At 46.9% G+C, this 143,076-nt stretch overlaps 1 protein-coding gene across 2 annotated transcripts; it reads right to left on the bottom strand.

Annotated features, from left to right (window-relative positions):
• Window positions 1–25,041: 25,041 nt before the first annotated feature.
• On the bottom strand, window positions 25,042–126,349 carry LOC140464174 (ras-associating and dilute domain-containing protein-like). 2 transcript variants are annotated; one of them, XM_072558996.1, is made up of 17 exons: window positions 126,276–126,349; window positions 125,931–126,117; window positions 111,184–111,498; window positions 106,407–106,642; window positions 105,341–105,663; window positions 100,497–101,207; window positions 99,268–99,305; window positions 96,211–96,374; window positions 93,290–93,402; window positions 84,032–84,254; window positions 83,324–83,496; window positions 71,767–71,911; window positions 67,228–67,427; window positions 49,054–49,513; window positions 35,121–35,221; window positions 26,207–26,346; window positions 25,042–25,584 (listed from the first exon to the last, which is right to left on the bottom strand). In XM_072558996.1, the coding sequence occupies exons 2-17, from the start codon at window positions 126,056–126,058 to the stop codon at window positions 25,455–25,457; spliced, it is 3,600 nt and encodes a 1,199-aa protein (XP_072415097.1). In that variant the 5' UTR covers window positions 126,059–126,117; window positions 126,276–126,349; the 3' UTR covers window positions 25,042–25,454. The 2 variants fall into 2 exon arrangements, with proteins under 2 accessions (XP_072415097.1, XP_072415099.1); XM_072558998.1 differs by lacking the exons at window positions 125,931–126,117; window positions 126,276–126,349 and adding an exon at window positions 114,596–114,691.
• Between the last annotated feature and the right edge of the window lie 16,727 nt (window positions 126,350–143,076).

Here is a 143,076-nt window from a genome sequence, read left to right as displayed (position 1 = left end):
ATAAAGGAAAGCATACCAAACGCCTTCTTCACTATCCTATCTACCTGCGACTCCACTTTCAAGGAGCTATGAACCTGCACTCCAAGGTCTCTTTGTTCAGCAACACTCCCTAGGACCTTACCATTAAGTGTATAAGTCCTGCTAAGATTTGCTTTTCCAAAATACAGCACCTCGCATTTATCTAAATTAAACTCCATCTGCCACCCCTCAGCCCATTGGCCCATCTGGTCAAGATCTCGTTGTAATCTGAGGTAACCTTCTTCGCTGTCCACTACACCTCCAATTTTGGTGTCATCTGCAAACTTACTAACTGTACCTCTTATGCTCACATCCAAATCATTTATGTAAATGACAAAACGTAGAGGACCCAGCACCGATCCTTGTGGCACTCCACTGGTCACAGGCCACCAATCTGAAAAACAACCCTCCACCACCACCCTCTGTCTTCTACCTAAGATTCTTGGCAGTGTAGATGAACAGAGAGATCTCTGTGTCCAGGTGCATAAATCCCTGAAAGTTACCACCCAGATTGATAAGGTTGTTAAGAAGACATACAGTATGTTGGTGTTTATTGGTCGGGGGGATTGAGTTTCGGAGCCACGAGGTCATGCTTCAGCTGTACAAGACACTGGTGCGGCCGCACCTGGAGTATTGTGTACAGTTCTGGTCATTGCATTATAGGAAGCATGTGGAAGCTTTGGAAAGGGTTTAGAGGAGATTTACTAGGATGTTGCCTGGTATGGAGGGGAGGTCTTACGAGGAAAGGCTGAGGGACTTGCGGCTGTTTTTGTTGGAGAGAAGAAGTTTGAGAGGTGACTTAATCGAGACATATAAGATAATCAGAGGGTTAGATAGGGTGGACAGGGAGAGCCTTTTTCCTTGGATGGTAAAGACTAACACAAGGGGACATAGCTTTAGATATAGGACAGATGTCAGAGGTAGTTTCATTACTCAGAGAGTAGTAGGGCCATGGAACAGCCTGCCTGCAACAGTAGTAGACTCGCTGATGTTAAGGGCATTTAAATGGGCATTGGACATACATATGGATAATACTGGATCCGTGTAGATGAGATGGGCATCAGATTAATTTCACAGGTCGGCGCAATATTGAGGGCCGAAGGACCTGTACTGTGCTGTAATGTTCTATGGTCTATGTTCTATCTTCAAGCCAGTTCTGTATCCAAATGGCTAGTTCTCCCTGTATTCCTTGTGATCTAACCTTGTTAACCAGTCTCCCATGAGGAATACCTTACTGAAGTCCATTTAGTTCACATCCACTGCTCTGCCCTCATCAATCCTCTTTGTTACTTCAAAAAACTCAATCAAGTTAGTGAGTCAGAAAGCTATACTGACAATCCCTTATCAGTGCTTGCCTTTCCAAATGCATATAAATCCTATCTTTCAGAATCATCTCCAACAGCCTACCCCCCACTGATGTCAGGCTCACAAGTCTATAGGTCCCAGGCTTCTCCTTACAGCCTTTCTTAAATAAAGGCACAACATTAGCCACACTCCAGTCCTCTGGCACCTCACCCTAGGTTAGAAATTATGCAACTATTTCTGCAGGTGGTCCCCAATTTCTTTCCTAACTCCGTAACGTCCTGGGACACGCTAGATCAAGTCCAGGAGAATTAACAGCATTTCCTCTTCTGTGATGTGAACTGTTTTCTAAACATCAATATTTATTTCCCTGTTTTCTAGCCTCCACATCATTCTCCAGAGTAAAAACGGATGCAAAATATTCATTTAATATCTCCCTCATCTCCTCAGGTTCAACACAAAGACAACCTGTTTGATCTTCAAAGGGCACTATTCTCTCTCAAACTGCTGTCATGCTCTTAATTGTAAAATCTCTTTGGATGATCCTTAACCTTATTTGCCAAGGCTATCTCATCTCCCCTCTCTGCCTTCCTGATCTCCCTATTGAGAATGGCCCTATCCTCTTCAAGAGATTTATTTGAACCCAATTGACTGTATCTAATATATGATCTTTTTTTTATTCTTGGCTCAATATCGAAGAGTGTGGTGCTGGAAAAGCACAGCCGGTCAGGCAGCATCTGAGTGTCAATGTTTCGAGCATAAGCCCTTCATCAGGAATGAGGCTTGTGCCCCAAGGGGGCTGAAAGATAAATGGGAAGGGGTGGGACTTGGGGGGAGGTAGCTGGGATTGCGATGGGTAGATGGAGGTAGGGGAGAAGGTGATCAGTCAGACAGGAGGGTGGAGCAGATGGGTGGGAGATGGAAGATGGTCAAGTAGGACAGTTCAAGAAGGTGGTGCTGAGCTGGAAGGTTGGAACTGGAGTAAGGTGGGGGAGGGGAGATAAAGAAACTGGTGAAATCCAATCCTCCATGTGGTTGGAGGTTCCCAAGGTAGAAGATGAGGCGTTCTTCCTCCAGATGTCGGGTGGTTGGGGTTTGATGATGGAGGAGGCCCAGGACTGGCATGTTCTTGGTGGAGTGGGAGGGGGAGTTAAAGTGTTAACCCACATAGAGGTGGGGGTGTTTAGTGCATGTGTCCCAGAGATGTTCTCTGAAACATTCCGCAAGTTGGTGTGCTGTCTCCCCAATGTAAAGGAGACCACATCAGGAGCAACGGACACAGTGGATCACGTGTGTGCAAGTGCAGATAAATCTTTGTTGGATGTGGAAGGAAGGCGAAGATACTGGTCACTATACTAACAAGGAAATGACAGAGATTTACCTGCACCTCCACACACGTCATCTACTGTGTCTGTTGTTCCCGATGTGGTCTCCTCTACATTGGGAAGACAGAATGCCAACTTACGGAATGTTTCAGAGAACATCTCTGGAACACATGCACTAAACACCCCCACCGCCCTGTGGCCGAACATTTCAACTCTCCGTCCCATTCCACCAAGGGCATGCAAGTCTTGGGCCTCCTCCATCGCCAAACCCTCACCACCCAACACCTGGAGGAAGAACGCCTCACCTTCTGCCTTAGGACCCTCCAACCACATGGGATCAATGTTGCTTTCACCAGTTTCTTTATCTCCCCTGGCCCACCTTATCCCAGATCCAATCTTCCAACTCAGCACCGCCCTCCTGATCTGTCCTACCTGTCCACCTTCCTTCCCACCTATCCATTCCACCCTCCTCTCCGACCAATCACCTTCTCCCCCACACTCACCTATCTATCACATTCCCAGCTACCTTCCCTCCAGCCCCACCCCTTCCCATTTATCTCTCAGCCCCCTTGGGCCACAAGCCTCATTCCTGATGCAGAGCTTATGCTCGAAACATCTACTCTACTGCTCCCCGGATGCTGCCTGATCAGCTGTGCTTTTCCAGCAACACACTCTTCAACTGTGATCTCCAGTATCTGTTAGTATGTCTGCAGGGTTTAAGTTCAAGACAGACTAGGAATGAAGCAAAAAGGAAGGATAACTTCAGTAGTGGTGATGGAAATCATGAGGATAAGAAAATTAGCATTAAGGTGCTTTACCTGAATGCTCAAAGTAGATGAATTAACAGCACAAATCACTGTAAATGATTATGATGTGGTAGGCATCACAGAGATGTGGTTGCAGGGGCTTCAGGACTGGCAGTTAAACATGCAAGGATTTACAACTTATCGAAAAGACGGGGAGGTCGGCAGAGGGGGCGGGGGTCGCCTTGTTAGTTAAGAATGAAATTAAATCTATGGCACTGAATGACCTCGGGTCAGATGATGTGGAGTCTGTGTGGGTGGGGTTGAAGAACCACAAAGACAAAAAAAAATAATGGGAGTTATGTACAGACTTACTAACAGTGATCAGGACCAGGGGTGCAAGATATACCAGGAAATAAGGCACCTCAGAAAGGGAAGATCACGGTGATCATGGGGGACTTCAATATGCAAATGGACTGGGTGAATCATGTTGCCGGTGGTGGGGGGGGAGTTAGACAGCCATGGCTGATGAAGGAACTCAGGAAATGTATCAAAGAGAAAGAGAGAGCCAAGAGCACGGGAAATCAGAAGATTGGGAAGACTACAAAAACAGAGGATAACAAAGAGAGAAAAAAAGCAAAGAGAGGATCAAATATGAAGGAAAGCTAGCCAGTAATATTAGAAATGATAGTAAAAGTTTCTTTCAATAAAAAACAAACGAGAGGCAAAAGTAGAGATTGAGCCATTGTAAATTGCTGCAGGAAGGCTAGTGCTGGGAGATAAGGAAAATGTTGAAGAACTTAATAAAGACTTTGTGTCAGTCTTCACATTGGAAGACATGGGTAATATCCCAACAGTCAAGGAGAGTCAAGGGGCAGAGTTGAGTATGGTGGCCATTTCAAGGAGAAAGTACTTGATAAGCTAAAAGATCTAAAAACTGATAAATCTCCTGGCCCCGATGGGGTACATCCTAGAGTTCTGAGGGAGGTGGCTGAGGAAATAGCAGAGGCATTGGTTGTGATCTTTCAAAAATCACTGGAGTCAGGGAAAGTCCCAGGTGATTGGAAAATCGCTGTTGTAACCCCCTTGTTCAAGAAAGGATCAAGACAAAACATGAAAAATTAAAGGCCGATTAGCCTAATCTTGGTTACAGGTAAAATTCTAGAATCCATCGTTAAGGATGAGATTTTTAAATTCTTGGAAGTGCAGGGTTGGAATAGAACAAGTCAGCATGGATTTAGTAAGGGGAGGTCATGCCTGACAAACCTGTTAGAATTCTTTAAAGAGGTAAAACCCAGTGGATGTGGTCTACCTCAACTTCCAAAAGGCCTTTGATAAGGTGCCTCACGGGAGGCTGCTGAATAAGGTGAGGGCCCATGGTGTTTGAGGTGAGCTACTGGAATGGATTGAGGATTGGCTGTCTGACAGAAGGCAGAGAGTTGGGATAAAAGGTTCATTTTTGGAATGGCAGCTGATGACAAGTGGTGTCCCACAGGGTTCAGTGTTGGGGCCGCAGCTGTTCACATTATATATTAATGATCTGGATGAAGGGACTGGGGGCATTCTGGCGAAGTTTGCCAATGATACAAAGTTAGGTGGACAGGCAGGTAATTCTAGGCAAAAGTGAGGACTGCAGATGCTGGAAAGCAAAGTTTAGATCAGCGTGGTGCTGGAAAAGCACAGCAGCTCAGGCAGCATCCGAGGAGCAGGAAAATCAACTGAGGAGGTAGGGAGGTGACAGAAAGATTTAGACAGTTTAGGAGAATGGTCCAGGAAATGGCCGATGAAATTCTATGTGAGCAAATGCAAGGTCTTGCATTTTGGTAAAAAAGGACATGGGCAAGGATTATTTTCTAAACAGTGAGAAAATTCATAAAGGCAAAGTACAAAGGGATCTGGGATTGCTAGTGCTGGATTCTCTCAAGGTTGACTTGCAGGTTGAGTCCATGGTTAGGAAAGTGAATGTAATGTTGTCATTTATTTAAAGAGGGTTGGAATGTAAAAACACTGAGGTGCTACTGAGACTTTATAAAGCTCTGGTAAGGCCCCATTTGGAATACTGTGTCCAGTTTTAGGCCCCACACCTCAGGAAGGACATACTGGCACTGGAGCGTGTCCAGCGGAGATTCACTCGGATGATCCCTGGAATGGTAGGCCTAACATACCAGAGGAAGTGGAGTTGCAAGTGGGTAAGATAGTGAAGAAGGCGTTTGGTTTGCTTTCCTTTATTGGTCAGAATATTGAGTACAGGAGTTGGGAGGTCATGTTGCGGATGTACAGGACATTGGTTAGGCCACTTTTGGAATATTAGATGCAATTCTGGTCTCCTTCCTATTGGAACGATATTGTGAAGCTTGATGTTGCCAGGGTTAGAGGATTTGAGCTACAGTTAGAGGCTGAACAGGCTGGGGCTGTTTTCCCTGGAGTGTTGGAAGCTGAGGAGTGACCTTATAGAGGTTTATAAAATCATGAGGGGCATGGATAGAATAAATAGTCAAAGTCTTTTTTCCTGGGGTCAGGGAGTCCAGAACTAGAGGGTGTAGATTTAGGGTGAGAGGGGAGAGATATAAAAGAGACCTAAGAGACAACTTTTTCATGCAGAGGGTTATACGAGTATGGAATGAGCTGCCAGAGGAAGTGGTGGAGGCTGGTACAATTGCAAGATTTAAGAGGCATCTGGATGGGTATATGAATAGGAAGGGTTTGGAGGGATATGGGTCGGGTGCTGGCAGGTGGGACTAGATTGGGTTGGGATAACTGGTCAGTATGGACTGGTTGGATCGAAGGGTCTGTTTCCATGACTCTATGGCATACGATGAATGGCTGAGGATCCTGGGATTGTATTTGTTAGAGTTCAGAAGGTTGAGGGGAGATCTAATAGAAACTTACAAGATAATGCATGGCTTAGAAAGGGTGGACGCTGGGAAATTGTTTCTGTCAGGTGGAGATACTACGACTCATGGGAACAGCCTTAGAATTAGAGGGGCTCAATTTAGAACAGAAATAAGGAAACATTTCTTCAGCCAGAGAGTGGTGGGCCTGTGGATTTCATTGGCACAGAGCGCAGTGGGGACTGGGATGTTGGGGGTCTTCAAGGCAGAGATTGATAAATTCTTAATCTCGCGAGGAATTAAGGGATACAGGGAGAGTGTGGGTAAGTGGCATTGAAATGCCCAACAGCCATGAGTGAATGGCGGAGTGGACTCGATGGGCTGAATGGCTTTATTTCCACCCCTATGTCTTATGGTCTTATCTGCAGACCTCACTTTCTCCTTGAACCTCCGTATCTTTATTCACCCATTGTTCCCTAATCCTACCAGCCTTACCTTTTACTCTAACAGGAACATAATGACTCTGAACTCTCATTGCCACACATTTGAAAGCCTCCCATTCATCAGAGGTCCCTTTACCCGCAAACAGTCTATTCCAAACAATGTTGAAAGTTCCTGTAGAGGGAACCTCACTCTGAATCTAATCCCATGTTGTCCCTGTCCTGGGAGGGTTTGATGGGGACAGTGTAGAGGAAGCTTTACTCTGTATCTAACCCTGTACTATCCCTGTCCTGGAGTGTTTGATGGGGGACAGTGTAGAGGAAGCTTTACTCTGTATCTAACCCTGTGCTGTCCCAGTCCTGGGAGTGTTTGATGGGGGACAGTGTAGAGGAAGCTTTACTCTGTCTCTAACCTCGTGCTGTCCCTGTCCTGGGAGTGTTTGATGGGGACAATGTAGGGGGAACTTCACTCTGTATTTAACCCCATGCTGTCTCTGTCCTGGGAGTGTTTGATGGGGACAGTGTAGAAGGAGCTTTACTCTGTATTTAACCCCATGCTGTTCCTGTCCTGGGGGTATTTGATGGGGACAGTGTAGAGGGAGCTTTACTCTGTGTCTAACCCCATGCTGTTCCTGTTTGTTAGGAGGAGATGAAGGAAAGGTTCAGTGAGTCTGGTGCTGCTTGGTTCTCACTGTGGAACGTGACCTGGCCTCCCTGATCAAGTCACTCTGTAATTTTAGCGTTTACTGGTTTTGTTCCTGATTTTAAAGTTTTTGTTTCACTTCCTGTTTCTCAGGAATGTTCTGATTGCTTTGAAAGGACCTTTGTTCAAAATCACAGCAACTGCTAATTGTTTATCGCAATATAACAGCTCTCAGAGTGATAATAGAACAATCATATCGCAATTTGTAAAATCGCAGGAACTTGGTGCAGTGGAGGAAGGGTAGGGGGTTCTGTTCAGTGACAATGTTCAGAATGTGACATTTCACAACCACCAGTTTGATCAACTTTACTGTTCATCTTGGCCATCACTCCTCACTGGGCTGCTTGTGATTACCTCTCGGGCATTATCATCTGAAAGGTGATCCTGGCTTTCAAGAGAATACAGTGGAGATTTACTGGATTGATTCCTGATATGAAGGGTAGTGGACTAACTCTGAGGTTCACCATAAAGCTGCGAAGCTGGGACATAGCCGCAGTTTGGTAGACAGTGGGTCAATCGTCTCTCCTGGGAGAGGCGATTAGATGTGGGACAAAGTGGAGTAAATGGATCTGAAGTACAAATTGTCTGTGATCTATTAGAATGGTGCAACTGACTCAAGGGACTGAATGGTCTGTTGTGTGTCTCATCTCTCAGTCTCCTGGTGCCACAACCTGGGGTCACACTGGGGTCACACTGGGGTGTTGGAATGGAGTTGTGTGATCAGTACCTCTGGAGAGATAAGGCCTCAATCTGCTGTAAATGTGAATCTGTGCTAAAGGTAGAGAGGAGGATTGAATTCCCCAAACAGAACCACAAGCAGCAACTACAGATAACTATCACTTTGTTCACCTTGACACCATCAAGGTGAAAAACCATCTCTCTCCCCAAGTTAATGTCAACCTGACAGGACAGGGACTGCATTTAAACTCAAGTTCAAAACAACTTCAGGTTAGAGACAGGACACTAGGAAGCTCAGAGGAACAGAGGGATCTTGATGTGTTTGTCCACAGATCCCTGAGAATGGCAGGACAGGGTAATAGGATAGTTAAGGGACACTTGCCTTTATCAGTTGTGGTATAGACTATAAGAGCAGGGAGGTCATGTGGGAGCTGAACAGGAGTTTGGTTAGGTCACAGCTGGAGTACTGTGTACGGTTCTGACCCTCTGCACAATAGGAAAGATGGGATTGCACTGGTGGGAGTACAGAGGAGATTTCCCAGGATGTTAACTGGGAAGGAATATTTCAGCGATGAACAGAGGCTGGATAAATTCAGGATGTTTTCTTTGGAGCAGAGATGGCTGAGGGTGAACCTAGTAGAGGTGCATCAGATTATGAGGGACAAGGATAGGGTGAATGGAAAGCAGTTGTTTCCTTTAGCTGAAAGCTCAATAATGAGGGGGCATCACTTTAAGGTGTAAGGCAGGAGGTTTAGAGGGGGTTTTGAGGAAACCATCTGCACCCAGAGGGTGGTAGAGGTCTGAACTGCCTGGGAGGGTAATTCAGGCAGGAAACCTCACAACCTTTTAGAAATACTTGGACAAGCATTTAAGGTGAGGGGTGACACGCTAGAAAGTGGGACTGATGCAAGTAGCACAGTATTTTTGGCAGCACAGATTCAAGGGGCAAAGGGCTATCTCTTTTACTATACTGTATGATCCCATGATTTTATGATAATATCTCTGACAGTGCGGCACTCCCTCAGCACTGACCCTCTGACAGTGCAGCACTCCCTCAGCACTGACCCTCTGACAGTGCGGCACTCTCTCAGCACTGACCCTCCGACAGTGCGGCACTCTCTCAGCACTGACCCTCCGACAGTGCGGCACTCCCTCAGTACTGACTCTCGGACAGTGTGGCACTCCCTCAGCACTGACCCTCCGACAGTGCGGCACTCCCTCAGCACTGACCCTCCGACAGTGCGGCACTCCCTCAGCACTGACCCTCCGACAGTGCGGCACTCCCTCAGCACTGACCCTCCGATAGTGTGGCACTCCCTCAGAACTGAGCAACTTTTGAAATTCTCTCCCATTTTAAGCAGATAATTCAGTGTTAAGTCACCATTTTCTGTCTGAGATTGTGAGATATGGAGTGGCTGCACTTGTGTAGATATTGGAGATGGATTTGGCATTACTTTGTTGAACTGAGGGCCTGAATGGCCTTCTCATTGAGCTGCTTGGATCCTTTCTAATTTGCCAGCAGGTGGCAGCAGTTAGTTTTTTATTCACATCAACGGAGCAATCAGCAATGATACTGGTGAAGGGGACTACAGTGATTTGGGAATTGTAGGCTTCAGTATTCAGTATTTGCTTTACCTGAACCACTACTCGGGTAGTGTCTCCCACCCAGAACAAGGTTCTGTGCGCTGGATTGGTAAGGTACGTATTAGAACAGTGGGAATGGAGGATAGGGCAGTTGAATGTTCCTCCTGCAGAATGTGGGAGGTAAGGGTCACCACTAGTGTCCCTGCTGACTACATCTGCGGGAAGAGCACCCAACTCCAGCTCCTCAAAAAACGCGTTAGGGAACTGGAGCTGGATGAACTTCGGATTATTCAGGAGGCTGAGGGGGTAATTGAGAGGAGTTACAGGGACGTAGTCACTCCTAAGGTACAAGAAAAAGGCAAATGGGTTACAGTCAGGGGACAGAAAGGGAACCAGCAGGCAGTGCAGGGATCCCCTGTGGCCATTCTCCTCAATAACAGGTATACCGTTTTGGATACTGTTGGGGGTGGGGGGAACCTACCAGGGGCAAGCAATGGGGAAACACGTCTCTGGCACAGAGTCTGTTTGTGTTGGTCAGAAGGGAAGGGGGAAGAGGAGCAGAGCAGCAGTCATTGGGGACTCCTTAGTTAGGGGGACAGATAGGAGGTTCTGTGGGGATGAGAGAGACTCACAGTTGGTGTGTTGCCTCCCAGGTGCCAGGGTTCGTGATGTCTGTGATTGTATTTTTGGGATCCTTGAGGTGGGGGGGGGAGCAGCCCCAAGTCATGGCCCACATAGGCACCAATGACTAAGGGAGAAAGAGAGATGGGATTTAAAGCAGAAATTCAGGGAGCTAGGATGAAGGTTTAGAGTTGGACAAACAGGGTTGTTATCTCTGGTTTGTTACCCGTGCCATGTGCTAGCGAGGTGAGGAATAGGGAGAGAGAGGAGTTGAACACATGGCGACAGGGAAGGTGCAGGAGGAATGGTTTCAGATACCTGGATAATTGGGGCTTGTTCTGGGGTGGGTGGGACTTGTACAAACAGGATAGTCTACACCTGAACCAGAGGGGTTTCCAATATCCTGGGGGAGGGGGGTGGTGGGGAATTTGCTAATGCGCTTCAGGAGGGTTTAAACTAATTCAGCAAGGTGATGGGAACCTGAATTGTAGCTCCAGTGTCCAGGAGGTTGAGAGTAGTGAGGTCCTAAATAAGGTTTCAAGGTCACAGGAGTGCACCAGAGGCTGGAAGGTGGGTTGAAGTCTATCTACTTCAACACCAGGAGCATCCGGAATAGGGTGGGTGAACTTTCAGCATGGGGTGGTACTGGGACTTGATCTTCCGTAATTACACCGGCACCACTCCCCACCTCTTCCTCCGCTACATTAATGACTGCATTGGCGCCACCTCGTGCTCCCGTGAGGAAGTTGAGCAATTCAGCAACTTCACCAACGCATTCCACCCTAACCTTAAATTTACCTGGACCATCTCTGACACCTCGCTCCCCTTCCTGGACATCTCCATCTCCATCTCCATTAATGACGACTGACTTGACACTGACATTTTTTACAAACCCACTGACTCCCATAGCTACCTGGATTACACCTCTTCCCACCCTACCTCTTGCAAAAATGCCATCCCGTATTCTCAATTCCTCCGCCTCCACCGTATCTGCTCCCAGGAGGACCAGTTCCACCACAGAACACACCAGATGGCCTCCTTCTTTAGAGACCGCAATTTCCCTTCCCACGTGGTTAAAGATGCCCTCCAACGCATCTCATCTACATCCCGCACCTCTGCCCTCAGACCCCACCCCTTCAACCGTAACAAGGACAGAACGCCCCTGGTGCTCACCTTCCACCCTACAAACCTTCGCATAAACCAAATCATCCGCCAACATTTCCGCCACCTCCAAACAGACCCCACCACCAGGGATATATTTCCCTCCCCACCCCTTTCCGCCTTCCACAAAGACCGTTCCCTCCGTGACTACCTGGTCAGGTCCACGCCCCCCTACAACCCACCCTCCCATCCTGGCACTTTCTCCTGCCACCGCAGGAACTGTAAAACCTGTGCCCACACCTCCTCCCTCACCTCTATCCAAGGCCCTAAAGGAGCCTTCCACATCCATCAAAGTTTTACTTGCACATCCACTAATATCATTTATTGTATCTGTTGCTCCCGATGCGGTCTCCTCTACATTGGGGAGACTGGGTGCCTCCTAGCAGAGCGCTTTAGGGAACATCTCTGGGACACCCGCACCAATCAACCACACCGCCCTGTGGCCCAACATTTCAACTCCCCCTCCCACTCTGCCGAGGACATGGAGGTCCTGGGCCTCCTTCACCGCCGCTCCCTCACCACCAGACGCCTGGAGGAAGAACGCCTCATCTTCCGCCTCAGAACACCTCAACCCCAGGGCATCAATGTGGACTTCAACAGTTTCCTCATTTCCCCTTCCCCCACCTCACCCTAGTTCCAAACTTCCAGCTCAGTAACTGTCTCCATGACTTGTCTGGATTTGTCCTACCTGCCTATCTCCTTTTCCACCTATCCACTCCACCCTCTCCTCCTTGACCTATCACCTTCATCTCCTCCCTCACTCACCTATTGTACTCTATGCTACTTTCTCCCCACCCCCACCCTCCTCTAGCGTATCTCTCCACCCTTCAGGCTCACTGCCTTTATTCCTGATGAAGGGTTTTGCCCAAAACGTCGATTTCGAAGCTCCTTGGATGCTGCCTGAACTGCTGTGCTCTTCCAGCACCACTAATCCAGAATCTGGTTTCCAGCATCTGCAGTCATTGTTTTTACCTGGGACTTCAATGTTGTGGCCATTTCTGAGGCATGGGTAGAGCAGGGGGTCAGGAATGGTTGTTGCAGGTTCCAGGGTTTAGATATTTCAGTAGACCAGGGAAGGTTGTAAAAAAGGGGGCGGTGTGGCATTGTTAATCAAGGACAGTATTACTGTGGCAGAAAGGACATTTGAGGACTCACCCACTGAGGTAGTATGGGCTGAGGCTAGAAACAGGAAAGGAGAGGTCACCCTGTTGACAGTTTTCTATAGGCATCCGAATAGTTCCAGAGATGAGAGGAAAGGATAGCAAAGATGATTCTGGTTAGGAGCGAAAATAACAGGGTAGTTGTTAAGGGGAAATTTAACTTTCCAAATATTGACTTGAAATACTATAGTTCAAGTACTTTAGATGGTTCAGTTTTTGTCCAATGTGTGCAGGAGGGTTTCCTGACACAGTATGTAGACAGGTCAACAAGGGGTGAGGCCACATTAGATTTGGTACTGAGTAATGAACATGGCCAGGTGTGAGATTTGGAGGGAGGTGAGCACTTTGATGATAGTGACCACAATTTGGTTATGTTTACTTTAGCGATGGAAAGGGCAAGAGTTATAGCTGGGGGAAAAGGTAATTATGATGCAATTAGGCAAGATTTAGGATGCATAGGATGGGGAAGGAAACTGTAGGGAATGGGCACAATTGAAATGTGGAGCTTGTTCAAGAGATAGCTCCTGTGTGTCCTTGATAAGTATGTACCTGTCAGGCAGGGAGGAAGTGGTCGAGCGAGGGAACTGTGATTTACTAAAGAAGTTGAATCTCTTGTCAAGAGGAAGAAGGAGTCTTATGTAAGGATCAGATGTGAAGGCTCCGTTAGGGTGCTTGAGAGTTGCAAGTCAGCCAGGAAGGACCTAAAGAGAGAGCTAAGAAGAGCCAGGAGGGGACATGAGAAGTTATTGGCAGATAGGACCAAGGAAAACCCTAAGGCTTTCTATAGGTATGTCAGGAATAAAAGAATGACTAGAGTAAGATTAGGGCCAATCAAGGGCAGTAGTGGGAAGTTGTGTGTGGAGTCCAATAAGATAGGAGAGATGCTAAATGAATACTTTTCATCAGTATTCACACTGGAAAAAGACAATGTTGTTGAGGAGAATACTGAGATACAGGCTACTAGTCTAGGCAGGATTGAGGTTCACAAGGAGGAGGTGTTAGTAATTCTGGAAAGTGTGAAAATAGAAAAGTCCCCAGGGCCAGATGGCATTTATCCTTGGATTCTCTGGGAAGCCAGGGAGGAGATTGCTGAGCCTTTAGCTTTGATCTTTATGTCGTCATTGTCTACAGGAATAGTGCTAGAAGACTGGAGGATAGCAAATGTTGTCCCCTTGTTCAAGAAGGGGAGTAGATACATTCCTGGTAATTATAGACCAGTGAGCCTTACTTCAGTTGTGGATAAAGTGTTGGAAAAGGTTATAAGGATTTGTAATCATCTAGAAAATAATAAGTTGATTAGGGATAGTCAGCACGGTTTTGTGAAGGGTAGATCATGCCTCACAAACCTCCTTGAGTTCTTTGAGAAGGTGACCAAACAAATGGAGAGGGTAAAGTGGTTGATGTGGTGTATGTGGATTTCAGCAAGACGTTCGATAAGGTTCCGGACAGTAGGCTATTGTACAAAATACAGAGGCATGGGATTGAGGGTTATTTAGCAGTTTGGATCAGAGATTGGCTAGCTGAAAGAAGACAGAGGGTGGTGGTTGATGGGAAATGTTCATCCTGGAGTTGTCACTAGTAGTGAACTGCAAGGATCTGTTTTGGGGCCACTGCTTTTTTTTATTTTTATAAATGACCTAGATGAGATCGTAGAAGGATGGATTAGTAAATTCTCAGATGACAGTAAGGTCGGTGGAGTTGTGGATAGTGCTGAAGGATGTTGTAGGTTGCAGAGAGACATAGCTAAGATGCAGAGCTGGGCTGAGAGGTGGCAAATGGAGTTTAATGTGGAAAAGTGTGAGGTGATTTATTTTGGAAGGAGCAACAGGAATAAAGAGTACAGGGCTAATGGAAAGATTCTTGGTAGTGTAGATGAGCAGAGAGATCTTGGTGTCCATGTGCATAGATTCCTGAAAATCGTCACTCAGGTTGATCGGGTTGTTAAGAAGGCACATGGTGCGTTAGCTTTTATTGGTAGAGGGAATGAGTTTCGGAGCCATGAGTTATGCTACAGCTGTACAAAACTCTGGTGCGGCCGCACTTGGAGTATTGCGTACAGTTCTGGTCACCACATTATAAGAAGGATGTGGAAGCTTTGGAAAGGGTGCAGAGGAGGTTTACTAGGATGTTGCCTGGTATGGAGGGAAGGTCTTACGAGGAAAGGCTGAGGGACTTGAGGCTGTTTTCATTAGAGAGAAGAAAGTTGAGAGGTGACTTAATTGAGATATATAAGATAATCAGAGGGTTAGATAGGGTGGACAGGGAGAGCCGTTTTCCTCGGATGGTGATGGGTAGCACAGGGGGACATAGCTTTAATTTGAGATAGATATAGGACAGATGTCAGAGGTAGTTTCTTTACTCAGAGAGTTAGTGGGTTATAGAACGTCCTGCCAGCAACAGTAGTAGACTTGCCAACTTTAAGGGCATTTAAATGGTCATTGGATAAACATATGGATGAGAATGGAACAGTGTAGGATAGATGGGCTTCAGATTGGTTCCACAGGTTGGCACAACATCAAGGGACAAAGGGCCTGTACTGCGCTGGAATGTTCTATGTTGTCTATATCCCTCTGCAAGCTCTTTGTGTCATTATCACCACTTGCCTTTCCACATATTTTTGTGTCATCCACAAACTTGGTGATTGTATATTTATTTTCCTCATCCAAATCATTGGTATCTGTTATAAATAATTATAGCCCCAGCCATGATCCCTGTGATACTCCACTAGTTACAGGTTGCCATCCTGAAATGCCTTTATCCCAAGACTTGTCTCCTATTAGTCTGCCAATCCTCTCTCTGTGCTGATATGCTGGCTCTTGTTAACTAGTCTAACTTATGGTACCTTACCAAATACTATTAAAAATTCAAATAATTATAATACCCTCCTTGTTACACCCACAAAGAAATCTAGTAAATTTGTCAAGCATAATTTCCTTTTTATGAAGCCATGCTGACCTCTGCCTGATTAGATTTCTAAATGTTCCAACAAGGCTGGGTATCTTTATAACAGGCTTGAACATTTTCACTGGGCTACAGGACCATTTCCCAGGAGCATTCCCTGAGGCCTAGGGAATCAATGTATCGGCATCAAAGTTTGATATTGAGTCTGGCGAATCGATGAGGAGGGGAGATGCTGTGTGGTTTCGTGTGGAGGGACATGGCAGAAGGGATAGGGCAGCAGTAAAATTGGGTGCAGTGAGTGGACGGATGTTTCACAATGTGCAACAACTGGTCCAGCTCTGCTCACTTTCTCTTCACTGTTCCCTCACGTTTGGAGTGACAGCTGTTGTATGGAGCTGCTCGGTAAAGCAAACAGGATTTTATGGTCACCAGCCCAGACCGCCCACCTCCACAAACAAGAAACCACTTGCTCAGAATGAAAGCAATCCAGGAATGAACATAGTAACTGTGTCAGTCTCCGAAATCCAGCACGAATACACTAACCGTGTCAGTTCAGTGTCTGACATCTAACTCGCCCTTGGTCACTGGTCTAAGGCAGAGTTCTTCATTCCAAATTCCAGCATTTTCTGTTTTTATTGCTGATTGCAGGAACTCTTTGATTTAATGCTTAATGAGATGTGGGTGTTGCTGGTTAAGTCAGTATTTAGTGCCCATTGCTAAAGGGCCCGGAGAAGGTACTGGGGAGCTGCTGTGTGTCTGTGCAGAGATTGTGAGGAGCTGCTACCCTTCATGTATCAGTCAATAATCAGCATCACTCTGCTCTAACAAGGCCTGTTTCTCTGGATCAGGCTAGTTTCCAGGGATGGGGAAGATGGATTCTGCAAAGACACAGTTTGGAATAGGAACATGGTATACATCGGACTTAGATGTGTGTATAGGGGAAAGAGGTTGGGATAACTGAGGAACTGGCTGTAATGGGAGCTCAGTTCAACATTTGGGCAATGGACTTGACTGAGGCTTGATCATGCCTTTTCATCCTCAAGCTTTTAGATTATCACACCTCCCCATTGCGTGACCCTGAATGTGACCTCAGAGTGACCTTCAGACTGACCCCACAATTACTCTCAGTCTGACCCTAGAGCGACCCTCAGTCTGACGCAGGTGACCCTGCAGTGACCCTCAGTCTGACCCTGTGGTAACCCTCAGTCTGACTCCGCAGTGATCTTGTAATGACCCTCAGTCTGACCCCGCAGTGACTCTCAATCTGACAACAAAGTGACACACAGTCTTACCCTGCAGTGGCCCTCAGTCTAACCCTGCAATGACCCTCAGTCTGACCTGGGTGACCCTGCAGTTACCCTCAATCTGACGCCACGTTGACCTTCAGTCTGACCCCACAGTGACCCTCAGTCTGACCCCACAATGACCCTCAGTCTGACCCTACAGTGACCCTCGGGCTGACCCCACAATAACTCTCAGTCTGACCCTGCAGTGACCTTCAGTCTGACCCCGCAGTGACCCTCAGTCTGACCCCGCAGTGACCCTCAGTCTGACCCCGCAGTGATTCTCAGTCTGACCCCACAATGACCCTGCAGTCTGACCCCACAGTGACCCTCACTCTGACCCCACAGTGACTCTCAGTCTGACCCTACAGTGACCCTCAGTCTGACCCCACAATGACCCTCAGTCTGACCCCGCAGTGACCCTCAGTCTGACCCCGCAGTGACCCTCAGTCTGACCCCACAGTGACCCAGTCTGACCCCGCAGTGACCCTCAGTCTGACCCCACAATGACCCTCAGTTTGACCCCGCAGTGATTCTCAGTCTGACCCCACAATGACCCTGCAGTCTGACCCCACAGTGACCCTCACTCTGACCCCGCAGTGATTCTCAGTCTGACCCCACAATGACCCTGCAGTCTGACCCCACAGTGACCCTCATTCTGACCCCACAGTGACCCTCAGTCTGACCCCACAATGACCCTCAGTCTGACCCTACAGTGACCCTCAGTCTGACCCCACAATGACCCTCAGTCTGACCCCGCAGTGACCCTCAGTCTGACCCTACAGTGACCCTCCGTCTGACCCCACACTGACCCTCAGTCTGACCCCAGTGACCTTTAGCTGCCTGGAAGCCTGTGTATGTTATAGTAGGGGGATATTTGAATGGTCTGAATGGAGCCAGTTCTGGGAGGAAGGTGAATGTTACAGTGAGGGAGAGTTGAGATGAGCTGGGCATGAGTCAGGCACACAGGGAAATACAGTTTCTCAGTCTGATCTCCCTGTCCCCACTCCGTCCGCCAATCAGGGATAAATTCTGCACGTTTCTGCAAGCCAAGTGTAGCTGGGAGAGGCTGGGATTTCCTGGAGCTGACCAGAATCCTAGCCTCCATTTCCCAAGCCCCAGCACGAGCTGAAACTACAACAAGAAGCCCCTTTTACAAACACACTGAATCCAGCAGTTTCCAGTTAAGATCAAATTGAATCACCAATCAAACCAAATTAAACCCTACTGTGGACGGTTCCATTGGCCAGCTTCTCCCAGCTGGTACATCATAACCTGCTGACTCTGGGCTCAGCTGCATAGGAACAACTTTCTTTAAAAGGAACTAAGGGCATATTGCACCCATAACACATTGAGCAACACATCATGTAATAGAAAACAGTGCCAATCCTCATTGAAATGGGAAACAGTACCAGTCCACACTGTAATGGGAAACAGTGCCAGTCCGCACTGTAATGGGAAACAGTGCCAGTCCGCACTGTAATGGGAAACAGTGCCACACTTCCCTGTAATGGGAAACATTGCCACACCTCACTGTAATGGGAAACAGTGCCAGTCCGCACTGTAATGGGAAACAGTGCCACACTTCCCTGTAATTGGAAACAGTGCCAGACCTCACTGTAATGGGAAACAGCGCCAGTCCACACTGTAATGGGAAACAGTGCCAGTCCACACTGTAATGTGAAACAGTGCCACACTTCCCTGTAATTGGAAACAGTGCCAGACCTCACTGTAATGGGAAACAGTGCCAGCCCGCACTGTAATGTGAAACAGTGCCAGTCCTCACTGTAATGGGCAACATTGCCAGTCCACACTGTAATGGGAAACAGTGCCAGTCCGCACTGTAATGTGAAACAGTGCCACACTTCACTGTAATTGGAAACAGTGCCAGTCCTCACTGTAATGGGAAACAGCGCCAGTCCACACTGTAACAGGAACCACTACCCATCCGCACTGTAATGTGAAACATTACCAGTCCGCACTGTAATGGGAAACACTGCCAGACCTCACTGTAATGGGAAATAGTGCCAGTCCGCACAGTAATGTGAAACATTGCCACACCTCACTGTAATGGGAAACAGTGCCAGTCCACACTAATGGGAAACAGTGCCAGTCCGCACTGTAATGGGAAACAGTGTCAGACCACACTGTAATGGGAAAACATATCAGTCCGCACAGTAATGGGAAACAGTGTCAGACCTCACAGTAATGGGAAACAGTGCCAGGGCGCACTGTAATTGGAAACAGTGTCAGACTGCACTGTAACGAGAAAACATGTCAGTCTGCACTGTAATGGGAAACATTGCCACACCTCACTGTAATGGGAAACAGTGCCAGTCCAGACTATAATGGGAAACAGTGCCAGTCCACACTGTAATGGGAAACAGTGTCAGACCGCAATGTAATGGGAAACCATGTCAACCCACACTGTAATGGGAAAACATGTCAGTCCGCATTGTAATGGGAAACAGTGTCAGACCTCACTGTAATGGGAAACAGTGACAGACCTCACAGTAATGGGAAACAGTGCCAGGGCGCACCGTAATGAGAAATAGTGCCAGTCCTCACTGTAATGGGAAACAGTTCCAGTCCACACTGTAATGGGAAAACATGTCAGTCCGCATTGTAATGGGAAACAGTGTAAGATCTCAATGTAATGGGAAACAGTGACAGACCTCACAGTAATGGTAAAACATATCAGTCCGCAGTGTAATGGAAAACATGTCAGTCCGCACTGTAATGGGAAACAGTGCCACTCTGCACTGTAAAGGGAAACATTGCCAGTCCTCACTGTAAAGGCAAACAGTGTCAGTCCACACTGTAATGGGAAACAGTGTCAGTCCACACTGTAATGGAACACAGTGCCAATCCACACTGTAATGGGAAACAGTACCAGTCCGCACTGTAATGGGAAACAGTACCAATCTGCACTGTAATGGGAAACAGTGTCAGTCTGCACTGTAATGGGAAACAGTGCCAGTCCGCACTGTAATGAGAAACATTGCCACACCTCACTGTAATGGGAAACAACGCCAGTCCGCACTGTAATGGGAAACATTGCCACACCTCACTGTAATGGGAAACAGTACCAGTCTGCACTGTAATGGAAAAAATTGCCAGTCCGCACTGTAATGGGAAAGTGTCAGTCCACACTGTAATGGGAAACAGTGCCAGTCCACACTGTAATGGGAAACAGTGCCACACCTCACTGTAATGGAAAACAGTGCCAGTTCTCACTGTAATGGGAAACATTGACAGACCGCGTTGTAATAGGAAACATTGCCACGCCTCATTGTAATGGGAAGCAGTGCCAGTCCGCACTGTAATGGAAAACAGTGCCAGTCCACGCTGTAATAGGAAACAGTGTCAGTCTGCACTGTAATGGAAAACAGTGCCAATCCACTCTGTAATGGGAAACAGTACCAGTTCACACTGTAATGGGAAACAGTACCAACCTGCTATGAAATGGGAAACTGTGTCAGTCCGCACTGTAATGGGAAACAGTGCCAGTCCGCACTGTAATGGGAAACATTGCCACACCTCACTGTAATGGGAAACAGTGTCAGTCCGCACTGTAATGGGAAACAACGCCAGTCTGCACTGTAACGGGAAACATTGCCACACCTCACTGTAATGGGAAACAGTGCCAGTCCACACTGTAATGGGAAACAGTGCCAGTCCTCACTACAATGGGAAACAGTGCCAGTCCTCAGTACAATGGGAAACAGTGCCAGTCCACACTGTAATGGGAAACAGTGACAGTCCTCACTATAATGGGAAACAGTGCCAGTCCTCAGTACAATGGGAAACGGTGCCAGTCCACACTGTAATGGAAAACAGTGCCAGTCCGCACTATAATGTGAAACAGTGCCAGTCCGCACTGTAATGGGAAACAATGCCAGTCTGCACTGTAATGGGAAACAACGTCAGTCCGCACTGTAATGGGAAACAGTGCCAGTCTTTATTATAATGGGAAACAGTGCCAGTTAGAACTGTAATGGGAAACATTGCCAGTCCTGATTATAATGGGAAATGGTGCCAGTCTGCACTGTAATGGGAAACAGTGCCAGTACACACTGTAATGGGAAACAGTGCCAGAGCAAACCATAATGAGAAATAATGCCAGTCCTCATTGTAATGGGAAACAGTACCAGTCCGCACTGTAATGGGAAAACATGTCAGTCCGCATTGTAATGGGAAACAGTGTCCCACCTCACTGTAATGGGAAACAGTGCCAGTCTGCACTGTAATGGGAAACGTCAGTCTGCGCTGTAATGGGAAACAGTACCAGTTCTCACTGTAAAGGGAAACAGTGCCAGACCTAACTGTAATGGGAAAACATGTCAGTCCACACTGTAATGGGAAACAGTGCCAGTCCACACGATAATGGGAAACATTGCCACACCTCACTGTATTTGGAAACTGTGCCAGTCCGCCCTGTAATTGAAAATAGTGTCTGTCTGCACTGTGATGGGAAGCAGTGCCAGTCTGCACGGTAATGGGAAACAGTGCCAGTCTGCCCTGTAATGGGAAACGTCAGCCTGCACTGTAATGGGAAACAGTGCCAGTCCACACTGTATTGGGAAACAGTGCCACTCCGCACTGTAATGGGAAACAGTGCCAGTCTGCCCTGTAATGGGAAACATCAGTCTGCACTGTAATGGGAAACAGTGCCAGAGCAAACCATAATGAGAAATAATGCCAGTTCTCATTATAATGGGAAACAGTACCAGTCCGCACTGTAATGGGAAAACATGTCAGTCCGCATTGTAATGGGAAACAGTGCCAGTCTGCACTGTAATGGGAAACGTCAGTCTGCGCTGTAATGGGAAACAGTACCAGTTCTCACTGTAAAGGGAAACAGTGCCAGACCTAACTGTAATGGGAAAACATGTCAGTCCACACTATAATGGGAAACATTGCCAGTCCACACGATAATGGGAAACATTGCCACACCTCACTGTATTTGGAAACTGTGCCTGACCGCCCTGTAATTGAAAATAGTGTCTGTCTGCACGGTAATGGAAAACAGTGCCAGTCTGCCCTGTAATGGGAAACGTCAGTCTGCACTGTAATGGGAAACAGTGCCAGTCCACACTGTATTGGGAAACAGTGCCACTCCGCACTGTAATGGGAAACAGTGCCAGTCTGCCCTGTAATGGGAAACATCAGTCTGCACTGTAATGGGAAACAGTGCCAGTCCACACTGTAATGGGAAACAGTGCCACTCCGCACTGTAATGGGAAACATTGCCTGTCCTCATTATAATGGGAAACAGTGCCAGTCCGCACTGTAATGGGAAACAGTGCCAGTCCACACTGTAATGGGAAACAGTGCCAGAGCGCACCATAATGAGAAATAGTGCCAGTCCTCATTGTAATGGGAAACAGTACCAGTCCGCACTGTAATGGGAAAACATGTCAGTCCGCATTGAAATGGGAAACAGTGTCCGACCTCACTGTAATGGGAAAACATGTCAGTTCGAACTGTAATGGGAAACAGTGTCAGACCTCACTGTAATGGGAAACACTGTCAGACCTCACTGTAATGGGAAACAGTGTCACACCTCACAGTAATGGGAAAACATATGAGTCCGCACTGTAATGGGAAAACATGTCAGTCCTCACTGTAATGGGAAACAGTGTCCGACCTCACTGTAATGGGAAAACATGTCAGTCCGCACTGTAATGGGAAACATGTCAGTCCACACTGTAATGGCAAACAGTGTCAGACCTAACTGTAATGGGAAACAGTGTCCGACCTCACTGTAATGGGAAAACATGTCAGTCCGCACTGTAATGGGAAACATGTCAGTCCGCACTGTAATGGCAAACAGTGTCAGACCTAACTGTAATGGGAAACAGCGTCAGACCTCTCAGTAATGGGCAACAGTGTCAGTCTGCTCTGTAATGGGAAACAGTGTACGATCTCACTGTAATGGGAAACTGTGACAGATCTCACAGTGATGGGAAAAATGGCAGTCCGCACTGTAATAGGAAACAGTGTAAAATCTCACTGTAATGGGGAACAGCGTCAGACCTCACTGTAATGGGAAATAGTGTCAGACCTCACTGTAATGGGAAAACATGTCAGTCCGCACTGTCATGGGAAACAGTGCCAGTCCACACTGTAATGGGAAAACATGTCAGTCCGCACTGTAATGGGAAACATGTCAGTCCGCACTGTAATGGCAAACAGTGTCAGACCTAACTGTAATGGGAAACAGCGTCAGACCTCACAGTAATGGGAAACAGTGTCAGTCTGCTCTGTAATGGGAAACAGTGTAAGATCTCACTGTAATGGGAAACTGTGACAGACCTCACAGTGATGGGAAAACATGGCAGTCCGCACTGTAATAGGAAACAGTGTAAAATCTCACTGTAATGGGGAACAGCGTCAGACCTCACTGTAATGGGAAACAGTGTCAGACCTCACTGTAATGGGAAAACATGTCAGTCCGCACTGTCATGGGAAACAGTACCAGTCCACACTGTAATGGGAAACAGTGCCAGTCCACACTGTCATGGGAAACATTGCCACACCTCACTGTAATGGGAAACAGTGTCAGAACTTACTGTAATGGGAAACAGTGTCAGTCTGCACTGTAATGGGAAACAGTGTCAGACCTCACTGTAATGGGAAACAGTGCAAGACCACTCTGTAATGGGAAACAGTGGCAGTCCGCACTGTAATGGAAAACAGTGCCAGTCCGCACTGTAATGGGAAACATTGCCACACCTCACTGTAATGGGAAACAGTGCAAGACCACTCTGTAATGGGAAACAGTGGCAGTCCGCACTGTAATGGAAAACAGTGCCAGTCCACACTGTAATGGGAAACAGTGTCAGTCCATAATGTATGGGAAACAGTACCAGAATGCACTGTAATGGGAAACAGTATAAGTCCGCACTGTAATGTGAAACAGTGCCAGTCCGCACTGTAATGGGAAACAGTGCCAGTCCTCACTGTAGACTGCAGAGGGCAGCAAGTTGTGGCTGTTTTCTTGGAGTGTAGACAGTTGTGAGTTTGACTGGCACTGCTACCAACATTCCAGTGATGTGACTCAGTCGCTAGATCTGCAGCCTCACAGCGCCAGTGACCCAGGTTCGATTCCAGCCTCAGGCACTGTGTGGAGTTTGCACCTTCTCCCCGTGTCTGCATGGGTTTCCTCCGGGTGCTCTGGTTTCCTCCCACAGTCCAAAGATGTGCAGGTTAGGTGAATTGGCCTAGCTAAATTGCCTGTAGTGTTAGGTGCATTAGTCATATGGAAATGGGTACGGGTAGGTTACTCTTTGGAGGGTCGGTGTGGACTTGTTGGGCCGAAGGGCCTGCTTCAACACTGTAGGGAATCTAGGCTCATCTAGTTGGTCAGAAAAATCTGTGACAAACACAGAAACGAAATATTTTGTGTGACCTGCTGGCTTGTGTCATCATGTCCTCGTGGGAAACAGGAGGAAGTCAGCAGTGGAACTGATTGGTGAGGTTAAATCAGGCTGAGCAGGAATCAAAGTGAAATATGATGGAAAACCAAGTTCGGTGATTGTAGCCAATTCCATATGTTGCTATACAAACCACTCTGGATTCGGAGCCTGATCATGTCATAAACAATAATGTGTCCGGATTTGGCTTCCAGTGGGTCTGGATGACAGACAGATATGGGGCAGTCTGACTGCAGTGTGCTCTATACCAGGCTCTGTGACCAGCGAGTCTCCGACACCAAGTAACACGCCAATAACATTTTATTAGATATGTGGGGGTGCGGGGGAGCTGGGGATTATCAGAATCTGTGTTAAACATCAATAACAACAACAGCAGGCAGTAACAAACACCCAGAACAAGGTCAACTGTAACTTTAAAAACTGTTCTTCCCAAACTCCTGGCACCAAATCCCAACCAAACCCCCCACTCCGAGATCCAGCCCATTCTCAATATCATCGCCTCTCACTCTGTGTTTCAGCATCATTCCAAGCAGAGCATCACACTCCAACCCCAGAGTCATGGGGGGGGGGGGGGGGGGGAGTGGGGTAAACAGGAGCCTGTGGTGAGGGGGTGGGGGGGTAGAAGGGTTTGGGGTAAACAGGAGCCTGTGGTTGGGGGATGGGGGGTAAAGGGGGAAGTGGGGTAAACAGGAGCCTGCAATGGGGGGTGGGGGTTAGAGGGGGAAGTGGGGTAAACAGGAGCTTCTGGTGGGGGGTGGGGGGGGGTAGAGGGGGGAGGTGGGGTAAATAGGAGCCTGCAGTGGGGGGGTAGAGGGGGGGAGTGGGGTAAACAGGTGCCTGTGGTGGGGGGGGGTAGAGGGGTAAACAGGAGCCTGCGATGGGGGGTGGGGAGGTAGAGGGGGGGAGTGGGGTAAATAGGAGCCTGTAACATTATCATGGGGTGGGGTTACAAAGATTCCTCTGCTGTTCTGATCGGCAATCCGGTAAAATGCCCCTCAATCCCAGGGATTGCCCCCCCCCCCCTTGCCATACCCATAATCCTGGGGAACCCTGCTCCATATTCCCCAGGAGTTCCCGAGCTCAGTACATTGGTCAAAGGGTTAATACTGTGGCAGTGATAGTGAGTGGGCAGGTACTAACACTAACCCACTCGATGGTCGTGCCCCCAGTACAACACGGCAACTGGACTTAAATATTGAAATATATCTTTGCTTTCTGCAAACACCTCCAGGCAGTCGCAGGGTCCGCACTGTCCCTCACTGACTTTAGCGTTTCCCATCTCTGCTCCAGTCAGAATAGCTGCTCGATGTTAACACTTTCATTGCCATCTCCGAATCGGACTTCGCCACCAGAAGACACAGTTTGTTTCCAGACGATCTGAGCAGCTCCCGTGCTCTAGGTTTACAAACAGAGACGGAGTGTGAATTGGAATGCAACTAACATCGAATCAGCAGCTGCCATCACTCAATCAACAGCTTCCCCATTACCAGGACCCTCAGAGTAAAGCTTCCTCTACACTGTCCACATCAAACACTCCCAGGACAGGGACAGAACGGGGTTAGATTCAGAGTAAAGCTCCCTCTACATGGCTGTGCATAGTTTGTGATTTGTTGAGTTTGCCGATATGGGGAGCCTGGTGAAATGTGAATGGCATTGCTGCTAGCCCCCTGCAGTGGCCTGGAGCTCAGGGATAATGGGGAAGGGGTAGCTGGGAGGGGGTGGGGATCGTGATGCTTCCAGAATCACGGCACCATGTCAGAACAGACGGTCTACTGCATGGAACCAAATCGCTTACTGTTCACACCAAATACCCAATATTCTGATTCCATTGACTAAGGCAGGCAGTGGCTGTCTCCATGGAAACCCTGACAACATGGGGGATGTCAGGAGCCTTCCATTTTATTATGATGGGATACTTGTGGAAACCACCGTGAATACTTTACCCAAAGAGCCTGAAGACAGAGTGCTGCTGATTAAACAGCCTTTGGCCCTCACCCCCCCTTCCCGAAACACTAACCGCTGGTAATCCAGGCCCACCACGGTGGTGCCATTCACAGCCAGGATCCGATCTCCCGGCCTCAACCTCTGACATCCTGCAGCTGGCGAGTCAGGGACCAGCGACTTGATGTATATCCCACTCCGATTTAACAGGGTTTTCTGTGAGGTGAAGACACACAATAGTCAGCCCTTAAAGTGTCACACTTCTCAAATGACTCAGCTGCATAAACATGTTCATTGTTGATACAGTCAGACAATGTACAGGAGACTGAAGGCACAGTGCAGCCTGATACAGTCAGACACTGATGGACAGTGCAGCCTGATACAGTCAGAGACTGAGGGACAGTGCAGCCTGATACAGTCAGAGACTGTGCAGGAGAATGAAGGCACAGTGCAGCCTGATACAGTCAGACACTGAGGGACAGTGCAGCCTGATACAGTCGGAGACTGATGGACAGTGCAGCCTGATACAGTCGGAGACTGTGCAGGAGAATGAAGGCACAGTGCAGCCTGATACAGTCAGACACTGAGGGACAGTGCAGCCTAATACAGTCAGACACTGTGCAGGAGTCTGAGGGCACAGTGCAGCCTGATACAGTCAGACAGAGAGGGCACAGTACAGCCTGATGCAATCAGATAGTGAGGGCACAGTGCAGCCTGATACAGTCAGACACTGAGGGACAGTGCAGCCTGATACAGTCGGACACTGTGCAGGAGACTGAGGGCACGGTACAGCCTGATATAGTCAGACACTGAGACACAGTGCAGCCTGATACAGTCAGACACTGAGAGACAGTGCAGCCTGATACAGTCAGACACTGTGCAGTAGACTGAGGGCACAGTGCAGGTTGACACAGTCAGACACTGAGAGACAGTGCAGCCTGATACAGTCAGACACTGTGCAGTAGACTGAGGGCACAGTGCAGCCTGATACAGTCAGACACTGAGGACACAGTGCAGTCTGATACAGTCAGACACTGAGGGACAGTGCAGCCTGATACAGTCAAACACTGAGGGACAGTGCAGCCTGATACAGTCAGACACTGAGGGCACAGTGCAGCCTGATACAGTCAGACACTGAGGGACAGTGCAGCCTGATACAGTCAGACACTGAGGGACAGTTCAGCCTGATACAGTCAGACACTGAGGACACAGTGCAGCCTGATACAGTCAGATCCTGAGGGCACAGTGCTGCCTGATACAGTCAGACACTGAGGGACAGTGCAGCCTGATACAGCCAGACACTGAGGACACAGTGCAGCCTGATACAGTCAGACCCTGAGGGCACAGTGCTGACTGATACAGTCAGGCACTGAGGGACAGTGCAGCCTGACATAGTCAGACACTGTGCAGGATACTGAAGGCACAGTGCAGCCTGATACAGTCAGACACTGAGGGACAGTTCAGCCTGATACAGTCAGACACTGAGGGCACAGTACAGCCTGATACAGCCAGACACAGAGGGCACTGTGCAGCCTGATACAGTCAGACACTGAGGACATAGTACAGCCTGATACAGTCAGACACTGAGGGCACAGTGCACACCTGATACAGTCAGACACTGAGGGCACAGTGCAGTCTGATACAGTCAGACACTGCGGAGGAGACTGAGGGCACAGTGCAGCCTGATACAGTCAGACAGAGAGGGCACAGTACAGCCTGATGCAATCAGACTGAGAGGGTGAGGGTGAGGGGGTGAGGGGGTGAAGGTGAGGGGGTGAGGGTGAGGAGGTGAGGGTGAGGAGGTGAGGGTGAGGGTGAGGGGGTGAGGGTGAGGGGGGTGATGGTGAGGGGTTGAGGGCGAAGTAGTGAGTGCGAGGGGGTGAGGGAAGTGATGGTGAGGGGGTAATGATGAGGGATTTGACGGTGAGGGGGTGAGGGTGAGGGTGTTGAAGGTGAGGGTGAGGGGGTGAGAGGGAGGGGGATGAAGGGGGTGATTATGAGGGGTGAGGGTGAGGGGGGAGAGGGTGAAGGGGTGAGGGGGTTGAGGGTGAGGGGTGAGGGTGAGGGTGGTGAGGGGGAGGGGGGTGAGGGGGAGGGGGTTGAGTGGGAGGGAGTTGGGTGGGAGGGGGTGAGGGTGAAGGGGAAGGGGTTGAGGGGGAGGGGGGTGAGAGTGAGGTGGGTGGGGGGGTGAGGGAGATGAGGGGGATGATGGTGAGGGGTATGAGGGTGAGGGGTGTGAGGGTGAGGGGGTGAGGGTGAGGGTGATGAGGGGAGATGAGGGTGAGGAGGGGGTGAGGGGGTGAGGATGAAGAGGGGGTGAGGGTGAGGGGGATGAGGGTGAGGGGGTGAGGGTGAGGGGGGGTGAGGGTGAGGGGGTGTGGGGGATGAGGGTGAGGGCGGGTGACGGTGAGGGGGATGAGGGTGAGGGTGAAGGTTGTGAGGGTGAGGGGGGTGAGGGTGAGGGGGCGAGGGGGAAGGGTTTGAGGGTGAGGAGGGAGGGTGAGAGTGAGGGTCGTGAGGGTGAGGGGTTTGAGGGTGAGGAGGTGAGGGTGAGGGAGAGGGTGAGGGAGAGGGTGAGGGTCATGAGGGTGAGGGTCGTGAGGGTGAGGGTCGTGAAGGTGAAGGGTTTGAGGGTGAGGGGTTAGAGGGTGAGGGGTTTAAGGGTGGGGGGATGGGGGTGGGGGGATGATGAGGGTGATGGTGAGGAGGGTGAGGGTGAGAAGGGTGAGGGGATGTGGGTGAGGGGGTGTGGGTGAGGAGGGTGAGGGTGAGGAGGGTGAGGTGGGTGAGGGTGAAGGGGGTGAGGGTGAGGGGGCGAGGGGTTTGAGGGTGAGGGTGAGGAGAGTGAGGGTAAGGGTGAGGGGGGTGAGGGTGAGAGAGGTGAGGGTGTGGGGGTGAGGAGAGTGAGGGTGAGGGGGGTGAGGGTGAGGGTGTGGGGGTGCGGGTGAGGAGAGTGAGGGTGAGGGGTTGAGGGTGAGGGTGTAGGGGTGAGGGTGAGGAGAATGAGGGTGAGGGGGTTGAGGGTGAGTGTGAGGGGGTGAGGAGAGTGATGGTGAGGGGGTGAGGGTGAGGGAGGTGAGGGTGAGGGTGGTGAGGGTGTGGGGGTGAGGGTGGTGAGGGTGAGGGTGGTGAGGGTGTGGGGGTGAGGAGAGTGATGGTGAGGGTGAGGGGGTGAGGGTGGTGAGGGTGAGGGGGTGAGGGTGGTGAGGGTGAGGGTGTGGGGGTGAGGAGAGTGAGGGTGAGGGGGGTGAGGGTGAGGGTGTGGGGGTGCGGTGAGGAGAGTGAGGGTGAGGGGGTGAGGGTGAGGCTGAGGGGTGGGGGTGAGGGTAAGGGGGTTGAGGGTGAGGGTGAGGGGGTGAGGAGAGTGATGGTGAGGGGGTGAGGGTGAGGGGGGTGAGGGTGAGGGGGTGAGGGTGAGGGTGTGGGGGTGAGGGTGAGGGGGTGAGGGTGAGGCTGAGGGGTGGGGGTGAGGGGGTGAGGGTAAGGGGGTTGAGGGTGAGGGTGAGGGGGTGAGGAGAGTGATGGTGAGGGGGTGAGGGTGAGGGAGGTGAGGGTGAGGGGGTGAGGGTGGTGAGGGTGTGGGGGTGAGGAGAGTGAGGGTGAGGGGGTGCGGGTGAGGAGAGTGAGGGTGAGGGGTTGAGGGTGAGGGTGTAGGGGTGAGGGTGAGGAGAATGAGGGTGAGGGGGTTGAGGGTGAGGGTGAGGGGGTGAGGAGAGTCATGGTGAGGGGGTGAGGGTGAGGGGGGTGAGGGTGAGGGTGAGGGAGGTGAGGGTGAGGGGGTGAGGGTGAGGGGGTGATGGCAATGCCGCGGTCAGCACCATTCAATCAGTGAAGTCTAGGCCCTGATCTTGCTCCACATTCAGGCTGGAGATCTCACTGTTGGGTTTTTAAAAATCCCACTATCATTGAGTAAACAAACGCACTCAGATGTTGGAGTTGGTGAAGGGGTTTTCCTGTCGGGTTGAAGCCACTGAGCTTGTTCTGGCTGGTTTTATTCTCCTGAAGGGCTCTAGCTGTGTAGAATCTGTAAGGTTGATGTGGAATCATTAACTCCAGCCAGGAGCCTGGCTCTCCACAGCAGAAGCTTCCTTTTACCCCAGCAATGGGGCCAGGTTCCACCCTGCCCTCTTTTAGTTCTGATGCAGTTTATAAATCATCAGGAGGACGGAATTCCGTTAGATTCCAGAACTAAGCTCCAAAGCAGAGCGTTGTCAAGGTAACAACTTCCTCCAATTCACAATGGAAAGTCTGCTCACTGGCCAATGTCTGAAACAGGAATAGACTGTCCTATCTGATCATTCACTCCCAACACATCCCGGATGCTGGTATCCTCTGTACTTATTCCCAGAAACTTCATGGAGCTGTGCTGAGAGGGTATGGAGCCTGCTGCAGGTGCAAGGATCCCACAGCCTACACTGGAAGAGGTGCAGGAGGCTGTTCCCAGAGTCCTGGCCAACATTAGACACTGAACCGCTCTGATAAACAGATTCTCCGGTCATTATCACACTGCTCTTTGTGGGATCTTACTGTGCCCACACTGGCTGCCACTTTTTAACTTTACCTTATGTAGTGACTACACTCCAAAAGTACTTTATTGGATGCGAAGTACTAAGGTTATTGAAGGTGCTATGTAAATGCACCTGTCTTTTTAACAGCACAGGTCTGAACCTGAGCTTGGATCCTAACCAAGTTCTCACTCTGAAACAGCAAATTGTCCCAGTGCAGAAAGAGGCCATTTGGCCCACTGAGTCTGTCAAAGGAGCGATTCATTTCGTGCAGTTCACCATTTCTGCTGTGATCCCACTTCCAGTTGCTGTTTGGTCAAACCAAATGAGAGTGAAGATGTTTAATCCATTACTGGTCTCCATGGAGGTTACAGCAATATCTGACAGATACACACGTGCCCTCCCTTGTACAGCTGACCCTGTACACCATATACACCCAGATCCCTGTACACCCCGGCCCCATGTACACCCAGATCCCTGTACACATAGATCCCATATAAACCCAGATCCCTGTACATCCAGATCCCTGTACACCCAGATCCCTATACACCCAGATCCCTGTACACCCAGATCCCATATACACCCAGGCCCCATATACACCTAGATCCCTGTACACCCCGGCCCCATATACACCCAGATCCCTATACACCCAGATCCCTGCACACCGAGATCCCATATACACCCAGGACACATATACACCCAGATCCCTGTACACCCCGGCCCCATATACACCCAGATCCCTATACACCCAGATCCCTGCACACCGAGATCCCTGTACACCCCGGCCCCATATACACCCAGATCCCTGTACACCCCGGCCCCATGTACACCCAGATCCCTGCACACCGAGATCCCATATACACCCAGGACACATCTACACCCAGATCCCCTATACACCCGGATCCCTGTACAGCCAGATCCCCGTACACCCAGATCTCATATACACCCAGGCCCCATATACACCCAGATCCCTGTACACCCAGATCCCATATACACCCAGGACCCATATACACCCAGATCCCCATACACCCAGATCCCTGTACAGCCAGATCACTGTACACCCAGATCCCCTATACACCTAGATCCCTGTACACCCAGGCCCCATATACACCCAGATCCCTGTACACCCAGGCCCCATATACACCCAGATCCCTGTACACTCAGGTCCCACATGCTCCTGGACCCTCTCCAGCTGAATCTCTGTTCCAGCCGTCCCGGGTGACAGCATGACTGTGGTGCTCAGTGTGAGCTTTGCCTACCCCCGCCCCCATCACCTTCTGTCCCAGTTGGGGATGGAGTCTCCAGGAAATAGGAAAAGGGCTTAGTTGTCAGCTAACCCCGAGGGCAAGACACACCGTGCCCACTGCCTCTCAATAAAAAGATGCCACAGCACTGACCTGAAGGAAGAATAAGGCAATGTCCCTGAGGCCTGACTATCCCTCAACTCAAACTGCAACAGCTGACTTTCCGATACTGTCATACCACCTATTGCTGGAAGGTTGCTGCATTTCCCACTTTGTAAGATAAACAGGAATGTAAAATTCTTCAATTTGCATATACACTGTAGATAGGAACAAGAGAAGTGGGACTGATGAGGGATATACAGAGGGATATCACAAATGGGATGAGATTCTGAAAGCTAAGTTTAAGGGGCTAGGAAAGAGATGGAAAGCAGGAGTTCAGAAGCAGTAATCCTGGGATCACTCCCAGCACCACGTGCTCAACAAACCACAATCAGCAAGAGAGAACGAGGCTGAAAATGGAGAACTGCTGAAGAAAGAAGGGCTTTAGGTTTCTGGGGCTTTGGGACTAATTCAGAGGCAAGTAGGACCTGCATGAGGTAAACAATTACACCTTTAACAAGACCAGAAGGAATTATTTCACACCAAAAAGGGTCTGTTTCTGTGCTGTCCATCTCTCGGACTCTATGATCAAAGTTGTAAGTCGTCATTCTGTGACCGGGAATCAAACTGGGTCTCAGCAGTGGGAGCGCTGAATCCTGACTACCAGGCCGGTAGGGAAGACCCAGAGAAATATTCACACAGGTCAATTTCCAGCTACTTCAGAGGGTTTCCACTCGCCTCCTGTTAGGGAAGTGGCAGCATGAGACACAACTCAGACACGAGCAAAACAAAGCTGCTTCTGGGAAGTTGAGAAGTTGTAAACAAAATGGAAGGCAGCTGAAACAAATGCCAACATCAAACAAAGTTAAAACATGGAACAAGTGTGCTTTTGTGAAAAGAGAAAATAGATCTTAGTCGTGAAGAAGTTACCATTTAAATTTGTAAATGATGTAGATCATTCCAAAACTAGGCTCCTAATTCTGAGCAAAGGAAACTGTGAAGGTATGATGGAGAAGCTAGCTGTGGGTGTTTGGGAAAAGACATTAAAAGGTTTGACACTGTTCAGGCAATAGGTAGTGTTTAAAACAAAGGTTCAGTTTACAACAAAGATACATTCCTTTAGGATTCAAAAACCTAACTGGAAAAGGGAGTCAGCTAGAACTAACAAAGGCCACTAAGATTATATTAGATCGAAGGAGGAGGTTTACAATGTTGCCAAAACAGTAGTAAGCCTGAGGATCAGGAACAATTCAGAATTCAGCAAAGGAAGATCAAGAAACTAAAGAACAGAGAATAGAATGAGTGTAAACTCTAAAGAAACATAAAAAGTGATGTCAAAGCTTCTAAAGTTGTATAAACAGATTTGCAAAGACAAATGTGAGTCCATTATAGGCAGAGTGAAATCATTTTTAATAGGAATAGCAGTAAATAGTTGCTTTGTGTCTGTGCTCATGGAGAAAGGAATCTGCAAGAAATCATAGATTCAAGGAACTAGTATAAATGAGGAACTGAAAAAAAACTAAATCCGTTTAAAAAAATACTGGAGGTATTAATGGATGTGATCTTATTGTCTTATGGAGTGAAAGTTGAAAAAACTTTGGAATTATCTACATCCCAAATTGTTGAAAGAGATTGTTATAGAGAAAAAAAATGCATTAATGACTGTCTTTCAAAATCCTATCAGTTCTGGATCAGTGTCATTTATTATGATCATGGCCGTCAATCCAACTCAAAAACCTGTTCCCACTTGCCCCCCAGATCATTTGATCTGTTTAGCTCCACGGCACAGAGTACAAAGGGAGGGAGGAAACAATGCCCAGCATATTATGTTCAAATTATGTGCAACACTGTTTCAGCCTCAAATGAAGTATTGTGACTAGCACTGGGCACTGACTTGAGGAAGGATGTTAGAGAGATTGGCGAGAATTGTTCCTGGATGATGAACTTCAGTTTTAGGGAAAGACTGAAGATGGAGACATTGTTTCCCTTCGACAAGAGGAGGCTGTGAGGACATTAGACAGAAATAGTCAAAATCATGAAAGTGGGTAATCCAAGATAGAGGACAGGAAAAATTTCTGGCTGTAAGAGCTGCTCCTTTTTTGAGGTATTTTAGGTGTTGGAGGTGATTTCCTCGAATTCCAGGAGCAGCAATTACTGTTTTATATGCTGTTGCATTGTTTTGGAATTTTGGGAAAAAAAAGTCAAAACAACAGCAGTTTTAAAAGGGAGAAGAGCAGACAAAGGAAGCACATAGTGAGGACAGTGCGGGGGAGAGAGAGAGAGAGAGAGAGAGAGAGAGAGAGAGAGGGAGAGAGAGAGAGGGAGAGAACCTGCACAGTTACCACCTTTGTGTTTGAATTTGTGTATCACTGGACATCGGAGTGCATCTGGGGAAATTTACAAACAGTGAAATTCACAACTAATCTTGGCCAGAGGATGTGGTGGAGGCTGGTACAATTGCAACATTTAAGAGGCATTTGGATGGGTGTATGAATAGGAAGGGTTTGGAGGGATATGGGCTGGGTGCTGGCAGGTGGGACTAGATTGGGTTGGGATATCTGGTCGGCATGGACGGGTTGGACCGAAGGGTCTGTTTCCATGCTGTACATCTTCATGACTCTATGAGGAGCTGAGGAGAGAAACTGTACCCATTGGTGAAAGGATTGAGAACCAGAGGACCCAGATTTAGATGACCAATAAAAGTAGCAAGAGAAATGTGCGCAGAAACCTTTCACAGAGTGAATGGTTCAGATCAGGAGGACATGGAGAGGACTGTGGAAGCAGTTTGCATTATGGCTTTCAAGAAGAAACTGGATAATGAGCTGAATAGAAGGAACCTGCACAACTGCAGGGTAAGGGCAGTGAGGGGGAATCACTGAGCTGTTCTTGCAGTGAACCAACACGGGAAGAATGGCCTTCTTTTGCTGTAACAATTCTGTGATTCTATGATTACAACAGTGACTACAGGTCAAAAGTTACCCTAACCTGAATTAACAGGAACACTGTAACCTTGACACAGTGAGTAACAATTACCCTGTTTGAGTTGGAGACATATTCTGTAATTAGGGTGTTTCTTTCCAGGTTACAGAATTAGGTTAGTCAATTAGGAAAAGTAAGGTTTGCAGTAAAGTGTTTTTCTCACCAGTCCATCCACTAATGCCAGACCTAGGCCATGAGGCCCTCTTTCTAAGTTGACAGTGAAGACCTCATCACCTGGCTCGCTCTTCTGCTGACTGCAGCTATCTAGAGAGAAAAAGCAGAGTGCAAGTCAATCTAAACACAGCTCATGGTGCAAGTCACTGCACTGCCTCTCAGCACTTGCTATGGAGCAGGATTAGACATACCCAAAAGGAGAAAGATCAAAGAAACAAAAATACACAGAAGCAGAAATACAGGGCTGAAAAGGCTAGATACTTCTAGAAACATACTTGGGGAGGGAGGGATGGAGACAAAGAGACAGAGAGGGAGAGACAGAGAGAAACACACAGAGAGAGAGGGAGAGACAGAGAGAAACACACACACAGAGGGAGAGACAGAGAGAAACACACTGAGGGAGAGACAGAGAGAAACACACACAGAGAGAGGGAGAGACAGAGAGAAACACACACACAGAGGGAGAGACAGAGAGAAACACACTGAGGGAGAGACAGAGAGAAACACACACACAGAGGGAGAGACAGAGAGAAACACACACACAGAGGGAGAGAGAGAGAGAAACACACACAGAGAGGGAGAGACAGAGAGAAACACACACAGAGAGGGAGAGACAGAGAGAAACACACACAGAGGGAGAGACAGAGAGAAACACACACAGAGAGGGAGAGAGAGAGAGAAACACACACACAGAGGGAGAGACAGAGAGAAACACACACAGAGAGGGAGAGACAGAGAGAAACACACACAGAGAGGGAGAGACAGAGAGAAACACACACAGAGGGAGAGAGAGAGAGAGAGAGAAACACACACAGAGGGAGAGACAGAGAGAAACACACACAGAGAGGGAGAGACAGAGAGAAACACACACACAGAGGGAGAGACATAGAGAAACACACAGAGAGGGAGAGACAGAGAGAGTAGTCGCGCGGGAATGCAGCAACTGCAGCAGCCAATCTGTACATGCAGAGATTCTTTAAACAGCAATGTAGCCACACTAATATAATCAGCTTTATGCTTTTGGTTGAGAGATAAATATTGGTCAGGATACCAGTGAGAATTCCTTTACTGGTCACTATACTGTGTGAAAGGGGATGTTTTGTCCATGAGGAGCATCAGCTTAGATAATGAAGAGGGATCACTGGACCCGAAACATTAACTCCATCCCTCTCTCCACAGATGCTACCAGAACGGTGAGTTATGTTGTACTCTCTGTTTTTGTTTCAGCTTAGATGATTGTGCTTGAATTTCCAAAGTGGAACGTGAACCTTCTGACTGAGAGGGAATAACTGTCCCTGAATCAGCCAGCATTTATTACCCATTGAGACTGTGGTGGGGAGCTGCCTTCTTGAACTGCTGCTATAAGTAGACCCACAATGCCCTTAGCGAGGGAATTCCAGGAGTTTGACCCAGTGATAATGAAGAAACAGTGATATATTTCCAAGTCTGAATGGAGAGTGGCTTTCAGGGGAATTTGCAGATGGTGCTGTTGCCATGTATCTGCTGGCCTTGACCTTCCAGGTGGAAGTGATTGCATGTTTTGAAGGTACTGTCTAAAGAAGACAGTGACTTTCTGTGCAACACTACCCACGATTATGCCTGAGTATCAGTGGTAGAAGGAGTGAATATCAAAGGTGGTAGATGTGATGGGAATCAAGTGGGCCGCTGGATAGTACATAGAACATAGAACATAGAACAATACAGCACAGAACAGGCCCTTCGGCCCACGATGTTGTGCCGAACTTCTATCCTAGATTAAGCACCCATCCATGTACCTATCCAAATGCCGCTTAAAGGTCGCCAATGATTCTGACTCTACCACTCCCACGGGCAGCGCATTCCATGCCCCCACCACTCTCTGGGTAAAGAACCCACCCCTGACATCTCCCCTATACCTTCCACCCTTCACCTTAAATTTACGTCCCCTTGTAACACTCTGTTGTACCCGGGGAAAAAGTTTCTGACTGTCTACTCTATCTATTCCTCTGATCATCTTATAAACCTCTATCAAGTCACCCCTCATCCTGGTAAATCTTCTCTGCACCCTCTCCAAAGCTTCTACATCTTTCCTAAAGTGAGGCGACCAGAACTGCACACAGTACTCCAACTGTGGCCTAACCAAAGTCCTGTACAGCTGCAACATCACTTCACGACTCTTGAATTCATTAGTGTTGAGCTTCTTGAGTGTTGTTGGAGCTGCCCCCATCCAGGGGAAGTGGGGAGTATTCCATCCCACTCCTGACTTGTGCCTTGTAGATGGTGGACAGATTTTGGGGAATTGGAGATGAAATAGTCACTGCAGTATTCTAGCTTCTGACCTTCTCTTATAGACACTGTGTTTATGTGATTAGTCCAATTTAGTTTTTGGTTACTGGTAACCTCCAGGATGTTGGGAATGGGGGAATCAGTGATGAAAACACTATTGAATGTCAGAGGGAGCTGGTTAGACTATCTCTTGTTAGAAATGGTCATTGCTTGGCACTTGTGTGTGACATGAATGTTATTTATCACTTGACAGCCCAACCTGGATATTGTCCAGAACTTGCTACATTTGGTCATGGACTGCTTTAGTATCTGAAGAGTTGTGAATGGTACCGAACTTTGTGCATTGACTGTATCAGTGTTACCAAGTGAACAGCTAGATAAAGAAAGGAAAAGAGATACAGAATGAAAGATTAAAAATGTGCACAGACCGAAACGCAGAGTAAATCAGAGAGGTGAGCAGAAAAGAATGAGAGGACCAAGGTATCTGCACTTTTGCCTTCTTGATCTATCTGTGACCCTGCAGCTAGCAGTTTAAGTTAGTTCAGTTTAAGCAATAGTATGAACCAAGGTCCATATAACCTCAGCTTTTACAACTTCACTAAGATTTCAATAACCTCTCTCACAAACCCAGCCCAGCTGCAACCTCACATTCACTAACACTCAGCCCAAATTCTTGGCAATGGAAGAATAGAGATGTTCACTTAGTGTTTGTTTTTGGAATGTTCTGAATAGATAATCCTCATGATATTGGGGCAGTAATGTACACCCCACTGTTTCAGAGCTTCTCATCCCTGTTCCTGTTGGCTTCTTTCCCAGGTTAAAAAGCTCCAAGTCCCAGTTTGGAAAAGTTTCAAGTGGTCAAATTCCTGATAATGATAGTTCTTGGGAAGAGAGCACATTCTCAGCATTGTAGAGATTAAAGAGAAGTTCAGAGGGGAGCCCGATTCTGGCTGTACACTGTGTATTCAGCTGTTCCACATTCTCCTGACAGGAGCTCAAGCTGCTTCAGTCAAAAACATTCTTTCTCTTAATCAGCAGATGTCCTTCACTTTGGGTTTCTCAGCCTTTCTCCCATTCACTGCTGGGTACAGTACTGGGGGATATCCCTGGAGGTCCAGTAACAGGGGTACAGTGCTAGGGGATCTCCTAAGATCCAGTAAAGGAGATCACCCTGGAGTACAGTAATAGGAAGGACCTCTTGGATACAGTATTAGGGGATGCACCTGCTGTATATTGCTAGGAGGGTAGGTCGCTTCAGAATACAGAGCTAGGGAAAGATCCTTTTCTATCTTGCCCAAGTATTTAGGATCGAGATAAGAAGGAATGTCCTCACTCAGGGGATGGGGTATGTTTGGAACTCTCTGCCCCAGAGGACTGTGAAACTAGCAGAGAGATTGATACATTCCCATTCCTGATGAGTAATGGAGTCATACATCAAACAAAGAGGGGATGGTGCAGGAGACAGAGGTCAAGCTATGACGAGAATGGTGGAGCAGGCTCGAGGGGCTGAATGGCCTCTTCCTGCATCCATTCCGACTAGTTAGGTTTTTGGAAGGTCAGGAATTACCATGTGCCAGGTCACACTAGTGAAATTGCAAAGTCAAACACCAACTATTCAGCAGCACAGCAGCTGAACAGACCTTAGCATTGACTCCACAGTCTCATTTGACTTGTTTTAAGGTTATTGTGAGACCAAGCATCAGGTGATTTTGTTGACAAATGGCTTGTGTGAGCCAGCTTCTGAATCCACTGTTAAGGTACTTTCTGATGTCATGTTTTGATTCATTTGCAAGTGAGGAAGATTGAGTTCAGCCTCATAGTTGGATTGTATTGAGTTGGTGGATTGCTGACAGTACAAAGAGAGGCAGCAAGCTGACAGCTGAGTTTAGGGCACAGCCCATTAGCCAGAACATTCCTGATCACCTACTGCCTTGAGCCTGTCTGTGAAGCCTGCTCAAGTTGAATATCCCTCAAACAATCACAAGCAACTGGTAGAGAAGCATGGGCACGTGGGAGAGGCATTGGGAGAGCACAGTGTCCAAGCAGATCCTACTCCAGCTAAGGTGGTGAGTCACACCTATCATTGTTATTACTACAGTTCCTTCTTGCAGAGAGTGGCCAGTATGTGCCAGTGGTTAAGGGAAAGCTCAGAATTCCTCCCTAGAGGTCCACATTCCCAAGCCTCCACCCCAAACACCCCCCTCCCCCCACCCCCTCTACTGACTGGCTAAACAGGATGGAGGGCCCTCAGTTTGTTCTTGTTTTTCATTTATCCATGTTATTGTTCATCTCTTGACAAGTTGGTGGAAGCTGCCTTCTTGAACCGCTGCAGTCCACCCACGGTAGGTTGACCCACAATGCTCCTAAGGAGGGAATTCCAGGATTCTGACCCAGCAACACTGAAGGAACGGTGATATATTTCTAAGTCCAGATGGTGAGTGACTTGGAGGGGATCTTGCAGGGGATAGAGGAGTGTTCTCACCTATCTGCTGTCATTGTCCTTCCAATTTAGAAGATGCTGTCTAAGGAGCCGTGGTGAATTTCGGCAGTGCATCTTGCAGATAGTACACACTGCTGCTACTGAGCGCCGGTGATGGAGGGAGTGCATGTTTGTGGGTGTGGTGCTAATTAAGCGAGGGCTGCTTTGTCCTGGATGGTGTCAAGCTTCTTTAGTGTTATTGGAGCTGCCCCCATCCAAGCAAGTGGGGAGTATTCCACTTTTGCCTTGGAGATGGTGGACAGATGTTTGGAAGACATAGGGTGAGTTACTTACTACTACATTTCCAGCCTCTGACCTGCTCTTGAAGTCACTGTATTTATATGGCTAGTCCAGTTTAATTTCTGGTCAATGGTAACCCCCAGGATGTTGCTAGTGGGGGGATTCAGCAATGGTAATGGCTATGAAGATCAAGGGCTATATCAGTAGTTATATTCTCTCGTACTGGAGATGGTTCTTGCCTGGCACTTGTGTGTTGTGCATGTTACATGTCACTTTTCAGCTCAAGCTGAAACATGTGTTATGTATTTGAACCCAAGCATCAATCAATCAATCAGGGTCACTGTTAACACTCACACTCAGCTCCCTCTAGCTTCATGGATTCTGCAGCATTAAAGCAGAGCGCTTGTAGAAGTCCAAAAGGCTATCAACCATCACACCATAAGATATAGGAACAGAAATAGACTACTCAGCCCATCGAGTCTGCTCCACCATTTGATCTGATAGGTTTCTCAATTCCATTCTCCTGCCTTCTCCCTGTAACCACTGATCCCCTCACTAATCAAGAATCTATCTACCTCTGTCTTAAATACACTCAGTGATTTGGTCTCCATCGCACTCTGCATCAATGAGTCCCACAGATTCCCCACCCTCTGGCTGAAGAAATTGCTCCTCATCTCAGTTCGAAAGAGTCATCCTTTCACCCTGACACTATGCCCTCAGGTCCTAGTCTCTCCTACTAGTGAAAAGTTTTCCAGCACTGCTTTATCCAGGCCTCTCCGTAATCTCTAAGTTTCAATTAGATTCCCCTCTCATCCTTCTAAACTCCAAGTACAGACTGAGGTTCTCAACCGCTTCTCATAGGACCAGCCCTTCAACCTGGATCATTCTTATAAACCTCCTCTGGACTTCCTCCCAGACCAGTACATTCTTCCTTGGATACGGCCCCGTTCATAAAACTCTAATCCCTGTTGATACTGCGTGTGGGGATTTGAGTTTTGCAGCACATTCCACCCTGAAGCAGGGGTTCGGTTACACTCGCTCTTCCTGTCCTTTTTCCACAATTCTTATCTGTTACCCCATCAAGCATATACCCTGTTCAAAATTATTATTGCCCTTTCTGGCAGCACAGTTCCAAATCACATTATTTTCTCTGAAGTCCGTGTCCCCTCCATGCTGCTGGTGGGAACCTTTCATCACTTTTATCTCTACAAACCCACTCTCAAACAGCCTGCATTCTCCTCCCAAAGTATTTTCACATTCCTTTCCTGTTTTCAGTTTTAAAGCAATAATAATTCACCACTGGGCTGCAGTGACCCACTTCCCTTTCCACTGCTGTTCAGTGTACTTTTGCTCATATTAACCAATTTTTCTCTGAAATTTGCTCCTCATCTTCCCTCCTCACGCCCTCTCCATGTGGTCTATGTTCAGCTTCACTGGCCTGTTCCCTGGGTTAAAGCACAATGACAGGTTGCTGCCACTCAGCCAGCACGGGGGCACGTGGTTCAGCTCAGCTGAACAGTGACTGCAACACGGTCTGAGCTGAGCAGATTTCTCCAGAAGTGACTGCAATCCAGATGGCCAAGGCTATTGTTCCTGCCACTGGCATTAATGAAGGCACTGTTCCATGCCAGGGAGTGGTGACCTGTTAACTGTGTGCTGTGAACTGAAAGAAGGGAGCGAGACACAGAATGGGAGGGAGAGAAAGAAACAACAAGCGGGAGATTGGGAAGACAGAGAATGAGTGGCAGTGACACAATCAAGAGACAAACGCAGCACCTGGAAGAAGAATCTAAAAATCAGACAAGAGAAAAGAGAATGGTGGTAGAGAGAGTGACAAGGCAAAGAGAAAGAGAGGGATTGAGAATGCTTTGATCTTAATCAGTTAAAATGGAACCTGGGATCCAACTCAGTGATAATTTTACTCTGTAACTAACCCTGTACTGTACCTTTCCTGGAAGCATTCAGTTCTAATGCATGAAATCATGGAGAAGGGGCCATTCTGCCTGCTGTGTCCATGCTAACTCTCTGCAAGAGAAACTCACCATTTTCCCTATAGTTCTAAAAACTTTTTCACTTCCATTAATTATCCAATTCTCTTTGTGATATCAATTATATTTGCCTCCACCAAACAGACAGGACCTCATATTGATGGTCCCGCATATTGATGCACAGAAAATGCATTAAATAACAAAAGAGATTGCAGAGTTGTGATGTTATATCCTTCAGGCTGGGTCCAAAGAAAAGGTTGAGGGATCACCTTATAAAGCTCCTCAAAATTCTGGGGCTGAAGACTGAGCGTGTTTCTGTAGACATGATGATTTCTTTTAAAATCCTCTGAAAGTACAGGAATGGGAAAAGAGTAAAGGTGGATAAATCCCCAGGACCTGATCAGCTGTTCCTTAGATCTCTGTGGGGAGCTAGGGAAGTGATTGCTGGGCCTCTTGCTGAGATATTTGTATCATCGATAGTCACAGATGTGGTGCTAGAAAACTGGAGGTTGGCAAACGTGGTGCCACTGTTTAAAAAAGGGTGGTAAGGACAAGCCAGGGAACTATAGACCAGTGAGCATGACATCGGTGGTGGGCAAGTTGTTGGAGAGAAACCTGAGGGACAGGATGTACATGTATTTGGAAAGGCAAGGACTGATTAGGGATAGAAGCATGGCTTTGTGCGTGGGAAATCATGTCTCACAAACTTGATTGAGTTTTTTGAAGAAGTAACAAAGAGGAATGATGAAGGCAGAGCAGTGGATGTAATCTATATGGACTTCAGTAAGGCGTTTGACAAAGTTCCCCATGGGAGACTAGTTAGAAAGGTTAGATCTCATGGAATACAGGGAGAACTAGCCATTTGGATACAGAACTGGCTCAAAGATAGAAGACAGAGGGTGGTGGACAACGGTTGGTTTTCAGACTGAAGGCCTGTGACTAGTGGAGTGCCACAAGGATCGGTGCTGGGTCCTCTACTTTTCATCCTTTATTTAAACGATGTGGATGTGAGTATAAGAGGTAGAGTTAGTAAGTTTGCAGATGACACCAGAATTGGAGGTGTAGTGGACAGCAGAGTACAACAGAATGTTGATTGGATGGGGCAATGGGCAGAGGAGTGGCAGATGGAGTTTAATTTAGATAAATACGAGGTGCTTCATTTTGGAAAGGAAAACTAGGGCAGGACTTATACAATTCATTGTAAGGTCCAATAGGGAGTACAGGTTCATAGTTCCTTGAAAGTAGAGTCACAGGTAGATAGGATAGTGAAGAAGGCGTTTGGTTTGCTTTTCTTTATTTGTCAGAGTATTGAGTACAGGAGTTGGGAGGTCATGTTGCAGCTGTACAGGACATTGGTTTGGCCACTTGTGGAGTACTGTATGCAAATATGGTCTTCCAGCTATAGAAAGGGTATTGAGGATATTGTGAAACTTGAAAGGATTCAGACTGGATTTACAAGGATGTTGCCAAGGTTGGAGGGTTTAAGCTACAGAGAGAGGCTGAATAGGCTGGGGCTGTTTTCCTTGGAGCATTGGAGGCTGCGGGGTGACCTTGCAACCTTGCAGAGGATTATAAAATCATGAGGGGCATGGATAGGATTAAAAGACAAGGTCTTTTCCCTGGGGGTGGGGGGGGGGGGGAGGGGGGGGGGGAAGAGTCCAGAACTAGAGGGCATGGATTTAGGGTGAGAGGGGAAAGATATAAAAGGGACCTAAGGGGCAATGTTTTCATGCAGAGGATAGTACGTGAATGGAATAAGCTGCCAGAGGAAATGGTGGAGGCAGATACAACTACAGCATTTAAAAGGCATCTGCATGGGTATGTGAATAGGAAGAGTTTAGAGGGATATGAGCCAAGTGCTGGAAAATGGGACTGGATTAGGTTGGGATATCTGGTCTGCTTGGGCTAGTTAGATTGAAGGGTCTGTGTCCATGCCGTACATCTCTATGACTCTATGAATGGGTTTTTCTCTACATTGGGAGAATGTTAGGAAAAAGAGCAAAGTAAACAATTGGGTTTTAGACTCCAGTTGAGAAGATCAGGAATTTGTTATGATACTATGGCTTTAAGAGGTATATTTTGTCCTGCTTTTTATTAATGAAGAAAGTTTGAGATACAGGTACACAACATTCTATTCAAAGTCAATAAAGTAAACAGCCTGTGAGGCCTTGGGGGTCTTTTTTTAAGTTGGAACAATAGAAGCAGCCTGACAGGGTGGAGTCAAGCTTCCACAGAATCAGGATTTTTAGTTTTAGCTTTCTGCAGTTGTTGGGGTCTTGAAGCAAGATATGAAAGCTCCTATTCCTCTTCCTATAACAGCTAAAACCTGGAGATCTCTTCCTGCTGATTGAATCACACATGAGACAATCTATTTTACTGAATTTATCTTTACCAAGGGTGTGTTTATGGGATGTCACTACATTGGAACAGTCAATTAGTAGTACTTGATATACATATTGTTTTGTGAAGCATTTCAATTGAGTTAAGCCAATTATTTTATTTTTATTTTGTTTGTACTTTAACAGTAATGTAAAAACAAAGTTTGTTTTCCTTAAAGTTGAATAGTTTGACCAATTGAATTGTATCTGGAATGCAAAGTCTTACATTTACTTTTAAAATAAGAAATGTTAGGGTCTAGGCTATCTTCTTAATATATTTTGAGGGTGTTTGGTTGGGTCCATAACAGATTGATTCTTCCTTTTCAGTTTGACAGGTCTTGAGGGTGAACGTGGATGTGTAAAGCAGTTGCTCCTGAGAAATGGAGAAGACGGTTTAGACTTAGTTGAAATTGAGGTTATCTCAATGTAAGGCATTTAGTCAGAGTTCCAGACTTGAAGTGTTTGGGTTAAACCCTGAAGAGTTTATTTCATACAGCCACAGTCATAAGAGTCATCCAGCACAGAAAAAGACCCTTCAGTCTAGTTAGTCCAGGATGACCATGTTCCCAAACTAAACCAGTCCCACCTGCCCGTGTTTGGCCCACGTCCCTCTAAGCCTTCCCTATTTATGTACCTGTCCAAATACATGGGAACACCACTCCATGCAAGTTCCCCTCCAAGCCACTCACCATCTTGACTTGGAAATATATCACCGTTCCTTCACTGTCACTGGGTCAAAATCTTGGAATTGTGGGTCCACAAAGGTGGACTGCAGCGGTTCAAGAAGGCAGCTCACCCCCACCTTCCCAGGAGGGCAACTAGGGATGGGATAATAAATGCTGGCCCAGTAAACAATCTTCAGGTCCCACAAACAAATAAAAAAGCACATATCAGAAAAGGAGAGCTGCAAGTATGGATAACAACTGAGAGAGAAATAGGAAGAAAGACAAAATGAGAAAGAAACATCAATGTTCAGGAGAAAAGAGCAGAGCAGGCGAAAGACAAACACATGACAGATGTGAGATAGCTACAACAAAAAGAAACAAAACAGATGGAGAAAGAAAAGGAAGGAAAGCTGACAATTTATTGCAGTTAGCTCTCATGCATTTTCTGTACATTTCTCTTGCTCTTTAATCAAGGTCAACATATTAAACAGGTAAACGTGTGGCAAAGATTGGTGTGGCAGAAACAGGTTTGAATTCATGGGCCATTGGTACCAGTACTGGGGAAGGAAGGACCTGTTCTGATGGCACAGATTCCACCTGAATCAAACTGGGACCAGGGTTGTAGCAAATAACACAACTAATGCTGTGGATAGGGGTTTAAACAACATAGTGAGAGGATAGGTTCAGTTGCATGGGAAATTATGGAAAAAGTTAAGGGACTGGGGAGGCTCAGCAAAGATTGAAGTTTCCAGGACAAGTAATCAGACAGAGTGTATGAAAGAGACAGTAATCTAACTTCAGGTACAGCAGGTTAAGACAACTATGAGACTGGGACAGTCAACACAGAACTGCAGATACTGTACTTAAATCTCTGCAGTATACAAAACGAGGTAAATGAGCTTGTAGCATAGATTGAAATTGGCAGGTTCCATGTTGTGGGTATCACAGAAACATAGCTACAAGAGGATCAGGGCTGGGAACTAAATATCTGAAGGGTCACTTGACTCGAAACATTAACTCTGATTTCTCTCCACAGGTGCTGCCAGACCTGAACTTTTCCAACAACTTTTGTTTTTGTTTCAGATTTCCCACATCCTCAGTTCTTTCATTTTTTAAAAAAATCCGAGAATACAGATCCTGTCAAAAGGACAGGTAGATGGGCAGAGGGAGCAGGGTTTCCTTGTTGGTAAGAAATGAAATCAAATCAATAGCCAGAAGTGAGATCAAATGGCAGGTGTAGAATCTGTGTGGGGAACCACAAGAGGAAAAGCCCAGATGGGAATTACGTGCAGGCCTCCTAGCAGTAGTCAGAATGTGAGGAAGAAAATAAATCAGGCAATAGAAAAGTCATGTAAGAAAGGCATTATTACAATAATCATGGGGGGGCTTCAATATGCAGGTGGACTGGGAAAATCAGGTTGGTAATGGATCCCAATAAAAGGAATTTATGGAATGTCTACGAGATTTGTTTTGTGAGCAGCTTGTGGTGGAGCCCACTAGGCTGCAGGCAATTCTAGATTTGGTGATGTGTAATGAGGCAGACTTGGTTGGGAGCTAAGGTGAAGGAATCCCTAGGGGTCAGTGATCATATGATAGAACTCACCCTGCAGTTTGAAGGGGAGTAACTGGAATCAGATGTCATCTGAGTAAAAGGTCACTACAAATACAGGATGGAGGAGCTGGCCAAAGTTGAATTGAAGGGAGTCTGGCAGGGAAGACAGTGGAGTCGCAATTGCAGAGGTTTCTGGCAGTAATTCATCCCAAGGAAGAAGAAACATATGAAGGGGAGGTGAGGCAACTATGGCTGACAAGGGATGTCAGGGAGAGCGTAAAAGCAAAAGAAAAAGCATATACTGTGGTGAAGATTAGTGGGGAGTCAGAGGATTGAAAAAACCAGCCGAGGACAACTAAAAGATCAATAGATGAATAGAAGATAAAAAATGAGGATAAATTAGCTAATAATATAAAAGAGGATTGCAAGAGTCTTTTTTAGATATATAACAGGTAAGAGAGAGGCAAGAGTGGTGATTGGGTTATTGCAAAATGAGGCTGGAGAAGTTGTGGGGAACAAATGAATGACAGAGGAACTGAAAAGATCCTTTGCATTAGTCTTCACATTGGAAGACACCAGCAGCAGACCAGAACTCCAAGAGAGTCAGGGCAGAGGTGTAATGGCCACCACGAAGGAGAAAGTGCTGTGGAAGCTGAAAGTTCTGAAGGTGGCTAAACCACCAGGGCCAGAAGGACTACAGATAGTGATTCTGCAGATGCTGGAGATCAGAGTCGAGAGTGTGGTGCTGGAAAAGCACAACAGGTCAGGCAGCATCTGAGGAGCAGGAGAATCGATATTTCGGGTAAAAGCCCTTCTGCTGTGCTTTTCCAGCAACACACTCTCGACCCAGATGGACTACAGCCCAGAGTTCTGAGGAAATTGTAGAGGCATTGATGGTGATCTTTCAGGAATCACTGGAGTCATGGAAGGTACTAGAGGACTGGAAAATGGCCAATAATACACCTGTGTTAAAGAAGGAAGGAAGGCAGAAGACAGGAAATCTACAGGTTGGCTAGACTGATCGTAGTCATTGATAAGATTTTAGGGTCCATTCAGGAGAAGATTGCAGAGTACTTGGAAGTGCATGGTACAAAAGGGCTGAGTCAACACAGTTTTATGCCTGATACATCTGTTAGAATTCTTTGAAGAGGTAACGAGAAAATTAGACAAAGAAGAGCCAGTGGATGTGATCTATTTGGATTTCCAGGAGGCCTTTGACAAACAAGGTGCTGCACAAGAAGCTGCTGAATAAGAGCTCATGGTGTTAGAGGCAAGGTATTGGTATGGATAGGGGATTGGCTGACTCTCCGAGGGCAGAGAGTGGGGATAAAGGGGTCATTTTCAGGGTGGCAGCCAGTGACTAGTGGAGTTACACAGGGGTCAGTGTTGGAACCATAACTATTCATATTATACATTAACAATCTGGACAAAGCAACTGAGGGCATTGTTGGTAAGTTTGCAAATGACATAAAAATAGGTGGAGGGACAGGTAGGTGTTGAGGAAACAGGGAGGCTGTAGAAGGACTTACACAGACTAAAAGAGTGAGCAAAGAACTGGTAGAAGGAATACAATGTGGGAAAGTGAGAGGATATTCACTTTGGTAGGAAAAATAGAGGTGTAGAATATTTTCTAACAGGGAAAGGATTTGGAAATCTGAAGCACAAAGGTACTTGGGAGTCCTAGTTCAAGATTCTCTGAAGGTTAACATGCAGGTTCAGTGGGCAGTTAGGAAGGCAAATACAATGTTAGCACTAATTTTGAGTGGGCTAGAATACAAGAGCAGGGATATACTGCTGAGGCTGTATGAGGCTCTGATCAGACCACATTGGGAATATTGTGAGCAGTTTTGTGCCTCAGGAATGGAGGGCTTTCATATGATGACACAGGGTTTGTACTCGATGGAGTCGAGAAGGATAAAGGGGGATGTGATTGAAACTTACAGGATCCTGAGAGACCTGGATAGAGTGGACGAGGTGAATGTGTTTCGACTAGTGGGAGAGACTCGGACCCAAGGGCACAGCCGCATAGTGGAGGGATAACTCGTTAAGAGCTAAGATGAGGAGGAATTTCTTCAGCCTAATCTGTGAAAGTCATTGCTGCACTAGGCTGTGGAGACCAAATCATTGAGTGCATTTACTACAGAGACACGTAGGTTCTTGATTAGTAAAAGGATCAAAGGTTACAGGGATTATGCAGGACAACGGGGTTGAGAAAGATATCAGCCATGGTGGAGCAGACTTGATGAGCCAAATGGCCTAATTCAGCTCCTGTATCTAATGGTCTTACGGTCTAACGGGAACATTTTTTTTTCATTGGTTCTGGCATCAGTAACCAGGCCTGGTCAGCGGTCTTACCTTCCAGACTGCTCTCATTACATGGTTCCAGCCGGTCACCATTTACCATCCTCCTACAGACCAGCTCCATGGGATCATTCTCAGCCTCTGCCAGCTCCAGTATCTGTGGCGTGTTTGGTGGAGTCAGTAGGCAGGAAGGATCCAGTGCCAACTTCTTCTGGCCAATGTCCTGTTGCCCAGGGAGACTGTTCTGGAGCTCGAGGCTCTTCAGTTTGTGTGCCAGCTCTGCCTGGCAGGATCGAAGGCTACCCGGGCCATGGCCATGGAACAGAGAATGGTCCATTCGGAGGGATTTCCCTCCACACATTGAGCTGGAATGATGGCTGTTGTCCTGATTGGCACAATGCCCAGAAACATCTGCAGAACTGGGCATCTTCACCTCTGCCCCTGCTCCCATTCCCACTCCAACACTGGGAACTGCTCCTTCTCCAGCTCTTGCTCCCATTCCAGCTTCTGCACTCTGAAACAGAGGGAAGACATTACAAATTCATTAGTTAAACCTCACTTCGTGGAATCAGTCCTCATAATGTCACACCTTCAGGATTACTGGTCTGACTGCTCAGTTGGACGGTCTGTACAGCACAAGCTCCACCTATATATACATAACCCTCAAAAAGGGACCCTGCAAGAAATGTCAGGATCAGCTGGGTGGTGGGAGATCTGCTGTGGGATCCTATGACCAAGAACTCATCTCATTCAGAAGAACATAAGAATTAGGAACAAGAGTAGCCCATTCAGTTCCTCGTGCCTGCTTAACCATTCAATACTATCCTGGCTGATCTCAGCTCAGCCTCGACTCCACTTTCCTGTCCACTCTCCACAACCCTTCCTCCCATTAAAACTCTGTCTCTCTCCTCCTTAAATTTATTCACTGCACTCTGGCGAGTGAACTCTGTAGATTCACAACACTTTGAGAGAAGTAATTTCTCCGAATTAATTAATTAATTGATTTCACCCTGCAGATCGGAGAAGACAGTGTGGATTTTCTCCCCGCTCAGACCAGCGCTTTAACTGAAGTCAGTTTTTGTGACGAGCACCAGCCACATGTGGAATCTCTCAGACCCCAAGCAGCCTGTGGGTCAGCTCCTTGCTACTAACTCAGTGACTGGTTGCTACAAGGTGTTGCTGAGGAATTTGATTGATGAGGAAGAAAGGAGTCCCTCAACATTAGCCACCACAATCTCTGGTGCTGAGTGACTGACACAATCAGAAAGGGAAATCAAATAAACTCACAGAATGTATGGCATCAGCTTCAACATTATGCCTCTGACTATCCCAATCCAAAGTGATGACATTTTCAAATGTTTTGATGAGATTTTTGAAAGATTTGGAATGTAAATCTCTGTTAAATGCAAAGTTTGGCTGTCTTTTAATCAGTGCCCAATCTCTGATCTCTCATCCTGTCTGTCTCTGTCTCTCCCCTCTCTCTGTCCTTCATAAAACATACGAGCAGAGTAGGCCATTCAGCCCATCGAGCCTGCTCTGCCAGTCAATGAGATCGTGGTTGATCGGAAAACCCTCAACTCCATTTTCCTGTCTTTTCCCCATAACTCTTGATTCTCACACTGGTTAAAAATCTCTTTCTCAGTTTTAAATAATGTAAATGACCTAGCCTCAGCAGTCCCCAGCAGTAAACAAATTCACTACCCTCAGAGAAGAAACTCCTTCTCACCTCTGAAGGATGACCTCTGGTCCTAGTCTCTCCCACAAGGGGAAACAACCTTTCTGTTACTACCCTCCAAGTCCTCTCAGAATTTTGTCTGTTTTAATAAGGTCACCATTCATTTGTTGATATCTAAAGCCAACTTACTCACCCTCTCCCCATTAAACAGTCCCTCCATCCCCAGGAGCAGCCGAGTGAATCTTCTCTCAGCTGCCTCCAATGCCGGACTATTGTCCCTTTGATAAGGGGTACAAAACTATTCACAGTATTCCAGCTGTGGTCTGACTGATGCCTTGTGTAATTTTAGAAAGACCTCCCTACTTTTACACTCCATTCTCTCTGAAATAAAAGCTATCATCCTGTTTGCTTTCCCTATTACACACTGAATTTGGATGCTAGTCTTTTATCAATCAGGCTTGGGCATTCCAAAATCCCCCTGTTCTGTAGCTTTCTGCCATTTTTCTCCATTTGACAAATATTCAGCTCCTCTATTCTTCCTGCCAAAGTGCAAAACCTCACATTGTTTCACATTATATTCTATCTGCCAAGTTCCCACTTACTCACTTATCCTGTCTACATCCTTGCTTTTGTGTCATTTGCAAACCTGGCAATAGCACTTTCTTTGATTAGATTAGATTCCCCACAGTGTGGAAACAGGCCCTTTGGCCCAATAAGTCTACACTGACCCTTTGAAGAGTAACCCACACAGACAGTCGCCCAAGGTGAGAATCGAACTGGGGTCCCTGGCGCTGTGAGGCAGCACTGCTAACCATTGAGCCACCTTGCCGCCCACTTTTCTTCATCCAAGTCATTAATGTGTATTGTAAATAATTGTGATCCCAGCACTGATACCTGTGGCACTCCATTAGTTACAGGCTGCCATCCTGAAAATATCCCCCTTAACCTAATTCTCTGTTGTCTATAAGTTAGCCAATCCTCTATGCATGTTAATATACTGCCTCCTACACCACAGGCTCTAGTCTTATTAAGTAGCCTAATGAGTAGCACCTTATCAAATGCCTCTGAAAATCCAAATGTATTCCATCTGCCGCTTCCCTTTAGATTAGATTCTCTACATCCCTTTGGTCCAAGAAGTCCACACTGAACCTCCGAAGAGGAGTAACCCACCCAGGCCCATTCCCCTACCCTACATTTACCCCTGACTAATGCACCTAACACTATGGGCAATTTAGCATGGCCAATTCACCTGACCTGCACATCTTTGGACTGTGGGAGGAAACCCACACAGATACGGGGAGAATGTGCAAACTCCACACAGACAGTTTCCCGAGGCTGGAATCGAACCTGGATCCTTGGTGCTTTGAGGCAGCAGTGCTAACCACCGAGCCACCATGCCAGGCCTCTTTAGCTCATTCGCCTTTTCTTCCTTGTTTCTCCATATCTGTCTCGCTCTCTCTTTTTTTTTGTATCTCCTGCTAGTGGATCTTCCCTTATTAACAATGGCAACACATCATTTACTGCCAAGTACTTTGGGACATGCTGTGGTTTGGACAGTGCTACAAGATTTCTTTGTCTTTCACTGAAATCACAGACAGCTCAGGATATTGTTGACTGAAGATTCACCAGACTGAATCCTGTATGAGGAGAGGCGAGGATGACTGTGCCTGTACTCATTAGAGTTTCAAAGAATGAGAGAGTATCTGACTGAAATGTTGAAAATTCTGACAGGACTGGACAGACTTAGGCAGGGATGCTGCGTTCCTCTCTGGGGCAGGCTAGAACACTGGCGTATAGTTTAATTACAGAGTAGGCCATTTCAAATTGAGGAGAAATCTCTTCACTCAGAAAATGTGGAATTCCACAGAAGGCTTTAGAGATTAAGTCACTGAGTACATTCAAGAAAAAAAAAGATACATTTCTAGACATGAAAGCTGTCAAGGTTCATCGGGAAAGAGATGTATGGTTTTGTAATGGAGGATTATCAATGATCATGTTGAATAGTGCAGCAAGCTTGATGGGCCAAATGGCCTATGCCTGCTCCTATTTTGTGTGACTTTAACCCTCTGAGCTGACTCAGAACACTTGCTGACCATTCCTCCCTCATCTGTTTTCTCCAGAGCTTTGAAGGACAGTAGGCAGGAAGTAGGAGATATGTTATGGAAATCTGCAGGACAAAGACAGCACCGTTGGCTCAGTAGTTAGCATCGTTGCCTCACAGTGCCAAAGACCAGGGTTCGATTCCAATCTCAGGTGACTGCCTACGTCATGAAGTAAAAGATACGGCAGAAGTATTAAATGAATATCTTGCTTCTGTTTTCACCAAATTAAAAAATGGTGACAAGAGCAGTGTTGAAAATGTGGATATTGAGCAACTGAGCATTATAGTGACAGATAAAGAAGAGGCTGGCAGCACTCCAGGCAGAGAAGTCACCAGGCATTGATAGTGAGAGATTGCTGAGAGAGGTAATGGAGCAAACTGTGGAGCTGCTGACAGAAATTTTCCAGGTCTCTCTGAACACAGGATTAGTCCATGGGCACTGGAGGACTGCAAGGGTGACACTGTTGTTTAAGAAAAGGGCAAAGGATAATCCAGGAAACGAGAGTAGAGCTGTGGATGTCATATACTTGGATTTTCAGAAAGTATTTGATACGGTGCCACACAGCAGTTTGGTTAGAAAATTAGTGTTGAGAGTGTGGTGCTGGAAAAGCACAGGAGGTCAGGCAGCATCCGAGGAGAAAGAGAATCGATGTTTCGGGCATAAGCCCTTCATCAGAAAACTAGAAATGTTTAGGATTGATGGGTCCTTGGCAACATGGATTATATGTTGGAAAATAGATGGGAACAGAGTGGATATGGATGGGTACTTCTCAGATTGAAATTATTGAGTTGAAAATGGATTCCCCAGGAATCGGTATTCAGGCCCCTGCTTTTTAGATTATTTCTAAAATTTGGAGATGGGTTTTGAGGGCAATATCTCTAAATGTGCAGATGACACTAAGCTAGGGAAGAATAGTGAATTGTGAGGATGATGTTGGATGGCCATAGAGAGACATTAACAAGTTCACCAGATGGGCAGACAGCTGCCAGATGAAATTCAACTTAAAGCAATGTGAGGTAATACATAGAAACATATAAAATAGGTGTAGGAGTAGGCCATTCTGCCCTTCAAGCCAGCATCACCATTCAACATGATCATGCAATCTCTATATCCCATTCCCACATTCTCTCCATACCCCTTTATCTGTTAGGGTCATGTCTAGCTCCCGCCTTAAATCTAACGAACTGGCCCCAACAGCTTCCTGCAGAAGAGAATTCCACAGGTTCACAACTCTCTGAGTGAAGAAATTCTTCCTCATCTCAGTCCTGAATGGCTTACCCCTTATTTTTGGACTGTGACCCCTAGTTCTGGACCACCACAGCATCAGGAACATTCTCCCTGCATCTAGCCTGTCCAGTCCCATCAGGGTTTCATATCTTTCTATGAGATCGCACCTTATTCTTTTAAATTCCAGCGAGTATAAACCCAGTCGATCCAGTCTTTCCTCATGTCAGTCCTGCCATCCCGCGAATCAGTCTGGTGAACTTTCGCTGGAGTCCGTCAGAGGCAAGAATGTTCCTCCTCAGACTAGGAAACCAATGTTCAAGGTGTAGTCTCACCAAGGCCCTGTGTAATTGCAGCAAGACATCCTTATTCTGATTCTCCAATCCTCTCACTATAAAGGCCAGCATGTCATTAGCTTCCCTCACTGCCTGCTGCACCTGCATGCCAACCTTCAACAACTGTTCCACCATGACACCCAGGTCTCATTGCACCTCACCTTTTTCCTAAACTGCCACCATTCAGATAATCATCTGCCTTCCTGTTTTTGCCACCAAAGTGGATAACCTGACATTTATCCACATTATATTGCATTTGCTAAGTATATACCGACTCAGCCAGTGTTGGTATATGAAACACAGAGAGACGATACAGGCTCTTTCTGGGGAGAACAGGAGCACAGGGATTATGGGGTTCATGTACACAATTCTCTGAAGGTAGCCAGGCAAATTGAAACATTTGTTGAGAAGGCTTATACAGTTCTTGAGTTTATAAATAGAGGCACAGAGTATAAAAGCAAGGAAGTGATGCTACACCTCTACAATTCCTTTGGAGTATCGCGTTCCGTTCTAGACACTTTATTTAAGGATGTTAAAACCCTGGAGAAAGTGCAAAGGAGATTTACAAGAATAATCCCAAACCTGAGGGATTTTGCATACAAGGAAAGATGAGAGAGATTAGGTTCATTCTCCTTGGAGCAAAGAAGATTAAGAGATGACTTTACTGAGGTATTTAAAATAATGTACAACTTTGACCAGGTAAAGGAGGATATTCTGGTTCCAGCAATGGTATGTCAGTAACGAGAGGTTACAATTTCAAGACTGGCAGCAAGGGAGCTAGGAGTGAGATGAGGAGAAACTTCTTTACTCAGAGAGTCATTCAGATTTGGAATGCACTGATTGGGAGAGTGGTGGAGGTGGATTCCATGGAGGTTTCAAAAGAGAGCTGGATATATATTTGAAAGGGGTTAATACAGAAGGCTACAGAGACAGGACTGGGGAATGGGACTACCTGGCTCACTCCATTTGGAGCCGACAGACATAATGGGCCGAATGGCCGTCTCCTGTAAAATTCAATTATTCTATGATTCTACTGAGGGGTGACCTCATTAAAACTTACAAAATTCTTACACTGTATGACAGGGTGGATATAGATAGAATGTTTCTCCCGAATGGTAAACTTAGAACTAGAGGACCTAATCTCAAAATAAGGGGCAGGTCATTTAGGACTGAGATGAACAGGATTTTGAAAAGGGTAGTGATTTTTTGGAAGTCTCTGCCCCAAAGTTTAATTGAAGCTCAATTATTGAGCATGTTCAAGACAGTAATCGACAAGAATCCAGAGACTAATGACATTAACAGACATGGAGACAAGGGAGAGATTATTGAAGCATTGAAGGAGATGATCAGCCTTGATCAGTATGAATAGCAGACAGGTCCGATGGGTTGAATGGCCTAATCCTGTTCCCATACATCTCAATGTGGATTTTTTTCACAGCTCAACAAGGTCACAAACAACATCAGCTCTCTGCATGACATCTTTCTCAACTTGACAAAGATTATGTCAACTCTAGGAAATTCTAAAGTATGGATGGCCTTCAAAATTCATCACCATGCTGTACCTGCTCTATAATGATATGTGAGTGGTGATCTTTCGCAATGGATCCATTCCAGAGCCCTTTGAGGTTAAAATAGGCGTCATCTCATCAACGTTTCTTCTGAGCTTCCTAGCTATCAGGCTCTGTCTGAGTAAACACGTTCCCTGCTGGAATTCAGCTTATTTATTGAGTGGACAGTAAACTAATTAATGTTGGACGACTTCAATCAAAAACTAAGGATAGCCTGGTTTCAGTCATTGAGTTTTAACAGACAATGCTGCAGTAAGTGCTTTGTTAGAAATGGATCTTCAGGGAATTGCTGATGTATTTATTCAGGCATATGAGAAGGTGGGACTCACACTCAATGGTTAGAAGATCATAGATCGCCACCAGCAAACTCAAAATACACCCGGGCTAGGCCCATCGATTTGGATTCACATTGAGGGCCAGGAAAATGCAGAACATCCTCAGTATCTTGGATGCTCTTTTTCACAGGAGGTTGGCTTTGACAGAAATTCTGCAGCACATGCAACTTCTTGGAACCCAAGGAAGCGTGTGTTTGAAGGTTGTGACATCAAATCGATGACATTAGGGTCTCTACTGGCAGTATGAGGCTGAAACATGGAGAAGATTGCCTGGACAAGACATACCTCAAGACACTACAGCCACACCATCAACACCACCACTGGGAGAGACTGTGTGTGGGCAGATAGACACACCAGCGTGCTCACACAAGCTACAAGCTGACAATGACCCACAATTGGCTTTGCAGGGTTTAGCCAGGACACATTCATTGGGGGCGGACAGAAGAAGCACGTCAAGGATGTGCTGAAAACCAACCTGAAAAAGTTCAACATTAACATCAGCTCCTAGGAGACTATCACCCTGGACTGATCCAAAGAGTGGCAGAATCCAAGGGAAGGACTGCAGCATTTTGAGACCCAATATTTGCAAAATGAAGAGGAAAAGCAAGAGCAATGAAAAGAACAAGTCATGAGCTGCACTAATGATAAACAACCAGATATCCCACATGAGCCAGAAAATCTGTAAATCACAATCAATATCATCAGCTACTTTTGAGTAGTAGAAACGTATATGCTCGCCTGTGACGGAGAGCCAACTATAAGAGAAGTCTGAAGCTGAATACAGCTCTTGTGTTACAGTTTGGTGTGTTTTGATTTGTTACAGTCTGTTAAACAGGCCTCAAAAACTCCTCAATTAGAAAGATCTGCTGAGCCATTGCCCATCACCACCTCCAGCTCAATTCAGTTCAACACACCTTACTCAGTAACTAGCAACTGTTTACACTTCTACCAATCTGCTAATGCTAACCCACACGATCAAAAAACACTTAGTTCCACAGTAGGACCCTTACCCTAAATAAGGCCCGGTGTGTCATCCCTACCCCAGTGACTCACTGCAGTTAACTCCTTCCTTGAATAATAGTGACTTACCCTGACCTTGCTAAGTAAACACGAATCTACCCAGTAAGAGCAAATATTGAGAACTTTATTTATGCACCGTACCTTTGGGAACTCTGGGGGAAACGATGTAGTGTGGGTATGAGGAGAAATTGCTGAGTAGGTTAACCTTGCTGTGATTCATTCTTCAAGGGTTAATGACTGTCTTGTTGCACTGAGCTTTATTTATGGCAGCTAAAGGGTTAATCACCACCTATTAGGATGTTACACCACAGGAAGTGCTATGCCAATACCTTGCTGGATGTTTATACAACACCCAGTTGCCAAAATCCTGAGGAAGAAAATGCAAAAATGCCATATCTGAAGTAAGATCTCAGGCTAAACGCAGCTGCTGTGGATGACTCAACAAAGATCCACGGAGGCTGAGAGAGGAAACACTGACTTCACTGCCACAAACACATTCAACCAGTGACAGAGAAAGTGATGCAATGTTAATGGAATTTCAGAGAAGACAAAGCAGTGAACGGAAATCTCAGTGCACAAAGCCATTGTCATTTCACTGTTATCATTATGAAGACAGAGAACATGCAGATATGGAATTAAATCATGAGCTTAAGGAGGTGGAGAGACATGTGACACATGGAGAAAACCACACTTCTGTTAGCTGGAACGTGTGCAAGACAGGGCAGAGGAAGCAGATTCAATAGCAACATTCATAAGGAAATTGCGCACTGTTAAATACACAAAACAAAAATTTGCAGGACTATGGGAAAAGAGAAGAGAGTGGGACTAATTGGAGAGATCTTTCAAACAGCCAGGGCAGACACAATGCACCAAACAGACTCCTCGAGCTGTAAGGTTTTATCATTCTGGATTACTGGACCTAACCTCACCTCATCTACTCACATACATTTCAGAAGCAACTGATTTCAGTCACAAACCTACATCTTTATTATTAAAACAGTGAACAGCGAGTGTTAAACTGTCCGAGGGTGAGTGCTGAGGGAGGGTCGCACTGTCGGAGGGTCAGTGCTGAGGGAGGGTCGCACTGTAGGAGGGTCAGTGCTGAGTGAGTGCCGCACTGTTGGAGGGTCAGTACTGAGAGAGTGCCGCACTGTCGGAAGGTCAGTGCTGAGGGAGTCCTGCACTGTTGGAGGGTCAGTGCTGAGGGAGTGCTGCACTGTCGGAGGGTCAGTACTGAGAGAGTGCCGCACTGTCGGAAGGTCAGTGCTGAAGGAGTCCTGCACTGTTGGAGGGTCAGTGCTGAGGGAGTGCCGCACTGTCGGAGGGTCAGCACTGAGGGAGTGCTGCACTGTTGGAAGGTCAGTGCTGAGGGTGTGCTGCACTGTTGGAGGGTCAGCCTTCTGAGTATTTAAATCAAAGCCATTCTTGCCCTATCAGGTGGATGTAGGAGATCACATAGACTCTTCTGAAGAAGAGCACCCTTGCCTGCCACTCTCCATCACGTTCTCCTGGATTTGATGTTTCTTTGTGAACCAACATCACTGAAATAGATTCATTGGTCAATATCTCGTCACAGTATTTCTTTATTCTTTTGCATTGAAGTTATCACTGGCAAGTTCAGCATTTGCTGCTTATTTACTTATTATTTCTGAGACTACCTTCTGATTTCAGATGCATTATTTCAATTTCAATCCCACCAACAGCCTCGATGGGTTTTGTACCCAGTTCAGTCATCTAAGTTTCTGGAATACTAATCCAGTGATCTTCCCTCGATGCCAGTTTCCCCTGTGCCAGCTTGCTGTGTAGCTGCTGCATTACAAAGTGGCTACACCTCAGCAAAATACATTATTGGACGAATTGGGATGTTACAAATACTGCTGTGGAAAATACAAGTTCTTTCTTTTTTTTGAATAAGCAGTGCATCTGGTTAAAAAAGATTTCTTGCTGTTGTTACTGAAATGAAGGACACGCCCAGCCTGTTTCACCACAACATCATATATTCACTCCTGGGACATGGATATTGCTGGCTGTGGCGACATTTATTGCCTGTCCCTAGTGGCCCTTGAAAAGGTGGGGGTGAGCTGCTTTCTTGAACCGCTGCAGTCCACCGGCCATGGGTTGACCCACAATGTTACTAAGGAGGGAATTCAGGGTTCTGACCCAGCGACAGTGAAGGAACGGCAATATATTTCAAGTCAGGATGGCGAGTGGCTTCAGAGGAAACATGGTGTTCCCATGTACCTGCTGCTATTGTCCTTCAACATGGAAATGGTTGTGGGTTTGGAAGGTGTCCTTTAACAATCTCTGATGAATTTACGCAGTACATCTTGTATGGTGTGTCGCTAACAGTTCTGAACATTGTGCAATCATCAGTGAACATCCCCACTTCTGACCTTATGATGGAGGGAAGGTCGTTGATGAAGCAGCTGAAGATGGTTGGGCCCAGGACATTATCCTGAGGGACTCCTGAGAGATGTCCTGGAGCTGAGACAACTGACCTCCAACAACCACAAACATCTTCCTATGTGTCAGGTATGATTCTAACCATCAGACAGTTTTCCTCTGATCCCCATTGATTCCAGTTTTGCCAGGGCTTCTTGATGCCACACTCGGTTGAATGTGGCTTTGATGTCTAGGGCTGTCGCACTCCCCTCCCCTCTGGAGTTCAGCTCCTTTGTCCATATTGACCCTAGGCTGTAATGAGATCAGGAGCTGAGTGGCCCTGGAGAAACGCAAACTAGGTGTTACAGAGCAGGTTATTGCTGAGCAGGTGCTGCTTGATAGCACTGTTGATGACCCCTTCCATCACTTTATTGATGATGGAGAGTAGACGGATGGGACAGGAATTGGCTGGGTTGGATTTGTCCTGCTTTTTGTGTACAGGACATACCTGGGCAATTTTCCACATTGTCGGGTAGATGCCATCGTTGTAACAATACTGGAAGAGCTTGGCTAGGGGAGCGGCACGTTCTGGAGCACACGCCTTCAATACTATTGCCAGAATGAGGCCAGGACCCCTAGTCTTTGCAGCATCCAGGATCTCCAACGGTTTCTTGATGTCATGTAGAGTGAATCAAATTGGCTGGAGACCGGTATCTGTGATGCTGGGGACCACTGGAGGAGGCTGAGATGGATCATCCCCTCATCACTTGTGGCTGAAGATTACTGTGAATGCTTCAGGCTGATCTTGTAATGGAAATGGAATGAATAATGGAAACCAGGATGTTAGCAAAAGAGGTCAGTGGATGAAATCTGTATTTATGACAAAGAATATTCACACAGACCTATCTCTAATATAGGGTGAAATAAGCACCAGACACACAAGTAAACTCTAAGGAATCTGTCTCACTTCTGTCTTGTGCAGGATTGCAGAATCATTGCTTGTTTCCCATTTGGAACAGCGCCTGCCTGAAAACCACAAACCAGAGCAACTCTTCCCTTCCCTCAGTCTCCCTCCTGCATTCTGCAGGCTTACATAATCTATTAGCGCAACTTCTGTATTTGTTACGCCTTCTGTCAGAGTGCTGTTAATGGTGTCCTACTACTAGCTTTTTGTCCTCTCAATTCCTGGTCACCATGAAACAAAGAAATTGATGTAAGCGTGAAGAAATGCCAGAAATTGGCTGGGTTTGGGAATCTGAGAAAACTTGATGAAATCTGAATGTGATCTTTACGCACTCAACAGTGAATTGTATTGATTAGTTCTCCGAGATCCGGTGAGAGACAGAGACTATCAGTTCATCCATATTTGTACATGGCCTAAGATCCACAGATACAGGACCATGAAGCCACATCAGAACATCAAAACGAGGAGCAGTTCAGCCCCTTGAGCCTACCCCACCATTTAATACAGTCATGACTGATTGCATCTCAGTCTCAATCCCACTTTCCTGCCCCCCTCCATAACCCTTCAACCTGTAACTAATTTAAAATCTGTCTATCACCTTCTTAAATTTATTCAGACGCTAGGAATCTATAGGATACATAGCCAGGAATCTGAAATGTTTGCGGTGATGGATGGTGTGTTTACTAGTTTTGCTGGGCTGGATATAAATTTGATTGGCAGGGGAGTGGCAACCTCAGACAGAGTTCAGGTTGGAAGGCAGCAAAACCGAGAACAGGAAATAGAATAGTAATATGCAAAATTAGAAGGCAAACATAGCAAAGTCAAGCATTCAATACAATCAAAATATGGAATAATGTTAAAAAGACAAATTAAGGGTACAAAGCATTGTAACAACATTGATGATCTGAAGGTACATTTAGAGATTTTTGTCATTTAAGAATAATCAGGAGAAAAGGAAGGTGGATAATAAGGGATGTGTTTCTGGAAAGATTCCTGTTGGGCGGGAGGTCACAAAGAGGACCTCACACTCTCAGAAAAGGGAGGACAGGGAATAACACCCCTGTTAGATTAACATCAGTGACCAGAAAAATGTTGGAATCTATTCTAAAGAATATAATGGCTGGGCATTTAGAAAAGAATGGTAAAACTAGACAGAGTCAACATGGATGTATGAACAAGAAACCATTTTTGACAAACCTATTGGGCCTTTTTCAGTTTTGTTTGTAGCATAGACAAATGAGAGCCAGACGCAGAGTTCTCAGATTTTCAGGAGTCTTTTGAAAAGTTCCCAGACAGCTAACAAATAAATTTTGAGCCCATGGAATTTGAAGGTAACATACTGGTGATGTTTCCCAGAGGTTTGTGGGAAGCTAGGGAGAGTGGGAGATTGATGGGCCCCTTGCTGAGATATTTGTATCAGCAACAGGCACGGGTGAGGTGCCGGAAGACTGGAGGATGACTAATATGGTGAAAAGTGGTAAGGAAAAGCCAGGGAACACCAGACCAATGAGCCTGACGTCAGTGATGGGTAAGTTGTTGGAGGGGATACTTAGTGACATAATTTACGTGCATTTGGAAAGGCAAGGACTGATTAAGGATAGTCATTATCACAAAAAAGATAGCGTTGGGCAAGCTAATGGAGCTAAGGATTGACAAGTCTCTTGGCCCTGATGGAATGCATTCCAGGATGCTAAAAGAGATGGTGGGAGAAAAAGCAAATGCACTTGTGGTAAGTTTCCAAAATTAATTGAATTCTGGGGCAGTTCCGGCTGATTGGGAAACAGCAAATGTGATGGCACTGTTTAAAAAGGGCAGTAAACAAAAAATGGGGAATTATAGACCAGTTAGCTTAAATTCTGTAGTGGGGAAAATGCTCGAGTCAATAATCAAGGAAGAAATAGCAAGGCATCTCGATAGACATTGTCCCGTTGGGTAGACGCAGCATGGGCTCATGAAGGGCAGGTCACGCTTAACAAATCTTTCAGAATTCTATGAAGATATTACAAACACAGTGGACAACAGGGAACCAGTAGATGTGGTGTACCTAGATTTCCAAAAGACATTAGACAAGGTTCCGCACAAAAGGCTGCTGCATAAGATAAAGATGCAAGGCATTATTAGTAAAGTATTAGCATGGATAGAGGTTGGTTGACTAACAGGAAGCAAAGAGTGGAGATAAATGAGTGCTTTTCTGGTTGGCAATCAGTGACCAGTGATGTGCCTCAGGGATCAGTGTTGGGACCACAATTATTCACAATTTATGTTGATGATTTGGAGTTGGGGACCATGTGTGGTGTGTCAAGGTTTACGGATGACACTAAGATGAGTGGTAGAGCAAAGTGTGCAGATGACTATGAAACTTTGCAAAGGAACATAGATAGTTTAAGTGAGTGGGCAAAGGTCTGCCAGATTGAGTACAATGTTAATAAATGTGAAGTCATCTATTTTGGCAGGAATCACAGTAAAAAGGACTACTATTTGAATGGTAAAAAAAAATTGCAGCATGCTGCTGTGCAGAGGGACTTGGGTATTCTTACACATGAATCACAGAAGGTTGGTCTGAAGGTGCAACAGGTAATTACTCCACTTGCCTGCCATCTCACCATAACCCTTAATTCCTTTACAAGGCAGCAAATGGAATTTTGTCCTTCATTGCTAACAGGATTGAGATGAAAAGCAGGGAGATTATTTTGCAGCTGTACAAGGTGCTGGTGAGGCCACCCCTGGTGTACTGTGTGGAGTTTTGGTCTCCTTACTTGAGAAAGGATGTACTGGCACTGGAGGGGGTGCAGAGGAGGTTCACTAGGTTAATTCCGGAGTTGAGGGGGTTGGCTTATGAGGAGAGCCTGGGATTATATTCATTGGAATTTAGAAGAATGAGGGGGAATTTATAGAAATATATAAAATCATGAAGGGAATAGATAAGATAGAAATAGAGAGGATGTTTCCACTGGCAGGTGAAACTAGGACAAGAAGGCATAGCCTCAAGATTAGGGGGAGGAGATTTCAGACTGAATTGTGAAGGAACTTCTTCACCCAGAGGTTTGGAAATCTGTGGAATTCCCTGCCCAGTGAAGTAGTTGAGGCTTCCTCAGTAAATGCATTCAAAGTTAAGATAGATAATTGTTTGAACAGTAAAGGAATTAAGGAGAATACTGAGCGGGCAGGTAAGTGGAGCTAAGGGCCCGAAAAGATCAGCCATGATCTTATTGAATGGCAGAGCAGGCTCGGGGGGGGGGGGGGGGGGGGGCCTAGACGGCCTACTCCTGCTCCTAGACCTTACGTCAACAAGTCTTTGTGCAGGGGGAATTTCAGTAACCTGATTGAATTTTGACGTAGAGTTGCTGCTGTTGGTGGACAAAAAGAGGTCACACAACACTGGGTTATAGTCCAACAGGTTTATTTGAAATCACAAGCTTTCAGAACAATTCTTCTTTCTCAGATGAAGTCACTTCACCTGATAAAGGAGCAGCACTCTGAAACCCGGTGTTGTGTGACTTCTGACTCTGATGGAACTTTTTGAAGCATGGACAAAGAAGATTGATGAAAGCAGATCAGTAGATGTTGACTATAAGGACTTTAACAAAGTGTTCAACAAAGTTCCACAAGGTAGAATGGTTAGCAAGGTTAGATCACATGGGAGCTAGCCATTTAAATGCAAAATTGGCTTCAATATAGGAGACAGAGGGTGGCAGTGGAGGAATTGCTTTTTGGACTGGAGGCCGGTGACCAATGGTGTGCTGCAAGGATCAGTGCTAGGTCCACTGTTTTTTTGTCATTTACATAAATGATTTGGATGTGAATAAAGGAAGTAAAGTCGGTAAGTTTGCAGATGACACCAAAATAGGAGGTGTAGTGGACAGTGAAGATTATTTCAGACAACAATGGGTCCTTGGTCAGATGGAGTTTAAGCCAAATAAGTGTGTGGTGGTGCACTTTGGTCAGGCAAACCAGGGCAGGGTTTATACACTTGATGGTAAGATCCTGGGGAGTATTGTTGAACAAAGAGACCTTGGAGTTCAGGTTCATAGCTCTTTGAAAGTGGAGTCACAGGTAAATAGGATAGTGAAGAAGGAATTTGGTAAGCTTGCCTTTATTGGTCATAACATTAAGTATAGGATTGAGAGGTCATGTTGCAGCTGTACAGGATATTGGTGAGGCCACTTTTGGAATACTGAGCACGATTCTGGTCTCCCTGCTATAAGAAAGATGTCGTTAAACTTGTGAAGGCCCAGAAAGGATTTTCAAGGATGTTGCCAGGATTGGAGAGTTTGAGCTAAAGGAAGAGGCTGAATAGACTGGGGCTGATTTCCGTAGAGCGTCAGACTGAAGGATGACCTCATAGCAGTTTATAAAATCATGAGGGACATGAATAGAGTAAACAGCCAAAATCTCTTTCCTAAGGTGGGGGAGTCCAAAATCAGGTGAAGAGGGGAAAGATTTAAAAAGGACCTGAAGAGCAACTATTTCATGCAAAGGATGGCACATGCATGGAATGAGCTACCAGAGGAAGTGATAGAGGTGGGTATAATTACAGCTTTTAAAAGGTATTTGGATGGATATATAAATAGGAAGGGTTCAGAGGGATATGAAGCAAATGCTGATAAATGGAACTAGGTCAGATTGGGATGTTTGGTTGGCACGGATGAGTTGAACCGAAGGGTCTGTTTCTGAGCTGTATGACTCTGTGACTAATTGGTTAACAGACAGAAAGCAAAGAGTAAGAATAAGCAGACCATTCTCTCGATGGCAGGTTGTTAGTGCAACAGTCACTGTTAGGTTGACACCTGTTCACAATCTATCATCATGGTTTGGATATGAAAAGTAATGGTAATATTTCAAAATTTAATGCTGACACAAAACTAGGTGAGGTGTAAGTTGTGAGAAGGATGCAAGAAGGCTTCGTAGGGATTTTACAGGCAAAGTGAAGGCTTGAACATAGCCACATTTTGTATCATTTGCCAAGTGTGAAGTTATCTACCTTAGTAGAAAAAACAAAAAGGCAGACTATTTCTTAAATGGTGACAAGAGTGGCAAGTGTTAATGTCCAAATGGACCTGGACATCCCTCTACTTGACTCACTAAATGAGTGCATATAGAAGCATCAAGCAATAGGAAGGTAAATTGTACGGTGGCCTTCATCACATTTCTGGTGTAATTGTACAGAACCTTTTTACAATCATACGTAAGTGCTGTGCACAGTTTTGGTTCCCCTGTCTAAGGAAGGACATACTTGCCATTAAGAGAATGCATTGGAGTTTCACCAGACTACTCCCTGCGATGGTGAGATTGTCCTGTGAGGAGACAGAGGAAACTATATCTGCATTCCTTCATCTTTCACAGAGTAAGTGATGATCGCACTGTAACTCACAAAATTCTTTCAGCACAGTCTCAGACTAAGGTACAAGCCAGGGGATGAGGAGGAATTTCTTCACTTTGGAATTCTCTAGTCAGAGGATTGCTCGATTACTGAGCATGTTCAAAGCAGAAATTGATAGGATTCCAGAGATTAATGAATGACATGAAGGGAGATGGGGGTGATGGGAAAGATGGCATTGAGACAGATGATTAGTCATTATCTGTTTGAATCTGTGAGCCTGCTCGATCTTATTTCCTAGATTCCCTGATGTTTATCAAATCCAGTGTGTATGGTGATAATTGGCTTGTATGTGTCATACAGTGGTCACCAGTGGTTGGAAAATTGATCTCGAGGAAAATCAAACACTGAACAATTTTGAAGACAGGAAGTACAAAATTGATAAATGTCAGGAATACCCTGTGTTTAATATTGGTGGACATACACAGAGTAACAAGAATACGGAATGCTTTATACACAGCGTGACAGAACCCAGCAGAGTTTAATGTACATATGTGTAGTAACACTGCACAATGAATTCATGACCTCTGTTAAGTTCTCCTTTATATCTGCTGTCTTGCCAGTATAAATTATAATGACATCAACACAGATACCAAATGTTTCTGAGCTTTAGTTTTCTTTGTAACAGCATAGAACATGTCTGCTCCTACAGTGATTCGAGGGTCAATGATGTGACTGTGATTAAGGATGTAAATTCAGCAAGTGCTGTTCACCTCTACACACATTGTGTATTTGCCAGGCTAACACTATGCTGCTCAGCAGGTGCCCAAATTCAAGAGCCGCTCATGTGTCACCATCCCATTCCCAATCTCCATGAACATTTCTGAAAGGGCATTCACTTCAGTATCAATGGTGACAGGAGCACATGACATGTATTGATCAGAGTGTTCAATCATCCACAAGATGGGGTAAACCTGTAATGGGAAACCACGGTGATGAGAGAAACATGAAACAATGCAACCTTCTGTTGGAAGCCAGAATGCTAGGGGGGAGGCTTTTAAAACTATAAGGTGCATTGATAAGAGTGCATTGGGCAGATTATTTCCTCTGGATAGAAAATCATCAGGAGGGAGATACCATCACAGACTGATACACAGTACGTGAGGCCATTTGGCCCATTGTGACTTCTTAATAATATTCAAAATAAGTTGTTCATGAAGAACCTCCAATTTCTCTGTAAGATTCTCTCCACACAAAGTCACTGTCCTTGCTTGCTTGCATCCTCCGAACGCCTGTGATTTTTTACCTGTGGGGATTGGTCAACACTGCTTGGTTTAGGCGTTGCCAGTGACTCTGGTTCCTCCAGGCTCTGCAGAAACTCTTTGACATGCTCCAGCTGGGAGGTGAGGCCCAGGGATTCAGCAATGGGCTTTCCAAGTTCGAGGTGGAAAGTGCTAGAAGGCAGGATCAGGGGTGGGTGATTGTCAAAGCTTTCCAGGATGTCAGCTGTAACCAAGGAGACAGAGCAGTCAGTGGGTGCAGTGGGCTGAACTGCTCCTGACTGGATCATAACAGCTGAGCCAGTGCAGGAACTGCATGATCCTTTCCATCGTGTAGAAAGCAGTCACTCACTCTCACACTCCCCTCCATAATCCACTCAGTGCAATTGTGGGTCATGATGTAAACCTCGCTCCCACATCATGCAAAGGATTCTTTGGGATTCTAACAGTAAACCATGCAATGAGGTCAGTGGTCAAGACTGAAACATGAGACTGGAAGTAATTAGACAATCTTCATCCTCAACAATGCCCAAGTTTGAAACCAATTAAAAAATCATGATTTTCTTCTCCCTGCTACATTAAATACAGGAGCTTTACTCTGTATCTAACCTCGTGCTGCCCCTCTCCTGGGAGTGTTTGATGGGGGACAGTGTAGAGGCAGCTTTACTCTGTATCTAACCCCATGCTATCCCTGTCCTGGGAGTGTATGGGCTTTGACACTGGTTGTGAGTATCAGTGTACAGTTTCATGATAAAAGAGTTGCCTTTGATAAATCTGATAACTTTGTTGAAAGGACATTTTCCAAAGAGAAATGTTTCAGCCTGATGGGAAATGTTTCTGAAAAATCAAAGATGTGCAGGTTAGGTGGGTTATCCATGGGAAATGTGGTGTTACGGGGAGAGGGTGTCTGGGTGAGATGCCCTTCCGAGGGTTCGTGCAGACTCGATGAGCTGAATAGCCACTAGCTGCACTGTAGGGATGTCATTATTCTATGAACTCTGTACCAAATCCATCCGGGGGAGTGGGCTGTGTAATATCAGGAGGACATGAAGGATGAGCCCCTTCCCATCAGTCAAGCTGCTTCCTTTGTCAGAGAACCTGAAGTGAGTTTTAGGAGCTGTAAATTAGTGAGCCTTGTGATGTACATCAATACAGTACTCTGTTGGTGACATTAGAGGAACATTGATGATAGCATTCAAGAACATTCCGTGAATGGCCACTCACTTGCTCTGACCATGGAAGAACAGTCAAAGAGTTCAGCCAATTGGATTGTCGAGCACTGAGTAAGAATTAAGTTGGTTGTGAAGTGATGCAAGCGCAGGATGCAGTGTCCAGCTCGATGGGGTGAAAGCCTAGACATTTGTGTTCCCTTCCTTTGTCTCTGAACACTATGTGTAAGCAGCTTGGAGAGAAACATAATATAGTTTCTCTATGAAGCAAAACTCGTGGTTCCCAAATCCAGCAGGAAGATGAGAGTCTCGAGCCAGAGGCAGTGCACTATCACGAGGATTGGAAATTATAACAATGGGGAACACAAAGGGTGTTTCTGAGCTAATAGTACAGATTAACTCAGAGACATAGAACATTACAGCGCATTACAGGCCCTTCAGCCCTCAATATTACACCGACTTGTGAACCAATCTAAGCTACACTATTCCATTTTTATCCATGTGTTTATCCAATGAACATTTAAATGCCCTAAAAGTTGGCAAGTCAAATACTGTTGCAGGCAGGGCATTCCACACCCCTACTACTCTCTGAGTAAAGAAATCTCCTCCCTGGCTTCCCAGAGAATCCTACGATAAATGCTATCTGGTCCCGGAGCCTTATCTATTTTCACGCTTTCCAGAATTGCCAACACCTCCTCCTTGTGAACCTCAATCCCATCGAGTAGCCTGTATCGCAGTATTCTCAACAAAAATGTCTTTTTCCAGCATGAATACTGATGAAAATATTCATTTAGTGCTTCTCTTATCTTGTCAGACACAACTTCCCATTACTGTCGTTGATTGGCCCTAATCTTTCTCTAGTCATTCTTTTATTCCTAATACACCTATCAAAAGCCTTAGGGTTTTCCTTGGTCCTACCTGCCAGTGACTTCTCATGTCCTGGCTCTTCTTAGCTCTCCTTTTAGGTCCTTCCTGGCTAACTTGTAACTCTCAAGCACCCTAACGGAGCCTTCACATCTGATCCTTACATAAGACTCCTTCTTCCTCTTGACAAGAGATTCAACTTCTTTAGTAAATCACAGTTCCCTCGCTCGACCACTAACTCCCTGCCTGACAGGTACATACTTATCAAGGACCCACAGTAGCAGTTCCTTGAATAAACTCCACATTTCAATTGAGCCCATCCCCTGAAATTTCCTTCCCCATCCTATGCATCTTAAATCCTTCCTAATGGCATCATAATTGCCTTTCCCCCAACCAAAACTCTTGACCTGCGGTATGTACCTATCCACCTACTTCCAAATCTAACACATGGCCGGGTTCATTACCCAGTGCCAAATCCAATATGGCATTGCCCCTTATTGACCTGTCTACGTACTGTGTCAGGAAGCCCTCCTGCACACATTGGACAAAACCTCACCCATCTAAAGTACTTGAACTATAGCATTTCCAGTCAATATTTGGAAAGTTAAAGTCTCCCATGACAACCAGCCTGTTACTATTGCTCCTCTCCAGAATCATCTTTGCTATCCTTTCCTCTACATCCCTGGAACTATTTGGAGGCCCATAGAAAACTCCCAACAGGGTGACCTCTCCTTTCCTGTTTCTAACCTCAGCCCATGCGACCTCAGTAGATGTATCCTCAAACATCCTTTCTGCCACTGTAATACTGTCTTTGACTAACAATGCCACACCTCCTCCTCTTTTACTACCTTCCCTGTTCTAACTAAAACATCTAAACCCCGGAACCTGTAACAACCATTCCTGTCCCTGCTCTACCCATGTCTCTGAAATGACCATACTGCAAGTTCACCCAATTTATTCCAGATGCTCCTGGTGTTGAAGTACACACACTTCAATCCACCTTCCTGCCAGCCATAACACTCTTGTGACCTTGAAACTTTATTTAGGACCTCACTACTCTCAACCTCCTGGACACTGGAGCTACAATTCAGGTTCCCACCACCTTGCTGAATTAGCTTAAACCCTCCTGAAGAGCATTAGCAAATTCCCCACCACCCCCACCCCCCCCCCCCAAGGGTATTGGCACCTCTCTGGTTCAGGTGTAGACTATCCTGTTTGTACAGGTCCCATACACTCCAGAACAAGCCCCAATTATCCAGGTATCCGATTCCCTCCCTCCTGCACCATCCCTGTAGCCACATGTTCAACTCCTCTCTGTCCCTATTCCTCGCCTCGCTAGCATGTAGCACGGGTAACAAACAAGATAACAACTCTGTTTGTTCAAGCTCTAAGCTTCCACCCTAGCTCCCTGAATGTCTACCTTAAATCCCCATTCCTTTTCAAACCTATGTCATTGGTGACTATGTGGACGACGACTTGGGACTGCAGCCCTTCCCACTTAAGGATCCTGAAAACACTGCACTGCCTGCCAGTTCCCATTCCGTCCCCTGGCGGTAACCCATCTGCATTTTTCTTGTACCTGAGGTGTGACTATCTCCCTGTAACTCCTCTCAATAACCCCCTCCACCTCCTGAACGATTCAAAGTTCAGCCAGTCCAGCTCCAGTTCCCTAATATGGTTCTCGACAAGCTGGAATTACTAACACAACTGGTGACCCTTACCTCCCACATTCTACAGAAGGAACATTCAACTGCCCTAACCACCGTTCCCACTATTCTAAATTCCCAAAGAAACTGCTGAAATGTAAATGAAAAATACCTACTGGCCAGTAGCCGGTTACCAGACAGCTACAAGCTGCAGAGCTCGGGAAGCTGAGCAGATCCCAGCAGAGCAGCCACTTGCCCAACGCTGGAAGGTCTCTCAGAGCCTGGCTCAGGTGGAGCTGGGAGACATCATCATCATCATCGAAACAAGAACTTCACTCCTGCTCACCAGCTCAAAATCAGTGATACGGTATCTACTCCATAATCCATATCCCACAAACGAAGCTTCACTCTGTACCTAACACCGTGCTGTCCCTGTCCTGGGAGTGTTTGATAGGGGACAGTGTAGAGAGAGCTTTACTCTGTACCTAACCCCATACTGTCCCTGTCCTGGGAGTGTTTGATGGGGAACAGTGTAGAGAAAGCTTCACTCTGTATCTAACCCTGCGCTGTCCCAGTCCTGGGAGTGTTTGATGGGGGGACAGTGTAGAGGGAGCTTTACTGTGTCTCTAACCCCATGCTGTCCCAGTCCTGGGAGTGTTTGATGGGGGGACAGTGTAGAGGGAACTTTACTCTGTATCTAACCCTGTGCTGTCCCAGTCCTGGAGGGTTTGATGGGGGGGACAGTGTAGAGGGAGCTTTACTCTGTATCTAACCCTGTGCTGTCCCAGTCCTGGGAGTGTTTGATGTGGCAGTAAGTGCCTGAACTGGAAACAATGAAGCATGGTGTTTCGCTGATGGTGGCGTGCCCCTTCAATGAGGTGCTCACCTGTTCTCCGTGCCATGTGTTGGTCCTCTGGAAGGGGATTCCACACCGGCGGGCACGGCCGGCCTGGGTTATATTCCCTCAGCATGTGATGGAGCTGCGATGGGTTCAAACTAAAAAAATCGCTTCGCAGAGACCTCCAGTTAGCCTGCAAAAAAAAGTAAACATTTATGAGTTACAGACCTGAGTGTGCGTGTGCATGGGAGACAGAGAGAGAGAGAGAGAGAGAGAGAGAGAGAGAGAGAGAGCACGAGAGCGATTGCGTGTTGGAGAGTGAGAGAGACAGTGCACGCGTGTGTGTGAGTGTGTGTGTGAGTGAGTGTGTGACTGTGTTTGAGTGTGTGTGTGTGTGAGAGAGAAAGAGCGTGTGTGTGAGAGCGTGTGTGTGAAAGAGAGAGCGTGTGTGAGAGTGTAGGTATGTGTCTGTGTGTGTGTGTGTGTGTGTGAGACAGAGAGAGAGAGAGAAAGAGGGAGAGAGAGTGTGGGGGGGATGAACTGTGTGAGTGCATGTGAACAATGAGGACAGCTCGGGGATCTGGGAAGGAAAGGACTGAGGCGAAGGTGTGGGATTAGGGTCTTTTTGTAAATGCTGTTGAGAAGCTGGCAGTGGATGTTGGGGTCGGGGAAAGCTGGGGCAGTGGGTGGGCAGAGGGCATGAGGAGTAAGGTTGGCACAGGAGAGTACTGCTGGGTATGCCACAATGAGTGGCAGAGGTCTTTCCTGAGATATAACAGACTCATCATGTTGTGTGTTCAGAGCAGTTTGCAGTTAGTGTGGCCTCAGTCTCTCTCAGTAATACTGCATCAACATGCTTCCACCACTGTGTGCAATGAGATGAAAGGTCAGTGTTGATTGGATTGAGAGATTGGGTTGTCCCTGGGAGAATAGTTCTGTGCTGAGGTCAGTGTGACAGCTTCCTGCTGACTGTGGCACTCTCCTTCCTTTCAAAAACAATGGGACAAGCTTTCCTCTCCAAATCCCAGTTCTGTTCTCAACACGTTCAAATCACCCCAAACAGCCTCACACTTCCAGAGCGCCTCGCTGGCTTCCTGCTCAATCTGTTGTTCCATTGTCAACATATTCCTCTCACTCCCCTCCCCCCATTCTGAGTCAAACTCACCAGAATCCAATACACTCGAGACTCTGGCTCTCTGTATGGATGGGAGCAAGGGCTAGAGGGAGGATAGGCAACTGACCATAACACTGTGGTTCAGGGAACCGTTCACATTGTAAAGGAAAGGAGAAATGCAGTTGTAATTGGGGATAGTATAGTCAGAGGAATGGACACTGTTCTCTGTAACCAGGATCAACAGTCCGGAATACTGTGTTGCCTGCTTGGTGCTCAGGTTCAGGATCTCTCATCTGGGCTGCAGAGGAACTTGGAATGAGGGAGAAAAGATCCAATTGTCACAGTCAAAGTAATGTACCAAAGATATCTGCAGAAAGAGGAAAGAGGCTTTGCTGAAGGGTAATGAGCATTTCACAGCTCAACTTATAAACAGAACCACAAAGGTCATAATCTCCAGATCACTACCTAAACCATGAGTTAATTGGCACAGGGTCAATAAGATTAACAAGGTAAACATGTAGCTCATAGATTAGTGTGGGAGAAACAGGTTATAATTCATGGGATATTGGCACCAGTACTGGAGAAGGAGGGAGCTGTTCCGATGGGACAAGCTCCACTTGAGTCATGCTGGGATTAGAGTCCTGGTGACTCACATAACTAGGGCTGTGGAATGGGCTTCAAATAGCAGGGGGTGGGGTTCAGTTGCATAGAAAATTTAAAAATTCAAAGTGTAAGCCAGAAGTCGGAGTGCACATTAGTGATGAAATTGATTGTTACCAGAAAAAAAGGAAAGTACAGAGCGTGTGAATATTATATTGCACCAAGGAATTGGACAAGACCCCAGGGAAGATTGATAATAGGACAGACTCAAATGTTTCATATCTCAATGCAGAAATCAGTTGAAATAAAATTAATCAGCTAACAGCGCAAGTAGAGACAAATAAGTATGATTTGGTGGCAATTAATAAGATATGGTTGCAGAGACAGCAGGCTTGGAGTTGAATATCCAAAGGTACAAAGAGTTTCATAAGGTTAGTGTAGGAGGGAAAAGGAGATTTGGAGCTGTGTTAGGAAACGGTAGATCAGTGTTCCAATGAGAAGCACTGCAGATCAAGACACATAATCTGTCAGATAGAGATAAGAAATCACAAAGCTTAGAAGCCTCCTGTGGGAGTAATCTATAGATCCCCTTGCCAGCATTCCCTCTAATTTTCCCAGTGATGGTGTGAGCCTCTGAGGATCAGCTTCGAAACAGAAAGTCATTGTTGTGATCAGCATGTTGGCGCTGATCACTGTATGGAGAACCCCCCCCCCCCCCCCCCCCCCCCCCCCAGCCCACCAAGCAGCAGCTCCCACAATAAGATACAGTATGAAGCAGAAGGGGGCTTGTAAGAAAGGTATAATATCAATCATGGGTGAGTTTAACATTAATCTAGTTGACAAGGGAGAGCTCATAGGGAACATTAGAGATTATTTCTTGGAGCAATTTGTTGGAGAACTTACCAAGGAGCAGACTCTTCTGGATTTGGTATTGTGCAATAATGTGGGATTAATTAATGATCGCATAGTAAAGGATTCTCTGGGGAACAGTGGTCACGGCATGCTGGAATTTCAGCTCGAGGACAAGACACTGGAGTCCCACACTAGTGTCCTGGAGTTAAGCAGAGGTAACTGGATTGGTAGGAGCACAGATTGCTGGACTTGGCTGCATGTACAGTTACAACATTTCAAAGACATTTGGACAGGTGCATGAATTGGAAAGATTATGAGGGTTACAGGCCAAATGTAGTCAGGAGGTGGGGCAGTTTAGTTTGGGAATCTGGTCGGCGTGGACTGGTTTGACCAAAGGGCCTGTTTCCATCCTGTATGAGTAGATGAAAGGCAGAAAGACACAACAACTAATGAACAGTGGCAGACATTTAAGGAGGTATTCAATTCCTCCCAACTAAAATATATTCCAGAGGGAAAGAAAGGTTGCAGTAGGGGTTAAAAAAAATCATTCATGGCTAAGGGATTAAAGATATCATAAAGACCAAAACTATATACCATATTGCAAAGATCAGCTGGAGGTTGAAAGATTGGGGAACATTCAAAGGTCAATAGATGGTAACTAGAAACAGTAATAAAAACAAGAGCAACGGTCAAACTAATGGAAAGCACAAAATAGCAATAGATAGCAATGGCTGCTCTAAGTATATAAAAGAGAAAAGAGGAGCTAAAGTGACCATTGCTGCCCTGGAGATGAGATTGGGGGGTTGATAATGGGGAACACAGAAATGTGTTCTGAATCAATAGTTTGCCTCAGTTTTCAGAGTGAAGGACAGTGCAACTATTCTGATAGTGACTGGTAATACCGAGATGATAGAAAACTGCCTTGAAGGTAACAAACAGAGGATGGAGGTGGAGGGTTGCTTTTCAGACTAGAGGCCCGTGACCAGCGGTGTGCCACAGGGATCAGTAGTGGATCCACTTTTGTTTGTCATTAATGTAAATGATTTGGATGAAAATATAGGAGGCATGATTAGTAAGTTGTAGATGACACCAAAGTTGGTGATCCAGTGGAGAGTGAGGGAGGTTATCTAAGATTATTAAGTTATCTTGATTAATTAGGCCAATGAGTTAAAGAGTGGCAAATGGAGTTTAATTTGGATTAATGTTAGGTATTGCAGTTTGGTAAAACAAACAGGGTCACCTAGGGGTTCAGATACATAATTCTTTGAATTTTGCATCAATGGTAGACACGGTGGTGAAGAAGATATTTAGCACATTTGTCTTCATTGCTCAGACCTTTGCGTATAGGAACCAAAGGAATTGCAGATGCTGGATATCAGAAACAAAACAGAAATTGCTGTTATAGGAAGGATATTATTAAATGAGAGATGGTCCAGAAAAGATTTATCAGGATGTTGCCAGGAATGAAAGGATTGAGTTATAAAACAGACCACAGCAGCTGAGACTTTTTTCACTGGAGCATAAGGGGTGACCTTATCGAGGTTTATAAAATCACGAGGGATATAGGTGAGGTGAATGATAAGGGTCTTTTCCCCAGGGTGGGAGAATTCAAAACTAGGAGCATATTTTTAAGATGAGAGGAGAAAGATTTAAAACAGGATATGAAGGGGCAATGTTTTTAAAATAGAGAGTGGTTCATGTGTAGAATAAACTGCCAGAAGTAGAGAATGCAGGTACAATTATAACGTTTAAAAGACATTAGGATAAGTACATGAATAGGGGAGGTTTGGAGGAACATGGGCCAAACACAAGCAAGTGGGTTTAGTTTAGTTTGGGAACATGGTTGGCGTGGACTGGTTGGACTGAAGAGTCTGTTTCCGTGCTGTATGACTATGTCTCTAAAAAGAGGAACTTAAGACAATCACTTTTGCTAATGAAATAGTACAGAGCAAACTATTAGGGTCAAAGGTAGCCAAGTCCCCAGGGCCTGATCACATATATTGTAGCTTCTTAAAGGAAGTGACAGCAGAGTTACTGTATCCTTTGGTCATAATATTCCAAACCTCCCTGCATTCTGGAAAGTTTCCAGTGAAGTGGAAATGCTAATGTAAATTCTTACTCAACAAGGGGGGCAGCAAATAGGAAATTATAGTAAAATAAAACAAAGAACTGCAGTTGCTGGAAATCTGAAGAAATTCAGAAAAACAACAACAGCTAGAGAAACTCAGCAGGTTGGCAATATCTCTGGAGAGAGAAAGCAGAGTTGACGTTTTGAGTCCAGAGACCCTTCTTCAGAACTGACGTTAGCTCGAGAAAGAAGTCAGACTTATAAAGGGATTGTTGATAGTAAGCCAGGGAAGAAGAGAAGCAAGATCAGTGGTAATGTGTAAATGGGTAAAAATGGGTTGGCTGTGCTGAAAACAGCCCATGTCATGCCAGGCCTGGGGTTGTGGGGCTGGGTTCAAAGACATGAAAGGTGGTGGCTCAGGCTTTAAGAGTCTAGAAGGCTGCAAGGTCCCAAGCAGAAAATGATACTGTTCCTTCAACGTGTGCTAAGCAATACAGCTGAGCCAAGACAGAAACATTGGCTATGCTAGTGTGTTCAAATGGAAGGCAACTGGTAGCTCACAGTAATATTTGCAGGCAGAATGTTGGGGTTCTGCAAAGTAGTTGCTCAGTCTGTGTTTCATCTCCCCCCGTGTTAAGGAGACCACATTGTGAGCAGTGAATACAGTAGACTAGATTCAGTGAAGTGCAGGTAAATCGCTGCTTCACCTAGAAGGTATGTTTAGGCCTTGGATTGTGAGGAAACTGTAGACCACTTGGATAAACATCTGTTGTTGGGAAATTATTGAAAAATCATTAAGGAAGTAGGAAAGGGACATTTAGAAAGATAAATTTGCAATCTGTAGTGATTGTAACAAGGCCAGCCAGATGGATCTCATACTGTATGAGTTACCTGAATGGAGCTGTTAATAGGATGGAGGCTGAGGTGAGATCGGCGATGATTATATTGAATGGTGGAACAATAGACAATAGGTGCAGGAATAGGCCATTCTGCCCTTCGAGCCTGCACCACCATTCAATATGATCATGGCTGAACATCCTTGATCAGTATCCTGTTCCTGCCTTATCTCCATAACCCCTGATTCCACTATCCTTGAGAGCTCTATCCAACTCTTTCTTAAACGAATCCAGAGACTGGGCCTCCACTGACTTCTGGAGCAGAGCATTCCACACACCCACCACTCTCTGGGTGAAGAAGTTTCTCCTCATCTCTGTCCTAAAAGGCCTACCCCTTATTTTTAAGCTGTGTCCTCTGGTTCGGGAATCACCCATCAGCGGAAACACGTTTCCTGCCCCTACAGTGTCCAATCCTTTAATAATCTTATACGTCTCAATCAGATCCCCTCTCAGTCTTCTAAACTCAAGGGTATACAAGCCCAGTCGCTCCAATCTTTCAACATAAGATAGTCCCGCAATTCCAGGAACAGGCTAGATGGGCTGAATGGCCTCTTCCTGCTCCTAGGGTTCTTATGTAACCCCCCCTCAATGCCCAAGCCTCTAAGAACCCTGTTCGAGGAGAGTGGATACAGGGATCTGCTGCTTATTTTGGTCATAAAGCTGATGAATTAGCTGAGAGCAGCCAGAGCATAGGCAGCACAGGGACAGTCTAGTGGTATTAACCCAGAGAACAAGATAATGTTCTGGGGACCCAGGTTCAAATCCCACCACAGTAGATGGTGGAATTTGAATTCAATAAATAGCTGGGATTAAAAGTCTAATGATGACCATGAATCCATTGATGGAAAAACCCACCTGATTCACTGATGTCCTTTAAGGAAGGAAACTGCCATTCGTATCTGGTCTGGCCTACATATGACTCCAGACCCACAGCAATGTGGCTGACTTTTGACTGCGCTCCAGGCAATTAGGGATGGGCTGTGAGTGAATAAAAATAAAGAACAGACAAGGGGCTTTGGAGAATAAAGCAGGAACAGGAATGGCACTCCGCCGATCACAGCTGCTCCTGATCTCCAAGTGGCCCTTCACAAATGTGGACATCAACAGCTTCCTCATTTCCCCTTCCCCCACCTCATCCTAGTTTCAAACTTCCAGCTCAGTAACTGTCTCCTTGACTTGTCCGGACTTGTCCGACCTGCCTATCTCCTTTTCCACCTATCCACTCCACCCTCTCCTCCTTGACCTATCACCTTCATCCCCTCCCCCACTCACCCATTGTACTCTATGCTACTCTCTCCCCACCCCCACCCTCCTCTAGCTTATCTCTCCATGCTTCAGGCTCACTGCCTTTATTCCTGATGAAGGGCTTTTGCCCGAAACGTCGATTTCGCTGCTCCTCGGATGCTGCCTGAACTGCTGTGCTCTTCCAGCACCACTAATCCAGTATTTGCTTTCCAGCATCTGCAGTCATTGTTTTTACCTCCTTCACAAATCCCAACCCATTCCCAATGTTCAGTGAATTTTTGACCCCCCCGTGAAGTAGAGTAGAAGCTCCTGCACAATGAATAAACAAACTTATAAAGAATCTTCAGATGTTTAAAATAAACAGGCCTAACTGGGACACTCTCCGTGTACTGCAAGAATGGAGACACAGAGACATCCCCGAATGAAGCCTTGTGGTTCCATGACTCCATGCCAACAAATGTCGTTACACTATCAAAATGTCTACCACTGTAACTCACTGGAATGACATAAATTTGAACTTTTCACACAAAAGCATGTCACTATTTAGCCAGTGCCCCATCCCACTCCGAGTGAGCCTGTCCAGACCTTTGGAGACCTTGAAGGTTTTGATGCAGAGAGAAGCAATTATAGTGGTGCTGATTTGAAGAGGAGATACTGAGACCGAGATGTCACCAAGTAGGTCTCATTATCTCAGAGAAAGAGCTAATTATGAAAATTCAGTGAGAAGCAACATATATAAAGCCAGAAATTGTTAAAGGGCATTGCAGAGGATGAGAGTGGAAGGTGTAAGGTTTTCATTGGCCAAAGTAAACTCACTGCAGCATTATGCAGCTTTCACTCCTTCCTAATTAACTCAGAAATTTCCCAGCAGCCCACCTTAGCTCATTCCTCAGAGATCAGGGAGAGCAGGGACCCTACCAAGACTGGAACAGGGAGTCTGGTACAGGCTGGGGCCACCAGCTGTGACTCACTCTAGCTTAGAGCACAGAACATGGAACGTTACAGCACAAACTGGCCCTTCAGCTCTCGATGTTGCGCTGACCTCTGAAATTAATCTGATGCCCATCTAACCTACACTGTTCCATTATTATCCATATGTATGTCCAATGCCCAATTAAATGCCCTTAACATCAGCGAGTCTACTACTGTTGCAGACAGGCAACTCTCTGAGTAAAGAAACTACCCCAATATCTGTCCTATATCTATCACCCCTCAATTTAAAGCTATGTCCCCTCGTGCTAGCCATCACCATCCGAGGAAAAAGGCTCTCACTGTTCCCTATCTAACCCTCTGATTATTTTATACGTCTCGATTAAGTCACCTCTCAACCTTCTTCTCTCCAAAGAAAAACAGCCTCCATTCCCTCAGCCTTTCCTTGTAAGACCTTCTTTCCATACCAGGCAACATCCTAGTAAATCTCCTCTGAACTCCACATCCTTCCTATAATGCGGTGACCAGAACTATACGCAATACTCCAGGTGCAGCCTTACCAGTGTCTTGTACAACTGAAGCATGACCTCATGGCTCCAAAACGCAATCCCGTTACCAATAAGCGCCAACACACCATATGTTTTTTAACAACCTGGGTAGCAACTTTCAAGGATTTATGCACTTCGACACAGAGATCTCTCTGTTCATCCACACTGCCAAGAATTTTACTTTTAGCCCAATACTCTGCATTTCTGCTATTCCTTCCAAAGTGAACTACCACACACTTTTCCACACAAGCTCCATTTGCCACTTCTTAGCCCAGCTCTGCATCTTATCTATGTCCCTCTGTTACCCACAACATCCTTCGGCATTATCCACAGCTCTGCCTACCTTAGTGTTATCCGCAAATTTACTGACCCATCCTTCTACGCCCACATCCAGATCATTTACAAAAATGACAAACAACAGTAGCCCCAAGACAGTTCCTTGCGCCACATCTCTGGTAACTGAGCTCTAGGATGAACATTTCCCATCAACCACCACCCTCTGTCTTCTTTCAGCTAGCCAATCTCTGATCCAAACTGCTAAATTAGCTTCAATCCCTAACTCCATATTTTGTGCAATAGCCTACCGGGTGGAACCTTACCAAATGCCTTAATGAAGTCCAAATACACCACGTCAATCACTTTACCTTCATCCATCTGTTTTGTCATCTTTTCAAAAAACTCAATAAGGTTAGTGAGCCAGGACCTACCCTTCATAAAACCATGTTGACTATTGCTAATCAAATTATTCCTTTCCAGATGATTATAAATTCTATTTCTTATAATCTTTTCCAACATCTTAGCAACAACCGAAGTAAGGCTCACTGGCCTAAAATTACCAGGGTTGTCCGACTCCCCTCCTTAAATAAGGGAACAACATTTGCTACCGTCCAGCCTTCTGGCACTACTCCTGTCAACAATGCTGACATAAAGATCAAAGCCAAAGGCTCTATAATCTCCTCCCTGGCTTCCCAGAGAATCTGAGGATAAATCCCATCTGGCCCAGGGGTCTTATCTATTTTCAGATCTTCCAAAATTACTAAAGCCTCCTCTTTGTCAACCACAATCCCATCTAATCCTGCAGCCTGTATCTCCGTATTCTCACTAACATTGTCCTTTTCCAATGTGAATAGGAAATGACAAAAAGTATTCATTCAGCGTTTCCCCTATGTCCTCAGATTCCACTACTGTTTTTGATTGGCCCTAATCTTAGTCTAGTCATTCTTTTATTCCTGATATACCTAAACAAGGCCTTAGGGTTTCCCTTCATCCTATCCACCAACAACTTGTCATGTCCCCTCTCCTGGCTCTTTTCAGCCCTAGCTTCAAGCAGCAACTTTGGGAGATCCTAACATCTATCCTCTACCTTCCCACAGAGAGTGAGAACATGTCGGAGAAGTCAAAAGAGGTTGGAAAAAGCCCCCCCCCCATTCAAAAAGGGAAGCTGAGTGAGCCCAGATAATCCCAGTCTGTTTAATATCACAGCCTGGATTGTATTATTTAATTTGCTACCAATATGGAAATAGGGAATACAGAGATCAAATCTGGTAACCTAGAGAGGCCACAGGAGGATGGTAAAACAGTGGATGGGTAAAACAATGGCAGATTAAATTTAATTAAATATGAACACAATAGAACATCTCACTAAACAAAAAATAATAATGATACTGTGAATAGGGACCAATAAGGTGATGTGGAAGAGATTTGAGAAAGCATTCACAACACACAAAAAACACAACTTCAACTGGATAAACTGATTAAAATGCTCACAGATTTTATGGCAAGTATTGGAGGATTAATACTCAGGATGTAAAAGATGCAATACGTTCACAAGACTACAGCTGGAGGTTTGGGCTCCACACTCCAGGAAGGATGTTGAGACAGTAATCATTAGGAGACAGCACTGACTCATCAGGAAGTTGCCTGGTATGAGGAAATGCAATACAAAGGAAGATTTGGAAAAACTGAAGCTGTTTTCGTCACAAGATTAAATGATAATTTGGCACAGGCATCTCTAAATATAATGCCAGAAGTAACAAATTCTTCCAGTTATTGAGAAGTCTAGAACAAGGAGACATTTGTATAAGATAAAATGTGAAAGATTTGATACAAAGCATAGGTGCAACTCACTCATACAGAGTATTGTGAGGCTGTCAAATTCAGTCCCAAAGTTAGTGAAAGGAGCAGAACTCTTGTCAACAATCACAAACTGGTTGGATAGGTCGCTAACAACAAAAGCTGGCATTGAGATACACCCAATTGTTTTTTTAATGATTAGCCTTATAAAACAGACCAAACAGATACTACCTTCGATCTTAGTCAAAGAGCTAAGAAATATATTGTTTGTACAGTATGCTGAGAGAAATGGGCAGGGTGGATGCTGAAAGGATCTTTCCCCTTGCGGGAGAGACTAGAATTAGAGGACGCTGTTGAAAAATAAACCTCTCCTAATTAAGACAGAGATGAAGAGAAGTTGTTTCCCTCAGATGGGTGAAAGTCTTTGGAGTTCTTTTTCCCAGACAGTGGTTAATACTGGGTAATTGAAACCTTTGAAGGCAGAGGTCGATAGAGTCTTGACTAACAAAGGGGTCAAAGGTTCCAGCTGTAGGTAGGAAGGTGAAGTTGAGGCCGCAATCAGGTCAACCACCATCTTTTGAATGGTGAAGCAAACTGGAGGGGGCCAAAAGACCCACTCTTGCTCCTAATCCACATGTTTATATATTCATAAAAGGGAAGAGGAACACAGAGGTTACAAGGGATTAAAGTACTGCTTAGGTTCTAGATAAAAACCAAGATTAAGTGGTGGGAGAAAGCAGTGGTACAGTGGAAATGGCTTGGTAAAGCAGAGACCCAGCCTAATGTTCTGGGACAAATCTGAATTCAATGGAACCTGGAATGAAGAGCTAGTTTATGGTGACCCATGGTGACTACCAAATCTCTAATGTCCTTTGGGAATGAAATCAGTTGCCCTTACCAGTCTGGACTATATGTGATCCTATCCCATGAAATGGCTGAGCAAGAGAAAGGTAACAATTACTGGCCTTGCTTGCAATATCCACATCCCACAAAATCAAAACATCATTGTTTTCTTGTTAAAATTCAATGTAATCCAGGAAAGAAAATAAGAAATTGATAGAGTAAGTAAAAAATGGCCGACTTCACAAAACAAACAGGAAGCCAAATTAGTCACAATTGGTCTAAATCTCTTGTGTACATCATCTGTGCATGATTTCAGCTTTCTCAATCCTCATATCATTGTCAGGCTTTTGACAATCGAATTAACATTGGCCTCAGCTGCTATCCGGGAATCCCGGTACAACAAAGGGTTAATTCATGAGAAACGGAAGCAGAGTACCTGGAGGAGAGTCTCTTTGGGAGTGGCGAGCAAGTTGACAGCTGTCGATAACTTGAGGAAGAGTTCAGCAGCCTGCTCTCCAAGCCCAATGCCCTGAATCCAGTCAAGCAGCAAGTCCAGATTGGCACGGATCTGCACTCCCTTCGTCCACTGGTAGAAACCTCCTCCTGATCCTGAAAGGCACAGAGACACACAGTGAGGAAGAAACCACAGGAAAAAAGAGGGGATTCCCAGCCACTTGAGGAGGGCAGGTTATGATCAGGAGAGTGGAGGATTCCAGCCAGGACCCCTGCAGAAAGGAGTGAGGCTCCAGGCTGCAGAAGGATGGGATGGGGGTCCACAATCAGACTAAGATGTGAATCCTGGCCACAGAGACACATTCTCCCACCATCAGAATGAGGCAGCTTGCTCACCCAGAGGGAGCCCTTGCAGGAAAGTGAGGAATCCCATTCCAATTGTCCAGCCCAAACCCAGGATGATCTTCACAATACTGACACTTTAGTTCAGTCTGGAATCTAATCGAGGGGCTCAGGATGGTTTCCCGGGTGTGAGTTACAGACTGGAATTTAATCGAGAGGTTCACAGTGGATACAGTAATTCATACCTAGGAATGGGCTACAGAATAACACATATCTGAGAGTGACAGACAAACTGACTGACATAAAAAATTATCCAAATTTGGGCAGTGGGTCCACAAGCTACACTCACCTCGTTCCATGAGAGCATTGAAGAGCGATGCATTGGTGAAGAAGAAGAGATAAGCAAAGAGCTGAGAGGCAAGCTCAGGGTGAACTCGATACTCTTTCAACAGGCTCAATGTTCCCTGGAAGATATCCAAGACGTCCTTAACTCCTGGGGGGATGCTGAGCTGTGCTGTCTCAGTTGCAAAGGGATTGCTGTCCAACATCCCAGGCAGGACAGTGTACAGGGTCTGCAGGGGTCAATAACAAACACACCAGGCTGGTTAACATTACTATAATCTTTTCTGTGCTCATTACAGTTAAGAATGCCAGTTATGGACAATTGGCCAATTCCAATTTATCATGCAATGTCCCATCAAACATTCCCAGGGCAGGTCAGCATGGGCTTTCAGATAAAGAATGAAGATCCCTCCACTGTTGCTCCCAATGCTCCCCTGCTCTAAAGCTAAGTTATTGCCACACTGATGACATCAGCGAGATACTGCCATGAATTTAACCATTTGGTGTCCTGGCCAAGAGCAGCTTTGCTGGCCAGCACCAACATTTGCTCAGCTTCGAGGTCGTTCCACCGATGAATAGTCCATTGATGGTCGTTGTTTGGCTTTTCACATGAGCAATAGCCATTTGGACAGCATCTGGTAACCCAGTTTTATACACCCATTCAAAGAGAGGGGGAAAGGAAGGCATTAAGGCCAATGCAGCCAGGACACTCTACTGTTAACAGGGAATATGTGGAGGAGATTTTCTGGATTGGTCCCACAGATGGAGAGCCTCAGTTAATGCAAAGGCATTGGAGACAGTAGAATTCTTTTCCTGAGAGCACAAATGAATGGGAGCCGAGCAGAGAAGACAGTGGAGCAGCAGTGGCAGGGGTTTCTGGGATAATTTGGAAGGCACAGCAGAAATTCAACCCAAGGAAGAAGAAACATACTAAGGTGAGGTGAGGCAACTGTAGCTGACAAGGGAAGGCAGGGACAGCATTAAAGAAAAAGCAATCAATGTAGTGAAGATTGGTAGGAAGCAGAGGATAGGGAAACCTTTAAAAACCAGCAAAGGACAACTGAAAGTAACAATTAGGGAAGTGAAAATGAAATGAGAGTAAGTTAGCAAGTAATATAAAAGAAAATTGCAAGAGTTTTTAACATGTATAAAAGTTAAGAGAGAGCAAGAATGAACATTGGATCGCTGGAAAATGAGGCTAGAGAAGTAATAATTGGGAACAGAAGAATGGCAGAGAAACTGAATCGGTACTATGCATCAGTTTTCACAGTGGAAGACACCAACAGCAGATTAGAACTACAAAGAGAGTGAGGGGGCAGAGGGGAGTGTAGTGGCCATCACTAAGAAAGTGCTGGGGAAGCTGAAAGGTCTGAAGGTGGATGAAGGATCTGGACCAGATGGACTACACCCCAGCATTCTGAAGGAGATAGCCGAGGAGATTGTAAAGGCGTTGGTGGTGAACTTTCAGGAATTACTGGAGTCAGGGAAGATTCCACAGGACTGGAAAATGGCCAATGTCCCTTTTTAAGAAGGGAGAGAAGTAGAAGATGGGCAATTACAGGCCGGTTAGACTAACCTCAGTTGTTAGTAAGATTTTAGAGGCCATTATTAGAGATGAGATTGTGGAAGTGCATGATGAAATAGAGCTTCATCAAGGGGGAAGACATGCCTGACATTTTAGAATTCTTTGATGGGGTAATGAAACAGTTAGACAAAGAAGAGCCAGTGGATGTGATCTATTTGGATTTCCAGGAGGCCTTTGACAAGGTGCTGCACAGGAGGCTGCTGAATAAGAGCCCATAGTGTTAGAGGCAAGGTTTTGGCCTGGATAGAGGATTGGCTGACTGGCTGAGGGCTGACTGACTGGCTGAGGGCCAGTGACTTTTCAAATAGCAGCCAGTGACTAGTGGAGGTCCACAGGGGTCACTGCTGGGACCATCACTATTCACATTATACATTAATGGTCTGGACAAAAGAACTGCGTGCATTGTTGCTAAATTTGCAGATGAAGAAAGGTGGGTGAAGGTAGTGTTGAGGATAATGGGAGGCTGCAGAAGATCTTGGACAGGCTGGGAGAATAGACAAATAAGTGGCAGATGGAATATAATGTGGGAAAGTGTAAAGTTATGCACTTTGTTAGGAAGAACAGAGGTCTAGAATATTTTCTAAATGAAAGCCATCGGGAATCTGAGGCACAAAGGGAATTAGGAGACATAGTTTAGGATTCTCCTAATGTTAAAATGCAGGTTCAATTGACAGTTAGGAAGACAAATTAGCATTAATTTCAAGAGGGCTGGAATACAAGAGCAGACATGTACTGCTGAGGCCGGTCAGACAACATTTGGAGTATTGTGAGCAGTTTTGAGCCCAGTATCTAAAGAAGGATGTTCTGGCATTGGAGGGGGTCCAGAGAAGGTTTACAATAATGATCTTGGGGATGAAGGGTTTGTCATATGAGGTTGAGGTCTCTGGGTCAATACTCAATGGAGTTGAGAAGAATAAGGGGGACTGATTGAAACAGAATACTGAGAGGCCTGGACAAAGCGGATATGAAGATGATGTTTCCACCAGAAGCAGAGACTAGGAGCCAAGGGCACAGTCTCAGGGTAAAGCAATGACCCTTTAGAACTGAGATGAGGAGGAAATTCTTCAGCCAGAGGGTGGTGACTCATTGCCGCAGAGGGCTGTGGACACCAAGTCAATGAGTGCATTTAAGACAGAGATTGATAGGTTTTCGATTAGTGAGGGGATGAAAGGTTCGGGGAGAAACGGGGAGAAGGTAGAAAAATGGGATTGAGAAACATATCAGCCATGATCAAATAGTGTGGCAGACTTAATGGACCGAATGGACTAATTCTTTTCCTATATTTAATGGTCTTATGGCAGAACCATTGCTGAACCCCCACGATCAACAACTGGGGGTTATCATTGACCAGAAACTAAACTGCGCCAGATATATAAATACTGTGGCTAAAAGAACATGTCAGAGGCTGGGAAGTCGGGGGTGAATTATTAACCTGCTGATTCTCCAGAACCTGTCCATCAACTACAATGCAATGGAATCATGTTACTGGATGAGTGCAGCTCTATCAACGTTCAAGCAGCTCAACAGCAGACAGGATTAAACAAGCTGGAAGACTGGAGGTTGGCTAATGTGGTGCCACTATTTAAGAAAGGTGGTAAAGACAAGACAGGAAACTATAGACCAGTGAGCCTGACGTTGGTGTTGGGCAAGTTGTTGGAGGGAATCCTGAGGGACAGAATGTACATGTATTTGGAAAGGCAAGGACTGATTAGGGATAGTCAACATGGTTTTGTGCATGGGAAATCATGTCTCACAAACTTGACTGAGTTTTTTGAAGAAGTAACAAAGAGGATTGATGAGGGCAAAGCAGTAGAGGTGATCTATATGGACTTCAGTAAGGCATTCGATAAGGTTCCCCGTGGGAGACTGATTAGCAAGGTTAAATCTCATGGAATACAGGGAGAACTAGCCATTTGGATACAGAACTGGCTCGAGGGTAGAAGACAGAGGGTGGTGGTGGAGAGATGTTTTTCAGACTGGAGGTCTGTGACCAGTGGAGTGCCACAAGGATCGGTGCTGGGTCCTCTACTTTTCATCATTTATATAAATGGTTTGGATGTGAGCATAAGAGGTATACAGTTAGTAAGTTTGCAGATGAGATCAAAATTGGAGGTGTAGTGGACAGCGAAGAGGGTTACCTCAGATTACAACAGGATCTTGATCAGATGGGCTAATGGGCTGAGAAGTGGCAGATGGAGTTTAATTTAGATAAATGCGAGGTGCTGTATTTTGGGAAAGCAAATCTTATACACTTAATGGTAAGGTCCTGGGGTGTGTTGCAGAACAAAGAGACCTTGGAGTGCAGGTTCAAAGCTCCTTGAAACTGGAGTCGCAGGTCGATAGGATAGTGAAGAAGGTGTTTGATATGCTTTCCTTTATTGGTCAGAGTACTGAGTACAGGAGTTGGGAGGTCATGTTGCGGCTGTACAGGACATTGGTTAGGCCACTGTTGGAATATTTTGTGCAATTCTGGTCTCCTTCCTATCGAAAAGATGTTGTGAAACTTGAAAGGGTTCTGAAAAGATTTACAAGGATGTTGCCAGGGTTGGAGGATTTGAGCTGGAGGGAGAGGCTGAACAGGCTGGGGCTGTTTTCCCTGGAGCGTCGGAGGCTGAGGGGTGACCTTATAGAGGTTTACAAAATTATGAGGGGCATGGATAGGGTAAATAGACAAAGTCTTTTCCCTGGGGTCCAGAACTAGAGGGTATAGGTTTAGTGTGAGAGGGGCAAGATATAAAAGAGACCTAAGGGGCAACTTTTTCATGCAGAGGGTGGTACGTATATGGAATGAGCTGCCAGAGGAAGTGGTGGAGGATGGTACAATTGCAACATTTAAAAGGCATTTGGATGGGTATATGAATAGGAAGGGTTTGGAGGGATATGGGCTGGGTGCTAGCAAGTGGGACTAGATTGGGTTGGGATATCTGGTCGGCATGGACGTGTCAGACCGAAGGGTCTGTTTCCATGCTGTACATCTCTATGACTCTATAACCTGGCATGCCAATCATCTTCAACATGCACACTCTCCAGCATCCATGCACACTGGCAGCAGTATATACCATCTACAAGACACAGGACAACTCACCAAGGCTCCTTCAACAGCATCTTCCACACCCACAACCTCCACAGCATAAACCATTGTCCATTGTCATAAAAAACTCATCCAATTCACTCATGTCCTTTTGGGAGGGAAATCTGACATCCTTACCTAGTCTGTGTTTTGAGCAGTTCGCACAGTCAATGAATGCTGGCCCAAGCAGCAATGTCCACCTCCCATGAAAAAATGAAAATAAGGAGGGTTGGTGACATGGTGTTTAGCCAGAGGTGATATGAGAAAACGTGTTTCAGGCAGTGAGCTGTTACACTCGAGGTTCTGAAAGATCTGCGTTCACATGTTAGACTCTTTCACTTGTCATGGATTCCCCAGCAGAAGGAACAGTTTCTATCCACTGCATGCATTCCCCTGTACAATGCTGGAAAAAAAATCAATCTCATCGCTTTTAATTTCTAAATGCCAGGGAATAGAAACAACATTGGTGTGTTCAAAGCTTGAAGGTCAGCTTTTGGTGTCCAGATGCATTCTGGCAAATCAATGCCACCCTCCCTGCAAAATCTTTCACAAAGAGATCACTTTGAACTGAACTGAAATCCATGCAATCTTTCAGCAGAAAGGCTGACTGATTATTGCAACATAACTACAGGTTTTGATTCATTGGAAAGTATTACAAACCTTGATGAAACAACACAGAATAAACAGTCAGCATAAATCTACATCAACAACGGCAGCAACGCAGAAGGCAGTGTGTCAAACCCAGCCCTGTCTGATTAGCACCATACTGTATCAGGATTGAGGAAATGTTCAAATGTTTGTGAGTTACTTTCCATTTAAAGCCCCAACAGACCAAGGTTTTGAATGGAATGGGATGAAAACCTTCACAAGGAAAGCTTTAAGCCAGGAGCCAGTGAAGCAGCAGAGCAATGACAGAACCAGTCTTGTCTCTGCCGTAGTGTGGTTACGACAGTAAAACTCAATCCATTTACGACTAACCGCATACAGAACTACTCAGGTTTCTTACAACATGCCAAGAAAGGAAGAGAAGCCTCCAGCAACCCACCAGCTAGCTATACACACAACCCCTCGTTGTCTCAGGTAATGTTGAGTCATGTACAGCAGAGGTCAGTGTGTACATAAGACGCAGACATGTTTGAGAGAGCGTGTACAATGCACAGTATGTGTGCGCGAACACAGACGTTTATATGAAACAGAGAATGTGTGTGTATGTGCGCGCACGCGTGTACAGTGTGAGAGTGGGAGCCGTACCCCAGTGACAGGCAGTCTGTGTGTGGGACTGTACCACAGTAAAAGTCAATGTGTGTATGGGACTGTATCCCAGTGAGAGTCAGTGTGTGTGGGACTATCACCCAGTGAGAGTCAGCGTGCAAGGGACTGTACCCCAGTGAGAGTCAGTGTGAGTGGGACTGTATCCCAGTGAGAGTCAGCGTGAGTGGGACTGTGCCCTAGTGAAAGTCAGTGTGTGTGGGACTGTACCCCAGTGAGACAATAGACAGTAGGTGGAGTAGGCCATTCTGCCCTTCGAGCCTGCAACACCATTCAATATGATCATGGCTGATCATCCTTAATCAGTATGCTGTTCCTGCCTTATCTCCATAACCCTTGATTCCACAATCCTCGAGAGCTCTATCCAACTCTTTCTTAAATGAATCTAGAGACTGGGCCTCCACTGCCCTTTGGGGCAGAGCATTCCACACACCCACCACTCTCTGGGTGAAGAGGTTTCTCCTCATCTCTGTCCTAAATGGTCTACCCCATATTTTTAAGCTGTGTCCTCTGGTTCGGCACTCACCCATCAGCGGAAAAATGTTTCCTGCTGCCAGAGTGTCCAATCCTTTAATACCTTTCAGTGTATGTGGCTGTACCCCAGTGAGAGTCAGTGTGTGTGGGACTGTACCCCAGTGAGAGTCAGTGTATGTGTGGGACTGTACCCCAGTGAGAGTCAGTGCATGTGGGACTGTACCCCAGTGAGAGTCAGTGCGTGTGGGACTGTACCCCAGTGAGAGTCAGTGTGTGTAGGACTGTACCCCAGTGAGAGTCAGTGTGTGTGGGACTGTACCCCAGTGAGAGTCAGTGTGTGTGGGACTGTACCCCAGTGAGAGTCAGTGTATGTGTGGGACTGTACCCCAGTGAGAGTCAGTGCATGTGGGACTGTACCCCAGTGAGAGTCAGTGTGTGTAGGACTGTACCCCAGTGAGAGTCAGTGCATGTGGGACTGTACCCCAGTGAGAGTCAGCGTGTGTGGGACTGTACCCCAGTGAGAGTCAACGTGTGTGGGGGACTGGGACCCGTACCCAGTGATAGTCTGTGAGAGAGAGTCCAATTAGGACAACGTAGAGCCATTGTTAGGCTTTGTCCACACTTTGTGGTCCCAGTGGAAAAGATTTCTCCAGTTGGCAACAGAATGGACGACGCCAGGGCTCGGCGAGTTAACGTGAAGCTGCTGCAATAATGAAAGCACTTTTACATTTCTGCACACAAGCCTTTCATCTATTTGATATTAGCACCACCCCAAATCCTCAATCAATCCAGCTCAGGGAGATTCCGTTGTGTCAGGTATTGGCGTTTCAGCTACAGACTGGTTTCCTGAGCTGTCAAACACATTTCACCACTCAGAATCCAGACTTTCTGGTAATACTAGACCTGCACTGGATCCCTGTTTGTGAATCTCAATACAGCTAAACTGAAAATCCACTTAAAACCAGGAGCAACAAATACATCGTCACTTCAATCAGTAGCTCATGCCTGAAACTCCTATTCCAGGAGTTAGAGTCAGTATGTGTGTGGGACCCCGTGCCCAGCCAAGAGTCAGTGTGTGTGAGACTGTACCCCAGTGAGATACAGTGTGTGTGGATTGTACCCCAGTGGTAGTCAATGCACATGTGGGACTGTATCCCTGTGAGAGTTAGTGTGTGTGGGACTGTACCCCAGTGAGAGTGTGTGTGGGACTGTACCCCAGTGAGAGTCAGTGTGTGTGGGACTGTACCCCAGTGAGAGTCAGTGTGTGTGTGGGACTGTACCCCAGTGAGAGTCAGTGTGTGTGGGACTGTACCCCAGTGAGAGTCAGTGTGTGTGGGACTGTACCCCAGTGAGAGTCAGTGTGTGTGGGACTGTACCCCAGTGAGTGTCAGTGTGTGTGGGACTGTACCCCAGTGAGAGTCAGTGTGTGTGGGACTGTACCCCAGTGAGAGTCAGTGTGTGTGGGACTGTACCCCAGTGAGTGTCAGTGTGAAGAAGGGAAGAAATGTTTGGTGAAAGTTGATCTCTTTCTCAGCTGCTGCTGAGAATAAGCAGTAAGCTAATGAAAGCATTCTTCTGTCAATAGGATCTCTCTCTCTCTGTGTTTATCATGCTGGGACAGAAACATCCATTGCCCTCTGTTCATTGAAAAGCACTGGACGTGTTCTCTGTGCCAGTCTCCAGGCTGGTGTAACTGTGTCAGTTGTAATCCTCTTGTTCCTGCGATCTCCCATTGACTGCATCCCCCACATTCTTCTGTAGTTAATGCACGGCTCCTGCTCGGAGACGACTGGAGCTAGTGGCATCGGCAGGGGGACCTGAACTTCTTATGTTTACACACACGCTCACTCACACACACTACCCCAACACAGAATTACCTGCACTTACACAATCACACATACACGTGGCCTCATTCACACTTGCATATTCACTAACACATACAAACACATGAGCAAAGCTCTAATTGAAAGATGATGTTCCCTAGTTTGTCTTCGACACTCCCAACATCAACGTAGATGTGATATCATCACAAAAAGAGCTCAGACACTGAAATAATTCCTTTGCTCTTGGTGGCTATGGCATCTTTCACTTCCATCTGAGACTGCACACTGGCCCTAACTTTCATGTCTCAGGCGAAGATGACACTTCTGAAGGGACAGCAGGCCCCCTGTCTGACATTTGGGAGTGGCTGCCTAGAGCTCTGTGCTCTTGTCTCTGGAAGGACCTTGGACCCACAACCTGTCACTGAGAGGAGAGTGACCTACTCACCATGGCACAGCGAACCTTGTCTAAACCTGACGTCATTGTGAATGCCTCAAACCGAAAGCTGCCCACTTCACATGAAAAGAGGTCTTCTTTCTGTGTGTGAACACTGTTGCAATAGGTGTCCCTCCTGGCACACCATATCAAAGACATTCTTTTTAATTTATCCTTTCACAGGACAGTAATGTTGCTGGCAAGGCCAGCATTTATTGCCTATCACTAATTGCCCTTGACTGAGTGGCTCAGACCATTTCAGAGGCGAGATAAAAGGCAACCACATTGTTGCAGGTCTGGAGTCACATTTCGGCCAGACCAAGTCGGGAGTTCAGGCCTCCATCCCTGCAGCACATTAATGAACCAGATGGGTTTTTAACAACCATACCAGTTTCATGCTCGCCATCACTGGGAGTAGCTTTCAATTCCAGAGTTATTCAGTGAATTTAAATTCCACTGGCTGCCTACAGTGGGATTTGAATCCATGTCCTCAAAATATGAGCCTGGGCTTCTGACTTAACTGCCCAGTGATAGTGCCACTGTGACCCCATCCCCCCCAGCCAGTGGGTCATTGCCCCAGGAGGGATGGGCCTGGTAGAGGGGCCACTTACCTTGGTGAGGTAATAGACTGACTGCTGAAAGGTGAACATGATGACCTCCTCCAGTACTGTCATGGCCTCTTCGCTCGCTGCCTTCGTGGACGAGAGCTGGTCCTTATGACAGTCTATGGAAATAGAACCAACAGGAGATTAGGGATCAAAATCTAAATAGTAAACATTTTCATAGCAATGCAGGTAACCTTCTAATCACGTGCTCAGATGGAAAGTCAAACCAAATTGATCATGTAAATGTCTATCTGCATGATTTGCATTGTGCTTTGTATGTTTTTTACATGAGTATATGTTGTGTATATGATTTAAGTATGTGGGATTTATGGGAGTGTGTGTGCGTGTATGTACATGTGTGTGCATGAGCATGCGTGTGTGTATGAGCGTGTATGTATATGCATGAATGTGAGCGTACGTGTGTGTGCATGAGCGTGAGCATGTATGTATATGTTTGTGTGTGTGCACGAGTATGTGTGTGTATATCGAACATTCCTGAGAAAGAGAGTACCCATTAAACGTGACAGGGAGATGAGGAAACTTTTCCTTTGCTGTGGTCACTAAATGACCCTGTGGCACTGCAAATGTTTAATGAATTAATCCTCATTTAGCGGATCATGAATACAGGGAGGTTTCAGCGACTCTCATTGTGAAGTCCCCCTGAGTTGTTTTGGAGAGCCACGTGTCAACGTGTGCCCCATTTCTCCAACCTCTCAAGGAGAGCCGGTTACACCCAGGCACTCTGGCACTCGAAGGGGAGTCATTGATGCCCTGGATTGTTAGCTCAGTGGTGGTCTTACTGACCCATCGCCATGAGTGAGAGACAGCAGAGGGTGCCCAGGAGAGTAAATGTGATCGATTTCAATGGGGAAAGATGGAAGGAGGCACTGAACACTAACATGGACTGGTTGGGCCGAATGGCCTGTTTGTGTGAAATACACCATGGAATCAGATCACTCCTTTGTATACGCAAAGGAACACGGACGCAGTCTGTGCAGCCCTGTCCTGATAATGTCACTCCTAAAAACTGAGTGTAACACTGGAAAGAGACTGCACTGTGACAGGATTGTCTCCCTCCCTCCTGCTGACCAATCCGACTGGCTTCATGGGATGGGGAAATACTCAGTTGTCCCCTAACTCTCTGAGCTGCCCAGATCCCTGGAGAGCTGCTGATTTCAACCCCTCCTGTTTGAAGATTCCTTTGAGAAGGTTTCAGATGGATTGGAATTCTGAGTGGTGTGAGGGATTTGCAGTGCACCCAATTCACTTTGAACACTGTGACTAATCCAAGAATCAGCCCATTCAAGCATTCCAATTAAAACTCTCAAAGTCTCTCGTCACCCTGAGGTAATATGGTCACACACAATAGCTGGCCTTGCTGTCTGACCCAGAGTCCATGCCCACTCAATGATTCTCCGTGCCAACAACCTGTTTCCTTCCAGGGATGTCTGAGCAGCCCAGTGACTGATTCATTCAATTGATGGTAGAGCTTCACTCTGTTTTGAGAGAAAACAGGGAAGGGTGGGGCATGGGGGGGGAGACAGAGACAGAAAAAAGAGAGAGAGTGCATGTGTAAAAGGGGAGAAGGAAAAAGGGAGGGGGAGATAGATCAGGAGCCAGGCAGCTGGGAGACCATGGTGTCATGGAGATATTGTTGGATGAGTAATCCAGAGGTCCAGGCTAACACTCAACATAATCAGTTCAAAACCCACGACAACAGCTGATGGAATTTAAATTCAATTACTACATCTGGAAATGAAAGCTAATCTCAGAGACAGTAACCACAGAGCTCTCAACAATTGTTCTAAAAGCTCATCTCCTCCACTAGGGAAGGAAATCCTGGTCTGGCTCACTTGTGACTCCAGACCCACAGCAGAGCTGAAAATGTGTTGCTGGAAAAGCGCAGCAGGTCAGGCAGCATCCAAGGAGCAGGAGAATCGACGTTTCGGGCATGAGCCCTTCTTCAGGAATGAGGAAAGTGTGTCCAGCAGGCTACATCGTTGACTTTCAACAATCCTCTGAAATGGTCTAACAAACTATTCTCTTCAAGGGTCAATTAGAGACAGGCAACAAATTCTGTCCTTGCCAGAAACATGACAGATTAAAGAAAGGAAATAGGGAGGGAGTAGAGGAGAATTGGATGAAGTGTTCGGTAAAGGAAGAAAACGAGAAGGGGTCATATTTGGATGCATCAGGTAAATGTTTGGCCAATTTCTTTTGGTCAAATGCTAACACAGGGCAGCAATGGCACTTACCATCTTCTCACTACACCCAGCATCATTACTCGCAGTCACTCAATACACAAAACTGTGTGTGTCCACATCCCTACATGCAGACAACACTGTGTGTGTGTGTGTGTGTGTGTAAATAACCGTGTATGTACATTGAATTATAGAATCCCTACAGCATGGAAACAGCCCCTCAGCCCAACGACCCCTCCAAAGACTCATTCACCTAGTCCTATTCCCTTCCCCTATTATCCTACATTTACCCCTGACTAATGCAGCTGTCCTACATACGCCTGAACACTATGGACTATTTAGCATAGCCAATTCATCTGACCTGCAGACCTTTGGACTGAGAGAGGAAACCGGAGCACCCAGAGCAAGCCCATGGAGACACGGGGAGAATGTGCAAACTCCACACAGAGAGTCACCTGAGGCAGGAATTGAACCTGGATCTCCGGCACTGTGAGGCAGCAGTGCTAACCACTGAGCCACCATGAACGTTAAGCTAACCTTTTGTGTACATAACCATGCATGTACACATAACTGTGCATGTACATGAGCACATGTGTATGTAACTGTGGGTGTGTACGGAATGGCGAGTGAACATTACCATGTACGTAGATAACCACGAGCCAATACAACCATGTGGGTACACAACCACTGAGGTGTGTGACAATGCACTAACACGTACTCACTCACCATACTGCTCTGTGTGCTGATCCCATGTTAAGAGTTTGGGAACATCCTGTTGAATGAAATGCAGCAGTTCGATGGAATTGGACATCCAGTATATGAGAGGCTGCAGTCCTGGAATCAGGTCTGGCATTCGGATCGGAAGGACTTCCTCACTGTCCCCAGTCTCACTGTCATGGGAAACATCAATTGATCGAGGTCAGTCACAACAGACAAGCCAGAGGCAAAACAAGGCCACGACACCAACATGCAGATTGGGGAAAGAAGTGGGAAAGTCCATTTAAATTGTGCCATGATACAGCATAAAGAGACCATTCGACCAATCGTGCCTGTCCTCGCTCTTTGGGAGAGCTATACAATTCATCCCAAGTGGTTCCACACAACTGCTCTTTGCCCATGACACTGCATCTTTTCCCTGATCGAGAATTTAATTCATTTGTTTTATCATCTTTAAATCTGTTTCCATTGCCCTTTCAGACAAAGTGTTCCAGATCACATCCTGCTGGGTCATTTCATTTCCCTTGAGTCATGGCTTTTTTTTTCCCTGAATCTCTTTAATCTGGATCCACTGTTCTGCCATTGGAAACAGTTTCACCTTAATTCCTCAACCCAAAGTTGTCGTCACATTCAGTAACTATCGGATGTCCCACAACTCACACTGCTCCAAGGAGTATAATCCCAATCTCTCCAGTCTCAACATTCACTGGAAACTGGGACTGCCACAAATGTTCCAGGAAACCTGTTCTGTTCTCTCTCACCATCCTCCAAAATCTTGGAATTCCTGCCCTTGCGGCACTGGTGGTGGTGGGAAGGTTGGAGGGGGGGATGCTTCCTACAGCAAACAGACAGCAGCACATCAAGAAAGCACCTTAACACCACCTTGTCAGGGAAACCATGGTCGAGCAATAAATGCTGGTCCATACTGCACAGATAACATGTACATTCTACCAACTGGAAATATTCTCTCAATTAATGAGAAACGAGATGCAGAAAGATCTTTCCAAGCCCAAGATCCCACCCCCATGATCAATCTCTTGCAGGGGGTACAGGAGATGTTTACAAGAATGATCCCGGGGATGAAGAGTTTGTTATATGAGGAGTCGTTGAGGACCCTGGGTCGGTACTCAGTGGAGCTTAGTTGGATGATTGAAAGTTACAGAATACTGACAGACCTTGATAGAGTTGACATGGAGAAGATGTTTCCACTAGTAGGAGAGATTAGGATCCGAGGGCACAGCCTCAGGGTGAAGGGTCAACCCTTTGAAACTGAGATGAAGAAGAATTTCATCAGCTAGAGGATAGTGAATCTATGGAACTCATTGCCACAGAGGGATGTGGGGGCCAGGTCATTGAGTGTATTTACAACAAGAGATAGTTAAGTTCCTGATGAGTAAGGGAATCAAAAGTAATCGGGATAAGGCAGGAGAATGGGGTTGAGAAACACATCAGGTATGGTCAAACAGGGGAGCAGATTCGATAGGCTGAATGGCCCAATTCAGTTCCTATACCTCATGATCTTATAAGGGCAAAGGCAGCAGACACATGGGAACACCACCCCCTATATGTTCCCCTTCAAGCCACCCTCACCATCCTGACTTGGAAATAAATCGCTGTTGCTTCAAGGTTTCTGGGTCAAAATCCTGGAAACCCCCCAAGGGCATTGTGGGTCTACTTACAGCAAGTGGACTGCAAGTGGCTCAAGGAGGCAGTTCACCCCCATCTTCTCAAGGGGCAACTAGGATCAGGGCAATAAATGCTGGGCCCAGCCAGTGATGTCTACATCCTGTGAATGAACTGAAGAAACCTTTCCACCTTTAGGTACAAGCTTCTCAAGCCCCTGCAGATCCTGCATTTTAATAGCACCTTTCAGCACAGCAGGAAATCCCAAAGTACGTTTTAGTTAATGAAGAACTGTGAAAGTGTAATGACAGTTGTAAAACAAGAAACACAATATTGTAGAAGATGGCCAAACAGCAATTTACACTTTATAAAGCACAGTTTACTTCTGAAAACGTCGCGGTGATTCACTAGAGTACACAAAGACAGAGCAAACCACCGCGCTGCAAATTATGACAGGTGACTAAAAACTTTGCCAAAGAAGTGGATATTAAAGAGTTTCATACAGGAGAGTGAGCTGCACTGTCGGAGGGTCAGTGCTGAGGGAGTGCCGCACTGTCGGAGGGTCAGTGCTGAGGGAGCGCCGCACTGTCGGAGGGTCAGTGCTGAGGGAGCGCCGCACTGTCGGAGGGTCAGTGCTGAGGGAGCGCCGCACTGTCGGAGGGTCAGTGCTGAGGGAGCGCCGCACTGTCGGAGGGTCAGTGCTGAGGGAGTGCCGCACTGTCGGAGGGTCAGTGCTGAGGGAGTGCCGCACTGTCGGAGGGTCAGTGCTGAGGGAGTGCCGCACTGTCGGAGGGTCAGTGCTGAGGGAGTGCCGCACTGTCGGAGGGTCAGTGCTGAGGGAGTGCCGCACTGTCGGAGGGTCAGTGCTGAGGGAGTGCCGCACTGTCGGAGGGTCAGTGCTGAGGGAGTGCCGCACTGTCGGAGGGTCAGTGCTGAGGGAGTGCCGCACTGTCGGAGGGTCAGTGCTGAGGGAGTGCCGCACTGTCGGAGGGTCAGTGCTGAGGGAGTGCCGCACTGTGGGAGGGTCAGTGCTGAGGGAGTGCCGCACTGTCGGAGGGTCAGTGCTGAGGGAGTGCCGCACTGTCGGAGGGTCAGTGCTGAGGGAGTGCCGCATTGTCGGAGGGTCAGTGCTGAGGGAGTGCCGCATTGTCGGAGGGTCAGTGCTGAGGGAGTGCCGCACTGTCGGAGGGTCAGTGCTGAGGGAGTGCCGCACTGTCAGAGGGTCAGTGCTGAGGGAGTGCTGCACTGTCAGAGGGTCAGTGCTGAGGGAGTGCCGCACTGTCAGAGGGTCAGTACTGAGGGCGTGCTGCACTGTCAGAGGGTCAGTGCAGAGGGAGTGCCGCACTGTCGGAGGGTCGGTGCTGAGAAAGATTAATTTCTGCCCCGAGCCAACACATTCCACTGAGATTCTTGAAGACTGATGGGGTTCAGCTGTGAACTTACTTTTCTCTCTGAGTTGCTGCGAGCTCTTTCGATTTCTCCTAAATAAGGAAAGAACAGTTAATGAGAAGGTGGTCTCTGCCTGAATTTCTCAGAAATAAATTTAAATGGTCAACACTCTGAAGAGGTACATCAACCCGTTGTCCACAGTGAGGGGTGTGGGATATATCAGTGATTTACAGTGAGGGGTGTGGGATATATCAGTGTGTTACAGTGAGGGGTGTGGGGTATATCAGTGTGTTACAGTGAGGGGTGTGGGATATATCAGACAGTTACAGTGAGGGGTATGGGATATATCAGTGTGTTACAGTGAGGGGTGTGGGGTATATCAGTGTGTTACAGTGAGGGGTGTGGGGTATATCAGTGTGTTACAGTGAGGGGTGTGGGATATATCAGACAGTTACAGTGAGGGGTATGGGATATATCAGTGTGTTACAGTGAGGGGTGTGTGATATATCAGTGTGTTACAGTGAGGGGTGTGGGATATATCAGACAGTTACAGTGAGGGGTATGGGATATATCCGAGTGTTACAGTGAGGGGTGTGGGGTATATCAGAGTGTTACAGTGAAGGGTGTGGGTATATCAGTGTTACAGTGAGGGGTGTGGGATATATCAGTGTGTTACAGTGAGGGGTGTGGGATATATCAGTGTGTTACAGTGAGGTGTGTGGGGTATATCAGAGTGTTACAGTGAGGGGTGTGGGATATATCAGACAGTTACAGTGAGGGATGTGGGATATATCAGAGTGTTACAGTGAGGTGTGTGGGGTGTGGGATATATCAGACAGTTACAGTGAGGGATGTGGGATATATCAGAGTGTTACAGTGAGGGGTGTGGGATATATCAGACAGTTACAGTGAGGGATGTGGGATATATCAGTGTGTTACAGTGAGGGGTGTGTGATATATCAGTGTGTTACAGTGAGGGGTGTGTGATATATCAGAGTGTTACAGTGAGGGGTGTGGGTATATCAGAGCGTTATTGTGAGGGGTGTAGGATATATCAGAGTGTACAGTGAGGGGTGTGGGGTATATCAGAGTGTTACAGTGAGGGGTGTGGGGTATATCAGTGTGTTACAGTGAGGGGTGTGTGATATATTAGAGTGTTACAGTGATGGGTGTGGGTATATCAGAGCGTTATTGTGAGGGGTGTGGGGTATATCAGAGAATTCTACTGTGAAGTTTGGACTATCTTTTGGAAACTGAACAGAATAATAACCCCCGATACTGACCCACATGACTGTTTGGATCTGGCTTGCTATCCTGAGCAGCAATCTGCGGAAGTCTGTGGGCCTGAAGGAGCTGGCTGAGTGCTGGATACACTGGCAGAGCAGGAAGGCTGGGCTCAGTTTGGAGTGCACACTGTCTTTGGCTGGGCTGTTGATAATCCAGTTCAGAAGTGCATCTTCCTGCGAGAGATTGTACATGAAGACATACTCTCTGCCCTTCGAGTCTTTCAGCCTGGGAGCAGGTTTCTCTGCTGAAGGAGTTATGACCAGCTGTTGATTCTCTTGAACGATGCAGCCACACATCTTACACATCAGCTCCCCTCCTGGGCTCAGGCTCAGCATTGGCGACGGGTACCACGCAGGGTTTTGGCTGACAGGAAGTTTGCGGAGGGTCGGGTCTTTGTACATGAAGAGGTAGTGGGCCCCCATGCCCAGGAGGTCACCTGGCTGCAGCTGGCTCTCTGTGCAGAGCCGGAGACCGTTGTGAGTGACCACTGCTCCTTTGCCCGGTTTGATCAGTGTCACCAGCTCAGTGCCATCCGCACTCTCTCTGCTGGAGCTCACCTCGTGACGCCGCACCCGGCAATGTTGCAAGCAGATATCTGGGGCTGACAACTGGATGTCCACCTTCTGCCGCTCCTCCTCACCTCTTGGCTCATCCAAGTAGCGGCCAAACACATGACTGCTTCCATTCAGCACATAAATAATAAAATCCTGGAATTAAAGACAAGCTGGTAAGAGAGGACACACAAACAAGGAGACAGGAACAAAGGCTAAAGATCAGGAAGGATGGTTCCTGTCTCTACCAGATAGTCACAACCCTCGGGTGAAACTTCTATCCTCAATTCCCTTCAACACCTCCTGCTTCTTCCTTTAAAACCATGTTCCCTTGTTACTGACCCTGCTACAAAGTGAAAACCCTGTCTACGTATCTGAGAACGTTGTACAGCCCAGCCTTCTCCACTTTAAGGTTAACAACTCCAGCCTGTTTAGTGTCTCTTCAGAGCTGAATCACTCCAGGCCAGGCGCCATCAAAGTGAATCTCTTCTGCACCCTCTCGAGATGAATCGCATCTTTTCTACAGTGTGGTGACAAGAACTGCACACAGTACCCCAGCCGTGGTCTAACTAATGCTGCTTCATCACACCCTCCTTTTGTATTTCAAAGCCTTGACTGAATGGCAAGTATCCCTCATGTCTCTTTCGCCACCTTGTCCCCTTGTCCTGCTGCCTTCCTGGAGTCCTACCAATGGTGGCATGCTCCCTTCCCTTATTCGTCCTCACAAAATGCACCTCATACTTATACAGTCATAGTGTTATACAGCATGGAAACACACCCTTTGGTCCAACTAGTTCATGCTGACCAGACATCCTAATCCGGCCTAGTCCCATCTGCCAATATTTGACCCATATCCTTATAAACCCTTCCTATCATGCAAGTTGGTGATGTAATGAACAGCAAAGAAAGCCTTCGACTATCGGACAATATACAGACCAGCTGCTCAAATGGGCACACTGTGGCATTTGATCTTTAAAAGTCAGAGCATTGAGTATAGGAGTTAGGACAATATTTTACGGCTGTACAGGACATTGGTGAGGCCACTTTTTTAAAAGTATGTACAGTTCTGGTTGCCCCTCTATAGGAAGAATGTTGTTAAACTTGAGAGGGAGCAGAAAAGATATACAAGGATGTTGTCAGGATTGAAAATTTTGAGTTTTAGGGAGAGACTGAATAGGCCAGGATTTTTAATCCCTGGAGCACTGGAAACCTTATAGAGATTTCTAAAACCATGAGGACAATCATTCAGATTACATTTTAAATGTAATTTAAAGCCGCCACCACTTCCTCTGGCAGCTTGTTCCATACACATACCACCCTCTGCGTGAAAAGATTACCCTTTTAGAAAGGTCCTTTCTAAATCGTTCCCCTTATAGCTATGCCCTCTCACTTTGGATTCCCCCACCACGGGGAATAGACAAAGAAGAAAGAAAATCACAGCACAGGAACAAGCCCCTCGACCCTCCAAGCCTGTGCCGATCCAGATCCTCGATCTAAACCTGTCGCCTATTTCCTAAGGATCTGTATCCCTCTGCTCCTTGCTCAATCATGTATCTGTCTAGATACATCTTCAATGACACTATTATGCCCGCTCCTACCATCTCCACTGGCAATGCATTCGAGGCACCCACCACCCTCTGCGTAAAGAACTTTCCACGCATATCTCCCTCATACTTTTCCCCTCTCACCCTGAACTTGTGACCCGAGTAATCGAGTCCCACGCTCTGGGAAAAAGCTTCTTGCTATCCACCCTGTCCATATCTCTCATGATTTTGCAGACCTCAATCAGGTCCCCCCTCAACCTCCATCTTTGAAATGGAAATAATCCTAATCTACTCAACCTCTCTTCTTGGCTCGCGCCCTCCACACCAGGCATCATCCTGGTGAAGCTCCTCTGCACCCTCTCCAAAACATCCACATCCTTTTGGTAATGTGGTGACCAGAACTTTATGCAGGACAAGCATTGTCTATTTATCCTATCCATGCCCCTCATGATTTCATAAACCTCTATAAGGTCACCCCTTAGCCTCTGATGCTCCAGGGAAAAAGCCCCAGCCTGTTCAGCCTCTCCCTATAGCTCAAATCCTCCAGTCCCAGCAACATCTTTGTAAATCCTTTCTGCACTCTTTCATGTTTCACAACATCCTTCCTATGGCAGGGAGACCAGAAATGAATGCAGTATTCTTAACGTGGCCTAACCAATGTCCTGTACAGCCACAACATGACCTCCCAACTCCATTACTCAGTGCTCTGACTTTTCAACATTAAATCCCACTTGTCACAGTTTGCCCATCTGACCAACCCATATATATCATCCTGCTGTCTGAGGTGACATCACCAACTTACATGTCATCTGCAAACTTAGCTATCAAACCCTTGATATTCATGTACATGATTAATATACCCAACAAGCAGCTGTGGTATGGCACTGGGAAACAGGCTTCCATTCACAACCTTTGACCATCACTGTCTGGCTCTGATAACTTTTGATATAATTTGCCAAGCTGCCCTGGAACCAATGGGCTCTTACTGCATTGACCAGCCTTCCATGTGAGACTTTGTTAAAAGCTTCATTGAAGTCCAGGTAAATGGCATCCACTGCACCACTGCCACCTACACACCGAGACATCTCCTTGACAAACTCACTCAGACCTGTCAGACATGATCTCTCCTGACAAAGCCCTGTCAACATCCTTAATTAATCTTTGCTTCTCCATGTGAAGATACTTATGTCCCTTAAAAATACTTCCAGTTGTAATTCCTTTCATTTTTGACTCTAGGCTTAGAAAGGATGAAAGGTGCTGCTTTAAAGAAAGGAGACTATGTAAAGAGGAGGCTGCAATTTTAAAGATCATGTTGATTGCAGCACATTGTATACAACGGTAATTTTTCTGAGTCAAACAGCACCAAGCTAATAGGTTCTGAACAAAAGGAAAACTGCTTGACGACAATGTTTGATTGGTTCCTAACCAAGGGATTATGGTTTGTGTGTTGCCAATGCTGTACTGAGAGAGAGCCGCACTGTCAGAGGGTCAGTGCTGAGGGAGTGCCGCACTGTCGGAGGGTCAGTGTTGAGGGAGTGCCGCATTGTCAGAGGGTCAGTGCTGAGGGAGTGCCGCATTGTCAGAGGGTCAGTGCTGAGGGAGTGCCGTACTGTCGGAGGGTCAGTGCTGAGGGAGTGCCGCACTGTCGGAGGGTCAGTGCTGAGAGAGTGCCGCACTGTCGGAGGGTCAGTGCTGAGGGAGTGCCGCACTGTCGGAGGGTTCACGCTGAGAGAGTGCCGCATTGTCAGAGGGTCAGTGTTGAGAGAGTGCCGTACTGTCGGAGGGTCAGTGTTGAGAGAGTGCCGTACTGTCGGAGGGTCAGTGTTGAGAGAGTGCCACACTGTCAGAGGCTCAATGCTGAGGGTGCATCTGAGTATTCTAGCCCCATCTTTGAGTTCTTGGCCCAACACATCGGATGGTATAGCATTACAAATTGTGGGCTAAATACTGCTTAAACATTATGCAGTTTCTGTTTCAAGCACATAGTTCCAGATGCCCATCATCTTCTGAATGAGTAAACGTCCCTTCGGCTCACCAGTTTTTCTCCTATCCTATGTTAAATCTCTGCCCTCTGGTTACTAACCATTCCAACTAATGGAGAAAAGCAATCTGAGGGAGTGCTGCAGTATTCATATTCACTCACTCATCAATTAACAAAACAAAACAAATTGGTCATTATCCTGGTAGTGCCTGTGGGATTGAGCTGTGCACAAATTAGCTGCTGCAGTTCCTCCACTGCATTTCAAAGGTTTGCTGCTGGCTTTTGGCAGTGGGACATCCTGAAGCTGTGATAAGAACAGCAGGGTTTTGTTAGTGGAGGTGTTGCTCTCTGTATCAGGAATAATCAGACTGCAGTCATTTTCACTCCACGAGGCTAGTTTATTATCACAGCTTTTAGCATCCTGAGGGAGAATGGCCCTCAGAATGGATCTATAATCTTGCTCCTGATCACAAATCCCAGAGAAACATCAACATTGAGGAGCAAGAAGGGATGCCACAGGGAATATTTCATTCCTGAGGAATGACGAGAAAGGAATAGACCAGGATCCAGAGGAAAAACAGGATGGACTTCTGGAGAGAGAAACGTGGAATTCCTACAGCAGTAGGAAGTGGGATTGAGGGATACATGGAATAAATCATTCCTTGTATTTCTTGACTGTCTTCTCTTGTGAATAGATGATTGGCGTTGGAGGCAGAAATCCTTCAAATAAAATGATTAGTTGGTGTGGGTCAATGTGTCCTTACCTTCCTGGAACTGTAGCCCTGCAGCAGGAGAAAGTAGGGGAACTCAAACGGTGGGTGGATGGAATATTGGGTGGAGGTGTCGTCACTGCTTTCAGTCTCTTCCTTCTCGAGATTGAGACACAGCTGTTCCGTATCCACCTCAGTCTCTGTAGCTTCCACCCAAGGATTCCTGTTTCTCCGTCTTGATTCCCTGCTCTTCCCTGATAGATTCACCTCACTGGCACTTCGCCAAAGTGCAAAGCTGCTTTCAATCTCCTCATCTGTCAGAGCCGACGAGGCCCGGGCTCGGCTCATTTGGAGTCGGCGAGCCTGGGCATTAATACCTGCCAGGGCAACAACAGGTGGAAACTCAGAGGTATCATAGCGTGAAACACCGCGGGGGGAACATATCATAGTGTGACACATCGCGGGGGAACGTAACATAGCGTGATGCTCCACAGGGGGGAAGTGATCGCAGTGTGACGCACCGTGGGGGAATGTATCACAGCGTGACACATCATGGGGGAGCATATCACAACGTGACGCACCACGGGGGAATGTATCACAGTGTGACGCTCCACGGGGGCATGTATCACAGCGTGACGCATCACGGGGGAACATATCACAGCGTGACGCACCACAGGGGAATGTATCACAGTGTGACGCACCACGGGGAAACGTATCACAGCGTGACACATCGCGGGGGAGTGTGTCACATCGTGACGCACCGCAGGGGCATGCATCACAGCGCAAGGGGTTTATTTTTCAGTGACACAGGATATGCCCTCTCTCCATCACTCTTCCCGTCTCTCTCTCTCTCTCTCGCTCGCTCACATGCTGTCTCTCTGTGTTCCTCACACTCACTCTCATCACTCACTCACTTTCTCTCTGTCACTCTCTCTCCCAGTCACTCTCACTCTTCGTCACTCTCACACTCACTCTCTCCATCACTCACTCACTCTCTTTCTCTCCCATACTCTCTCTTTCTATCACACTCCCTTTCTCTCTCTGACACTCACACTCTCCCCACCTGGCCCTCTCTCCATCACACTCTCCCCACCTGGCCCTTCTTTCAGCTGCTTGTTACCTGCTGTCACTGTGTCTTTCTCTTTTGCTGCAATTTCTTCCACGTCAACTTTCCTGCGCATTTCAAACCTCCGAGCAAATCCCTCCTTTGGTTTCCAGAGTGACTGAAGAATAAGAGGCTTCTCATTGTCACTCACAACCCGAAAACACTCAGTCCGCCAATTGTGCTCCTCATCCGACCGTCCAATCACATCACAAAGGACATAATCACTGCTGGAGTTCTTGTCCAGGGAATATCTAGATAAATATCAAACATAAGCCATCTGACCAATTAAAATGATCATTCGACGCTGTCCCCCATCAAACACACCCAGACAGGTACAACATGGGGTTAGATACAGAGGAAAGCTCCCTCTACACACTTCTGTTGGTGTACCTCTGAAACAACTCTGTCCTCAGCAGGACCTCTTGGGGACTGAGTTTAGTTTTTTTGCCAGGCAATCTGGGTACTGTTTCAGCATCCTCCAATTTACTATCATAATCCAGGTCGGGTTTTGACAGGAAGTTTGCAATGTTTTTGATTCCATTTATCTCACATCCCTAGGTTTTGGACACATGCTGTACTGTTACCATTAAATGAGTCTATTTCAGATCCAGAAAATGTTTGGATGCTCAGACTCAGAAAACATACTGGGGCAATGAGGGCCAGCACCTGGTCAGTATTGGTCTTTATTCACTTGTAGGGTGAGGGCATCGCTGCTGGAGCTGCATTTATTGCCCATCCCTAGTTGCCCTTGAGAGGTTCCTTCTTGAACTACTACAGTCCATATGCTATAGGTAGACTCACGATGCTGTTGGAGAGGGAATTCCAAGATTTTTACCCAGCAACACTGCATGATATATTTTGAAGTCGAGGGGCGAGTGGCTTGGAGGGAAACTTGCAGGTGATGGTGTTGCCTTGTATCTGCTGCCCTTATACAAAGTGGAAGTGGTTGTGGGTTTGGAAAGTGCTGTCTGAGGACCTTTGGTGAATTGCTGCAGGGCACCTTCAATAGTACACACTGTTGCTACTGAGCGTTAGTGGGGGATGTTTGTGGATGTGGTGCCAATCAAGTGGGCTACAGTGTTCTGGATGGTGTCAACCTTCTTGAGTGTTGTTGGAGCTGCCCCCAACCAGGCAAGTGGGGAGTATTCCATCCCACTCCTGACTTGTGCCTTGGATGTGGTGGACAGACTCTGGGGAGTCAGGAGGTGACCTTTGACCTGCTCTTGTAGCCATTGTATTTATGTAGTGAGTCCAGTTGAGTTTCTGGTCACTGGTAACCCCAAGGATGTTGATAGTGGTAGATTCAGTGATGGTAACACCGTTGAATGTCATGGGGCAGTGATTAGATTGTCTCTTCTTGGAGATGTCATAGCCTGGCATTTGTGTGGTGTGAATGTTACTTGCCAATTGTCAGCCCAAGCCTGGATGTTGTCCAGATCTTGTTACATTTGAACATGGACTGCTTCAGTATCTGAGGAGTTGTGAATGGTGCTGAACATTGTGCAATGATCAGTGAACATCCCCACTTCTGACCTTATGATGGCGGGAAGGTCATTGATGAAGTAGTTAAAGATGGTTGGGCCTAGGACACTACCCTGAGGAACTCCTGCAGAGATGTCCTGGAGCTGAGATGACTGACCTCCAACAACCACAACTAGCTTCCTATGTGTCAGGTGTGACTCCAACCACTGGAGAGTTCACCCCCTGATACCCATTAGTACCAGTCAAGAATGTGGTGCTGGAAAAGCACAGCAGGTCAGGCAGCATCAGAGAAGCAGGAGAATCGAAGTTTCAGGCAAAAGCCCTTCATCAGCACCCAACTGATTGCAGTCTTGCTAGGGCTCCTTGATGCCACACTCGATTGAATGCAGCCTTGGTGTCAAGGTCTGTCTCTCTCCCCTCCCCTCTGCAATGCAGCTCTTTAGTCCATGTTTGAACCAAGGCTGTAATGAGATCAGGAGCTCAGTGGCTCTGGGAGAACGTAAACTGGGCGTCACTGAGCAGGTGATTTCTGAGCAATTGTTGCTTGTTAGTACTGTCAATGATACTGCTGCCTGAGACACAGAAGGTGGAGGGAGGGTGCTGCCTAAGAGGGGGAGTGCAGAGAGAGAGTGCTGCCTGAGAAAGGAGGTGCAGAGAGAGAGAGAGAGAGAGAGAGAGAGAGAGAGAGAGAGAGAGAGAGAGGGTACTGCCTGAGAGAGGGGATGCAGAGAGATGGTGTTGCCTGAGAGGGGGAATGCACAGAGAGGGTGCTGCCTGAGAAAAGGGGTGCAGAGAGAGGGTGCTGCCTGAGAGAGGAGGTGCAGAGAGAGGGTGCTGCCTGAGAGAGGAGGTGCAGAGAGAGGGTGCTGCCTGAGAGAGGAGGTGCAGAGAGAGGGTGCTGCCTGAGAGAGGGGGTGCAGAGAGAGGGTGCTGCCTGAGAGAGGAGGTGCAGAGAGAGGGTGCTGCCTGAGAGAGGGGGTGCAGAGAGAGTGCTGCCTGAGAGAGGGGGTGCAGAGAGAGAGAGTGCTGCCTGAGAGAGGGGGTGCAGAGAGAGAGAGTGCTGCCTGAGAGAGGAGGTGCAGAGAGAGGGTGCTGCCTGAGAGAGGGGGTGCAGAGAGAGAGAGTGCTGCCTGAGAGAGGGGGTGCAGAGAGAGAGAGTGCTGCCTGTGAGAGGGGGTGCAGAGAGAGTGCTGCCTGAGAAAAGGGGTGCAGAGAGAGAGGGTGCTGCCTGAGAGAGGGGGTGCGGAGAGAGGGGGTGCGGAGAGAGGGTGCTGCCTGAAGGGGTGCAGAGTGACGGAGGTGCCTGAGAGAAGGGGTGCAGAGAGAGAGGGTGCTGAGAGAGAGAGGGTGCTGAGAGAGGGCGCTGAGAGAGAGAGGGTGCTGAGAGAGAGAGGGTGCTGAGAGAGAGAGGGTGCTGAGAGAGAGAGGGTGCTGAGAGAGAGAGGGTGCTGAGAGAGAGAGGGTGCTGAGAGAGAGAGGGTGCTGAGAGAGAGAGGGTGCTGAGAGAGAGAGAGGGTACTGAGAGAGAGGGTGCAGAGAGAGAGAGGGTGCAGAGAGAGAGGGTGCAGAGAGAGAGGGGGTGCAGAGAGAGAGTGTGCTGCCTGAGAGAGAGAGGGTGCAGAGAGAGGGTACTGGGTGGGTCACAGAATGTGGAGGCAGTAACAGGCACTGAAACAGGACACCTAGGGACATTTAAGTGACTGCTGGACATGCACATGGAGAGCAGTGAGTTGAGGGGTGGGTAGGTTACTTGGTTTTATTTTACATTAGGATGAATGTTCGGCACAACATCATGGCCAAAAGGCCTGTTCTGTGCTGTATGTTTCTACCTATCTATCTCCGCAGGCCTGGTGCATCTATTGAAGGAGGTAGAAAGATAACATTTCTTTTGTGAATTTTGAATAGGACTAGAAAAAGTGTATAATGTAATTAGTTTGAAGGAGGAAAATAATCAAGGGACCTACCAAATAAAGCAATGGGAAGCTCTGTGACTAGCTGGAGGAAGGGAGCGATTCAATGATAAAAGAGAACCTGGGCCAGAGCCAAAGAGACTGGGAATGGGACAAGTAAAGAAACAAAAGTTACCCCTCAAGCACGTGGGAATGGTAGGTGGGGGAACAGCTGCTGTCGGAAACCAGAGACATGAAAATCAAAATGGGGCAGAGATTCTGGTTGGACATAGTATGAACTCAATGTTGAATCCAGAAGGATATTCAAAGTTTGGGAGAAGATTTGTAGCTTGGGTGCTCGTTGTTGTGGTTCTGTTCGCCGAGCTGGGAATTTGTGTTGCGGACGTTTTGTCCCCTCTCTAGGTGACATCCTCAGTGCTTGGGAGCCTCCTGTGAAGCGCTTCTGTGATCTTTCCTCCACCATTTGTAGTGGCTAGTTGGTGTTCATGGATGCGGGTCATAGCCATGAAACGACACGACCAGCTATCCTTAGTAGTCACACATGCAGATGACAAGCAACATGGGTTCGACTGGGACAACACTACTATTGTAGGACAAGCCAAACAGAGAACAGCCAGGGAATTCCTACAGGCATGGCACTCATCCACAGATTCAATCAACAAACACATCGACCTGGACCCAATATACCGGCCACTGCAGCGGACAGCTGGAACTGACAACCGGAAGCGGCAGAGACAAACCACTACAAATGCTGGAGGAAACATCACAGAAGCGCTTCACAGGAGGTTCCCAAGCACTGAGGATGTCACCTAGACAGGGGACGAAACGTTTGCAACACAAATTCCCAGCTCGGCGAACAGGACCACAACAACCAGAAGGATATACTCAGAAGCTGTAACTCTCTTTCTCCAGCTCACAGTAATTGCACTGAAACAGTGCAGCCGCAGTGAGGACAGTGACGTCAGTGCAAGGTCCTGTTAAAGGATTAAACAGCAAAGACCAGAGCTTTACACTTGTGTTTGAGAGAGCTCTGGAGGATTGTCTGTGGTTCTAACCTGCTGTTCTGGAGGCAATGTTTGTGCCTAGACCAACATTGCTCAAAGAAACACAAAAGCCAGTCACTATTATGTTGTTAACTGTGGATCTTGCTGTGTATAATCAGCTGCCATGTTTCCTATGTTTCATCCATGACTACACTGCAAAAGCAGCTCAATGGTTCAGTCATATCTTGTGTTTGAAAAGCACTACAGAAGCAAAAGACTTGCAAGTCAATGGGGGAGGGGGAGGGATTAGGAATGAAACTCTGTTCATTCACTGCTCTCCTGCTCAGGCTGATTCTCTACCCTCTGGGTTTTGCTGAAACACTAAGGTGAGTATTGAGAGGATCAACATGTACCAACCTTTCCAGAGCCTCCTTGAGCAGCTCCTGTGCACTGGAACAAGGCGTTGCCAGCACACTCTTGTAGTTGGCACCTGCACAGATCTCATCCCCAAAGATCTTGAGTATGCCAGGGGCTGTGACCTGGGTGGAAAGCTCAGTCGGGTCATCAGTGGCTGGGTCAGCTCCATCTTCAAGCCCCGACTTCTCGTCCTTGAAGCTTCGGCCCCTGAACACCGTGGCCAGGCCTCTGTTGTGTCGCTTGATCTTGTTCCGAGCTGGCTGCCTCACACCAAAACTTTCACTCGATTTAAATGTGGTATCTGACGAACTGGACCTAGAAATGAAAAAGAAAACCCTGTTATCACAGGCATTTCTCTGATCCAGACGAAGCATTTGCTGCAATACTCTGTCCTATGGCACAGACGGATCCCAGACAGGAACGATGCTCAGTTCACCGATCCTCACCTGGGGCACTGACTGAAGTGTCACATTTGGTTTGGAGAGCTCCAAGAGTGCAGGCTTTCTTTCGGTTCTCTGTGCAGTGGTTCCTGTGGGGAATGCTGCATGTGCTGGTGCCTGGAACTGTGAGACCATTGCAGCTCACTATCGGTTATTATCACCCCTTCAATTCATATACAACCAATAGCCACTCCCTGCTCGTTTCTATCTCCAATCTGTCTTGGTACAAACAATATGCTGCTGGAAGAGTTGGCTTGCTGGAGCTGCCAGTCACCATTTGAACTGTTGGCTCTGTTTAATGTAAATATCAGTTCATACACTCAGTTATTGGAATGTTGGATCATTCTCAGATCTGATTTCACTGCCTTTCACTGTCAGCGTGACTTTACTTACACCACTCATTTCGATCACACAACTCTCCCCTGTACCTCCTTCACATCTGGAGCTTTAGAAACAGATGTGTCCATCCGAAAAGCTTGTAACTAAACCACTCTGTATCCCTCCGGTTGTACCCAGGCTGTATTTAGGCAGAGTCTTCAACAGTGTTGCCAGCTCTCACCTTGTGCTTTCTGACACCTTGCCAACCTTCTGGGTAAACCCAGTGTGTGACCAACACACTCTGAGCTCATACTGAACTTCTCTTCAGCATATAATCACAAACAGGTAAATTCATTCAGTGTACATTCATTCACCCTGAACTTGCATTGATATAACACCTTTATCATAAGCATGGTGATCAGTTACACACATTTTACACACAAATGGGAGAGGGAGACAGGGAGAGAACAAGAAGGGTATTTACCCACTGAGGTGCTGAAGCACAGGCCAACTTGTCCTCTCAGTTCCAACCAGCATGACTGGCGATGCAGAGTTCGACCGACTGGTGCCCTCGGCTCCAGCCTAAACACTCTGTGCCTGACACAGGAAAGCCAATCTGAATGGAATACTGTGTTCAACTTAACCCACTATCTTGTAATGTCTGATTCCCACTTTGTATTTTACAGAAGACGTCAGGGCTTGAGAGATAGATCAGTCATCCTCTCTGAAGTTTATATAAAAAATAACAAAACATTCATTTTCTTAACGCACTGTAAATGACAGGGTCATCTAATCTCACACCACACTCGCAATTCATTACATCAGAATTCCTCCCTGTTACCATCCTGGAACTCAGTATCTGTTCAAATCTCCGTCATCGGTCAGTTCACCACTTGCTGCAGCATTAGTCACTCGAACATTGTTCCAACACAGTAATACAGTAATACTGAGGCTGAGACACATGAGGCAGGGACTGAGACAAAATGGGAGACAGATACAGTGGTGGTGAGGCACAGAAAGAAATGGTCAATTTAAAACCATATTGTCAGACACTTCAACCTCTGCATGAGTGTATCCAGGAGCAGCCGGTGCTTTCTCCCAGGTTCTGCTTGTAACCGGTTCCTGAGTGTAGATGAGAGGGACAGCATTGGCTCCTTACTAAGAGACAGGGCTCTAATGAGATAATGAGGAAGTGACTGTTATTTAACTGGGGGCTCACTTGATGTGGGTGGCACGGTGGCACAGTGGTTAGCACTGCTGCCTCACAGCGCCAGAGACCCGGGTTCAATTCCCGCCTCAGGCGACTCTCTGTGTGAAGTTTGCACATTCTCCTCGTGTCTGCGTGGGTTTCCTCCAGGTGCTCCGGTTTCCTCCCACAGTCCAAAAATGTGTAGGTTAGGTGAATTAGGTGAATGCTAAATTGCCTGTAGTGTTAGATGAAGGGGTAAATATAGGGGAATGGGTCTGGGTGGGTTACGCTTCGGCGGGTCGGTGTGGACTTGTTGGGCTGAAGGGCCTGTTTCCACACTGTAAGTAATCTAATCTAATCTAACCTGTCAGAACTTGCAATAAGATCAACTGAATGAGAGAATGAACAGTAGGAGGAGGAGATGAGGCCAGACTGGTTAAGATATTAATTGATGTATTTCCAGCTGGTGCAGCCAATAGTGAAAACTACATCCCCACCACCTCCCAACTTCTATTCTCCCCATCCTTCTCTTCCCAAGCTCTCCCCCTTTGGTTTACTCAGATCATCACTGTCCCCTCCCTGCCCAGGATTCTCTTCCCCATCCCAGGGCTTTCTCCTCTCCCCTCCCCATCCAGCTTACTCTTCCCGAAACCACAGCTCCTTACCCCATTCCAACATTTCACTTCCTCCCTTTAACTCATTCTTTTCATTCCCTTCCTCACACATTCTCGATTCCCCTCCCTCCAGCCCATTCCTTCTGCCCTACCCACCACCTCCTGTGTCATGCCCACTGACCCTAGCTGGGTGCCGACACTCTGCAGGCCTGCGAGTGAAAATCTGCTGGGCCCCATGACGGGCAGAGCCACCATTTTCACACAACGCCCAGCCACCAGGTTAAAATCAACCTGAGATCTCGAGACAGGGCAGTCAGCGGGAATGGAGCTGGGCATTCTTTAATCCAAACAACATCACTCCACATTGGTAGAACCCAAAACTGAGAATTTCTTTAGCCCATGGTGCTAACGACACTTGTCAGTACCCCTTCAATAAATCAGTCTTAGAAAGGAATGAGTCACTGCCAATCCAATCAATACAATCTTCTAACGATAGAATTGGGTTTCAGTCTGCCTTTGTAACAGCCTTCCTATAATCCACACAAAGTCTCACTGAAAGGGAGAGATAGAATAAGGTATGGGGAGATGGGAGAAAGAATTTAGCACAAAATAAAACAGATAAATCTGATCAATAGCACAGGAGAAAAGGAGGAAAGACACAAGACATTAAGAACAATGGGTATCATTTCAAGACAATCGTCTTTGCTGTACAGCAATGGTACCTGTGTAAATAGCATTCGATTTCTTCAGCTTCATTCTGGCCCCTTCACTAACCAGCTCGATCTAGTCTGAATGTCAATAGACCAGTGGTCACTGAGTGAGCAGTACAACGAAAGGAGCTCAATTCTTACCAAGACGCCAGGTGTAGTTTAGTTTTGTGAGTGACCAGATCAAACATGTTCCTCCTGGTCTGCACCTGTTGGTTTAGTTGCAGTCAGTGAGGCAGGTAATCGGGAAGTGAGTGAGTATTACAGGAGAGCGTGTGAATGGCTGAGCACTGCTTAACAGGTTCCTGGGCACAGCCCAAATATGCTGTAACTTGGCTCATGTGAGTGACGTATCAAGGCAAACCATAACACAAACATTCACCTGAACTTGTTGTGCAACAAGTTAAACATTAGCAAACAAACAAGACAGTGAGGCCAGCAGATATAAAGCAGACATTAATGTTCAGATCGTGCTCTCCTGTTCCCTCAGGAGACACAGCTCCAGCCACAATGGCCACACCCCAAGCCATGCACATGCTCCCACACATATACTGACTCACAGACATAATACACACACACACACACATACACACACACACAAAATCCCTGTGATACTGCTAGCTTCACTCTGGATCAGGGAGTTACTGCATTGCTGGCTGTAGAGGAAGCCCACAATACAGACAGAGCCCAGGTGTAACCTTGCCACCCTGGAAGGGCTAAGACAGTGAGGGAAAATAAAACATTACATGGGTCACAAACGCTGGGCCAGAATTTCCAGTCCTCATCCCTTGTCTCGAGCCCAATGCTCCAATACAGTCTCAAGTAGACCAGTGTGCATTCCATGGTGGAATAATCTGCTTATACTTCCAACATTTCTGCATCTTCAGGAGAGATTGGACCCAAACCCCAGCGAGAGCCAGCACCTTCAGGACAGTGAATGGCAGCAGGGTCTAACATTAAGTAATTAGCAATCCTGACAGCTGGACTAATACCTGAGAGAGACAAGCTCAATCCCACCATAACAGCAGAGGGAAATTTGGATACAACTAATTGATAACTTTTGAACAAAAATACCAGTGTCAATAATAATGATATTGAAAATGACAATGTTCGTATAAAAACCCATCTGCCTCACTCAGTGCTAACCAGAGTTAAGAAGTACTGTGATTGCAGCTACACAGCAGCAGTGAGGACTCACACCATCTTCGTAATGTTAATTAAAGCTGCACAGTAAATGCTGGCCTTGTCTGCAATGGTCACATCACGAGAACAATTATCCATTAAGGAAAGGAGGGTATATTGTTGGAAAGAGAGACAATAGGATGAGGGGATGATACCATCACAGATATGACACTGGACTAATACTTCAGGGGTTAATATTCAATAGCCAGATACACACAAAATTAGCAAGATTGTCTGGTTAATAAAATTGAGGATCATCATGTCGGATTGTCTGACTGGATAAAAGACTAGTTTAAGGTCAGAAAGTAGCAAGTCGTGGTAAAGGGTTGTTTTTCAGACTGGAGAAGATCAGTTGGTGGTGCTCTCCAAAGCTCAGGGCTTGGAGTACTGCTCTTAATATATATAAGTGATTTGGATAACGGAATCCACGGCAAAATCTCAACATTTGTCAATGATGCTAAACTTAGCAATGCAGGAAGCGAACAACAACCAGCTGTAACAGAACGCGGTACAGCCATAGAATCAACAGACAAATGGCAAACGGAATTTAATACAGAGCAGTGAGAGGTGGTGCAATTTGGCAGAAAGGACAGGAACCGGTAATAGAGACGTAATGGCCTATTCTATAGGGCATGCAGGGACAAAGGGATAAGGGTTCATATGCATAGTGCCTTGAGGGTGACAGGACATATTGACTAGGTAATTAGCAAAGTATATGGGATGTTGGAATTCACTAATAGAAGCATTGAAGACAAGTTATTCTAACCTTGATAAAGCCCTGGTTAGGTGACATTACTGGCATATCAAGTGTAATTAATTACATAGGTGGGGGAGTGGGCAAATGATTCAAGTTTCACTTGATCCATGTAACAAGATAATTACAGAAACTGTGGTGTGTGGAGGTGGATACCTGCACTATTGCATTCTGCAAGCAAATCCAAGCCTGAATTCAGACTGGCAAGGGTGTTATCCTTCCCGTAATGTGGAACAACAGCTAGAATACTGTGGCAGTTCTGTCTTGTCACACCCACCTTCTGCTTCCCTAATAACTCCCCTTGACTCCCAATCATTACTTTCAGAATAGAACAAACCATTCCATTCATTCAATACACCCTTTTCAGTGTCATTTCTCTCTATATTCTAACTCTCTAATAAATACTGAAGCAAGGTAAGTCTTTAATATTTCTACCATCTCTTTGTTGAGTTGTCCTGTCTGCCCTTTACCAGTCCCATTTCCATCTTAGCTTTTTACTTTTCCTAAAAATAATTGCAACATATTTTACAATTCTATTGCATGTTCCTTGACAATTTGATTTAATATTTCTTTCTTGCCTTCCAATTGGTTATCTTTCACTTCTCTTAACTGTTCAGGCCTTCAATAAGAACCCTATAGCCACCAAAACACATGACCCACTATCACTAGTTTCTATACATACAGACAAAGAAGGACACCACTTTGACTGGGACAGCACACACATCCTAGGACAGGCGAAATAAAGATGTGCATGAGAATTCCTAGAGGCCTGGCATTCTAACCAGAACTCCATCGATAAAAACATCGACTTAGACCCCATCTACCTTCCCTTGAAAAAAAGAACTGAAAACGACATCACCCACCTTAAGAAACCGAGACCTATAAATAGAAAGGCAGGACATACTACCAGTGCTTCACCGGGGACTCGCACTGATGATGTTACCTAGTCATGGTGACAAAACGGCTGAAAACAAACCTTCCAGCTCAGTGAGCTAACTTACATCCATATCATCAACCGGAGCTACAAACCTCAGAGAATTGTTAGAATCTGGCTAGAACCCTATAATCTCATGATGTGGCACACGCCACTGTCTCCCATTACCATCAAGCCACAGGAGAGCAGGAGGGCATGCTGGGAGCAGCACCAGGATTCCTGAAGATGAGGTGTCAATCTGGTGAAGCCACCAGACAGGACTACCTGCCAAACAGCTGGAACAGCAAGAAATAGACAGGGCTAAGCAAGCCCACAACCAAAGGATCAGATCGAAACTCTGCAGTCATGCCACATCCAGACAAGAATAGTGGTGGGCAATTAAATAACTCACTGTTGAAGGAGGCTTCACAGATATCCCCATCTTCAATGATGAGGGAAATCAGCTCATCAGAGCAAAATATCTAAGGTTGAAACCTTTCGCAGCAATCTTTCGCCAGAAGTGCCAAGGAGATGATCCATCTTGGCTTCCCCCTCTGTTCCCCCAACATCACAGATAACAGTCTTCAGTCAATTCGATTCACTTCACATGATATCAAGAAATTGTTGGAGGTGCTGGATACTGCAAAGGCCATTGCCCCTGACAACACTCTGAAGATTTATGCTCCAGAACCTGCCACATCTGTACCAAGCTGTTCCAGTACAGTTACAAAGCTGGGATCTACGTGACAATGTGGAAAATTGCCCAGGTATGTCCTGTACACAAAATCTAACTCAGTGAATTACCAGCCCATCAGTTTACTTGCAATCATCAATAGGCTGGTGGAAGGGATCATCGACAGTGCTAGTAAGTCATACAAACTCATGTTGCTCAGTTCACTGGGGTCCTTGGGGCTTCTGACCTCTTTACAACCTGAGTTCAAACATGGACAAGAGAGAGGAATTCCAAAGACAAGGTGAGAGGAACTGTCCTTCACATCAAGGCAAGATTTGACAGAGTCTGGTGTCATGGGGCCCGAACAAAACAGGAGTTGGGGGGACAGGGCAGGACATCACTGCAGGAGTCCCTCAGGATAGTGTCCTAGGCCCAACCACCTTCAGCTGCTTCATCAAAGAACAAAGAACATTACAGACAGGAACAGGCCTTTTGGCCCTCCAAGCCTGCATCAATCCAGATCCGCAATCTAAATCTGCTGTCCATTTCCGAAGGATCTGTATCTCTCTGCTCCATGTCTGTTCATGTATATGTCTAGATACATTTTAAATGAAGCTATCGTGCCTGACCCTACCACCTCCGTTGACAATGCATTCCAGGAACCCACCACCCTTTTGTGAAGAACTTACCACATATATCTTCCCTAAACTTTTCTTCTCTCACTTTGAAATCATGATCCCTAGTAATTGAATTCCCTACTCTGGGAAAAAGCTTCTTGCTATCCACCCTGTCTATACCCCTCATGATTTTGGAGACCTCAGTCGGGTCCCCCCATCAACCTCCTCCTTTCTAATGAAAATAATCCTAATCTACTCAACCTCTCTTCATAGCTAGTGCCCTCCATACCAGGCAACATGCTGGTGAACTGCCTCTGCCCCCTCTCCAAACCATCCACATCCTTTTGGTAATGTGGTGACCAGAACTGTACGCAGCATCCCAAACGTGGCCGAACCAAAGTCTTATACAACTGTAACATAACCAGCCAACTCTTGTACTCAATACCCCGTCCGATGAAGGAAAGTATGCTGTATGCCTTCTTGACCACTCACTGACCTGCATTACCACCATCAGGGAACAATGGACCTGAACACCCAGATCTCTCTGTACAACAGCTTTCCCCAGGGCTTTTCCATTTACTGTACAGTTCACTCTTGAATTGCATCTTCCAAAATGCATCACTTCACATTTGTCCGGATTGAACTCTATCTGCCATTTCTCTGTCCAATTTTCTACCCTATCTATGTTCTGTTGTATTGTCTGACAGTCCCCTTCACCATCTGCTACTCCCCAATCTTAGTGTCACCTGCAAACTTTCTAATGAAACAACATACACCTTCCTCCAAATCATTTGTGTAAATCACAAACAACAGTGGTCCCAGCACGGATCCCTGTGGGACACCACTGGTCACAGGTCTCCATTTTGAGAAGCTCCCTTCCATGATACTCTCTGTCTCCTGTTGCCCATCTGGTTCTCTATCCATCTAGCTAGAACACCCTGCATTAATGACCTTCCCTCCGTAAGGTCAGAAGTGGGGATGTTCACTGATGATTGCATAATGTTCAGCACCATTCTCAATTCCTCAGACACTGAAACAGTCCAGGTACAAATGCAACAAGATCTGGACAATATCCAGGCTTGGACTGACAAGTGGCAAGTAACATTCATGCCACACAAATGCCAAGCAATGACCATCACCAACAAGAGAGAACCTAACCATAGCCCCTTGACATCACTTGAATCTCCCATTATCACCATAGGGTCATAGGGTTATTGTTACGACACAGGGGTAAATCCCTCTGCTAATTTAAAGCAGCCACACAGAAAAAAGTTCATCTCGTGCCATAATCTGTTAAATTTCAAGTATCAAAGAACTATCCCAGATCTCACTATTTAGCAAAATTAACAATTAGTCCAAAAGAGAAAATTAAATAACAATTATTTCTAACTCCTTTCTCTTCAACCTTTTTCTCCCTCCTCACTCTACAATACTGGTCTGATAAATTCCCTCTTAAATTTATGGTAAATCACTTTCAAACCCAGTTGATGTCTTCAGATGTTGCCCTTTCTCTGAAGAAAGACCTTTCTCTAGGTCGTCTTCTCTTCAGTATTCTGCTTCACAGGACTCCATACTGAGCAGGTACCTTTCAGACAGCTATTTGGTGAGCAGTCTATATTTGTTGGTGCTGGCTTGGCTGTCTTTGCTGTTTTCCCCCTAATTGTTCAAAATGTCTGGTTTTATACGCCGAAACATCGGATCATTTAATTGGTTTAATGTCATCAAAACACAAAATTAAAATGCGATCAGATTTTGGTATCTTGGGGCATAATTTAAACTGATTAGCCAAATTTGAATTTGTTCTGCATCATGGCAACTCAGGTGCACTGTTGGTTTCACAATCAAATGTTACATTTTAAATTCTTTCAATACACTTTGTAACTTTCTAAGTCCATGCCAGCTTCCAGACTCTTTTAAAGATACAGTACACATCTACACCTTCATAACACTATACAGTTCAGAAACAGAGCCTTCAGTCCAGCTGACCAGATTGGGTGGCACGGTGGCTCAGTGGTTAGCACTGCTGCCTCACAGCGCCAGGGACCTGGGTTCAATTCCTGCCTTGGGCAACAATCTATGTGGAGTTTGCACATTCTCTCTCTGTCTGCGTGGGTTTCCTCCCACAGTCCAAAGATGTGCAGGTTATGTGAATTGGCCATGCTAAATTGCCTGTAGTGTTAGTTGTATTAGTCAGGGATGAATGTAGGGGAATGGGTCTGGGTGGGTTGCTCTTCGGAGGGTTGGTGTGGACTTGTTGGGCCAAAGTGCCTGTTCCCACACTGTAGGGAATCTAATCTAATCTTGAACTGATCTAATCCCATTTGCCAGCATTTACCCATATCCCTTTAAACCCTTCCTGTTCATATACCCATCCAGACACCTTTTAAGTGTTACAACTGTAGGTCTCCACCACCTCCTCTTGTAGCTGTTCCATACATGCACAACCCTCTGTGAAAAAAGTTGCCCTTTAGGTCCCTTTTAAATCTTTCCCCTCTTACCCTAAACCTATGCCTTATGATTCTGGACATCACTACCCTGTAAAAAAGGCCTTGGCTCTTCACCCTATCAATGCCCCTCATGATTTTATAAACCTCTATAAGGACACCCTTCAGCCTCAGATGCTCCAGGGAAAACAGCCCCAGCCTGTTCAGCCTCTCCAATCCTGGTAATATCCTTGTAAGTTTGTTTCTGAATCCTTTCAAGTTTGACAACATCCTTCCAATAGCAGGGAGACCAGAATTGCAGACAGCCTTCCAAACGTGGCCTAAACAATGTCCTGTTTGGCCACAACATGACCTCCCAACTCCTATATTCAATTCACTGATCAATAAAGGCAAGTGAGCAAAACACCTTCTGCACTACCCTGTCTGCCTGGGACTCCACTTTCAAGGAATTATACACCTGCACCCCTCGGTCTCCTTGTTCAGTAACCCTCCCCAGGACCTTAATATTAAGTGTATAAGTCCTGCCCTGATTTGCCTTTCCAAAATGCAGCACCTTATATTTATCTAAATTAAACTCCATCTGCCACTCCTTGGCCCGTTTGTCCATTTGATCAAGATCCCGTTGCACTCGTGATAATCTCCTTCACTGTCCACTATATCACCTATTTTGGTGTCATCATAACTCCTATATTCCAATCGAAATAATCAAAAAAATCCAATTGGTGGAGGTTATCATTCACCAGAATCTCAACAAGACTTGTCATATAAACGCCATGGCTAGAAGAGCAGATCAGAGGTTAGGAATCCTGTGGCAAGTAACTCCCCTCCTGACTCCCTAAAGCCTACCTACCATCTACAAGGCACATGGTAGGAATGTGATGGAATCCTCCCCACTTGCCTGGATGGGTGCAGCTCCAACAACATTCGAGAAGCTTGACACCGTCCAGGATAATGCACCACATCCACAACCTTCAATATCCACTCCCTGCACCACTGATGCACAGTAACAGCACTGTGTCCCATCTGGAAGATCAAATACCCGTTTTGTATATAAGGGAGGCCATTCGGCTCATCATGTCTGTGCCAGTCCTCCAAAGTGAGTATCTCACCTTATGCTGTTTTCCAGTCTTCTTCCCAGAACCTTTCACATTGTTACTTTCCATACAACCATCTCATTCCTTTCTCAATGTCACGTTTGAATCGATCTCCATGTTCTCATCATGTCTGTGCATTCCAAACCCTAATGACTTGCCACAGGAAAAATATTTTCCTCAGATCATTTCTGCCTATTATACTAATTACTTTAAATCTATGCTCTCTCGCTTTCAAATATTTCACAAGTGGGAGCTTTTACTCTCAGTTTACTGAGTCCACACCTCATGATAATGAATACTTCAATCAAATCTCCTGTCAGACTCCTCCCAAGTTCTCCAGTCCATCTTCATACCTGAAGCTCCTCATTCCTGGACGCATTCTCATAAACCCCTTTGTGCACTCTCTCCAATACCTTCACATCCCTCCGAAAGTGTGGTGCCCAAAAATGGGGCAAAGTACTCCACCTGAACCCAAACTCGTGATTTATACAAGTTCACCAGGACCTTCCTACTCTCTGCACCCCTGTTGATAACACCCAGGGGTATTATTAACCACTCAGCCAAACATTCATGCTACCTTTGATGTCTTTCACCCAGGTCTCCCTGCACCTTGTCAGGCTTCCCTGAGTTGAACTTCACCTGCCACCTGCCCAACCATTTCAACTTAGGTATGTCCTTTTGAAATGTCTGCATTGTCCTCCTTACTCCACCAATTCTCTATCCATGTTGCTGCTGTCCCTGCTATTCCAAGAGCTACTGTTTTCCTCACCTGTTTTTTGTGTGGCACAATCTCAAATATCTTTCAGAGGTTCACGTACACATTAACAGCAATCCTGGCCAACTGTCTGTGGGGCTTATCACTGAAATGCACAACAATGACTCACCAAGGCTCCGCCAACCAAACCTTCCAAACCCATAATTTCTACCACCCTTGGGGATAAGGGCAACAGATACGTGGGATCATCATCCTGTGCGAACCACACACCATTCTGACTTGGAAATATATTCCTTCAGTGCTTCTGGGTCAAAATCCTGGAACTCCCTCCCTAATGTGTTGTGGGTCAACCCACAGCAGGTGGACTGCAGCTGTTCAAGAAGGCAGCTCCCCCCCACCTTCTCAAGGGGCAACTAGGGATGGGCCCAGCCAGTGATATAAAATCCAATCACATGCACAAGTTTGGCTATATCCTAAACACAAACACTCCTAAGAACATAAGTAATAGGCGCAGGAGTAGGCCATCTGTCTGTTTGCACATTCTTCCAGTGTCTGCGTGGGTTTCCTCTGGATTCTCCAGCTTCATCCCATGATCCAAAGATGTGCAAGTTAGGTGAACTGGCCATGTGAAATTCCCCATAGTATTCAGGGATATGTAGGTTAGGTGCTTTGTTCAGGGGTAAATATAGGATAATGGGGTAGGGGAATGGGTCTGGATGGGTTACTCTCCGAGGGTCAGTGTGGACTTGTTGGGCCAAAGGGCCTGTTTCCACACTGTAGGGATTCTATGATCTGGCCCCTCGAGGCTGCTCTGACATTCAATAAGACCGTGGCTGATCTTTTATTGGACTCAGCTCCACTTACCCGCCACTTACTGTATCGCTTAATTCCTTTAATGCTCAAAAATCTATCTTTGCCTTAAAAACCTCAACTGCTTCACGGGCAGGGAATTCCACAGATTCACCACCCTGAAGGCAAAGAAGTTCCTCCACAACTCGGTCCGAAATCTCCTCCTCCTCACGTTGAGCTGAAACCTACTTGTTCTAGTCTCACCCGCCAGTGGAAACTACCTCCCTCCCTCCATCTTATCTATTCCCTTCATAATGTTATATTTTTCTATAACATCCCCCCTCACTCTTTGAAATTCCAGTGAGTACAGTCCCAGTCTACTCAGTCTCTCCTCATAAGACAACTTTCTCAACTCCAGAATCAACCTAGTGAACCTCCTTTGCACCCCACTGGCACCAGTATATCCTTTCTCAAGTAAGGAGACCAAAACTGTACACACTGTATTCCACGTGTGGCCTCACCAGCACTCTATACAGCTGCAGCATCACCTCCCTCTTCTTAAACTCCATCCTCCAGCAATGAAGGACAATATTCCATGGACCTTCTTAATTACCTGCTGCACCTGCAAACCGACCTTCTGTGATTCATGCACAAGAACACACAGGTGCCTCTGTACAACAGCACGCTGCAATTTTTCACCATTTAAATAATAGCCCATTTTGCTGTTATTCCAATAAAATAGATGACCTCACATTTGCCAACATTGTACTCCATGTGTCAGACCCTGGCCCACTCACTTAACCTATCTATATCCCTCTGCAGAGTGCTCTCTGCACACTTTGCTCAACCACTCATTTTAGTAACATCTGCTAACTTTGACACACTACACTTGGTCCCCAACTCTAAATCATCTATCTAAATTGTAAACAATTGCAGTCCCAACACTGATCCCTGAGGTACACCACAAACTACTGATCACCAACCAGAAAAACTCCCATTTAGCCCCACTCTGCTTCCTGTTAGTTAACCAATCCTCTATCCCTGCTAATACATTACTCATAACACCTTCACCAGAAGTTTTATTTTTAAACATTCTCACTTTTTTCTGTCACTACCCGGTTTCCACTCAACTTAGCGCGACACTGCTCAGCTCCTTCTTGCCTTTTATTACTATCTTGATTCTCTTTTTCCTCAAACCTTCACCCACTCTAGCTAACTCAGAGCCTCCCGTTAGGTTCCCATCCCCTTACAAAACTAGTTTAATGTCCACCCAACAGTTAATATCATGATGAATAACATTAGAACCAAAATAATAAGTGGCCTTTAAAGTCCCCTGAGTCTCTCCCTTGTCAAATCTCTCAACCAATCGTGAGTGAGAGGGAGACTGAGCGGTGCCTGGCTGCTGGTTAACCATTAGCCTGAGTGTTTTGGTCAGCGTGTACCAGCTGAGATCTGAGCACCAGTCTGTGACACAGTCTTGGCCTCTCGTCTGGTTCACAACTCTGCCTCTAGACTGCTGCAAAACAGAGGACAGGGTGATGCTGGAATCGGGAGTTTGCAGAAATTCCCAGCTCCAATTTACTCCAATCTGGAAGGAAATTCAAAGCTCCACTTGCAGCAGCAAAAACTGGCAACACAACAGGTTCATTCCCCCCCACCCCCCGAGAACAAGGGGGGCATTGGCTCGGGATAAACGGTTGCTGGGTAAGGCAGAGATGAGGATTTTTTCTCTGAAAGGGTGGGACTCGTTGGAATTCTATTCTTGACAAGATGGTGGAAGCAGACTCGTTGGATACTTTGAAGGCAGAGATGGGCAGGTTCTTGATAAACAAAGGAGTGAAGGATAGCAGGTGTCAGTGGAAATGTGGAGGAATCCGATCAGCCATGACCATACTGATGGGTGAAAACATACTCCCAGGGTTTACTCCTTGTTGGAAACATGTACGGCTATAGCCCAAGTCTTGTCCACATCACTCGAGCATGGAGTGGGCTGATGGGAAGCATCTGGCATCAATCTGATCAATCTCTATCACCAGGACTTGGGGCTGGATCCTGATCCCTACATTCCCAATCCCACTGTCATGCTCCCAATCCATCCATTCCAAACAGCAAGACTTACATTTTGTTAGAAACAAACACTTTCTGGTTCCTTGCCTCCTTTCTGCAAACAGTTGAATGCCAGCTGAGTGTAGGTATTTCACTGGCATTACCTCTCCCTCTCCCCCCTAGCCCGGATTGTCCGCACCCTTCCCCCTGACCCCCTCCCTGATGTGAACAGTAAATGTTCCTGATACTTACAGCACCGATCCGTTGCTGTGTTTCCTGCCCAGCTTCGGGACTCGCCTTTTCGGGGAGCTGATGAGTAAGCCGGCGGGGAAGTGGAGGCTTTGCCGGGAGAGGTTGCTGGCTCCTTCCCCGGACAGCATTCTCCGGCCCAGCCTGGCCGCTCAGTGCAGCCGCTGCCCGTCCGCTCTCATCCCGGGACCTGCAGCACAACAGGGAGCAGACCGTGAGCTGGAGCTGGAGCTGACTGCCTCCCCGCTCCCTCTCCCCCCAGCTCCTGCCCCTCTCGGTCCAGCCTGGGACACACCTTCCGCCCTGTTCCACAGCTTGTCCCACTCTCACTGGCCCCACTTCACTCACACTCCAACAACACCACAACTTTCCCGTTAGACGGAGGCAGCAGCAGGACAGGGAACAGAGACACCATGTGGTAGCTATCCTGGTTCACTCTGGGAAAAGGGTGCTCACCCCCGGGACTGGTTTAACCCGGGACAGGGATTAGACCCAGGGAACAGTGATGGATCAAACTGGGACACAGTCACAGATTGAACTGGGATGGACTAATGGACTGAACCCGGGACAGACTCTGGGATTGAACCTGGGACAGAGTCACAGATTCAACCTGGGACAGAGTCACAGATTGAACTGGGGACAGAGTCACAGATTGAACCTGGGACAGAGTCACAGATTGAACCTGGGACAGAGTCACAGATTGAACTGGGGACAGAGTCACAGATTGAACCTGGGACAGAGTCACAGATTGAACTGGGGACAGAGTCACAGATTGAATCCAGGACAGAGTCACAGACTGAACTGGGGACAGAGTCACAGATTGAACCTGGGACAGAGTCACAGATTGAACTGGGGACAGAGTCACAGATTGAACCTGGGACAGAGTCACAGATTGAACCTGGGACAGAGTCATGGATTGAACCTGGGACAGAGTCACAGACTGAACTGGGGACAGAGTCACGGATTGAACTGCGGACAGAGTCGCAGATTGAATCCAGGACAGAGTCACGGATTGAACCCGGGATAAAGTCACGGACTGAACATGGAACAGACTCAGGGATTGAGCCCAGGAAGGAGTCACGGATTGGACCCGGGACAGAGGACAGAGTGATGGATTGAACCGGGACAGAGTCAGGGATTGAACCAGGACAGAGTCATGGATTAAAGTGTGACAGAGTCACGGATTGAACCGGGACAGAGTCACGGATTGAACTGGGACGGAGTCAGGAATTGAACCGGGACTGAGTCACAGATTGGACTGGGACAGAGTCACGGATTGAACTGGGACGGAGTCAGGGATTCAACCGGGACGGAGTCAGGGATTGAACCGGGATAGAGTCACAGATTGAACTGGGATGGAGTCAGGGATTGAACCGGGACAGAGTCACGGATTGAACCCGGAAAAGAGTCAGGGATTGAACCAGGGACACAGTCATGGATTGTACTGGGACAGAGTTACAGATTGAACTGGAACGGAGTCAGGGATGGAACTGGTTCAGAGTCACGGATTGAACCCGGAAAAGAGTCAGGGATTGAACCAGGGACACAGTCATGGATTGAACTGGGACAGAGTCACAGAATGAACTGGAACGGAGTCAGGGATTGAAGCGGGACAGAGTCACGGATTGAACTGGGATGGAGTCAGGGATTGAACCCGGGACAGATTCATGGATTGAACGGGGATGGAGTTAGGAATTGAACCGAGACAGAGTCACAGATTGAACCCGGGACAGAGTCAGGGATTGAACTGGGACAGAGTCATGGATTGAACTGGGATGGAGTTAGGAATTGAACCGAGACAGAGTCACAAATTGAACCCGGGACAGAGTCAGGGACTGAACCTGGGACAGAGTAACAGATTGAACTGGGGACAGAGTCACAGATTGAACTGGGGACAGAGTCACAGATTGAACCTGGGACAGAGTCACAGATTGAACCTGGGACAGAGTCACAGATTGAACCTGGGACAGAGTCACAGATTGGACTGGGACAGTGTCACGGATTGAACCCGGGACAGAATCAGGGATTAAATCCGGGACATAGTCATGGATTGAACTGGGACAGAGTCAGGAATTGAACCGTGACTGAGTCACAGATTGGACTGGGACAGAGTCACGGATTGAACTGGGACGGAGTCAGGGATTGAACCAGGGACACAGTCATGGATTGTACTGGGACAGAGTTAAAGATTGAACTGGAACGGAGTCAGGGATTGAACCGGTACAGAGTCACAGATTGAACCGGGGACAGAGTCACAGATTGAACTGGGGACAGAGTCACAGATTGAACCTGGGACAGAGTCACAGATTGAACCTGGGACAGAGTCACAGATTGAACTGCGGACAGAGTCACGGATTGAACCTGGGACAGAGTCACGGATTGAACCTGGGACAGAGTCACAGATTGAACTGCGGACAGAGTCACGGATTGAACCTGGGACAGAGTCACAGATTGAACTGGGGACAGAGTCACAGATTGAACCTGGGACAGAGTCACAGACTGAACTGGGGACAGAGTCACAGATTGAACCTGGGACAGAGTGACAGACTGAACTGGGGACAGAGTCACAGATTGAACTGCGGACAGAGTCGCAGATTGAATCCAGGACAGAGTCACGGATTGAACCCGGGATAAAGTCACGGACTGAACATGGAACAGACTCAGGGATTGAGCCCAGGAAGGAGTCACGGATTGGACCCGGGACAGAGGACAGAGTGATGGATTGAACCGGGACAGAGTCAGGGATTGAACCAGGACAGAGTCAGGGATTGAATCCGGGACGGAGTCAGGGATTGAACCGGGATAGAGTCACAGATTGAACTGGGACAGAGTCAGGGATAGAACCGGGACGGAGTCTTGGATTGAACTGGGACAGAGTCACGGATTGGACTGGGACAGAGTCACTGATTGAACTGGGACGGAGTCAGGGATTGAACCGGGATAGAGTCACAGATTGAACCAGGTACAGAGTCAGGGATTGAACCAGGGACACAATCATGGATTGAACTGTGACAGAGTTACAGATTGAACTGGAACAGAGTCAGGGATTGAACCGGGACAGAGTCACGGATTGAACCCAGGACAGAATCATGGATTGAACCGGGACAGAGTCACAGATTGAACTGGGGACAGAGTCACAGATTGAACTGGGGACAGAGTCACAGATTGAACCTGGGACAGAGTCACAGATTGAACCTGGGACAGAGTCATGGATTGAACCTGGGACAGAGTCACAGAATGAACTGGGGACAGAGTCACAGATTGAACCTGGGACAGAGTCATGGATTGAACCTGGGACAGAGTCACAGAATGAACTGGGGACAGAGTCACAGATTGAACCTGGGACAGAGTCACAGATTGAACCTGGGACAGAGTCACGGATTGAACCTGGGACAGAGTCACAGATTGAACTGGGGACAGAATCAGATTGAACCTGGGACAGAGTCACAGTTTGAACTGGGGACAGAGTCACAGATTGAACTGGGGACAGAGTCACAGATTGAACCTGGGACAGAGTCACAGATTGAACCTGGGACAGAGTCATGGATTGAACATGGGACAGAGTCACAGACTGAACTGGGGACAGAGTCACGGATTGAACTGCGGACAGAGTCGCACATTGAATCCAGGACAGAGTCACGGATTGAACCCGGGATAAAGTCACGGACTGAACATGGAACAGACTCAGGGATTGAGCCCAGGAAGGAGTCACGGATTGGACCCGGGACAGAGGACAGAGTGATGGATTGAACCGGGACAGAGTCAGGGATTGAACCAGGACAGAGTCATGGATTAAAGTGTGACAGAGTCACGGATTGAACCGGGACAGAGTCACGGATTGAACTGGGACGGAGTCAGGAATTGAACCGTGACTGAGTCACAGATTGGACTGGGACAGAGTCACGGATTGAACTGGGACGGAGTCAGGGATTCAACCGGGACGGAGTCAGGGATTGAACCGGGATAGAGTCACAGATTGAACTGGGATGGAGTCAGGGATTGAACCGGGACAGAGTCACGGATTGAACCCGGAAAAGAGTCAGGGATTGAACCAGGGACACAGTCATGGATTGAACTGGGACAGAGTCACAGAATGAACTGGAACGGAGTCAGGGATTGAAGCGGGACAGAGTCACGGATTGAACTGGGATGGAGTCAGGGATTGAACCCGGGACAGATTCATGGATTGAACGGGGATGGAGTTAGGAATTGAACCGAGACAGAGTCACAGATTGAACCCGGGACAGAGTCAGGGATTGAACTGGGACAGAGTCATGGATTGAACTGGGATGGAGTTAGGAATTGAACCGAGAGAGAGTCACAAATTGAACCCGGGACAGAGTCAGGGACTGAACCTGGGACAGAGTAACAGATTGAACTGGGGACAGAGTCACAGATTGAACCCGGGACAGAGTCACAGATTGAACTGGGGACAGAGTCACAGATTGAACCTGGGACAGAGTCACAGATTGAACCTGGGACAGAGTCACAGATTGAAACTGGGACAGAGTCACGGATTGAACCCGGAAAAGAGTCAGGGATTGAACCAGGGACACAGTCATGGATTGTACTGGGACAGAGTTACAGATTGAACTGGAACGGAGTCAGGGATGGAACTGGTTCAGAGTCACAGATTGAACCCGGAAAAGAGTCAGGGATTGAACCAGGGACACAGTCACGGATTGAACTGGGACAGAGTCACAGAATGAACTGGAACGGAGTCAGGGATTGAACCGGGACAGAGTCACGGATTGAACTGGGATGGAGTCAGGGATTGAACCCGGGACAGATTCATGGATTGAACGGGGATGGAGTTAGGAATTGAACCGAGACAGAGTCACAGATTGAACCCGGGACAGAGTCACAGATTGAACTGGGGACAGAGTCACAGATTGAACCTGGGACAGAGTCACAGATTGAACCGGGGACAGAGTCACAGATTGAACCTGGGACAGAGTCACAGATTGAACCGGGGACAGAGTCACAGATTGAACTGGGGACAGAGTCACAGATTGAACCTGGGACAGAGTCACAGATTGAACCTGGGACAGAGTCACAGATTGAACCGGGGACAGAGTCACAGATTGAACTGGGGACAGAGTCACAGATTGAACCTGGGACAGAGTCACAGATTGAACTGCGGACAGAGTCACGGATTGAACCTGGGACAGAGTCACGGATTGAACCTGGGACAGAGTCACAGATTGAACTGCGGACAGAGTCACGGATTGAACCTGGGACAGAGTCACAGATTGAACTGGGGACAGAGTCACAGATTGAACCTGGGACAGAGTCACAGACTGAACTGGGGACAGAGTCACAGATTGAACTGCGGACAGAGTCGCAGATTGAATCCAGGACAGAGTCACGGATTGAACCCGGGATAAAGTCACGGACTGAACATGGAACAGACTCAGGGATTGAGCCCAGGAAGGAGTCACGGATTGGACCCGGGACAGAGGACAGAGTGATGGATTGAACCGGGACAGAGTCAGGGATTGAACCAGGACAGAGTCAGGGATTGAATCCGGGACGGAGTCAGGGATTGAACCGGGATAGAGTCACAGATTGAACTGGGACAGAGTCAGGGATAGAACCGGGACGGAGTCTTGGATTGAACTGGGACAGAGTCACGGATTGGAATGGGACAGAGTCACTGATTGAACTGGGACGGAGTCAGGGATTGAACCGGGATAGAGTCACAGATTGAACCAGGTACAGAGTCAGGGATTGAACCAGGGACACAGTCATGGATTGAACTGTGACAGAGTTACAGATTGAACTGGAACAGAGTCAGGGATTGAACCGGGACAGAGTCACGGATTGAACCCAGGACAGAATCATGGATTGAACCGGGACAGAGTTACAGATTGAACTGGGACGGAGTCAGGGATTGAACCGGGACAGAGTCACAGATTGAACTGGGACGGAGTCACAGATTGAACTGGGACAGAGTCACAGATTGAACCCTTGACAGAGTCATGAATTGAACCGAGACAGAGTCATGGATTGAACTGCGGACAGAGTCGCAGATTGAATCCAGGACAGAGTCACGGATTGAACCCGGGACAAAGTCACGGACTGAACATGGAACAGACGGAGTCAGGTATTAAACCAGGATAGAGTCACAGATTGAACCAGGTACAGAGTCAGGGATTGAACCAGGGACACAGTCATGGATTGAACTGTGACAGAGTTACAGATTGAACTGGAACAGAGTCAGGGATTGAACCGGGACAGAGTCACGGATTGAACCCAGGACAGAATCATGGATTGAACCGGGACAGAGTCACAGATTGAACTGGGGACAGAGTCACAGATTGAACTGGGGACAGAGTCACAGATTGAACCTGGGACAGAGTCACAGATTGAACCTGGGACAGAGTCATGGATTGAACCTGGGACAGAGTCACAGAATGAACTGGGGACAGAGTCACAGATTGAACCTGGGACAGAGTCATGGATTGAACCTGGGACAGAGTCACAGAATGAACTGGGGACAGAGTCACAGATTGAACCTGGGACAGAGTCACAGATTGAACCTGGGACAGAGTCACGGATTGAACCTGGGACAGAGTCACAGATTGAACTGGGGACAGAATCAGATTGAACCTGGGACAGAGTCACAGTTTGAACTGGGGACAGAGTCACAGATTGAACTGGGGACAGAGTCACAGATTGAACCTGGGACAGAGTCACAGATTGAACCTGGGACAGAGTCATGGATTGAACATGGGACAGAGTCACAGACTGAACTGGGGACAGAGTCACGGATTGAACTGCGGACAGAGTCGCACATTGAATCCAGGACAGAGTCACGGATTGAACCCGGGATAAAGTCACGGACTGAACATGGAACAGACTCAGGGATTGAGCCCAGGAAGGAGTCACGGATTGGACCCGGGACAGAGGACAGAGTGATGGATTGAACCGGGACAGAGTCAGGGATTGAACCAGGACAGAGTCATGGATTAAAGTGTGACAGAGTCACGGATTGAACCGGGACAGAGTCACGGATTGAACTGGGACGGAGTCAGGAATTGAACCGTGACTGAGTCACAGATTGGACTGGGACAGAGTCACGGATTGAACTGGGACGGAGTCAGGGATTCAACCGGGACGGAGTCAGGGATTGAACCGGGATAGAGTCACAGATTGAACTGGGATGGAGTCAGGGATTGAACCGGGACAGAGTCACGGATTGAACCCGGAAAAGAGTCAGGGATTGAACCAGGGACACAGTCATGGATTGTACTGGGACAGAGTTACAGATTGAACTGGAACGGAGTCAGGGATGGAACTGGTTCAGAGTCACAGATTGAACCCGGAAAAGAGTCAGGGATTGAACCAGGGACACAGTCATGGATTGAACTGGGACAGAGTCACAGAATGAACTGGAACGGAGTCAAGGATTGAAGCGGGACAGAGTCACGGATTGAACTGGGATGGAGTCAGGGATTGAACCCGGGACAGATTCATGGATTGAACGGGGATGGAGTTAGGAATTGAACCGAGACAGAGTCACAGATTGAACCCGGGACAGAGTCAGGGATTGAACTGGGACAGAGTCATGGATTGAACTGGGATGGAGTTAGGAATTGAACCGAGAGAGAGTCACAAATTGAACCCGGGACAGAGTCAGGGACTGAACCTGGGACAGAGTAACAGATTGAACTGGGGACAGAGTCACAGATTGAACCTGGGACAGAGTCACAGATTGAACTGGGGACAGAGTCACAGATTGAACCTGGGACAGAGTCACAGATTGAACCTGGGACAGAGTCACAGATTGAAACTGGGACAGAGTCACAGATTGGACTGGGACAGTGTCACGGATTGAACCCGGGACAGAATCAGGGATTAAATCCGGGACATAGTCATGGATTGAACTGGGACAGAGTCAGGAATTGAACCGGGACTGAGTCACAGATTGGACTGGGACAGAGTCACGGATTGAACTGGGACGGAGTCAGGGATTGAACCAGGGACACAGTCATGGATTGTACTGGTACAGAGTTAAAGATTGAACTGGAACGGAGTCAGGGATTGAACCGGTACAGAGTCACGGATTGAACCCGGGAAAGAGTCAGGGATTGAACCAGGGACACAGTCACGGATTGAACTGGGACAGAGTCACAGAATGAACTGGAACGGAGTCAGGGATTGAACCGGGACAGAGTCACGGATTGAACTGGGATGGAGTCAGGGATTGAACCCAGGACAGATTCATGGATTGAACGGGGATGGAGTTAGGAATTGAACCGAGACAGAGTCACAGATTGAACCCGGGACAGAGTCACAGATTGAACTGGGGACAGAGTCACAGATTGAACCTGGGACAGAGTCACAGATTGAACCGGGGACAGAGTCACAGATTGAACCTGGGACAGAGTCACAGATTGAACCGGGGACAGAGTCACAGATTGAACTGGGGACAGAGTCACAGATTGAACCTGGGACAGAGTCACAGATTGAACCTGGGACAGAGTCACAGATTGAACTGCGGACAGAGTCACGGATTGAACCTGGGACAGAGTCACGGATTGAACCTGGGACAGAGTCACAGATTGAACTGCGGACAGAGTCACGGATTGAACCTGGGACAGAGTCACAGATTGAACTGGGGACAGAGTCACAGATTGAACCTGGGACAGAGTCACAGATTGAACTGCGGACAGAGTCGCAGATTGAATCCAGGACAGAGTCACGGATTGAACCCGGGATAAAGTCACGGACTGAACATGGAACAGACTCAGGGATTGAGCCCAGGAAGGAGTCACGGATTGGACCCGGGACAGAGGACAGAGTGATGGATTGAACCGGGACAGAGTCAGGGATTGAACCAGGACAGAGTCAGGGATTGAATCCGGGACGGAGTCAGGGATTGAACCGGGATAGAGTCACAGATTGAACTGGGACAGAGTCAGGGATAGAACCGGGACGGAGTCTTGGATTGAACTGGGACAGAGTCACGGATTGGAATGGGACAGAGTCACTGATTGAACTGGGACGGAGTCAGGGATTGAACCGGGATAGAGTCACAGATTGAACCAGGTACAGAGTCAGGGATTGAACCAGGGACACAGTCATGGATTGAACTGTGACAGAGTTACAGATTGAACTGGAACAGAGTCAGGGATTGAACCGGGACAGAGTCACGGATTGAACCCAGGACAGAATCATGGATTGAACCGGGACAGAGTTACAGATTGAACTGGGACGGAGTCAGGGATTGAACCGGGACAGAGTCACAGATTGAACTGGGACGGAGTCACAGATTGAACTGGGACAGAGTCACAGATTGAACTGGGACAGAGTCACAGATTGAACCCTTGACAGAGTCATGAATTGAACCGAGACAGAGTCATGGATTGAACTGCGGACAGAGTCGCAGATTGAATCCAGGACAGAGTCACGGATTGAACCCGGGACAAAGTCACGGACTGAACATGGAACAGACGGAGTCAGGTATTAAACCAGGATAGAGTCACAGATTGAACCAGGTACAGAGTCAGGGATTGAACCAGGGACACAGTCATGGATTGAACTGTGACAGAGTTACAGATTGAACTGGAACAGAGTCAGGGATTGAACCGGGACAGAGTCACGGATTGAACCCAGGACAGAATCATGGATTGAACCGGGACAGAGTCACAGATTGAACCTGGGACAGAGTCACAGATTGAAACTGGGACAGAGTCACAGATTGAACTGGGGACAGAGTCACAGATTGAACCTGGGACAGAGTCACAGACTGAACTGGGGACAGAGTCACAGATTGAACTGCGGACAGAGTCGCAGATTGAATCCAGGACAGAGTCACGGATTGAACCCGGGATAAAGTCACGGACTGAACATGGAACAGACTCAGGGATTGAGCCCAGGAAGGAGTCACGGATTGGACCCGGGACAGAGGACAGAGTGATGGATTGAACCGGGACAGAGTCAGGGATTGAACCAGGACAGAGTCAGGGATTGAATCCGGGACGGAGTCAGGGATTGAACCGGGATAGAGTCACAGATTGAACTGGGACAGAGTCAGGGATAGAACCGGGACGGAGTCTTGGATTGAACTGGGACAGAGTCACGGATTGGAATGGGACAGAGTCACTGATTGAACTGGGACGGAGTCAGGGATTGAACCGGGATAGAGTCACAGATTGAACCAGGTACAGAGTCAGGGATTGAACCAGGGACACAGTCATGGATTGAACTGTGACAGAGTTACAGATTGAACTGGAACAGAGTCAGGGATTGAACCGGGACAGAGTCACGGATTGAACCCAGGACAGAATCATGGATTGAACCGGGACAGAGTTACAGATTGAACTGGGACGGAGTCAGGGATTGAACCGGGACAGAGTCACAGATTGAACTGGGACGGAGTCACAGATTGAACTGGGACAGAGTCACAGATTGAACCCTTGACAGAGTCATGAATTGAACCGAGACAGAGTCATGGATTGAACTGCGGACAGAGTCGCAGATTGAATCCAGGACAGAGTCACGGATTGAACCCGGGACAAAGTCACGGACTGAACATGGAACAGACGGAGTCAGGTATTAAACCAGGATAGAGTCACAGATTGAACCAGGTACAGAGTCAGGGATTGAACCAGGGACACAGTCATGGATTGAACTGTGACAGAGTTACAGATTGAACTGGAACAGAGTCAGGGATTGAACCGGGACAGAGTCACGGATTGAACCCAGGACAGAATCATGGATTGAACCGGGACAGAGTCACAGATTGAACCTGGGACAGAGTCACAGATTGAAACTGGGACAGAGTCACAGATTGGACTGGGACAGTGTCACGGATTGAACCCGGGACAGAATCAGGGATTAAATCCGGGACATAGTCATGGATTGAACTGGGACAGAGTCAGGAATTGAACCGGGACTGAGTCACAGATTGGACTGGGACAGAGTCACGGATTGAACTGGGACGGAGTCAGGGATTGAACCAGGGACACAGTCATGGATTGTACTGGTACAGAGTTAAAGATTGAACTGGAACGGAGTCAGGGATTGAACCGGTACAGAGTCACGGATTGAACCCGGGAAAGAGTCAGGGATTGAACCAGGGACACAGTCACGGATTGAACTGGGACAGAGTCACAGAATGAACTGGAACGGAGTCAGGGATTGAACCGGGACAGAGTCACGGATTGAACTGGGATGGAGTCAGGGATTGAACCCAGGACAGATTCATGGATTGAACGGGGATGGAGTTAGGAATTGAACCGAGACAGAGTCACAGATTGAACCCGGGACAGAGTCACAGATTGAACTGGGGACAGAGTCACAGATTGAACCTGGGACAGAGTCACAGATTGAAACTGGGACAGAGTCACAGATTGGACTGGGACAGTGTCACGGATTGAACCCGGGACAGAATCAGGGATTAAATCCGGGACATAGTCATGGATTGAACTGGGACAGAGTCAGGAATTGAACCGGGACTGAGTCACAGATTGGACTGGGACAGAGTCACTGATTGAACTGGGACGGAGTCAGGGATTGAACCGGGATAGAGTCACAGATTGAACCAGGTACAGAGTCAGGGATTGAACCAGGGACACAGTCATGGATTGAACTGTGACAGAGTTACAGATTGAACTGGAACAGAGTCAGGGATTGAACCGGGACAGAGTCACGGATTGAACCCAGGACAGAATCATGGATTGAACCGGGACAGAGTTACAGATTGAACTGGGACGGAGTCAGGGATTGAACCGGGACAGAGTCACGGATTGAACTGGGACGGTGTCAGGGATTGAACCAGGGACACAGTCATGGATTGTACTGGTACAGAGTTAAAGATTGAACTGGAACGGAGTCAGGGATTGAATCGGGACAGAGTCAGGGATTGAATCGGGACAGAGTCACGGATTGAATTGGGACAGAGTCACGGATTGAACTGGGACGGAGTCAGGGATTGAATCCCGGACAGAGTCATGGATTGAACTGGGACAGAGTCACAGACTGAACTGGGACGGAGTCAGGGATTGAATCGGGACAGAGTCACGGATTGAATTGGGACAGAGTCACAGATTGAACCTGGGACAGAGTCACAGATTGAACTGGGGACAGAGTCACAGATTGAACCTGGGACAGAGTCACAGATTGAACCTGGGACAGAGTCACAGATTGAAACTGGGACAGAGTCACAGATTGGACTGGGACAGTGTCACGGATTGAACCCGGGACAGAATCAGGGATTAAATCCGGGACATAGTCATGGATTGAACTGGGACAGAGTCAGGAATTGAACCGGGACTGAGTCACAGATTGGACTGGGACAGAGTCACGGATTGAACTGGGACGGAGTCAGGGATTGAACCAGGGACACAGTCATGGATTGTACTGGTACAGAGTTAAAGATTGAACTGGAACGGAGTCAGGGATTGAACCGGTACAGAGTCACGGATTGAACCCGGGAAAGAGTCAGGGATTGAACCAGGGACACAGTCACGGATTGAACTGGGACAGAGTCACAGAATGAACTGGAACGGAGTCAGGGATTGAACCGGGACAGAGTCACGGATTGAACTGGGATGGAGTCAGGGATTGAACCCGGGACAGATTCATGGATTGAACGGGGATGGAGTTAGGAATTGAACCGAGACAGAGTCACAGATTGAACCCGGGACAGAGTCACAGATTGAACTGGGGACAGAGTCACAGATTGAACCTGGGACAGAGTCACAGATTGAACCGGGGACAGAGTCACAGATTGAACCTGGGACAGAGTCACAGATAGAACCGGGGACAGAGTCACAGATTGAACTGGGGACAGAGTCACAGATTGAACCTGGGACAGAGTCACAGATTGAACCTGGGACAGAGTCACAGATTGAACTGCGGATAGAGTCACGGATTGAACCTGGGACAGAGTCACGGATTGAACCTGGGACAGAGTCACAGATTGAACTGCGGACAGAGTCACGGATTGAACCTGGGACAGAGTCACAGATTGAACTGGGGACAGAGTCACAGATTGAACCTGGGACAGAGTCACAGACTGAACTGGGGACAGAGTCACAGATTGAACTGCGGACAGAGTCGCAGATTGAATCCAGGACAGAGTCACGGATTGAACCCGGGATAAAGTCACGGACTGAACATGGAACAGACTCAGGGATTGAGCCCAGGAAGGAGTCACGGATTGGACCCGGGACAGAGGACAGAGTGATGGATTGAACCGGGACAGAGTCAGGGATTGAACCAGGACAGAGTCAGGGATTGAATCCGGGACGGAGTCAGGGATTGAACCGGGATAGAGTCACAGATTGAACTGGGACAGAGTCAGGGATAGAACCGGGACGGAGTCTTGGATTGAACTGGGACAGAGTCACGGATTGGAATGGGACAGAGTCACTGATTGAACTGGGACGGAGTCAGGGATTGAACCGGGATAGAGTCACAGATTGAACCAGGTACAGAGTCAGGGATTGAACCAGGGACACAGTCATGGATTGAACTGTGACAGAGTTACAGATTGAACTGGAACAGAGTCAGGGATTGAACCGGGACAGAGTCACGGATTGAACCCAGGACAGAATCATGGATTGAACCGGGACAGAGTTACAGATTGAACTGGGACGGAGTCAGGGATTGAACCGGGACAGAGTCACAGATTGAACTGGGACGGAGTCACAGATTGAACTGGGACAGAGTCACAGATTGAACCCTTGACAGAGTCATGAATTGAACCGAGACAGAGTCATGGATTGAACTGCGGACAGAGTCGCAGATTGAATCCAGGACAGAGTCACGGATTGAACCCGGGACAAAGTCACGGACTGAACATGGAACAGACGGAGTCAGGTATTAAACCAGGATAGAGTCACAGATTGAACCAGGTACAGAGTCAGGGATTGAACCAGGGACACAGTCATGGATTGAACTGTGACAGAGTTACAGATTGAACTGGAACAGAGTCAGGGATTGAACCGGGACAGAGTCACGGATTGAACCCAGGACAGAATCATGGATTGAACCGGGACAGAGTCACAGATTGAAACTGGGACAGAGTCACAGATTGGACTGGGACAGTGTCACGGATTGAACCCGGGACAGAATCAGGGATTAAATCCGGGACATAGTCATGGATTGAACTGGGACAGAGTCAGGAATTGAACCGGGACTGAGTCACAGATTGGACTGGGACAGAGTCACGGATTGAACTGGGACGGAGTCAGGGATTGAACCAGGGACACAGTCATGGATTGTACTGGTACAGAGTTAAAGATTGAACTGGAACGGAGTCAGGGATTGAACCGGTACAGAGTCACGGATTGAACCCGGGAAAGAGTCAGGGATTGAACCAGGGACACAGTCACGGATTGAACTGGGACAGAGTCACAGAATGAACTGGAACGGAGTCAGGGATTGAACCGGGACAGAGTCACGGATTGAACTGGGATGGAGTCAGGGATTGAACCCAGGACAGATTCATGGATTGAACGGGGATGGAGTTAGGAATTGAACCGAGACAGAGTCACAGATTGAACCCGGGACAGAGTCACAGATTGAACTGGGGACAGAGTCACAGATTGAACCTGGGACAGAGTCACAGATTGAAACTGGGACAGAGTCACAGATTGGACTGGGACAGTGTCACGGATTGAACCCGGGACAGAATCAGGGATTAAATCCGGGACATAGTCATGGATTGAACTGGGACAGAGTCAGGAATTGAACCGGGACTGAGTCACAGATTGGACTGGGACAGAGTCACTGATTGAACTGGGACGGAGTCAGGGATTGAACCGGGATAGAGTCACAGATTGAACCAGGTACAGAGTCAGGGATTGAACCAGGGACACAGTCATGGATTGAACTGTGACAGAGTTACAGATTGAACTGGAACAGAGTCAGGGATTGAACCGGGACAGAGTCACGGATTGAACCCAGGACAGAATCATGGATTGAACCGGGACAGAGTTACAGATTGAACTGGGACGGAGTCAGGGATTGAACCGGGACAGAGTCACGGATTGAACTGGGACGGAGTCAGGGATTGAACCAGGGACACAGTCATGGATTGTACTGGTACAGAGTTAAAGATTGAACTGGAACGGAGTCAGGGATTGAATCGGGACAGAGTCAGGGATTGAATCGGGACAGAGTCACGGATTGAATTGGGACAGAGTCACGGATTGAACTGGGACGGAGTCAGGGATTGAATCCCGGACAGAGTCATGGATTGAACTGGGACAGAGTCACAGACTGAACTGGGACGGAGTCAGGGATTGAATCGGGACAGAGTCACGGATTGAATTGGGACAGAGTCACAGATTGAACCTGGGACAGAGTCACAGATTGAACTGGGGACAGAGTCACAGATTGAACCTGGGACAGAGTCACAGATTGAACCTGGGACAGAGTCACAGATTGAAACTGGGACAGAGTCACAGACTGGACTGGGACAGTGTCACGGATTGAACCCGGGACAGAATCAGGGATTAAATCCGGGACATAGTCATGGATTGAACTGGGACAGAGTCAGGAATTGAACCGGGACTGAGTCACAGATTGGACTGGGACAGAGTCACGGATTGAACTGGGACGGAGTCAGGGATTGAACCAGGGACACAGTCATGGATTGTACTGGTACAGAGTTAAAGATTGAACTGGAACGGAGTCAGGGATTGAACCGGTACAGAGTCACGGATTGAACCCGGGAAAGAGTCAGGGATTGAACCAGGGACACAGTCACGGATTGAACTGGGATGGAGTCAGGGATTGAACCCGGGACAGATTCATGGATTGAACGGGGATGGAGTTAGGAATTGAACCGAGACAGAGTCACAGATTGAACCCGGGACAGAGTCAGGGATTGAACTGGGACAGAGTCATGGATTGAACTGGGATGGAGTTAGGAATTGAACCGAGAGAGAGTCACAAATTGAACCCGGGACAGAGTCAGGGACTGAACCTGGGACAGAGTAACAGATTGAACTGGGGACAGAGTCACAGATTGAACCTGGGACAGAGTCACAGATTGAACTGGGGACAGAGTCACAGATTGAACCTGGGACAGAGTCACAGATTGAACCTGGGACAGAGTCACAGATTGAAACTGGGACAGAGTCACAGATTGGACTGGGACAGTGTCACGGATTGAACCCGGGACAGAATCAGGGATTAAATCCGGGACATAGTCATGGATTGAACTGGGACAGAGTCAGGAATTGAACCGGGACTGAGTCACAGATTGGACTGGGACAGAGTCACGGATTGAACTGGGACGGAGTCAGGGATTGAACCAGGGACACAGTCATGGATTGTACTGGGACAGAGTTAAAGATTGAACTGGAACGGAGTCAGGGATTGAACCGGTACAGAGTCACGGATTGAACCCGGGAAAGAGTCAGGGATTGAACCAGGGACACAGTCACGGATTGAACTGGGACAGAGTCACAGAATGAACTGGAACGGAGTCAGGGATTGAACCGGGACAGAGTCACGGATTGAACTGGGATGGAGTCAGGGATTGAACCCGGGACAGATTCATGGATTGAACGGGGATGGAGTTAGGAATTGAACCGAGACAGAGTCACAGATTGAACCCGGGACAGAGTCACAGATTGAACTGGGGACAGAGTCACAGATTGAACCTGGGACAGAGACACAGATTGAACCGGGGACAGAGTCACAGATTGAACTTGGGACAGAGTCACAGATTGAACCGGGGACAGAGTCACAGATTGAACTGGGGACAGAGTCACAGATTGAACCTGGGACAGAGTCACAGATTGAACCTGGGACAGAGTCACAGATTGAACTGCGGACAGAGTCACGGATTGAACCTGGGACAGAGTCACGGATTGAACCTGGGACAGAGTCACAGATTGAACTGGGGACAGAGTCACAGATTGAACCTGGGACAGAGTCACAGACTGAACTGGGGACAGAGTCACAGATTGAACTGCGGACAGAGTCGCAGATTGAATCCAGGACAGAGTCACGGATTGAACCCGGGATAAAGTCACGGACTGAACATGGAACAGACTCAGGGATTGAGCCCAGGAAGGAGTCACGGATTGGACCCGGGACAGAGGACAGAGTGATGGATTGAACCGGGACAGAGTCAGGGATTGAACCAGGACAGAGTCAGGGATTGAATCCGGGACGGAGT

Source organism: Chiloscyllium punctatum, chromosome 39, assembly GCF_047496795.1.
Source record: "Chiloscyllium punctatum isolate Juve2018m chromosome 39, sChiPun1.3, whole genome shotgun sequence".
Taxonomy (NCBI): Eukaryota; Metazoa; Chordata; class Chondrichthyes; order Orectolobiformes; family Hemiscylliidae; genus Chiloscyllium; species Chiloscyllium punctatum.
The sequence above is the reverse complement of the archived record's forward strand: the minus strand, read 5'-3'. Positions and strand labels throughout refer to the sequence as shown.

Coding starts and splice junctions, on each gene's coding strand:
- LOC140464174 (XM_072558996.1), bottom strand. CDS start 126,058: ATGCTGTCCGGGGAAGGAGCCAGCAACCTCTCCCGGCAAAGCCTCCAC. Junction 106,643..111,183: donor CTCAAGGAGGCTCTGGAAAG/GTTGGTACATGT, acceptor ATATTTATCTAG/ATATTCCCTGGACAAGAACT. Junction 93,403..96,210: donor TCAGCACACAGAGCAGTATG/GTGAGTGAGTAC, acceptor CTATTTCCATAG/ACTGTCATAAGGACCAGCTC.